The sequence below is a fragment of the Grampus griseus genome, assembly GCF_964374135.1.
Source record: "Grampus griseus genome assembly, chromosome: 11".
NCBI lineage: Eukaryota > Metazoa > Chordata > Mammalia > Artiodactyla > Delphinidae > Grampus > Grampus griseus.
The window spans coordinates 16,748,988-16,893,166 of record NC_139005.1 but is presented as its reverse complement, the minus strand read 5'-3'; the positions used below and the strand labels follow the sequence as shown (position 1 = coordinate 16,893,166).

Genomic DNA, 144,179 nt, shown 5'->3' with positions numbered 1-144,179 from the left:
AACCTATCAGAGAGAGTTCGGGCTTTATGAGCATTAGCTGCCCCTTACTCCTTGTATGGCACCTGCAATAAATGCTGCACTTTCTTTCACCACAACCTGGTGTCAGTAGATTGGCTTTACTACTTCCAGCCCATGGACTCAAGTTTGGTTGGGTAATGATGAAATTATTCCATTGAGTATAATTGTTTTTTGTTCAAGGGAAAAAAATATAATTTCTTTAGTCCTGTCTGATTCTCCTTTTCCCTCCTCCTGCTTCACAAATTCAGGCCATTTCTGGCACTCATGGAGGTATTTCAAAATGCTGCGATAAGCATAAGAACTACATGCAGCTGTCCAATTTTCCCAGCACCACTTATTGAAGAGGCTGTCTTTTCTCCATTGTATATTCTTACCTCCTTTGTCAAAGATAAGGAGACCATATGTGTGTGGGTTTATTTCTGGGCTTTCTATCCTTTTCCATTGATCTATATTTCTGTTTTTGTGCCAGTACCATACTGTCTTGATTACTGTAGCTTTGTAGTATAGTCTGAAGTCAGGGAGCCTGTTTCCTCCAGCTACATGTAAAAGAATGAAATTAAAACACTTCCTAGCATGATACACAAAAATAAACTCAAAATGGATTAAAGACCCAAATGTAAGGCCAGACACTGTAAAACTCTTAGAGGAAAACATAGGCAGAACACTCTATGACATAAATCACAGCAAGATCCTTTTTGACCCACCTCCTAGATTAATGAAGAAAACCAAAAATGAACAAATGAGACCTACTGAAACATAAAATCTTTTGCACAGCAAAGGAAACCATAAACAAGAAGAAAAGACAACCCTCAGAATGAGAGAAAATATTTGCAAATGAAGCAACTGACAAAGGATTAATCTCCAAAATATACAAGCAGCTCATGAGCTTAATATCAAAAAAAGAAAAACCCAATCCAAAAATGGGCTGAAGACTTAAATAGACATTTCTCCAAAGAAAACATACAGATGGCCAACAAACACATGAAAAGATGCTCAACATTGCTAATCATTAGAGAACTGAAAATCAAAACCACAATTAGGTATCACCTCACACTGGTCAGAATGGCCATCATTAAAAAATCTAGAAACAATAAATGCTGGAGAGAATGTGGAGAAAAGGGAACCTTCCGGCACTGTTGGTGGGAATGTAAATTGATAGAGCCACTATGGAAAACAGTATGGAGAGTCCTTAAAAAACTAAAAATAAAACTACCATATGACCCAGGAATTTCACTACTGGGCATATACCCAGAAAAAAACATAATTCAAAAAGAGTCATGGGGGCTTCCCTGGTGACGCAGTGGTTGAGAATACGCCTGCTGATGCAGGGGACACGGGTTCGTGTTCCGGTCTGGGAAGATCCCACATGCCGCAGGGTGGATAGGCCCGTGAGCCATGGCCGCTGAGTCTGTGCGTCCAGAGCCTGTGCTCCTCAACGGGAGAGGCCACAACAGTGAAAGGCCCGCGTACCGCAAAAAAAAAAAAAAAAAAGTCATGGGGGCTGAGTTCTGAGGAAAGCTGCTATTTCACTTCCACTCTGAAGTCATGTGGCTGACAGTGTTTTGGTGCTCTACCCGGGTGTCAGGCCTGTGCCTCTGAGGTGGGAGAGCTGAGTTCAGGACACTGGTCCACCAGAGATCTCCTGGCTCCATGTAATATCAAATGGCGAAACCTTTCCCAGAGATCTCCATCTCAATGCTGAGACCCAGCTCCACTAAACGACCAGCAAGCTACAGTGCTGGACACCCTATAGCCAAACAACTAGCAAGACAAGAACACAAACCTACCCATTAGCAGAGAAGCTGCCTAAAATCATAATAAGGTCACAGACAACCCAGAACACACCACCAGGCACAGTCTTGCCCCCCAGAAAGACAGCCTCATCTACCAGAACACAGGCACTAGTCCCATCGACTAGGAAGCCTACACAACCCACTGAACCTACCTTAGCCACTGGGGGCAGACACCAAACAAAACAGGAACTGTGAACCTGCAGCCTACAAAAAGGAGACCCCAACCACAGTAAGTTAAGCAAAATAAGAAGACAGAAAAACACACAGCAGATGGAGGAGCAAGGTAAAAACCCACCAGACCAAACAAATGAAGAGGAAATAGGCAGTCTACCTGAAAAAGAATTCAGAGTAATGATAGTAAAGATGATCCAAAATCTTGGAAATTGAACGGAGAAAATACAAGAAATGTTTAACAAGGACCTAGGAGAACTAAAGAGCAAACAAACAATGATGAACAACACAATAAATGAAATTTAAAATTCCCTAGAAGGAATCAATAGCAGAATAACTGAGGCAGAAGAATGGATAAGTGACCTGGAAGATAAAATAGTGGAATTAACTACCACAGAGCAGAATAAAGAAAAAAGAGTGAAAAGAATTGAGGGCAGTCGTAGAGAACTCTGGGACAACATTAAATGCACCAACATTCGAATTATAAGGGTCCCAGACGAAAAAGAGAAAGAGACTGAGAATATATTTGAAGAGACTATAGATGAAAACTTCCCTAATGTGGGAAAGGAAATAGTCAGGTAAGTCCAGGAAGCTCAGAGTCCCATAAGGATAAATCCAAGGAGAAACATGCCAAGACACATATTAATCAAACTATCAAAAATTAAACACAGGGCTTCCCTGGTGGCGCAGTGGTTAAGAAACTGCCTGCCAGTGCAAGGGACACTTCCCTGGCCTGGGAAGATCCCACATGCCGAGGAGCAACTAAGCCTGTGTGCTACAACTACTGAGCCTGTGGTCTAGAGCCCACAAGCCACAACTACTGAGCCCACGTGCCACAACAACTGAAGCCTGTGTGCCTAGAGCCCATTCCACAACAAGAGAAGCCACAAAAATGAGAAGCTCGCACGCCAAAACAAAGAGTAGCCCCCCTCACTGCAACTAGAGAAAGCCCATACGCAGCAAAAAAGACCCAACAAGTCAAAAATAAATAAATAAATAAATTTTAAAAATAATTAAATACAATGAAAAAATATTCAAAGCAGCAAGGGAAAAACAACAAATAACACACAAGGGAATCCCCATAAGTTTAACAGCTGATCTTTCAGCAGAAACTCTGCAAGCCAGAAGGGAGTGGCAGGACATATTTAAAGTGATGAAAGGGAAAAACGTACAACCAAGATTACTCTACCCAGCAAGGATCTCATTCAGATTAAACGGAGAAATTAAAACCTTTACAGACAAGCAAAAGCTAAGGGAATTCAGCTCCACCAAACCAGCTTTACAACAAATGCTAAAGGAACTTCTCTAGGCAGGAAAAAGAAGAGGAGCAAAAGACCTACAATAACAAACCCAAAACAATTAAGAAAATGGTAATAGGAACATACATATAGATAATTACCTTAGCTCCCACCAAAAGACATAGATTGGCTGAATGGATGCAAAAACAAGACCCACATATATGCTGTCTATGAGAGACCCATTCCAGACCTAGGGACACATACAGACTGAAAGTAAGAGGATGGAAAAAGATATTCTATGAAAATGGAAATCAAAAGAAAGCTGGAATAGCAATTCTCATATCAGACAAAATAGACTTCAAAATAAAGACTATTACAAGAGACAAAGAAGGACATTACATAATGATCAAGGGATCAATCCAAGAAGAAGATATAACAATTGTAATTATTTATGCACCCAACATAGGAGCACTTCAGTACATAAGGCAAGTGCTAACAGACATAAAAGGGGAAATTGACAGTAACACAATCATAGTAGGGGACTTTAACACCCCACTTTCACCAATGGACGGATCATCCAAAATGAAAATAAAGAAACACAAGCTTTAAATGATACATTATAGAAGATGGACTTAATTGATATTTATAGGACATTCCATCCAAAAACAACAGAATACACATTCTTCTCAAGTGCTCGTGGATCATTCTCCAGGATAGATCATATTTGTGTCACAAATCAAGCCTTAGTAAATTTAAGAAAATTGAAATCATATCAAGTATCTTTTCTGAACACAATGCTATGAGACTAGATATCAATTACACGAAAAAACCTGTAAAAAATACAAACACATTGAGGCTAAACAATATACTACTTAATAACCAAGAGATCACTGAAGAAATCAAAGAGGAAATCAAAAATTACCTAGAAATAAATGACAATGAAAACACGATGATCCAAACCCTATGGGATGCAGCAAAAGCAGTTCTAAGAGGGAAGTTTATAGCAATACAATCCTACCTTAAGAAACAGGAAACATCTCGAATAAACAACCTAACCTTACACCTAAAGCAATTAGGGAAAGAAGAACAAAAAAAACCCCCAAAGTTAGCAGAAGGAAAGAAATCATAAACATCAGATCAGAAATAAATGAAAAAGAAATGAAAGAAATAGTAGCAAAGGTTAATAAAACTAAAAGCTGGTTCTTTGAGAAGATAAACAAAATTGATAAATGATTAGCCAGACTCATCAAGAAAAAAGAGAGAAGACTCAAATTAATAGAATTAGAAATGAAAAAGGAGAGGTAACAACTGACACTGCAGAAATACAAAGGATCATGAGAAATTACTACAAGCAACTATAGGTCAATAAAATGGACAACCTGGAAGAAATGGACAAATGCTTAGAAAAGCATAACCTTCCAAGACTAAACCAGGAAGAAATAGAAAATATAAACAGACAAATCACAAGTACTGAAATTGAGACTATGATTAAATCTTCCAACAAACAAAAGCCCAGGACCAGATGGCTTCACAGCGAATTCTATCAAACATTTAGAGAAGAGTTAACACCTATCCTTCTCAAACTCTTCCAAAACATATTAGAGGGAGGAACACTCTCAAAGTCATTCTACGAGGCCACCATCACCCTGATATCAAAACCAGGCAAAGATGTCACAAAGAAAGAAAACTACAGGCCAATATCACGGATGAATATAGATGCAAAAATCCTCAACAAAATACCAGCAAAGAGAACCAAACAGCACATTAAAAGGATCATACACCATGATCAGTGGGGTTTATCCCAGGAATGCAAGGATTCTTCAATATATGCAAATCCATCAATGTGATACACCATATTAACAAACTGAAGGATAAAAACCATATTATAATCTCAATAGATGCAGAAAAAGCTTTCAACAATATTCAACACCCATTTATGATAAAAACTCTCCAGAAAAGAGGCATAGAAGGAACTTACCTCAACATAATAAAGGCCATATATGACAAACCCACAGCAAACATTGTTCTCAATGGTGAAAAATTGAAACCATTTCCAGTAAGATCAGGAACAAGACAAGGTTGTCCACTCTCACCACTATTATTCAGCATAGTTTTGGAAGTTTTAACCACAGCAATCAAAGAAGAAAAAGAAATAAAAGGAATCCAAGTTGGAAAAGAAGAAGTAAAGCTGTCACTGTTTGCGAATGACATTATACTATACATAGAGAATCCTAAAGATGCTACCGGAAAACTACTAGAGCTAATCAATGAATTAGGTAAAGTAGCTAGATACAAAACTAATGCACACAAATCTCTTGCATTCCTATACACTAATGATGAAAAATCTGAAAGAGAAATTAAGGAAACACTCCCATTTACCATGGCAACAAAAAGAATAAAATACCCAGGAATAAACCTACCTAAGGAGACAAAAGACCTGTATGCAGAAAATTATAAGACACTGATGAAAGAAATTAAAGATGATACAAACAGATGGAGAGATATACCATGTTCTTGGATTGGAAGAATCAACATTGTGAAAATGACTATACTACCCAAAGCAATCTACAGATTCAGTGGAGTCCCTATCAAACTACCGATGGCATTTTTCACAGAACTAGAACAAAAAAATTCACAATTTGTATGGAAACACAAAAGACCCCACACAGTCAAAGCAATCTTGAGAAAGAAAAACAAAGCTGGAGGAATCAGGCTCCCTGACTTCAGACTATACTACAAAGCTATAGTAATCAAGACACTATGGTATTGGCACAAAAACAGAAATATATATCAATGGAACAGGATAGAAAGCCCAGAGATAAACCCACACATATATGGTCACCTTATTTTTGATAAAGGAGGCAAAAATATACAATGGAGAAAACATAGCCTCTTCAATAAGCGGTGCTGGGATAACTGGACAGCTACATGTAAAAGGATGAAATTAGAACACTCCCAACACCATACACAAAAATAAACTCAAAATAGATTAAAGACCTAAATGTAAGGCCAGACATTGTAAAACTCTTAGGAAAACATAGGCAGAGCACTCTATGACATAAATCACAGCAAGATCCTTTTTAAGCCACCTCTTAGAGAAATAGAAATAAAAACAAAAATAAACAAATGGAACCTAATGAAACTTAAAAGCGTTTGCACAGCAAAGGAAACCATAAACACGATGAAAAGATAGCCCTCAGGATGAGAGAAAATATTTGCAAGTGAAGCAACTGACAAAGAATTAATCTCCAAAATTTACAAGCAGCTCATGCAGCTCAGTATCAAAAAAACAAACAGGGCTTCCCTGGTGGCGCAGTGGTTGAGAGTCCGCCTGCCGATGCGGGGGACGCGGGTTCGTGCCCCGGTCCGGGAAGATCCCACATGCCGTGGAGCGGCTGCGCCTGTGAGCCATGGCCGCTGAGCCTGCGCGTCCGGGGCCTGTGCTCCGCGACGGGAGAGGCCACAGCGGTGAGAGGCCCGCATACCGCAAAAAAAAAAAAAAAAAAAAAAAAAAAAAAAAAAACAAACAAACAAACAACCCAATCCAAAAATGGGCAGAAGATCTAAATAGACATTTCTCCAAATAAGATATACAGATTGCCAACAAACACATGAAAGGATGCTCAACATCATTAATCATTAGAGAAATGCAAATCAAAACTACAATGAGATGTCATCTCACACCAGTCAGAATGGCCATCATCAAAAAATCTACAAACAGTAAATGCTGGAGAGGGTATGGAGAAAAGGGAACCCTCTTGCACTGTTGGTGGGAATGTAACTTGATACAGCTACTATGGGGAACAGTATGGAGATTCCTTAAAAAACTAAAAATAGAACTACCATACGACCCAGCAATCCCACTCCTGGGCATATACCCTGAGAAAACCATAATTCAAAAAGAGTCATGTTCCACAGTGTTCATTGCATCTCTATTTACAATAGCCAGGACATGGAAGCAACCTAAGTGTCCATCGACAGATGAATGGATAAAGAAGATGTGGCACATATATACAATGGAATATTACTCAGCCATAAAAAGAAATGAAATTGAGTTATTTGTAGTGACGTGGATGGACCTAGAGTCTGTCATACAGAGTGAAGTAAGTCAAAAAGAGAAAAACAGATACCGTATGCTAACACATATATATGGAATCTAGGAAATTGGTACTGATGAACCTAGTGGTAGGGTAGAGAACGGATTTGAGGACACGGTGGGTGGGGATGGGGAGATGGGAAGTTGGGACGAAGTGAGAGAGTGGCACGGACATATATACACTGCCAAATGTGAAATAGATAGCTAGTGGGAAGCGGCTACTTAGCACAGGGAGATCAGCTCGATGCTTTGTGATGACCTAGAGGGGTGGGATAGGGAGGGTGGGAGGGAGACACAAGAGGGAGGGGATATGGGGATATATGTATATGTATAGCTGATTCACTTTGTTATACAGCAGAAACTAACACAACATTGTAAAGCAATTATACTCCAATGAAGATGTATATTAAAAAAAATAACTAAAAATTCTTTTCCCCAGTAGATGCCATTAGGAAAATTCCATACCAAAGGGAGACAGAGAAGTGAATGTTTATAGAGTGCGACCAGTGTGGAAGATAGAGCTTTGCTCCTTTGTAAATTAAGTTAGAATCAGCCTACTTTTCTCCTGGGCATAGGTTGAGAAAGAGAGAAAGTGAACTCCCCTTTGTTTGAATATCACCTGCATGGCCGCACTTCCTAGGCTGTGTCTCAGTGAATCCCCATGTGGGCATCATTATCCCGATTTTATATACGAGGATAGAAACATGCTCACATCTGTGTATCTGGTATGCGAAAGTGCACAAATCTCACCCAGACCTATGGATTGTAATTGTAGAGATAATTGTATCTGACTGATAAAACTTGTGTTCCCTGGTCTGTAGCCACATCCTCGGTAGCAGAAGAAGCCCTGAAAATTACCCTTCTCTGCTGCAGCTAAAATCAGATCAACTCATCACTCCAAGCTATTGAAAATGGTCCAGGTAAACCTCATAATCTAAAAATACAATGGACTAAAAACCCCACCGATTTCTAGCTCTTTTTCCATATCTCTTGAATTTTAGTGTGAATGTTTGGTTTAAAAATACCTCATCAAGCCAAGTTTAAAGAAGAATGTCCAAGCAGCCTTTTGGTTCAACACAATTATAGGGTGTTTTTGTTCAATCTTTAGAAGGTTTTCATAGATATTTTTAAGAAATGGGAAAAAAACCAAGTTACACACAAAAAGTTTGCTTCCCAAGATGAAACATTGACTTGTGAATCCAGGATAGTTGAACAAGAAAATTATTCTTGGAGGAAATATCTGGGAAAGAAAATATGCCATATTAAGGCAAACTGAGTAAGGAAGGTGATGATTAACTGCAATAGAGACCAGGGTCATGGCAGGTCCCACTTCACCTTTGGATAACTTCACTCCCTCATCCTTAAGGGAGTCGAACCTAGGATGACAAGGATTGCTTATGACAGGTAATTCTTTTTTTTTTTTCTTCACATCTTTATTGGAGTATAATTGCTTTACAATATTGTGTTAGTTTCTGCTGTATAACAAAGTGAATCAGCTATACGTATCCATATATCCCCATATCCCCTCCCTCTTGCGTCTCCCTCCCACCCTCCCTATCCCACCCCTCTAGGTCATCACAAAGCATCGAGGTGATCTCCCTGTGCTAAGTAGCCGCTTCCCACTAGCTATCTATTTTACATTTGGTAGTGTATATATGTCCATGTCACTCTCTCACTACATCCCAGCTTACCCTTCTCCCGCTGTGTCCTCAAGTCCGTTCTTTACGTCTGCGTCTTTATTTCTGCCCTGCCACTAGGTTCATCAGTACCGTTTTTTTTAGATTCCATATATATGAATTAGCATGCGGTATTTGTTTTTCTCTTTCTGTCTTACTTCACTCCACAGGTGATTCTTGAAGTCACATATATGCAACCACAAACCCAAAAGAGACTTCCCCCACGCCCAATACGTGGTTTTACATACACTTTCATGCATAGAATCCAAGATAATCTTTTATTGTTTATTAAAGGCATTTCTTACTTAAGGGCATTCCAACTCCCACATAAGGTCACCTTATTCCCTGCGCTTGCCTCAATGCACATTTTTCCACACTTTTTTTTTTTGCACCGGGAAACTGACTTTAGCATGCTGACTTGTCATAGGAAACCCAGTGGGAATTTTTAGCCATCAGTTTTAACTGAGAGCCATTGATTCCTTCGTAGAATAATATCAAGCAGGAGAACAGTAACAAAGTTCCCCGGGGGGGCGGGGGGAGGGAGTGGGTCGAAATGGATGGATGGGTTATTACTGCCATCTGGTGGCAAGGATGCAAAACTACAGGCAATACATTGGCGAGTTCAGAATGACCCGTTCATTTGGGAAATGCATTGTTTTACAAACTGTTAAGAAAATGTTTAATTCCAAGATGATTACCAGATGTTTTGTTTCACTTACTTGATCCAGACCAGTTGGAATTTCAACTGTTCTAACTCACTTTTTTTCTCAATATCCAGGAACATAAAGGTGTTGTGAGTTTTCTGGCCTCAAGACCACAGAAAAGATTTAATGATCGTTGCATCCATTTCACCTTCCTGTGGAATTCAGCCTCCAAAGCTTTTAATCTAAAACCGAAAGTTGATAGACATTCTATTGAGGGGGTGCAGCTTTCAAAGGGGGACACCTCATCATTTGTTTGCATCTATCAGGTTCTTATGGTATGTTTCCTAGGCAGTTGTCAACATGATAAAATCAGGTAAAATTCAGGATACCATTGCTTCAACAGGGCACATTTGTAAAGTGTCTGATTATGACTGTGCAGAGGAATTCCACTCCTACGATATCTAGATGTCCTTTTATGCCAAAGCCTCTATCATACGCTAAGCAATATCATCCCCAACTACACATCATGTAATTTCTGTACAGGAAACCAAGCCTTCTTTCACTGCACACTTGCACAATTTGTTTGTTTCTGCCTTCAAGTCTTCACACTTTCTTTTTCTTTCTATTTCCTTCCACACTCTCCTAGACAACTACCTGGGTCTTGGCCAAACTTCAAAATGGATCAAAGATCAAAAATGCTTCAAGGATTATGTGCATGTAGTTCTGATCACTACAATTATCATTGGGGAGGTTGCTTGCTATGGGTTAGGCACTCTTTTAAACATGTTATAAATATATTATTTAAAAATTGTCAGAAAAACTTGAGGAATTATTATCCCTATTTAAGAGTTGACAAATCTTGGCTCAGAGCACTCAAGAACTGACCCACACCTACGTAGGGGGTGGGTTAGAGAAAGAGTAGAGAAACCAGGCTTGGAAGCAAAGCTCAGTCTAGTTTAGAGATTAAACTCATGCCTTCCCTCATAATCACACTATCAGCTCTTCAGCATGCATACACGTGCACACACACAGAGTTTGGTATAACTGCTACAATATACATTCGCATATAATACTAACAGTACATATATATTCTCATTATCACTTGCCTGTGCAATTGCATCCATTTAGCCCCACAGAGTGGGAATGATTTGAAATTAGAAATAATACCTGACGTTTCCTTTTAGCAGCTCTAGAGAGGCCGCATTAGCAAGTCATATGGTCTTTCGATTCAGAGCGTGGATTCTGAAGTCAGACTACATTCTACCACCATCTGTACCATCTGGATGGGATTGAAAACGTGCTTTCAGGGAACTCTACTCAATACTCTGTAATGGCCTATATGGGGAAAGAATCTAAAAAAGAGTGGATATATGTATATGTGTAACTGATTCACTTCACTGTACACCAGAAACTAACACAACATTGTAAACCAACTATACTCCAATAAAATTTTTTTTAAAAAAAAGAAAAAGGTGCTTGACATCAAATACTCGGTTTGGTAACTTTGAAATGATCATAAGGCTTTTTGAAAATTAGATGAGATAATCCAGGAAAAGAGTTTAACTAACATCATGCTTGTTACATATCTCTCATGTATGAAGGGTGAGTTTTTATTTTTGCCCCTTCTACGCACTGGCTATTCCATTCATGTGGTTGATTAACTGTTTTTAGTGATACAGCCAGGCTTTCACAACAGAAAATGAAAAGAGCTCTTATACAATATTGGATGACTCGAATGGTAACGCTAGAATAACAAGACAAGGCTCCTTGTACGGGCTGTAAATACTGTAAGGTCTGGATAGAGCATCTTTAGATATTGGAAAAAGCAGAGGGTACCAGACTCCTGAATTATCTAGCCTGGCAATGGCCTTATGGAAAGTTCTAAATGTGAAAATGGTAGCTTTGTCAGTTTTCTCCTAGAGGCATTCCAAAGACTGTCATCCTCCCTGTTCATCTCCAGTAAAACATAGTAACTAATACAGCTCCTCTAAGTTTTGCCTTTTTCTAGGACTTTTCCCTAACATACAAACAGAAAAAGGAATTGCAGCACAAAAATGGTTAAACTACGTAAATCCCAGAAATTATATTTGAAATAAACTTTATACTTTCTGCTTTCTAGTTTTGTAAGGGAAGTAAAATAGTAATCACTGGGAGAGAATTTTTATATTCCTGGGAAAATAATTTAAAGTGTTATTTTTAAGGAGAAGAGTAATCATCTCTCATCCTAGAAAATGAGAATTTTTTCAAATTATTGTGTAAAGAGTGGTAGTTTTATAAAAGTTGTATGTAGTGGCGTGTGTGTGTGAACATGTATATATCATGTATTTATATTCTAAGTTGATATCATTTCTTAAACCACTGTCCCACTGCCATTGGCACTAATGCCTTAAGAATCCCCATTTCTGCCATGATCACAGCAAGTGTTACACACCTCACGGACTATCCATTAAGATTAGGAAAGAAGTACAAAATCCTTTAGCCTTTATCCAGCAAACCTACTTCTAAGAATCAATCCCAACCATACACTAGCAAGATCAAAAAATACATTTGCTCAAGATTATTCATTGCAAAAACAAAGAGAACAAGCAAAAAGGGAAAGAAAAGGACTTCCTTGGTTGCCCAGTGGTTAAGAATCTGCTTTCCAACGCAGGGGACTCGGGTTCAATCCCTGGTGGGGGAACTAAGATCCCACGTGCCGTGGGGCAACTAAGTCCTCATGCCGCAACTACTGAGCTTGCCAGCCACAACTAGAGAGAAAAGCTGGCACGCTGCAAGGAAGAGCCCTCGTGCTGCAACTAAGACTGGACACAGCCAAAAATATAAATATAAAAATCAATAAATAAATAGAAAGAAAGAAAGAAAAAAGATTATTCATTGCAGCATTATTTACCATATCAAAAAACTAAAAACAACTCAGATGCCCATCAAAATGGGACTAGTTAGTTAAATAATATATCTATGCAATCAAGTACTCTGCAGAGTTTAAAAAGGGATGAGAACTCTCTCCGTGCTCCATGCATTTCTGTGGATTATGAGGGATATTTTATTAAGTAAGAACAATCAAAGTAGAGAAAAACTTTTATAGTATGCTGTTATTTATCAAAAAACAGGAGCTATTGTGTTTATTTACACACATACATATTTTTAAATTTTTTTTATTGACCTATAGTTGATTTACAATGTTGTGTTAGTTTCGGGTGTACAGTAAAGTGGTTCAGTTATACATATATATGTATGTATTCTTCTTCAGATTCTTTTCCTTATAGGTTATTACAAAATATTGAATATAGTTCCCTGTGCTGTACAGTAGGCCCTTGTTGGTTAGCTATTTTATATATCATAGTGCATATATATTACACACTTCTATATATACACATATAAAATATCAATAGGACAAATCAAAGAAATTTTTAAATACTTACCAATAGGCTAAGAGGGAATATAGAGTGGAAGAAAAGAGATAGAAGCTAGTCTTCTTTAAATATAGCTTGTTTTATAAATTTGAGTTGGAAACCATGTGAATTTTTAAATTTGAATATGTTATCATACGTAAAAAGTTTCTATATTAGTTATGTACAAGTAACTCTCAAACAGTCATCTTTCTGCACATCCTTAATGGCATATAGTCTAAGGACAAAAAAAAAAAAACCTTTAAAAAAACACTTTGTGGGGGCTTCCCTGGTGGCGCAGTGGTTGAGAGTCCGCCTGCCGATGCAGGGGACGCGGGTTCGTGCCCCGGTCCGGGAAGATCCCACATGCCGCGGAGCGGCTGGGCCCGTGAGCCATGGCCGCTGAACCTGTGCGTCCGGAGCCTGTGCTCCGCAACGGGAGAGGCCACAACAGTGAGAGGCCCGCATACTGCAAAAACAAACAAACAAAAAAACACTTTGTTTCAGTAATTTGTATTTTTGGTGATAGTGATGCTATTGGCATTCTGGTACTGTTGAGTGAGTCACGTAGGATAAAGTAAATGAATAAGTACGTCTGTATCACTGACAAACAGTAATTTTAGCGTGAAAGAGGGAAAATACAATGGTAAGGTTAAAGAAATGAAATTGAAGTCTGTATTCTTGAGTATTAATTGAAAATATCAGTGTGAACTCACAAGGAATTTTATCTTTAAAAAAAAAAAAGGATTTGAAGGATTGCCTAACTCCGCCCTCTGAAAAGATCTAGAAATAATGACTAGCCCAGTAGTAAGAGTACCCTGAGTGCCTAAATTGTGGTCTCTAAATATTTTTTATTTTCCACTTAGATGGAACCCGGGCTTCTTGAAGAAATGGCTGATTCCAGATCTGGAGCAAGAAATTTACAGGATAAAGTTGAACTTTCTTGTTAGGTCAAAAAGCAAGAAACACTGCCCAGATCATTTCCAAAGGACTCATGGTTCAACCCGAAAAGATTCCCACCATCCCAAAGTTAGACAATTAGAACACCAATAAGAGTAATAAATGCAATCACATAAATATGTATAGCTCATGGTTTGTAATAATTTCAAGCAAGCAAAGAAGCAAACTCATTGGCCATCCTTGGAAAATGATAGGGAACATAGTCATTTTGAAAACTAGTAAGTAAAAGGAAAGAATCAAACTTTATCCTGCTTTTTCTATATAAATTATACTTCAGAGTAATTCAGTGGTTAATGAGGCTAGAGTTCTCTATATAGAAATACTCCAGCTAATAAAAAAGGGAATTGTAGAATAGTGATATTCTAATGCACATTGCTCTTTTGCAAACTCTAATGAGTTAATAGATTTAGACAATGATCGTTAACAACTTCAAAAATCACAAAAAGAGAATCAACTAGGCAATAGGTGCTTCTTGATATAAGTTCACTATCAACTATTCTTGCCCAAAAAATTAAACCTAACTTTCATCAAGACTCAATCTAACTACCATTTTACTGAAATTACAGAAACATATAAAATAATACCACAGATGCAGTCGACAGAATCCAGTTTCTTCAACAAATAAATGACAAGTGGGAAAAACAAAATGATGGAGAGAGGCCCTCTGGACGAAAAAAGATTTGAGAGACAGATCAGCCAATTGCAGTTCATGAGTCTTATTTAGAACCTGATTTAAACAAAAACGAACTTGGAATAAATTGAGACAATGGGGACAATTTGAACACTGACAGGATACTTCATGATATTAAGGAATAATTGTTAATATTTTTGTTGTGACAACGGTACTGTGGTTATGCTCAAAAGAGTTCCTATCTTTCAGTGATACAGAAATATTTATAAATAAAACTGTGTCTGGATGTTGCTATAAAATGATCTGGTGTATCAGGGGAGGTAAGTAGGGCCATAAAGAGAAAGCATTTGAGCTTGAATTGGTAATTGTTTGAAACTAGCAATGAGTATATGGGAGATAGTTACACAGTTCTCTCTAGTTTTGTATATACTTGAAATTGTCCGTAATAGAAAGTAAAAATAAAAGCTGGATTCTTACCATTAGCCAACAAGGACTTGCATAACCTGATCCATGCCCACCTCTCCAATCCCCTCTCGCTCATTTTGTGTCAGCAACTCCGACCTTATTTCTTTTCTGTGACTACATCCAGCTCTTTGTCTACAGAGAATGGAGAAGTATTTGAAGAGATAACAACAGCAAATTTCCCCCAAATTACGAAAGACATTAAACATACACACAAGAAACTAAAGGAAGCAATAAGTTTATATCTACTTGTCCTTTTTCTACTAATTCTAGTATTCTTAGTCGGTTAACAAACTTTCTATTCTATGGATATCTTGCACCCCAAGGCCATCCTAAATCCACCATTGACCACCTAGGTGGGTTTCAACTGAGAAGATCTCCTCGCTTCCATCCTTATTGATGTCTGCATCCTCTGAATGACCCAGATACCAATATCAACAAGCCTCGGGGTTGAGGTTTACAGCGATTATAGATTCCATACATGCCTTTAAAGCCAAGGTGTACCAGGAGGGAGGAAGAATAATAGCTCCTTCTCATTTAATTTGATGCAGGAATGAAAAGGGAATAGGGTGCTATCAACACAGTTTTTGAGGTCTTCTGAAAGCACTGTCTTCCCCGACAGTTTTTAGGGCAAGGAAACTGATCTAAGGTAGATTGAAGGAGGAGGCTGGCTTCAGAAACAGGGACTAAACAGTGGGAGATCTGAGATAAATCAGGACAAAGGACTAGAAAATGGGGTTGGAGAAGAAAGCAACTGCAAATGTGGGATGTTGTTTGTCCCCGAGGATGTCTTTAGAATGACACAAAACAAATTCTGCTTTTGTGTTTAGGGCCAGTTGTAGAAATCTGGTCAACAAATAAACAGAAGACAAAGGGCATATTGCAGCAGGAAGATGGATGAATGCAGATGGTTATGTAATTTCGCAGCAGCTCCACACCCCTTGGCAAGAGGTGATGGTTCCAAACCCCAAGAATAGCTCCCCATGTGATCTCAGACTAACTGGGAACGAGGATGTACCTGGCATGGCAAGGGGAGAGCTCGCCCAGAAAAGTGATGAGTGAGAAAATCATTTTCCCTGATAGACTTAGGCCAGCAACCTCAGAGAGAAGAGATTCGACGATTCAGAAGCCAACGATGGCCACCACTGTGCTGTTTTTAAAGAGGCAGGAGGCTGTTAACACCATATGCCATTCATCTCATTTATCCCCCAAATGGCATTCTTTGAACATACGCTGTTTGCCAAGCCCTGAGCTAGACCTGGGGAATGCAACGCTGAGCAAAGCAGGCCTGGTGTCTGAAGGTAGATTGAGTATCACGTCCTTGTGTATCAGGAAGTCGGTTGTCCAGGGACATTCAGTGAGAAGCCAGGCAAAGGGCTTTCCTAGGCTCACCTCTCTTGGCTTCTTTTGCCAATAATCCTTCCCGTCAAACCCCCGTGAGCTCCATTTTAAAGTTGACAGAGTCCGTAAGAGATTAGTACACGGAACAAAGGATAGGAGATAAAGACCTCCAGAGGCCAGAACTCTTTGCAGAATTTTTGATGTACAGCAATGAAAAAAACAAAATCCTCAAAAATTTAGTTGTCTACAAAGGACAAAATAGCTCAATAAAACTACACCCACTTCACCATCACTACTGTAGGCACTTTGTATAGACAAGTCAAGGTTGGCCTTGTCTGTTTCTATTTTGTCTGGTGTAGAAGATAATTCGTGTTATGACAAATGGCAGCATCGAAGAAGAATTGAATGAAGTCTGCTTTATTCCCTACATAGAAATTAATGCATCTAAAGTAAGTTGTGCGTTTCCCTGGTGGCGCAATGGTTGAGAGTCCGCCTGCCGATGCAGGGGACACGGGTCCGTGCCCCGGTCCGGGAAGATCCCACATGCCGTGGAGTGGCTGGGCCCGTGAGCCATGGCCGCTGAGCCTGCGCGTCCAGAGCCTGTGCTCCGCAACGGGAGAGGCCACAACGGTGAGAGGCCCGCGTACCGCAAAAAAAAATAAAAATAAAAAAATAAAGTAAGTTGACTTATAGAAACTGAAAAGTTTTGGTCTGTGCAAAACTGGCATCAAAATTAAAGGAACTTAGGGGCTTCTCTGGTGGTGCAGTGGATAAGAATCCCTGCTCGCAATGCAGGGGGCCCGGGTTCGATCCCTGGTCAGGGAAGTGGATCCCACATGTATGCTGCAACTAAGAGTTCACATGCCACAACTAAGGAGCCCACATACTGCAACTAAGGATCCTGCAAGCTGCAACTAAGGTTCCACAAGCTGCAACTAAGGAGCCCGCCTGCCGCAACTAAGACCTGGTGTAACCAAAGGAATAAATAAATATTTTAAAAGATGAAAGGAACTTAAACAAAATGGCCCCACTTAACAGAAAAGGAACATATACAGGTGCCATAAAATGATCAGATTAGGAATATTATATCAGAACAGTTATAAAACTCCTCATCTTTTTCAAATTCATGAGTAATTAAAATACTAAAATAAATAGAAAAGAGACTTAAAATATCATTTTAATTCTTCTGTTATAAAACCACTTTCTTGTATAAGGTAACTATTTTAATTCCTTTTTGAATAGGTAACAAATGTGTTTGGTTAAAAAACAGTAAACAGTAAGAAAGGGGGTCTCCTTTCCGCTCCTTGTCACCTAGGTCTCACTCCCAGAGGAAACCACTGGAACCAGCTGCTTGAGTGTCCTTGGGAAATAAGCAGTGCACGGACAGGTATCGGACAGGTAGCGCTGATATCAGCGTATGTATTCATATTCCTGCTCTATTGGCTGTTTAAGGTCAACCCCTGTTCTGATTGGTCAGTCAGCATCCCCCTGAGTACAAACATGTGCAGTACGTGTATAACCTTGTTCTACAAATGTAACACACTCTTGTATCAATTGCTCTGTTTATTTAATTTATGTGTGATTAAATGCACATATATGCATTTATGTGCACATATATGTATATAATGCATTCATATACAGAGTTATTGATACCTTGTCCTTTCAAGGTATTAGCTCTAATCTTCAGAATGTTCTAATTTATAGATGAGTAAACCGAAGTTTAGAAAGGTTAAGCAATTTACCTAAAACCACAAAATTGGCAAGTGTAGAGTCCTGGTTGAACCCAGATCACTCTCAGTCCAAAAACTCTTACGATTTTAAATTCACTGAGAACAATAATAAAGAAAACATAAGTTAACAGAAAAATACAAATTGTCAGCAGTACTGCTGCATTTTCCTGTTCCCTTAGCTTCTAATTATGATTGACTTGATGAGAGTGACAGAAAGAGATGACTGAGGTCAGACTGCAATATACAAAATGTTGTGAATTCACGCAGCAGTTCTAGCAATCTTCCACTAGGTGGCAGTATTTTTAAAATATTACTGAAAGCCACAATGACTGCAGCTAATTGCTGCAATGAGATTGGATGTCAAAAGTCTTTAAACTTTGGCCCACACTTGGATTTCCAGTTTTGTTTCGTTTCTTTTTTTTTTTCGTTGTCCTTGGAAAAGTTCAGGAGCTAAAGCTTTACCATTTCCAGCAAAACTGTCTAATTTGGGGTTCACCCTTCAACTTGCTAATATAGAACTTCAGATTTAATAAATTACAGTAAATTTGTTTAACCTTATTTTGGAAATTCTGTGTAAGGTCCTTGAAATTGTTCCAAATACCAATTCCACCTCTGGAATTTTGTGGGCTATGCTACAGAGTGGTATTTAAATGGCTGTTAATCTTTATCGCGTCTCAAATGTCTGGGCCATGTGTGAAGTACAAGGTCAGGAACTGCTGACATGGCATAGGAATCGGTAAGAACTCTGCCTGGAAATAAGAGTAATATTTCCCTAACAGTTAATGTGTTTTACAAACCACTCCACATTTGCCATTTCTCATCACTTTGCAACGCTGGACCTTCAATCCAGTCTAACAAACCATTTGCCTTCCTGTGTACATCTCTCTTGCTCCCACCTCCATACTTTACACACACTCTCCCTGTTAAAAAAAATTCCTTGCTGGGACTTCCCTGGCAGTCCAGTGGTTAAGACTCCACGCTTCCATTGCCGGGGGCGCGGGTTTGATCCCTGGTGAGGGAACTAAGATCCTGCAAGCTGCATGGCGCGGCCAAAAAAAAAAAAATTTCTTGCTTCATTCTTTCTCAATCCAGGTACCCACCGAGGGGAAAAAAAAAAATGTTGTCTGCCATCAAGCCATCAGGCTCTGTAGCCCCCGCCCCCACTCCGTGCACCCTGAGGGGAATTCATGTTGGAGAAAAGAAGGATACTGGCCATAGGTAGTTAAGATGCATATCTAAGGAATCATTTCAATGAGCCCAGAATTTTGTCTCTTCCCATACACAGTAAAGCACTAAGATTATTAATTTGAGATTTCTGGGTTTTGCAATTAGCAGTAATCTTTTGAGTCAACTACATGTTTTTGTTTTGTTTTTTCAGCAAAAAACTCCTGTGTATCGTGGCTCTTCTGTTTCCTCTTCAGAACAGTTCCTCAGAGCTATAGGAGAGGCTGTCAACCAGGTTATAGCCCTCAGGAAGGTCCCCAAATAAAACATAACTCACAACTTTTAGGTTGTGCATTTTTCTTCAGTCAACACTACCTTGCTTCAAAAAGTCTCTTCAAGGGGCTTCCCTGGTGGCACAGTAGTTGAGAGTCCACCTGCAGATGCAGGGGACACGGGTTCATGCCCTGGTCCGGGAATATCCCACATGCCGCGGAGCGGCTGGGCCCGTGAGCCATGGTCGCTGAACCTGCGCGCCCAGAGCCTGTGCTCCGCAACGGGAGAGGCCACAACAGTGAGAGGCCTGCGTACCGCAAAGTCTCTTCAAAAAACACACTCTAGGCATTTTCTTGACTAATTTTATGTTCCTCTTTTGCATCTCCACTCAGAACTTATGAAACCAATTTTCCATAATAACTTACATTTTCATATATGTTTATCCTACAATTTTTCAAGTCAACATTTATTCCATATACATTAAAAACTGTTCTGAGGTTTTTATACTTCCAAAGAGTCATCTGTGGCCAAGTTGATTTCTCATATTAAATATTTTTAGAATACACATTCCTTCAGAGTTGGGGTTTCTTCCAAAGAGAGGAATTTATGTTTGCAAGGCACTTTGAATCAAATGTCCATAATATTTACATTTTCCTTTTTTCTTCCTTTGCTATTTTTTGTGCAAATTATTACTGCGGTATAATATACATACAGAAACGTGTGTAAATCACAGGCATACAGATGATAAGTTCTCAAAGTAAACATACCTACATAGCAAAATTTAAATCTAGAGACTGAACGTTCTCAGAACCCGAAATTCCATCAAGACCTGGTGGACAAAAAATGTCACCTGCCCATCAGTAAACAGAGAGTGTTGCAGCCATCAAGCTATCAGCCACTGCAGCCATTCCGACCGTGCGCCTCGAGGGGACTCAGGAAGGAGAAAAGCAGGATACTGGCCCTAGATAGTTAAGGTGCATTCAAAGGAATGACTTCACGGAGCCCAGACTCTTGCATCTTCCTATACATAGAAAAGGGCTAAATTCGTTAACTTGAGATGTCTGATTTTCTTTCATTAACAGTAAGCTTTTGATGTTTGAGAACCTGGGCTTTTTTGCAAAAACACTTGTATGTCCTGGCTCCTCTCTTACCTCTTTGAAACAGTCCCTCAGAGGTGTCTGAGAGGCTGTCTCCTGGGTTTAAGTCCTCAGTATGTCCACCAAATAAAGCATAATTTTCAACTTTTAAGTTGTGCATTTTTTTTTCAGTCGACAGCATCTTACAGTCACAACTCTCTCTAACCATTATCCTGACTTCTAACACTATAAATTCACATCTAACTTTAAGAAGCATAAATAATCTGGCACACTGGTAATAGGTGGAAACATAAATATATGTAGAATAAATATAACTAACTAGTGGTTGTACTTCATCTCCATTTATTTATGTTATCCTCACAATAACCCTATGAGTTATGTCCACCCTTTTTTATAATTTTCAGATAAAGAAACTAAATATTAGAGCAAAAACAGCATTTTCTTAAGGTTTCCCAGCCAGTTAATGGCAAAATTGTGATTCAAAATGTGCTTTTTCCTACTCCAGAGATCCCATTCTTAATCACTGTGCTCTACTTTCCACGTATAAGAAAATACATTTCAAAAACAAATATAATCAATGAAATGATCATTTACTCTTGGAGTGTTTCAGAAGAGGAAAGAAAAATAAATTGATAATAAGGTACCTGTCATAAATACAGGCAAGCAGGGAGGGAAAGAAGTTTCTACCAAAGAGAAAGTGTTGATTCATTAAGATAAAGTCCATTATATTCTCCCTTACTTATGGTATCTTTTAAAATTAAACCCATCCGTTGTATTATTTTCTTTCTGTCAGTTTCATTGCAGGATAAGTAGAGTCATGGTAAACCTGAAGTGCTCAGACATGATTAATTAGCTGAGTAAAGGGAAAAAAAAGTAAGAATTCATTAATTTAGGAAATGACCATGCTTACTATTTCTCTCCCATAATGCATTTGTATCTCATACACGTTCTTCTTTGTCCTTCCCTCTAGGTGCACCATCACCATGTCAGGCAGAAAAATCCAATCTTCTGTTAGGAAGAGTCAGTAACTATTTTCAAACAAACAAAAAGTTTCAAATATCATTGAAAGAAACTGAGTGTGGTCTAGGCAGGAAAAAATACATTTCTGACCTAATTCATATAGCACAGTTTTCCCCAAGATCATCTGTTTACTCTTAAATACATGCTAACAGGCTGTGTACAGCGCACATATAACGAGGCATGAAATAGTTACATAGGAAACTCCCAGGCAGCTGGGAAGACTTGTGACCCAGTAAACATGAAAGAGGTGCTCCATGGAACTGTATAGCTCTACACCCTAAACACCTTTAGGTTTAAGAGTTTACATGCATGTGTGTAGTGGTTGCTAGGTACAAACATAGAATAGTCTGTGCCCCCTGGAAGTCCTAATCACCCAATATGGAGCCACCAGAAATTTACTTGGCTGGAGACTTCAGATGAGTCAAGTGGTTTTCACTCATTGACAGTGGGTCTCCCAGTGTTTGGAAATTGCTGGAATAAATGTCCCAGAGATCCTTTAACCCTTTCAGAGTTATCTACACTTTAAAGGTTTATAGCTAAAGAAGTATCCATCCATGTTTTAAGTACTGAGAGAGAGAGAGAGAGAGAGAGAGAGAGAGAGGGAGAGAGAGAGAGAGAGGTAACTTTTTGGAAACTGCTGATAAGATATCTGGATTGCCTCCCTTAGAAAAATGCACATGTGCTAATATAGACAATTTTATATAAAAATTCAAAGCCCTGATGCTTTTACTGAAAGGTTAGGAAGAATTCCATCTATAGATATGATTTTAGGCAGTGTAAAAAGGTAAACTAAAACTTTTCAGGAAATATGGAACTTCAGGAACAGATGACATTCCCCGGTTTAAACACACATGCAGCCTGGGTTTCTGGGTTAAAGAAGATGTGTCTTGAGTTTTCATCAGCTCCCTTGCACTTCATGTTCCAGCAACTCAAAATCTCCGGTCACCCCCCAGCTTACAGTCCCTCTGTCCTCTGCTCACGTCTCAGTGCCTCTGCTCTTGCTTGCCCCTCCTTCTCTCCTCTCTCTTCTTCTCCTCTCCTAAGGTTGAGCTGAAGTTTACTCAGCTCAATCTTAGGAGTGAGTACAAACCTCCATTTTCCAGGAGGGCTTCCCTGACTTGCCTAAGCCCTCTGTGCTCACAGGCTAAGCCAGATGCCCCAAGGATCCCCTGCTCGTGAACGCATCATTTCATACCATCCCTAGAATCTAAGCAGTTTGAGTGCAGGAACTGTGAGTGATTTAACTTTGTGTCCTCAGGTCTTAACACAGTGCCTGGAACTTAGAAATATTTCTGAATGAACGAATAAGTGCATATATACAGATGATACACACACTCAGTGTTTGAATCCAGGTGGCTGAAAGTTCAGACTCCTTTGAACCTATTTTCAGAACTTGAAACAATATCACTGCCTTTGAATGGGCTTGATTAAAAGGAGCATGTACTCATTAATAAATAATCCCATCTTCTCTCTCGAGGTCAGCAAAGCAGCTCCTTCTGACGAGTTCCTGAGTGATCAGTGTTTGATAAATAAATTCTTACAGCAAACATTTCCCATTTCCTTTTCTTACACTTTTCATTATTATTGTTTAAATCGATATACATGTGTATGGTATAAAATGTAAAAAGCTACCAAAAGATATACAGTGAAATGTGAATTTCTTCCCAACACAGTCCCAGTTCCTCAATTCCCTCCCCCAAAGCAACCACCATTAGTAGTATTCATAGTCTAGGCATATAACAATATTTTTCATTACAGTATTGGATGTACCTTCAAGAGAAAGAATTTGCTGATGGCCCAAATATTCTCGATCTTGGACAGCCGCTGAAAGGACCAGCATGCTCTGGTCTTTTATCCTTCCTCATGGACAGGCTGTAAGGGTTCCAGGCAAATATATCCAGGTAATAGCAAGAAATATAGGTCTGAGGCTTAGAGAGAGTTCTGAGCAGGAGGTAGAAATCATTAGTAAGAAATTGTTGATACCATTGGGATGATGCAATATCCCAAGAAGCGTAGAGGAAGGTGAGAGCCTGGCATCACACCAGAATCAAGGACAGGTCCAATACTGAGGACAGATGCAAGAAGAGCTAATAGCCAGACCCAGGCAGGATCAGATAAGGATTGTCTTAGTTTGAGCTGCTACACCAGAATGCCATAGACTGGGTGGCTAAAGTTTTTTTCTCACAGTTCTGGAGTCTGGGAAGTCCAAGGTCGGAGTGCCAGCGGATCCAATGCCTGGCGAGAGCCCACTTCCTGGTTAATACATGGCTGCCACCTTCTCTCTGAGTCCCCACAGAGCAGAAGGGGCAGGGAGATCTCTGGGGTGTCTCTTATAAGACACAAATCCCATTCATGAGGGGCTCCACACTCAGGCTCATCATTTTTCAATGGCCCTCCTTCCAAATACCATCACACTGGGGATTAAGTTTCAACATGAATTTTGGAGGGACTCAAACATTCAGTCTATAACAGGGATGAATTAATAATGATAGTTTTTGAGACATTAAAGTAAGAGCAAATTTTGTACTCTGGACACTTTAAATTACACTGGGAGGCACTGTCGGATACTGAAAGGTCAGCACTGTAGGATACTGAAAACAGAGGGAGTCAAGAAAGTGGTAATAGCACAGGGAGAGATGTGAACAAATTTTATCCATCAAATATTTATTGAATGGTTACCGTGCACCAGGAATGTGGGAATGCAACAACGAACAATACAGGTTTTTGTTCTGTCCTCTTACAGGTTCGTATCTTGGTGCAACTGTAACTCTAAGAGAATGCCCTAAGATAACCTTCCCTCCTCACGTTGGTGGAATATTCAAAGTAGAGACACTAGTCTCAGGTTGCCCTGATACACATAAATCATCCACTTGAGTTTAAGAGGATTTTGAAAGCCTGGTAAACATTCATCACCCAACCTGCTCAGAACCTGTGCCTAGAAAGAGAAGTTAGGACTACAGTAGGGGAGGTATGTTAAAGTACATCAAAGAAAAAGACAAAGATGAAAATGAAGGAGGTCAAGGTAGAGGAGAAAAAAAGTAGTAGCAAGAACAGCAAAAGGGTCTGAGGCTTCCATGTTTTCATATAATCTTCATTCATCCAACCATTTAAAAGTAAAAGTAAACCATTAAATGATTTTTTACCATATGCCTTACATTGTTTTAGCACTGAAAATGCAGAGATGGAAGATAGGCTTCTAGAAGTTTGCGTTCACAGATAAATTAACAGACTCCGAATGTTGGTGAGTCACTATAGAGCATCACACCTTTTCAGAAAGACTTTCCACAGGCTCAGGTACACCCGTGTTGCAGCCATATGGATATATGTACAAGGTGCAAAGGAAGCAGTAAGAGAGATGCTTCCCCCCTGTTGGGGTTAAGAAAAGATTCCAGGAATTTCAGACCAGGAATTATTAGTTCTCTCTCGGTTGCAGTTTTAGGGCATATCCTGCACATACTTTATCTAATTTGAGCTTCACCAACAAGCCAATGCCATTCTTCTGCCCATTTTACAGATGAGAAGTGTTCAGAAAGATTACATTGCCCATGTACTTTGACATAGCTAACAGTGGGAGAGCCTGGATTCAAGCCCAGAGTGTCTAGCTGAGAATGTACATATGTGATCACCACCCTCCGTGCCTCCTTTATTTGCCTATCACCTTGATCCAAACATTTGGCATGGAACTATAAATGACTTCTTTCAGGAGTGGGGTAAAGGAGAAAAGATTAGGGAGTCAAAGGTAAGTGTTCAGACTCTTCGGAGGTTTAGAACAGTTTTCCACAAAATGTGTGTTTTGGAAACTTGTATCAGAGTCACATGGGTATTTATGAAATACACAGACTCTTGAACTCTACCCCTTACACACTGAAATGGAATTTTTCTGTATGCGATGTTTGAAAAACATTGGCTTCAAGTGTGACACTGGAATGCTTTAAAAAATCCCACTACTATAATTCCAAAATGATGAATGTGATACAGTTTTAAAGGAAAATTCAAAATCCTCCAAAATCCTTCTAAATATATGATGCCAGGAATGTCAGCCTGGATCTTAACCATTTAAAGCACCTATTTTATTCTGACATAGTAGACAATTGAGAATTTTCCTCAATGCTTGCTTATGAAAAGAGGATCTCAAGCCACAGCAGAGTAAATGATACTGGCAGGACTTGCAAATGTAAACAACTGGAAACTAACCAAAATAGGAGAAACAACAGTTTTTAGACATTGGAAAGCAGGCATGAGAAGACCATGATCCTTGAAAAAAAAAAGGAAAAAAAAAAAAGAAAAGAAGATGAGCCTTATAGTTGACCTTACTTTCTTCCCGGAAGCATTTTTTGGATCACAGCATTAGTAGAAGGAGTCCAGGCAGAGCACTAACATCTCACTGGGTTGAAGAGATAGGGATTGGTATTCCAGAAAGTCAAGGCAGCTGGAATAGGTGGGACACATATAAGATATGAAGTCAGCAAAGAACTACTGCCAAGAAATGTAACTGGGTGACTCCCAGAACCCAAATGAGACTTGGTGATGTGCAAATTCTGATCGGCCATTGTGTAGAAATCTTGTTGAAGACCCAGGGTCTCAGTACATACCCTAGAAGTCTAGCACCTTGTTAAGACATGTAAACCAGCCATAGAGTAAAACTACTCTAGAACTGCTCTAACAGAGCTTAAAACAAGCCTCAGTAGGATCAAGCTGATACACAAGTAACTTAAATGCCCTCCAAACAGACTTCAACACCCTTTGTAGAATGCAGCAAAATCTAGAGACTTTAACGTGGTAGCATTCACAATGACAACATCCAGCATCCAACAAAAAATTGCTTGTTATGGGAAGAAGCAGGGAAAAACTCAGTCAGTACAAACGGAAAACATAAATGACAAAATGGTTGAACTTTACCCACACATACACACACAGGCACACACTCAAAGACATAAAGGAAAATATGAATATAAATAAAAGGGCAAATGGAAAAGAACCAAATGGACTTTCCAAAGATGAATATATAATTTCTAAAATTTAAAATATACTGGATGGACTTGAAGCAGATTAGAAACTACAGAAGAAAATTTCAGTGAACTGGAAAAAGTAACTATACAACTATACAAACTGAGGCATAAAGAGAACAAAAAAGCTGACTTGTGGGACTGTATCAAGCAGACTAACACAGATGATTTCATGACCTCCTGGGCTTAATTCTTACCATCACCATAAGTACATTTGGGACCAATTGATTTGACCTCTCTGTGCCCCAAATTCCCCAACTTTCAAACAGGGAGAGTAATAGCACCTGGATTAAAGGGTTTTCATGAGGATTAAACATGCTTATATATGTTAATATAGGTAAGGTAATCACACAGTAATCGATGAATTTTAACAATTTTTATTAAATTCCAAAATAAGAAGAGAAAAAAATTGATCATGAGAAGTTATTCTTAAATGGTGATCTAAGATTTTCAAAATTTGAAACTAGAAGATACAATTTGCCAAAAATAAAACAATTATTATGAAAGAAAAATAATTTACTTCTGAAAAGGAATAGGATTTATTGGAATCTTATTGTATTTTAACAAAGTTTTAACTATTGTTTAATTTTAAGATGTGGAAACAGAAAGGATGCCCAATAAATGGTTAACAGTGATTACTTCTAAGGAGAAGAATTGGGAGATGGGGAAGCTGAGGACCTTTGCTTTCTACTTTGTATATTTTTTCAAATTTTCAATTCTTTTTAAAATCATGGAGTATTTATAGAATAAAGTTAGGAGAATTGAAATGAGATGACCTGATAGTATGTTATCAATTAGCCAGAAATTGGCTAATGTTTTCTTCCACCTCTGGCTTTACTATGATTCCGTTGCCTAAGATTGTCACCCTTCTTCATTAAATACTATTAGACAATTGTCTCAAGGTCAATAGCATCAGTACACTATTGACTATATTGCCAAGATTATATTGGGCCATTCAAAGCACTCAGTATTGCCTCTAACACATAGCAAGTCTCAATAAATACTAGTTCTCTTATGTCGCACTCCCAAATCACACCCATTTTTTCATTTAATGAACAGCATCAAGATTCTGGATTTTAGAGATTGCTTTTGGTGCACCTGTTTTTCTGGAATCTTTTTTATTTCAGTTGAGTTTTGTTTGTTGTTGTTTTCCTTCTTTTCTTTCTTTTTTTCCCTATCTGCTAAGGTCAGAGAAAACAAAATGAGACAATTTTTTTAAAGACTTTTTAATTTAAAGGCAGATGAGAAAAGTATTTCTTATCCTACTTTTGCTAAAGAAGTACCAATGAGCATTTGGAGTGGAGGGTAAACACAGCTGCAGGGAAATTGCTTTCAGAAACCCATTAAGCTAAACGATTTCAGCCACTAGGGATGGATGAGAGGTAGAAATAAATTCCTTTGTGGTGCACAAGAGCACTGCAGGAAGTTGCATTTTAACCTGCCTTAAATAATCAGCAAGACATAATACCTAACTTAAATACACAGTCTACAGCCCAAATGCCTGAGGCATATGTTCTTTGCAACATTTCTACTGGAAAAGTGAAAGAATATTCATTGAGTCTATCGATGCTGCCTAAAAACCTGGGTAATGCTTGATATATTTTAAAGTATTTATGTTTATTTTCTAGTTAAATTATCTGTGGACATTGCACAAATTGTTCAATATAAATAAATGTATATTTTATAAAAGCACTCAGATGCATATAAAAACCGGAGAAACCTGAATGAGGTCCATAGTTTAATTTATAGTAGTGTATCAATCTCAATGTCTTGGTTTAAATAATATACAAAGGATAAATAAGATGTTACATTGGAGGAAGCTGAGTGCTGGATACATGGGAACTTTCCAAATGGTTTTGCAACTTTCTGTGAGTCTAAAATAATTTCAAAATAAGAAGGTTTTAAAAATCACCTATACTTTTAATATTTTGGTGTTGAAACAAATAAGGTCAGCATGATTTTAAAATGGACAAAAGAATGTGTCAGTGAGAACCCTGCCTTTGGTCAGTGATTTGTTTTACCTGAAAAATTCCAGGGGAGGGGTTCAAATGCCATCACCTGGCTTTTCTCTTGTCTGCTGTCCCCCAATTCTTATTTCTCTTAGTTGGTTCCAGTTTCAGACAGTCTCTTCTCTTAAGAAGCTCCAGTGCATCGTAGGGGAGGAAGGGATGAGAACAGGACAGAAGACTCTGGGCTGGTTTCACAAGGTGAATAGTTGCTAAGTGGAAAAAAACAAAACAAATTTCCACTGCAGCAGATGAGCAGAGATATGGAAAGTTTAAAAACAAAATAAAACAGAAAACAAACAAAACCCTAAAGAAACCATGTGTTCTGTAAATATTCAAAAGACATATATCTTTACCAATAATCAAAATTACATAAATTTAGAACAAAATTCCATTTTCATCTGACAAACTGGAAAAACTAAAACATTAAGTAAGACATACAGAGGCTGGGAAGCATAAAAGGGTACAAGCCTTCTAGAAAACAATTTATTCATATCCTTTGGCCCAGTAATTTCACTTTCAGTGATTCTAAGGAAGGAATTAAAAATACAGATAATGACTATGTACAGGGATATTTATGCAATGTTTTTTTATCATAGTGAATGTCTCAAAATTTGGGGATAATTGAATAAACATAGTGTTTCTGAATGACTGAATATTTGTAAGCTTCCAAATTTCTTGTAATATTTAAAATAATATTTTAAAAAAGGAAACAAATATGTATAAATCTATATTTTAATAATTATCCTCAAATTTTAAAACAGTTTTCTTACTAGCTGTGTGACCTTGGGCAGAATATTAACCTTCTGTGTGTCAGTTTCCTCATCTGTAGAATGCAGATAATTAGAGTGACTTATAGGCTTGAAATGAGGATTAAATGAGTTACTACAAGAAAAATAAATATTGCATGTTGTTAATTCATGTAATTGCATATATTACATGCTTTTTGATGTATTATATGCCTGGCACATAGTATTACTTTTTACAATAAATGAAAGCTTTTTTATTATATAAAACAAATTCTTTGGTGCGTATTGCTTTATAGAACTCTTAGAAAACTTTAGTGAAGTAGACCCCAGGATTTTCCAGTTAAAAATCTCAGTGATAACTCTTTCCACATTACAAATAGACATGCTTTAAAGGACTACATACTCATTCATAGTTTAAATGAGTACAAGGAAAGAAGGGAAAGAGCAGGTAGGCTTCAGAAGAATTCAAGAATTGAGGAAGAAGACGCAATTGCATCCAGACAGTGTGTGAGAGGGAAGGGGCAGGGGGCCATCTATTTTATTATAAGCCTTTTCATTCCATTTAATTCTTTATTTTTATTTGTTAAAAATAAAAAAATAATATTTTGAAATGTGTAGGGCCAGAACACAGAAAAACTACTCATCTTCTTCAGGGTCTCTAAAATAAGAAAAGAAGTATTAAAATAAGAAAAGAAGCTATAGAAGAAAACCCTTGGCAGCACAAAGAGTAAGAGGCCATGATTCCAGGAATGGGAAATGTCCACGGAGGACTTCACACAGTGAAGACCTTGGCAATGCCCTGAGGGGGTGTAGGATGAACTCTTCCCAGAAAGCATCACCCAGGGAACTCAAGGGCACCTCCTTGTAAGCAGTAGGAAAGTTCTGCTTTCTGACTGGCTCTGCTGGAGCTGGCCAGCCTGAAAGATCACCTTCAGGCAAAAATTGTGAGCTCTAATCTGGTGTATAATTCACTCTGTGTGAATATTTTCTTCTCAATATCACCTTAACTGGAGCAAACTCTTACCAAGGCAAGAGTTACCAGAGGTGCTTTTCAAAGATTTATCCCCTCTCCCAGCAAAGGAGCATTTTTCCATGAGTGGGACATGGTTAGTCAAAGAGTTATCCACTGATATTTTTCAGACACCCAGAGAAAACAACGTCCAAGGACAAGAGAAGTAAAAATGCATGCATGCTCTCTGGTTGGAACCCAGGAGTCTGTTACCAACAACATCACTTCTAAACATCTGTCATTCAGGGACTTCCCTGGTGGCATAGTGGTTAACAATCTGCCTGCCAATGCAGGGGACACAGGTTCGATCCCGGGCCCTGGAAGATCTCACATGCCGTGGAGCCACTAAGCCCGTGCACCACAACCCCTGAAGCCTACGCACCCTAGAGCCTGCGCTCCACAACTACTGAGCCCACGCGCCGCAACTACTGAAGCCCGTGTGCTCTAGGGCCCGTGTATCACAATTACTGAGCCTGCATGCCACAACTACTGAAGCCCGCACACCTAGAGCCCGTGCTCCGCAACAAGAGAAGCCACCACAATGAAAAGTAACCCCTGCTCACCGCAACTAGAGAAAGCCTGCGTGCAGCAATGAAGACCCAACGCAGGCAAAAATAAATAATAAAAATAAAATTAAACATCTATCATTCAGGTACACTAAGGGGCCCCATGCTTCTTAGGACAAACTACTCCATACCCAACTAGATTCCAACATAGGTCATTTCAAAACTACTTGTATAACTCAGAATACCATTACCTCCCTTTGAAAACGAACAGCTAATATGTACACAGAAAAGGCACTCCGAGTTATGACTATCCAGTGAATGGCTGGACAATTAAACCTTCAATTTTCTTCTTTCCCCACTGTCATGATGTCTCTCCCTGGCCACATTTGTTTCTTGTAGTTAGAGATACCCACCAACATCGGTTCTTCATTTTATAAGCAAATATAGCTATTATAGTAACAACTTGAGTGACGACCCACCCAGCAGAAACTCAGCTTCAAGGAGCCTGACTATCTGAAACATGCCTAAGAATTGGGAAATAAAGAAAAATGGCAAAAATCATATATATACATATATATGCCTGTGTGTGTGTGTAAAAGAGTCTGAATCCAGGGGTGCTTCTTAAATCCTCGCTCATATTGTGCCCCAAGGTTAATAAATATCTAGCTGGGAGAAACACAAGTATCTTCTCAGATACTATGTTACTTGGAGATAAAAAGATGAATAAAATACTCTAAAGGAATTTGTAGTTCTAATAAGATTAATCTGGTTTCATGAACACAGAAGAACAAAAGCAGAACAATAGAATTAAAAGAATTCCCGCAGGCAGACGCACAGATAGCGGCAAGACCGAAGCTGTTTCTGGTTCTATTCTTAACTCACAGAGTAACTTGAGGCCAGTCACTCAAACTCTGGGTGTTCATTTGGGTTAGATTACGTCAAAACTCCTATTCCATTCTAAAAGTCTATGCATTTGGTTTTTAAAATAGTTGATAGTCTGACAACAGGAGTGTTTTTTTTTTTTTTTTTTTTAAGGCACAAGGTGTGAACAAAACAAAACAGAAGAGCAGTTTGGGGTGATTTACTATAGAAGCAAAGCACTCTACCCTCAGAAGTAGGCTTTATCATGGCACATAAATCATTCACAAAGGCCCACAGGCAGGAAAAGTCCAGATAAAGCAGTTGTGTATTAATGGGCTTTTATATTCTTCATCCTATTATTTTTTATTAACTTGTTTATTATCTATGATCTTGTCCATGCCTGTCATATATTTATGTTTCAATAAATATTTTTCGAAAGAAATAATCATATTTTTTGAATGATGTATGTTTCAATAAATATTTTTTGAAAGAAATAATCTCTTTTGATGATTTTTGACTCACAGTCAGTTTTGTAACCAGATTTCTGGCAATTTTTAAGCTGTATCTCTAAATGACTGGTTTAGCATTCACTACCTGTGAGGCTTTTTCCATGACACCAAGCAGTTCTTCAATTTTCAGGCCGCAGTGACTGGGTGTCCCACAAATTTAACACAGTTCTCAGACTGTCTACCTGGAGATAGCATCGGATCCCATGGGTTAAGGGCTCAGTCCCACAAGACTAACGCACTTCAGACACCAACCCCCAAGTCCAGGTTGCTACTGTGCTTCTGACTGACTGGCTATAGATCCGAGGTTTCTACAACCCCCTTCTTGGGTGGGATTAATTTGCGAGAGCAGCTCACAGAACTCAGAGAAAACACTTACACATTTTCCAGTTTATTATAAAGGATATTATGAACAATACAGATGAATGGGGGAGGTTTGGAAGGGTCCCGAGCACACGAGCTTCTGTTCTAGTGGAACTGGGGCGTCCCACCCTCCAAGGCATATTTACCAACCCAGAATGATTTCTTAAAGAATGGAATGCTATAGGGTGTAAGGGAGAAAAAACTTTTTCTTCATCCTTTAAGGGTCCCTGGCTGGGTCTGAAAAGCAAACTGACAAAGACAGATTAACAAAAGAAAAGTGTACACATTTTATTAAACTTTTATATGTACATGGGAGCCCTCACAAAAGAATGAAGCCCTAAAGAAGTGACCAGAGGAGGGAACTTTTATATCTTTTAGACAAAGAAACAATAAATTTGTGAAGAATTTGACAAGACAGGGTGGTTTGGGCTAGGGGTAGTAAATGGTAAAGAAGTAGCTGGAAAGGTAAAGGTTAGTTTTAACAAAGTTTGTTTATACAGACTTCCCTTCCTCCTGGTACAGGGAGGGTACATTTCACATGGGAAATTTATCTCCTGCTCTCAGGGAAGACGGGTGAAGTAGGGGGAGGGGAGATCAGAATAAGCTTCCTGCTTCTGCTGTTTCCTCAAACCCCTTCAGCTTAAGATATTCAATATGCCAAGGTACCATATTTTGGGGTAGCATGTCATGAACCCCATCAGGGGAGTATATGGTATGAATCGTATATAAAATTGTCTTTCACACTTCATACTGAAAAAAATAACTCCCCTGGTTATACAATTCTCAAAAATCTTTGCGTCAGGTAGTACGTGCTGTCCTGGCATTCAGAGCTGCAGATGGAGAACTCAGTTCGATCAATCAGATTAGTAACTGATTGTGGAGGGGATGGAAACGAGGGTGGAGGAAAGAAATATTTTTTCTTCTTTTTTTTTCCTGTCCCCTCTCCCTCCCAAAGATACACAGTAGCAGGGGTGGCAAGAAGGAAAAACTGCAGAGATATTTAGAAGTCTACAGGAGATGTAGAGTGACTGTTTTGGAAAGCAGGTGAGAAAGATCTAGGGTGGCTTCTACATTTCTTGCTAGAGTGACTTGCTCATCTTGCTTCAAACTTGGATTCAAGATGAATGTAATAATACATTTGAGGTTATCCACCAAGCCCTTCCTCTCCATGATCATCATGTTTCAATTTGTAACTAGACTGTGCCTTTGGGGTCATTGAAGTCCCCACTAACTGGCCTCTGTAATTCTGGAGTTTGAGGTTTATCAATTCCTCTAGACACCCCTTTTCTCAGTGCCTGTCCCCCCCCTTTTTTTTTTGGCTGTGTTGGGTCTTCTTTGCTCCACGTGGGCTTTCTCTTGTTGTGGTGAGCGGGGGCTACTCTTTGTTGCAGTGCGCGGGCTTCTCATTGCAGTGGCTTCTCTTGTTGCAGAGTACAGGCTGTAGGCGTGCGGGCTTCAGTAGTTGTGGCGCACGGGCTTAGTTGCTTCGGCATGTGGGATCTTCCTGGACCAGGGATCAAACCATGTCCCCTGCATTGGCAGGCGGATTCTTAACCATTGCACCACCAGGGAAGTCCAGTGGCTGTTCTCTTTGAATTTTTATTGTATTCTAGCCAAATCTCTGTTACCACATCACATTGTATTGTAATTGAAAGAGTTTGCCTGCTTGTCTATCTCCTAGGGACCGGGAGCATCTCAATAGGCATAGTGATATATCCATTTGTGTACCTTCCATGCTTGACACTGAGATGAAATTAAGGCATAGGATTGATGGCCATTTACCAAAAATAAATAAATAAATACACTAGCAAAAAAAACCCTTTCAAATACAGGGCGTTTGTGAGATTGCTGTACCTGAAAGCATTTTAATAAAGACACACACAACTGAAGCCGAATCTTTAAGATACCTTCACCTGCTTAGTCATTCATTCATCATTCATTTATTCATTCACTCATTCACCGACACCGTACTGAGGTACGAGGCACTGGGCTGGGTGCTGGAGACACAGAGACGAATGGCAACACGCAGCTTCAGAGTCGCTCAGGGACTAAAAGAGAAACTGCATTTTACTGGTGGCCCCATTATCTGCCCCTGAGACCGTACAGATTGGTAGAGAACTTCAGAAGGCAGGCCCTAGGCCTCACTGGTTTCGCAGGCAACTAGTAGGTAGTTGTTGCATATTTGCTGAGTTAAGGTGGGAAAAACCCTTGCATCAAATAAATTTTATATCGAAGATGACGAGAAATGAACATCTAATTTTATTTTTAGAAAACATCCAGAAGCAGCAGTTTTATTCCAGGGGAACGAACACACACCACCAGCGTCTCAGCTCAGAACAGTGGTCCCCTGAAGTTGACGTGGAATGCAAAACAGAAATTTACTTCTATTGGGACTAAACTTATCCAAACAAGAGCGTGAGAGTCCGAAACGGTCAAAGGTGGTCAGGGTTTAGAAATAACGCAGCCTCTGTGTGGAAAAGTCTGTAAGCCGCCATGAGACTGGCTGAGAGGGAGCCCGCCTTAGCCGCCAGAAGGTGACCCTCTCAACTGGGCCGAGGGAGGGCGCGGGCACATTTGAGCCCTTGTCCTTGAAGGGCACTGAGCGAGCCAAGGGGAGGGGTGGGCGGGGCTCGGATTTCCAATCACAATAGAGGAAGCTCAGAGGCGGCCGAGGGGCGGGCCCCGCCTCCTCCTCCCTCCTTGCGGATCCTGCGCTGAAGGAGACGGACGCTGCTGACTTTGTCTTCTCCGTGCGACCCTTACCGCCGTCTCGAGAACTTTCTCTCCCCGGTAGGTTTCTGCTCGGGACCCTGAATCCTGGCTCTCGAGCAGACTGGGTGGGACGTGGAAGGGAATCCTTGTGTAGCAAGACTGGGGGAAGGACCAGGAAGGACATCTGCGCTCCCGGGCCTGTAGCCCTGAGCATCCGGACTCGGGTTGGGGCGGGGGCCGTGCCCTGGGCTAGGGGGCTGGGCGGAGGGGCTGCGACCGAGCCCCGGGCTTTGTCCGCCACGCTTCGGGGCTCGCCACCAGCCCGTGCTCCCCCGGGGGACAGACTTGTTGCATTTGCAGGTAATCCCGGGCCCTGCGTGTCCTTGATGTGTTCATGGCGGCCGCATCACCCGCGGTGCCTGCTGGCGGGAGCCCGGACACGTGCTTGAGGAGCTGGGGGAGGGAGAAGGGGCCAGTTGACCCGTTAGGCTGGCGGATCGTGAGCCTGGGGATTGGCGTCCATTACCACGGGAATGGAGAAATGCCCGGCTTTTCGGGGTTGAGGGTGAAGGACGATCTTGGCCCTGCCCTCTAGCCTCTCCCAGGCTGCGGCACACGCAGCCCTTCCCGGAGCGATGGGCCGGCTCGTTACTGGCCTCTTTTCTTGGTGCTTTATTTGCCAGCTTTGGGTGTTGAGCGTGAGGAAGGCCTAGACTTTTTCGCCCTAGAGACCTTGTCCGGGGAGATCCGTAGTTGCTGCCTCCCCTTGTGACCTGCGCTCTGCTCTGCGGGCGACAAGAGGAAGAGGTGGCCCGTGGGTGGCCTGCACAGCCGCTGCAGCTGGGGCCTGCGGGGATAGGAGGAGGGGAAGAGCCGGCGCTTACTAGTGAAGGTATCGCACGGCAAAACTGGGCTCTTTAAAAGGTTAGTCTGGGGGCTTCCCTGGTGGCGCAGTGGTTGAGAGTCCGCCTGCCGATGCAGGGGACGTGGGTTCGTGCCCCGGTCCGGGAGGATCCCACATGCCGCGGAGCGGCTGGGCCCGTGAACCGTGGCCGCTGAGCCTATTTTAAAAAAAAAAGGTTAGTCTGCAAAGTGGAGCTTTGTTGCTGAACTTAAAGCCCGGGTTCATTTCTAATGATTTATATCCACAGAAGGGGCAGGAGGGTGGGAAGGTAAAGGACCAAACAAGAGGTAATTTTTACCCTGTTTAGCATTCTTTTCCCTTACAAGCCACCACTCTGGTCTTGAGGCAGTCCTGTGTATAACATAAAACATTTTCTTCTAATTTCTTACAACTCCTGTTAGAACCCCTGTTAAGAGGGGGAAAAACAAAATTAAATTGCTTTTTCTCTAGAAAGATCTGAGAGAAAATCTGTACTTCCTCAAGCTTCTACACTGTCATTTCTGAAATTCTCCAAATAGTTCAAAAGGTCTATCTGGACAACTAATCTGTATTTCTATAGCAGTCTTTCTGGAGTTTTGTTTTCCACTGCTTTACTGGATCCTCTGTATACCTAAAGGATCTTAAACAAACCAGCTAGTGAAAATAACATAATAAAGAAAATCTGTGCGTATCTGTTCACCAAGAGAGGCGCATCCTTCTGATTCTGCGTAATATGCAGGACATGTGAATTTCATTGTTAAGGTCATCTATTTGTGGAGACAGTTGTACACCATTGTATATTTCTTTTTTCTCTAGCACCCAGGAGAAAACTGCAAATAGGCTTTGTAAAGGCAAAATAATCTTTGAGTTTAGTCCCTCACGTTTGGGGGAAGACAGTTTTTTGGGAAAAAAATAGCTATAGAATGAAATAGTTGTTAAAGTTATCTCCAAATCAAGTACTTTATTCCAACTTGGAGCCTTACCAACTCTTACTTAACATATACAATTACTAAACTAGGTTTTGTTACTTAGTCCTTTGCAGATGAGAAACAAAAAACGAGAGGGAAACAGGGGTACAGTTTGAAACAGGGACATTGTCCTCTAAGTTAGCAGTTTAGCATTAAAAGTAAAAGGCAAACACAAATACTATATAATGGGTTACAATTATAAATGATACTTAATTCTGAAGAAAGGGCTTTTTTTATGATCTGTACCCTCTTTGTTTAAGAAAGCAGGTTGATACAATAAATTTTGCCTTTTTTAGTTATCCAGAACACTCAGCTGGTGGCACAGATGAAATTGGTGTTACTGTATAAATGTTTTCTAACAGTTTCCATTTTTTTAACTTTTCTTTTTTGGCTTTTTCTTAATGGCTGGAAAGAAACTCACTCAAAGGCTGATATTCTCCTAATGTGACCCCCTGAAGAAAAAATTTAATGAGTACCCACCGTCCAATAAGCTCCCAAGGTGCACTAAAAGGAATTCAGAGTGATATTTTCTGCAGATTTTGCATAAACATTATTCGTGACTATTGTCACTGTATTTAAGCACACATAGTATGTCCAGTACACTGTGACAAATTTTAAGTGAGACTTCAATAGAAGAAGAAAATAGAAGACCCAATTGGTCCCTATCTTCTAAGAGTGATAATAACCACTGGTAGTAGAAATTATATTCATAACTGGCCATTCTTTTAGCCCAAGCTTAAATATGGGTTAATACTGGGCTCTAACTTAAATAGTTACAAATAAATACTTTATAGGGGTCATAGAAACAAATCCACTAATCTAAATATAAATATTATTCATGTTGTTTAGCCAGTAAATGAATGGCCACAAGACAAAATTGTTACAACTTTGTTAAATACTATTAGAAAAGCAAGCACAGGCTGAAGAGACGGACCCAAATTTAACGGGCTTCAAGGAGGTTTTTGTCTTGTTTTTTGTTAATGGGTTAACATGGTTGTTTTTTTTTTTTAAAACATCTTTATTGGAGTATAATTGCTTTACAACATTGTGTTAGTTTCTGTTGTATAACAAAGTGAATCAGCTATATGTATACATATATCCCCATATCGCCTCTCTCTTGCATCTCCCTCCCTTCCTATCCCACCCCTTTAGGTCCTCACAAAGCATCGGAGCTGATCTCCCTGTGCTATGCGGCTGCTTCCCACTAGCTATCTATTTTACATTTGGTAGTGTATATATGTCCATGCCACTCTCTCATTTCGTCCCAGCTTACCCTTCCCCATCCCTGTGTCCATTCTCTACATCTATGTCTTTATTCCTGTCCTGCCCCTAGGTTCTTCAGAATCTGTTTGGTTTTTTTTGTTTGTTTGTTTTGTTTTTAGATTTCCATATATATATGTTAGCATACGGTATTTGTTTTTCTTTCTGACTTAACTTCACTCTGTATGACAGACTCTAGGTCCATCCACCTCACTACAAATAACTCAATTTTGTTTCTTTTTATGGCTAAGTAATATTCCGTTGTATATATGTGCCACATCTTCTTTATCCATTCATCTGTCGATGGACACTTAGGTTGCTTCCATGTCCTGGCTATTGTAAATAGAGCTGCAATGAACATTGTGGTACATGACTCTTTTTGAGTTATGGTTTTCTCAGGGTATATGCCCAGTAGTGGGATTGCTGGGTTGTATGCTATTTTTAGTTTTTTAAGGAACCTCCATACTGTTCCCCATAGTGGCTGTATCAAATTACATTCCCACCAACAGTGCAAGAGGGTTCCCTTTTTTCCACATCCTCTCCAGCATTTATTGTTTGTAGATTTTTTGATGATGGCCATTCTGCCTGGTGTGAGGTGATACCTCATTGTAGTTTTGACTTGCATTTCTCTAATGATTAGTGATGTTGAGCATCCTTTCATGTGTTTGTTGGCAATCTGTATATCTTCTTTGGAGAAATGTCTATTTAGGTCTTCTGCCCATTTTTCGATTGGGTTGTTTGGGGTTTTTTTTTATATTGACCTGCTTGTAAATTTTGGAGATTAATCCTTTGTCAGTTGCTTCATTTGCAAATCTTTTCTCCCATTCTGAGGGTTGTCTTTTCATCTTGTTTATGGTCTCCTTTGCTGTGCAAAACCTTTGAAGTTTCAGTAGGTCCCATTTGTTTATTTTTGTTTTTATTTCCATTTCTCTAGGAGGTGGGTAAAAAAGGATCTTGCTGTGATTTATGTCATAGAGTGTTCTGCCTATGTTTTCCTCTAAGAGTTTTATAGTGTCTGGCCTTACATTTATGTCTTTAATCCATTTTGAGTTTATTTTTGTGTATGTTGTTACAGAGTGTTCTAATTTCATCCTTTTACATGTGGCTGTCCAGTTTTCCCAGCACTGCTTATTGAAGAGGCTATCTCTTCTCCATTGTATATTCTTGCCTCCTTTATCAAAAATAAGGTGACCATATGTGTGTGGGTTTATCTCTGGGCTTTGTATCCTGTTCCATTGATCTATATTACTGTTTTTTTTCCAGTACCTTCCTGTAGCTTTGTAGTATAGTCTGAAGTCCGGGAGCCTGATTCCTCCAGCTCCGTTTTTCTTTCTCAAGATCGCTTTGGCTATTTGGGGTCTTTTGTGTTTCCATACAAAGTGTGAATTTTTTTGTGCTAGCTCTGTGAAAAATGCCATTGGTAGTTTGATAGGGATTGCATTGAATCTGTAGATTGCTTTGGGTAGTAGAGTCATTTTCACAATGTTGATTCTTCCAATCCAAGAACATGGTATGTCTCTCCATCTGTTTGTATCATCTTTAATTTCTTTCATCAGTGTCTTATAGTTTTCTGCATACAGGTCTTTTGTCTCCCTAGGTAGGTTTATTCCTAGGTATTTTATTCTTTTTGTTGCAGTGGTAAATGGGAGTGTTCCCTTAATTTCTCTTTCAGTTTTTTCATCATCAGTGTATAGGAATGCAAGAAATTTCTGTGCATTAATTTTGTATCCTGCTACTTTCCCAAATTCATTGATTAGCTCTAGTAGTTTTCTTGTAGCATCTTTAGGATTCTCTATGTAGAGTATCATGTCATCTGCAAACAGTGACAGCTTTATTTCTTCTTTTCCGATTTGGATTCCTTTTATTTTGTTTTCTTCTCTGATTGCTATGACTAAAACTTCCAAAACTATGTTGAATAATAGTGGTGAGAGTGGACAACCTTGTCTTGTTCCTGATCTTAGAGGAAATGGTTTCAGTTTTTCACCATTGAGAATGATTTTGGCTGTGGGTTTGTCATATATGGCCTTTATTATGTTGAGGTAAGTTCTCTCTATGCCTAGTTTCTTGAGGGTTTTTTATCATAAATGGGTGTTGAATTTTGTTGAAACCTTTTTCTTCGTCTATTGAGATGATCACATGTTTTTTCTCCTTCAATTTGTTAATATGGTTGATCACATTGTTTTTTAAAAATATATTCTGTGCTCTAGAATACCATTATGCTCCTTTTAAAATGTATTTTAGTTCAAACTTGCAATAGTAACATTACAAATTCCCACACAGGTTTCTCATGTGGACACATGTATAATATTTTGATTATTTTCTTTCAGGGCACAATGGCAACTCTTAAGGAAAAACTGATCGCACCAGTTGCAGAAGAAGAGGCAACGGTCCCAAACAATAAGATCACTGTAGTGGGTGTTGGACAAGTTGGTATGGCGTGTGCCATTAGCATTCTGGGAAAGGTACGTACTTTCAAGAACACCATACATACTAATGAGAAACTACTGTATAGCACAGGGAACTCTACTCAGTGCTCTGTGGTGACCTAAATGGGAAGGATATCCAAAAAAGAGGGTATATATGTATACGTATAGCTGATTCACTTTGCTGTACAGCAGAAACTAACACAACATTGTAAAGCAACTATACTCCAATAAAAATTAATTAAAAAACAAAAACAAAACAACACCATATGTGATAGATAATTTCAGCATGTGTATACAGTCTCTTTAGGTATCTGAGAATTTGATTGTATCTTCAAAAGATAAGTTGTAGGCATCCTGATACTTCACCTTTAAACACATTAGCATGTATTTCCTGAGAGAATGACATTCTTCCTATCTGACACAATAGAGTTACTGTGCTCAGGAAATTTAATACTGATAAAATGCTATTATCTAATATATAGTACCCACATTAAACGTTCTCCAACTATCAAAATCCTGCCTTTTCTCCCCTAATCCAAGATCATATTTTTATATACTTGTCATGTCTCTTTCTTCTTCTTTAATCTGGAACGGAGCCATTCTTTGTCTGTCATGTCATTGATATGTTTGTAGAGTCCCCATCGGTTCTGTAGAATGCCCCTCAATTTATGTTGGTCTGATGTTTCCTTGTAATTGGGTTCAGGTTAGGTTTGGGAGGTGGGGTGGTGGCACGTCCTTCACAATGCATCACAATTTTGTCTCATGACTGGTGGTGCCCAAGAGTCCTCTGGTTGAAGTGGTAACTGTCAGATTTCTCCACTGCAAAGGTCCCTTAACCCTCTATAGTTAATAAATAATCTGCACAGTCGCTTTTTGAGGTCATGGAAAGATCCTGTTACTCCCCTCAGACCCCCACCCAGTCATTTTATTTTGAAATGATTTCAAATTTACAGAAAAATTTGCAAGACTATAAAAAAAAATAAAACTTCCATATTCACTTCACCCATGTTTACCAATTCTTAACATATTTGTGTGTGTGTGTGTGTAGGTGTGGGTGCACACACGTGCACACACATGTATGGACTTTTTTCTGAACCATTAGAGAATAAATGCAAATGTGCCCTTCCTTTCCTTCTGTCTGTCAGAGTACATTTCCTCAAGATAGGACATTCTCACATAGTTCAATTATCAACATCAGATTTCACACGGACAACATGCTACGAGCACCCTCTACTCCTCCAGATTATATTTTCCCCAGATACCTCCATAGACTTTTAGTTTGCTTCCTGTATTCTTACTTACCTCGTTGAATTGATCCTTGTTCTTTCTGAAGGCTGTCTTAAATGTTTTTTAGGGGAACCCCTCCCCTAAATGCTGCCTGGCCTTCCGTAGAGCACACTGTCCATTTGTATTGTATGTAAAGACTGCTTGAATAGCTCCTAGCCAATCGTATTTCTATTTACAAAATTTAACTTCTAAAGCAACAAATGCTGAATCTTCACTGAGGAAAAAGTCATCAAAGAAATCAACTAAAATATGTAGTGCACACCAATGAAAGTTTTATTCTTTGGCATTTTTTTCTTGCTAGTTTTCATTGGCTGGGTTGCCCTGATTTAGGAGAGCTGCTTCCCAAATTACAGGAATTTTAAATAATCACAATTTAGTGTTCATCCTTCATACCAGTAAAAATGAAAAGTATTCCAGCTTACCTTTCTTTTAAAATACGTACCATGTTTGAAGTGCTTTGACTAAAATGCTTCATTTTAAACAACAATCTCAAGAAACGGGAACTGTTCATATCCTGTTTCCAGATGAGGTAGCTGTGGCTTCATTACATTAAGTGGCCTGCCTATTGTCACACAGCTGGTAATGGTAGAGCTGTATTTTGAGCCCAGGACTCTGAACGCTTAACCGTAGTGACTCTGCAGTTTCTTTTCATTCTATGCTAGTATTGGGGCAATTAAAGACGTGTATTTTCATTTTAATTGAAGTATAGTTGATTTACAGTGTTGTGTTAGTTTCAAGTGTACAGCAAAGTGATTATTCAGATATATCTTTTTCAGATTCTTTTCCATTATAGGTTATTACAAAGTATTGAGTATAGTTCCCTGTATAATACAGTAGGTCCTTGTTTACCTATTTTATGTATAGTAGTGTGTATATGTTAATCCCAAGCTCCTATTTTATCTCTCCCATCCCCCCAGACATAAATGTATTACTAAAACACTAGCTAAAGATTTTTCATTCCTCCTGCTAATCTCAGAATTTGGATTTTCAGGAAACTATATCTGAGCTGTCATGATTCTATAAGGAGTACCTCGCTGATTGTTTTAAGTGTAAATCTAAAATCCTCTTGGGTGAATAATTTAGTTGAGACTCTCCTCTTTGCAGTTATATAATACTTTGGCCCAATTCTAGTGATCAAGAGAACAGACTGGGCCCCTAACACCAGTAGGAATCTTCCCATTGAGCTGCTGTGAAGGAAGGACTGCCTTGTTGAAAGACCATTTTATTACTCAGAAGTGTTTAAATCTTCTTTTAATGGGGAAGAATTAGAGTCAAAGTTGTTATGACTCTTTGGTAAGGATTATAAACCCCACTGGTTCAATAAGAAAGGGAACTAACAGTGCTATTGTGTCAGGTGTCTGCATGTTACCTTATTCCTCTAGAAAAGTTCTAGGGGATATTGTCATCTCTATATTACTGTTGGAAAAGGACAAACTCAGAAAGATTAAGCCCCTTGATTAAGATCTCAGAGATCCTAAGTGCCGGATCCAGTCTCTGAGTCCATCACCAGTGTGCTTTGCAGAGGACACACACTGCTTTGGCCCAGAAAGTGAACAAAGCTGGGGCACCAGGGACAGAGGTTGAGAAGGCCCACGCCTTAACCGGGCCCGTGGAGGCAGCTGAGGCTCCCGAGTACAACGTCCACCATCACAAAGACACCGGCGTTCTCTGCTGCTCTTGCACACTCTCCCCAGCCTCATTGCCAACATGGAAACCATCGTGAGCTTTTATAAAAATAGCTTCCCTGCTTGGAACTTTCTGATAGTGTAACAGTGCACGTCAGCTACACGCATACATAATACGCAATGAGGCGTCAAGGCTCTTTCCCTGCCTGTCTCTCAGAGCAAGGCGGGGTGCACACCTCCGGGGGGCGCCATTCAGAGGGTCAGGAGCGCCTTTCCGGTGCAGTGTGGTGGTGCTGTCTCTGACTTTTCATCTCTTACCTTCTGCCCTCTTTCTTCAAAACACCAAGCTCATGGCTGCTTAAACCCTTTCAGTACTTGATTTCCCTTCCCCTGGAATGACTGCTCTAGACCATCAGAGTTCACTCCCTCCCATCATTCACGTCACGCTTTTGTGGGCGGGCCTTCCCTGACTGTCCAATACCAAGTAAGCGTCCTTCCCTTCCCTTTAACTTCACCCTGCCTTGCCCTGTTTATAGCACTTCCATTATCAGAGTCATCTTAAACTGTATGCTTCACTCCTGTTCCCTTCCTGGTACATTCCATGAGGGCAAGCACTCTGCCAGATTTGTTCATGACTGTATTCCTCATTCGTAGAATAATGCCTGGCACATTCAGTAGTAAATATGTATTAAATAAATGGATATTCCCGCTATTACGAAGAAACTGCACTTACAGCTGGTCAGATTTTGATCATAGCTTTTCCTTTTTCATGGCTTCTTCTGCCACCCCTACCAATCACAAGCTCTGTGTTTTGGCTGCGAAGATCCCATCATGTTGTCAAGGTCATACAGAGGTTCCATGCAGTTATTCCACCCTTAGCCTCTGTGCAGCTGTTTTTGGTTTGAGTGTCTGTTCTTGATTCAGTCAACTGTAGCCACATTCTTGTGGTACAAACCCAGCATAAGGAGTCTCTTAGAAGGAGCAATGTAATTACATACTGCAAAGTAGTTTTTGCCGTGCAAGACTTGGCCTAAAAGTGAGACTTAATTAGAATTTGGTGTCTGTACAAGAATAGACAGGTTAATGTAACAGACTCAAAGCCCAGAAACAGGACCAAAGAGTATTTAATGAAAAGTGGCAATTCCAGAGCAGAAGAAAAACAAATTATTGAATAAATGGTGTTTGTCCATTTAGCTAATTATTTGGGAAAAGTTATACCTTTTCCTCCCACAAAATATCATGCAAGCTAAACACTTGAATATAAAAATGCAGCCATCAAATATTAAGCCACTGGCAGCAGTAATTTACCAGCTAAGAGGGCCAAGAGGTAGATGATGGCTGTGTCTTGTCCACATGGAGCTTTAGATTAAGAGACAATTTTTGTAGTATGTTAAACAAGGTTCCAGCAGCAATGTTCTTGGCTTCTAACTGATCTCGTTCCTTAATAAGGTACTGCTTTTGCGATGAATCTAACCCTTGATGTATCAAACATTTTAAAGTATATTTGCAGCGTAAGTGGAATATGCATATGGCTGATATACACTATGTGAATGCAGAAGGAGATTTCTTTAAGCCAAAGTGTCAGTACTTAGTCACACATCTTCTATTTGCCTGCCTCCCACTGGGAGGATATTTAGTCCCAGATGCAGCTAAATTCAGCGCTGCAATTATTTTCTCAAAGTGTTGGATCTCTTCCTTCCTTGCCAGCTGACTATGTACTTCGCAGACAGTTCTCTACCCACAGAAACAAAACACAGGATCTGAGATCCTGTGACATCCTTTTCCACTTAAGCCCCAAATTGTTGTGCCCTGTTGACTTTCACAGCACCCATGTGATGCTCCCAAAATAAGAGTGGCATTCCTGGTGCTCAGGACCTTGACGGGACGGTTACTACATGCTCTTGTATGGTTTTAGGGCTTCCAAAACACAAATGAGGGTTTTGCGTGGTCTTGTCAGAGGCTGCAGAGGAACGAAACCATTTTTAAAGTGTTGAAACATGAGTTGAAGTGAAAATGGGTGAACATTAATGCCAGTCTTTGACATACATGGAAATGAGAAAATATTTACCAAGTAACCCCCACCCAGCTCATAAAAGGGTCATTTCAGAAGCTTGCAAGCGAATCACTTGCTTGGAACTAAGAACACATTCAGTCACAGGGAGGCTTGAGTCTCAGGGAAACCCTCACAAGCAGGCCTACTGCGGCTCACTGCTTGAGGCCAGCTGCCGCTGGACTTCTAGAAACGGGACAGTGTTCATTCCTTGGCTCCTGTGGAGAGTGGAACCTGCTTTGTTGGCATCTTAGCCTGGTCAAGTTTTCTTAATGGCTGCCTCACCTCTCTTTGCTTCTCCCTCTGCTGCTCAATGCCTTACTGACCCCTCCAGTTCCACCCTGGATTATTCTATCGTAGCCTTCAAAGTGCTTCCTGAACCCCAGTTACTTAACGCTTTTTTCCCATCAACACCCTTTACCCTTTACCTAGCTGATCTCACTATCCTTCAAAGAGGTATTTGCACTGTTAAGTGTCATATATCATATTAAGCTAATTATTTTGCTAACACCCCGGTTTTTTGCTAAAACCAGTAAAGGCCACGACTCGGGTGATGTTTCAATGGGAAGGATAACTACTTTTTAAGGAGTTTGTAAATTATGAGTTTTCACAAGACAGCCAACTTTAAAAGCTGAAAGGTTATTGAGATGCAATTAGATTGACACCCTCCCCCCTTCATTTTTCTGAGAAGAAAAGGTTGACTTGCTGAAGAATGGACATGATTATTGATTTACGGTTTTTCTTGGGTTGGGTGGCACAGGTGACGGTTGGAATAGAAAACAAGAGAACTCTGAGACTGGGCAAGTTTGGGTTGGTCATGCATCGAGAACTTACTAGCCCTGGACCCCTGTGTCCATGACTCCTTCCTTTCCCCACCAGGATATTCGAGTTGGTCAGAGCCAACCTGAGGATTCCCAGCTTCAACCAGGGCTTCAAAGCCAGCTCTAAAGTGAACTCAACCTCTTGATGGTTTGAAACTAAGTCTGCCCTCTCAAAAACCCCTCCAAACTGGGGGGTGACCTTTGGGATGGACACACTGCCCAAGGCTGTTTCTAGGTCTTTGTCTCTTTTCCACCACCATCCCCCATGAATATGAAAACTTGTGTACCCTGAGGCCACTGTTGAGCCCCGCTGGTTTCATGTCTGCAGATTCTTTTTTTTTTTTTTTACATCTTTATTGGGGTATAATTGCTTTACAATGGTGTGTTAGTTTCTGCTTTATAACAAAGTGAATCAGTTACACATGTACATATGTTCCCGTATCTCTTCCCTCTTGCGTCTCCCTCCCTCCCACCCCTCCAGGCGGTCACAAAGCACCGAGCTGATCTCCCTGTGCTATGCTGCTGCTTCCCACTAGCTATCTACCTTATGTTTGGTAGTGTATATATGTCCATGCCTCTCTCTCGCTTTGTCACAGCTTACCCTTCTCCCGCGCCATATCCTCAAGTCCGTTCTCTAGTAGGTCTGTGTCTTTATTCCTGTCTTACCCCTAAAAACAAAAATAAACAAATGGGACCTAATGAAACTTCAAAGCTTTTGCACAGCAAAGGAAACCATAAACAAGACCAAAAGATAACTCTCAGAATGGGAGAAAATATTTGCAAATGAAGCAACTGACAGAGGATTAATCTCCAAAATTTATAAGCAGCTCATGCAGCTCAATAACAAAAAAACAAACAACCCAATCCAAACATGTCTGCAGATTCTTAAAGCAATTTGTATCATGCTCATCGAATGCCAGTTGGGTACCAGAAGGTGAAATTCTGAAAAATTGGAATCTTAATTATTAATAGTTTGTTATTTAAGACATTTTACCATGAAATTGTTTAAAGAGCACACCTAACTCCATGGTAAAGTTCTTGTCTAGGTTTTTAGACATTGGTTACTTTGCCATTTCAACAGTCTCTGGCTTGTACCGGCAGCTGAGGTATCCTAGAGCGGCTTCCCGTCCTAACAGCTGTTTTTGTGTTTGTAGTCTCTGACTGATGAGCTTGCTCTTGTGGATGTTTTGGAAGATAAACTCAAAGGAGAAATGATGGACCTGCAGCATGGGAGCTTATTCCTTCAGACACCAAAAATCGTGGCAGACAAAGGTAGTCTCATTTCGTGCCCAAAGTGATCAAATAATAAATTGATATCCTCACTCCTTTATAGAAGATCTGTTTTCCCATCCTGGTGAATCTAGTGTTGGTAGTTTCTCCTTTCCTTCTGGGTCCAATTCATCCTCAAAAACAAACATAATTGTTGCCTCTGTAGTCCCTCTCCCACTGCCTTCCACACATTTGGTACATATGACATTTTAGGAAATTGGATCCTAGTGCTTGTTTACACATACCTGAGAACGGGGATGTTTTAGATCTGAAACAAATACTGCACAAGGTAATTTGAGGGCCTTGAAGAAACTAACTAAATTCATATTCTAGCCATCTTTGTCCTGCATTAATGGATTTATGCTGTGACACTGTCACCACAACACAGCTGTGCCTACAGATGTAGAAATGTGGGCCCAAAATAATTCCTAACAATACTACTAATAATAGCTGTTATTCATTGAAGTATTAGCATTTTGGGTATGCTAATGTGAAACTTTGCATATCTCATCTTCACAGCAACCCTATGAGAGATGGATAGTATTACCTCCATTTTATGGAAGAGGAAGCTGATAAAGTATTAGGAACTGAAAAGTCACATAGGGACATGGTTTGAATCATCCATAGCTATTGAGTCTAATGACCACATCAAATCAAAATGTCTATAATTTGGGAAAGGGTGCACTTGCTTGAGGAAAAAATAAAATATTTTCTAGAGAAACTCACTGCTAAAAATGAACAAGCTTCTTGGGCTTCCCTGGTGGCACAGTGGTTGGGAGTCCACCTGCCGATGCGGGGGACACGGGTTTGTGCCCCGGTCCGGGAGGATACCGCGTGCCGCGGAGCGGCTGGGCCCGTGAGCCATGGCCGCTGAGCCTGTGTGTCCGGAGCCTGTGCTCCGCAACGGGAGAGGCCACAGCAGTGAGAGGCCCGCGTACCGCAAAAAAAAAAAAAAATGAATAAGCTTCTTTAAAATATTGAGTGTTAGAAATTAAATTCTAGCCAAGAACACTGGAGTGCCGTCCTTCCCTTCATAGATTGAATTAACATTACAAGTCTGCAGTTACCTTTAAATTGCTTTTTTGTAGGAGGGCTGCCTGTTGAACTTTGGCCTCACTGTGTTTATGCTTTGTATTATTACTGACAGTATAATCTTCTCTAAAGCCAATAGCATTTTGCATTTGTTAGCCAGAAACATAATTTAGGGCCATGCTTACTTCCCGGGTCCATTTCCTGAGCCAGTGTTACGGTTGGAATGTTTCCACATCACTCAAGGAGGAAGAAGCCACAGAACATTGGTGTTGCAACTCAACACCTTATACAGAAAATGTAATTCTCACGTACGTTCTGGGAGCTTATGTATAGATTCCTAGAGCATATTATACAACATGTTTTGATGAAGAGTTGTATGTAAAGTACTTTTTTCCCTCTCCTTCAAGATTACTCTGTGACCGCCAATTCCAAGATCGTGGTGGTAACTGCAGGAGTTCGCCAGCAAGAGGGAGAAAGTCGTCTGAATCTGGTGCAGAGGAATGTTAATGTCTTCAAGTTTATCATTCCTCAGATCGTCAAGTACAGTCCTGACTGCATCATAATTGTGGTTTCTAACCCAGGTATTACTATAATGCCTTAAGGTTCAGTTCTGTTAAATTCAACATTTTGGATTTTTTTTTTTTTAACTTAAAGTCTGTTCTGGCGTCTGCTGGCAGGAACAATTCACGTGTCTTCTGTTTTTGGCCACAAAAGAGTGGTGTTTGCAAAACCAATGACACCGTCCCAGGCCACATGCTTAAGAATGTGAGAAGAGTTTTATATAAAGCAATTTCATCTGCTTGTTTTATCTGGCTTTTAAACTTTTCTATCAAGATTATCCTGGGATGCATAATGAAGCATTTGAATGTGACTCCAATTTGGGTGAAATATTTTAGCATATTTGACCTTCTGTTTTCCAGAAAATGCTTTTTAGTCTTCTTATTTATTTCTAAAATTCTTGAAAATTGAGTTGATTGAATTTGAAGAGTTTAAGAAAGCCATTAATTAGTCTCGGTTTAAAGATAGAAATAGACTGTATTGATGGACAAATACATGCTTAACATCAAATGTTGTAACTTGAAAACTTCTGGTTAGAAAGAATTGCATTTTTTCAACCCAAACAGTCAAAATTCACTCTCTGTTTCACACTTCTTTTGCCTACACTTTGCCATCAAGCTTACTATTTACTGGTGAGCACAGCAGATACAGTGATAAAATGGTAAAGCTACTAATTATCTCTGACTCTTCACATTGAGAAAAATTGTGAATAAGAGCCAAGAAAATCCTTATAATTTATGGGGGGTTTGTTGTTGTTTGTTTGCTTGTTTTAGCCGCACCGTGTGGCTGATGGGATCTTGGTCCCAGACCAGGGATTGAACCCCAGCCCTCAGCAATGAAAACACAGAGTCCTAACCATTGGACCGCCATGGAATTCCCTAATTTATGGGATATTGAGAGCTGGGAGCCAGCAAGACCAGATATTATTTTAGTATTATTCTCTGTAATCCTGGATTAAGAGTTTCCTAAATAGTTCAACCTTGCCTGTAAAACTTCTCATAAATGGAGGGTGGCGGATAGATGTGGAACATGAATGACAAACAGGAGACACAGATGAACTTGTGCCACATCCTGTGCTTAAGGCAGACAGTACTAGCTGGTTATACAGCTTTTCCAGGTATAGCTTCAAAGTCTTAACCCTCCAGGGAGTCACTCCTACTGAGTCAAAGTTGCCAAGGAAGAGTTTATAATATCCAGGCCAAAATGACCTTAACATATCTCAGCCGGTGTCTATATGTGAGAGTGGAGGTGGAGACTTGCCATCCTTGTAAGTGCTGTGATCCCCTCTAGCCCAGCAGGTTTTAGCTTTGCAGTCTCTGTGCCACACAAGAATAAAGGCTGTGTCATAGAATTCCTTTCAATAAATAGTAGAAAATGTTAATACCCTGTATTATCACAGCTGTTTACTGAATAGTATCTTGTTCCCAGGGAAATTTATAGCAGCATGCCTTGGTAGTTTAGTAACTGATAGCTTTTGGTTTCTGATGACAGTTGTTATAATCATGGAATGTTAGCATTGGAAGAAACTTAAGTGATGAACTAACTCAACCCTTTTTCTTTCCATATATAGTAAATTAGTCTGCAAGACTCTTATTATTCTTGTTTCAAGTAATAATGTAAATAAAAACCGCAATATTGCATTTCCCATGTTTTACAATCTCTCTTACTATAACACTTAAGTTTTTTCCCTGTCTTTCTAACTCCCATTATCTCTCATAATGAAAAGTCAAGTATTTACATCTTTCTGGCCACGTCTTATTTGGAGGATGGGGCAGTGTGAAAGGAGTAAACCAGGGAACCCATTAATTGACATAGCAGTTGAAATCAGTTTTGATGTACTTACATATATTATTTTTTAAATTGTTAGTGGACATTCTCACATATGTTACCTGGAAACTAAGTGGATTACCCAAACACCGTGTGATTGGAAGTGGATGTAATCTGGATTCTGCTAGATTTCGCTATCTTATGGCTGAAAAACTTGGCATTCATCCCAGCAGCTGCCACGGATGGATTTTGGGAGAACATGGCGACTCAAGTGGTAAAAAAAAAAGGACAATATTTACTGTGTACTTAATGTGGTGTTCTTGCCATTCTGACTGTTTTGTTTGTTTCTACGTTATATTTTCACGTACTTCACATTACTAGTAAGTAATTGTGGGAGGTTACTTTGATACTGACTAGGTAAATATCTGATTCCTCATCAACTTTTTGCCTTCTAAGTTTAGTATCCACTTATGATTCTTGCCTAAATAAATTATGATGGTTGTCAAACATGATATTCTAATTCCATCATTTCATCTTAAACATTGAATTTTATACATTGAATAGGCTTATGGTGTAAAACTGTCATAATCCAAAACATAATGATAATCTTTGTTTTACTAAATTCAGTTTTGCCCAATATGCAAGGGGCTATTTTCTCCCTCAAAGGTTAAGGTGTAAATTTTCCTTTGAATTTAGTGAGAGTTAGTACTGTGATTTTGGTAGAGTTTACTTTGGTACTGAAAGAATTTGGTCTTAAAATTATTGCATTGGTGCTTTCTTATATGATGATGCTGACTTTTTTTTTTCTGACACATTGTACCACTTCATTCAAGAGTTTCTCATGTCCAACGATTTTCCTGAATTTATATGCTATATAAAGTAGTACAATGTCTGGTGTACAGTAAAAACTCAGTGCTAGTTATCACAGTTGCTAGAAACACAGATCTGGAAGTGACCTTACATGTTGAAGATCCTTTAGCTGGCTAGTGGCATAACTGTAGCTAGAATCATGTCTTCTGATTCCTGTCCAATGTTTTATTTACTCATTACTGTGTCATTTTTTCCAAAACATCTCCCCCCCCATTTCCGTATTGATCTATACTGTGTACATAAAATGAAAGAGAATTAAACTATGCTCACTTAGGCATGATTATGTAGATTTCATAGTCTTCAACAAAAACCAGGAAAATGCTGTAGTTTTCTCAGCAGTTACCCTGAATTAGCAAACGTTGTGGACTGAAACATGGTCTTGTTTGGCCATGGGCAGCTTTGCCCTTCACAGTTGGTTCTGGCCTTTACCCCAGGGCTCTGCTCTTATTTTCTGAATCTAAGTGTTTTCCTTCAAAGGTTCCTAAGGAACACATACTTATTTTTCAAGGTCCGGTTCAAACACATATTTTTTGTAGTGCTTTCTGACATTTGATTTTCCCCTACATTAAGTAGACCCTTATTTATGTTTTATTACACTTTCTTCATCCCTCCGTAAGAACATATCCCATTGCTTTAGTGTCCTTTACTAACTGTTTCTCCTAGTAAATTCTCAACTTGTCCATGGTACAGAGCGTATTTTAATCCATCTTTATATGCCTTTTGGCTGGGCAAGAGGTGTTCAGAATAGGTAACGGGGTGTTTTGGTGCGTCAAAGCCTCCAAAAGATATAGTCAATGATAACACCTTTGTCTGCTCTGCCTTTGGGGGCATTCTTGGAAGGAAATATTTGGTGCAGTTAAGACCAGAGCAATTCATTGTGGTTACATGGAGTTTCTTTCCAGAAATGGACTGAACTTAGAGCATGATAAGAGAAAATTAGACGATACTTGGGTTTTTTCCAAGAATTCTTTTGTTTTTTACTTCACTCTAGGAATAAAGGAGGCTTATATTTGAAAAATACGTAGGCAAAAAGTTAAGAATTCCTCAAACCCAAAGTTGAGAATAGTCCCAAACTAGAATCCCTTAGGAGTTCACAAACCTAGGGAAAGGCAAGAATTTCATAATGTCTGTAAGCTTTACCCAGCAATTCTGTTTGCGCCAAAATGGTTGAAAGTTAAAAGGTCAGATTTGAGGGCAAATGTCAGCCTTTGCAGGGAAGTATATTGGAGTCAGTTGTCACTGGAGCAGTAAGTGGGTAACTTGCAACGGGGGTGAAATCTGAACTAAGAGAAGAAAAGATTTTTTAAAAATAAGGTCAGAGATAGATAAAATGTTTGTGTATTTATTTTTTCCCCCACAGTGGCTGTGTGGAGTGGGGTGAATGTGGCAGGTGTTTCTCTCCAGGAACTGAATCCAGAAATGGGAACGGACGATGATAGTGAAAATTGGAAGGAAGTGCACAAGATGGTGGTTGAAAGGTACGTAGGAGGGAGCTTGATTTAAGACAATTAGTATCATGTTAGACAAAATTGTGAACGCTTCCCATGGCTGCCTGTTCAGATAAACTTAAAAGTTTTTTGTTTGTTTGTTTTTTGTTCTTGCTTTTTTTCCTGTTTTTCTTTTTTTTAATTACTCTTTGTTTTGGGGGGGGTGGTTTTTTCTTTTTATTATTTTTTCTTTCTATTTTTTCTGTTATATTTTTCTTTCTATTTTTTCTTATCTTTTAGATAAACTCAATATATAATAGTAACTGTGCAGCTATTATCTTCTGAAACAGGCAAGACTCACTTATACTGGTCAAATTTGCTATGCTGGTCCCCCTAGGGAAAGCAAATATTTTTCTAGAGAAATTCTATTGTAGAAGTAACAGGAGTGGGACATGGAATTAACAAGTGAGAAAGGCTTTCAAAATACCTACTGTTGACACATAAGGTTGGCTTATTTAGAAAAGTAAACCTAGACACTATTAGTGTCATAATTGCGTTAAATAATACTTACTGACTGATTGCTGATAGTGTTTAAGCTGTGCTGTATTTATCTTTCCACACCCAACCAAGGATGTCCTCCTCTCCCTCTTTGAAACTGCCTTTTGTTACTAACTGTCTTCTCTTTCTATGACCTTCATGTTCATCCTAAGTAGTAAGGTGTCATTTTGGACCAGAGTAAAGAATGTGGGCTTAGACTGAAATTCTAGCACTGACACTAACTAACTGTTTAGTCTTGGGAAGCCATTTAACCCTTAAGCTGAATCTCAGTTTTCTCCTCTGTAAAGTCATAAGGTATTTAAGTTATTGTAAAAATTGAGTTAAATCACACATACTTATCATTGATAAGCGTTCAAGAAACATTAGCTTCTATTTTCAGAGAATTGTTGTTATAAGACTAACTGATATCTCAAATAAGGAATCATTTTGTTTAGTTCAACTTTATTTTATTTTTGGCTGTGTTGGGTCTTTGTTGCTGTGCGCAGGCTTTCTCTGGTTGCGGCGATCGGGGGCTACTCTTTTTTTTTTTTACTATTCTTTTTTTTTTGCGGTACGCGGGCCTCTCACTGTTGTGGCCTCTCCCATTGAGGAGCACAGGCTCCGGACACGCAGGCTCAGCGGCCATGGCTCACGGGCCTAGCCGCTCCGCGGCATATGGGATCTTTCCAGACCGGGGCACGAACCCGTGTCCCCTGCATCGGCAGGCGGACTCTCAACCACTGCGCCACCAGGGAAGCCCCGGGGGCTACTCTTCGTTGCGGTGTGCAGACTTCTCACTGTGGTGGCTTCTCTTGTTGCGGAGCTCGGGCTCTAGGCTCGCGGGCTTCAGTAGCTGTGGCTTGTGCGCTGTAGAGTGCAGGCTCAGTAGTTGCAGCACACAGGCTTAGTTGCTCCGCGGCATATGGGATCTTCCTGGACCAGGGCTTGAACCCATGTCCCCTGCATTGGCAAGTGGATTCTTAACCACTGCGCCACCAGGGAAGTCCAACCCTTTATTTTATAAACGAGAAAACTAGGGCTCACCCAGGTAATATAACTTGCCCAAGTTCTTTTAATCGGTGATAGATTGCATTAAATCCCAATTTTTTAATACCCAGTTAACTCCTCCTACCTAATTCTCAAGTGCAAGTGCCTTTGTGGGTTTCAAAGGGTATAATTTGTGCTCAGAAAGTTGCCGGGCAAGGTGTTGCCAATACTTTTCTCTTAAGTTAGTTGGTCATGGTATTTTAGGTGACAATGGTTAGTGGCCTCAAATGGACCTGAAAATCAAAGTATATTTTGTCCTTTGAATGTGAAGGTTCTTTTACTTTCATTGTTCCCTGATTTCATTAATATCTTTGGAAATATTGATGTTTATGAATAAGAAGATTGGTTGGAAAATGTACATTTTACCTCTGTGACTTTATAGTCATTTATACAATAAACTACTTAAATTTGTCAAAGCATTTACATAGCACCTACCATGAAGTTTTAAAATTTTAAACATTTTACATATATATTAACCCATTTAACAAACTTATGAAGTAGATACCATTGTTATCCTTATTTTACAGAAGCAGACACTGAGACAGGTAGATTAAATAATTTACTCAAGATTACACAGTTAAGAGACAGCAGGAGTCAAACCCAAAGAGTCTGGTGTCAATTATCTCTTTTATGAATTTTTTTTTTCCTTAGTGCCTATGAAGTCATCAAGCTAAAAGGATACACCAACTGGGCTATTGGATTAAGTGTGGCTGATCTTATTGAATCTATGTTGAAAAATCTATCCAGGATTCACCCAGTGTCAACAATGGTGAAGGTAAACTGTTATAAAATATTATGATTTCTAGTCGAGTATTCTATATGTAGATTCATTTTAAGAAGGATGAGATAATGTCTCAGTCCACAGTTATTTTTTCATCTCAAAGTTTTATGGAAACCTTTCTCCTTTCCGACAGAAGTTTAGGACAATAAGAGCAAAAATTTATACAGACATTGAATGCATTTTTACATTTCTCCCTTGTATGATGTGGCAAATTAAATATTAACTCTGAATCTTATTCAGCATATTCTCAGATGATCATCTGAATAAGTTTAATAGTTTCATTTCAAGTTGGTATATTAAACTATAGATTGGCTTTGATGTATGTAGCATTCGATACCTTAACAAATTTAGTTTAATTCAAAAGCTATGGAACAGTTAAGTAGAAATTGATTATTTTTAAATAAAATTAAAATTGTATTAAAACATTGTCTAAGATAGTGGACTTATTTTCTACAAGTCAACAGCAGGGGTGAAAATGTAAGGGGGGAACTGCAGTAGATTCAAAGAAACTAAGAGGTAAATATAGAACTGTTGGGGGGGTAGAACACAAGTGTCAGATGTTTTGGGGGTTTTGTTGTTGTTTTGGGGGTGTTTTTGATACTATGGCAAAAAAATTAAAAGCAAGTATGGCAAGAATTGGATAATTGCTGAGTCTTAGAGTGCATATATATAGGAGTTTGTTTATTCCCTACACTTTGGTGTATATACAAAAACTTTCGAAGTTAATTTAAAAAAATATTAAACTGACTTGATTAATATACTAAAATAATTTAATTAATTATGTAGTTAAATTGACCCTCTGAGTAATTGACTTAATACAAACCGGTAAAGTGTTTTGGGAATTGTATGATTTTTTTTCAGCAACTCTTGGGTGTTGCGAGAATCTTGCCTTTGAGTGGCATCCAGCTACTTTCCTGGACCTTGTAGGTTGGCTACTACCTGAAATTCTCTCCTTAACTAAAGAATTTTAAGAAACTTAAAATTTCATGAAAAGAAGCCCAGTGAGAACCACATTTGAATGTGATTTGAATTTGAAGACATAATCAAATTTTATTAAAGTGTATTGAAGCAGAGAGGTATCAGTAAGTTCAATAAAGTACATAAAATTCTAGTTTTATCATAGTGTGTATTTGTATATTCTATGTATAAAATCTAATTAGAAACACAAGTATTAGGGATATATAGGCCTGTAAGTGATAAAAACTAAAGAATGAGTTTATGCTTATCAAATTTCCTGCAGTTCTTCCTGTTCGAACTCAGTACCTGTGATCATTCTTACCTGTGGTTTCATTTCCTCATCTCATTGCTTTTCTTGTTGTGGCAGGGGATGTATGGCATTGAGAATGAAGTCTTCTTGAGCCTTCCGTGTATCCTGAATGCTCGGGGGTTAACCAGTGTTATCAGCCAGAAGCTGAAGGATGATGAGGTTGCGCAACTCAAGAAAAGTGCAGACACCCTCTGGGACATCCAGAAGGACCTAAAGGACCTGTGACTTGTGGCTGCTAGGCTGTAGAAACTTAAAACTACAGTGTGATTAACCACGAACCTTTAGTTTTCATCCCTGTACATGGAGCACAGTCTGCTCTTATCTTCCAAAGTATGTGAATCTGGGCTCCCAGAATCAAAGCCCAAGCTTGGTTTAATGCTTGCAAGATGAGTCCTTGAACAAATAAAATTAACTATCGTAGTGTGCTTCTGTCTCTGGAATTCCTTCTTTAATGGTTTCTGAAAGATTTCAGTCTGTTTTTTCAAATAATTCTTCCCCCCCCACATCATAAATTTCCCTAAATTCTATCATCTACATTCCATCATCTTCTTTTGCCAAACAGCACTACAATTCTTTGTCACAACATGTACTATGATTTTGTTGTTGTCCTGGGAATGTGGTTACCATTTCTTTTTGAGGACTTTATTTTTTGGGGAGCAGGTTTAGTTTCACAGCCAAATTGAGAGGAAGATACAGAGATTTCCCATAACACTTGCTTCCATACATGCATAGTCTCCCGTTACCGACATCACTCACTGGAGTGGTATGTTTGTTACAGTCAGTGAACCAGCATTGACACGACATCATCCAAAGCCCGTCATCTGCTTTACAGTTCACTCTTGGTGTTGTGCATTCTATGGGCTTGTGCATTCTATGGGCCTTACCATTTTAAGGTTACCACCACTGAAGAAAGAACTAGAACCAATGGATGACATTTACAAGGAAGTCCATTTTATTTCTCTAAAAGGAAGAACCTCTAAAACAGCTTACTAAAGTAGGGATTAACTTTGTTAGAGTTGGTTCTGTTTGATAATGAAGAAAAACGAAAGTTTGGACTGAATTATCCAGATCCAGGCTACTGGGAGACAGCATAATGGGGGGTTAAGAGGGGGACTTATAGCCGACTTACTTTAACAAAGAGTTTCTACTTTACATGTAATATCTGAGGGTCAGTTTTTTAGGTAGTGTTAAAAACATGGACTTTGTTATCACGTAAACCTGGGTTTCATTGATTAACTGCAATTTGGGGCAAGTTACGTACTTAACCACTCCTAAGCCTCAATTTTCTTAACCTATGAAGTAGTGGTAATAATGGCACCTCTTCAATATGGTGTATGAATTAAATGAGAAAATGTAAAACTCAGCACAATGCTTGGTTCTGATAGTAAGCAAGTAGTGCTTACTGTTCTAAGTGATTTACATAAATATTAACTCATCTAAGTCATCCTAACTATAAGGAAGTGTTTCTCCACCTTGGCAGTATTATTTGGGGCTGGAATATTCTGTACTGTGGGGACTGCATGGTGCATCATGGGATGTTTGGTAGCATCCCTAACATCTACCCACTAGATGCCTGTCACACCCCTCTCCCCAGTTGTGTCAACCCCAAAATGCGTCCTGGGGAGCAAAATCACCCCTGGTTGAGAATCACTGCTCTAAAGTATTTGACTCCTCACTTTACAGATGAAACTGAAACACACAGAGGTCACACAGCTACTAAGTAGCAGACTTGGGGTTCAACCCAAGCACTGTAGCTCCTTAACCTGCGCTCTGAAGCACAGTGTGCTGCTATTGCTGTAAATATTAGTTATCGTTAAATTTCTGTATCTTTAGCATTTATAAAATAATATCAAAATCATTCTCATTTAATGCTCCAGCATATTATGAGGATATTATTATTGTATTACAGAAAGGCAGACTAAACCAGAGGTCATAAATATGTTTCTCAGGTCACATTTCCAAAATGACTCAATCTTACCTACTGCACAGCACAGAGAACTATACTCAATATTTTGTAATATCCTATAAGGGAAAGAATCTGAAAAAGAATATATATCTGAATCACTGGTGCTCGATATTGGGTTGGCCAAAAAGTTTGTTCGGGTTTTTCCATAAGATCTTATGGAAAACCCAAACGAAGTTTTTGGCCAACCCAATACATGAAACTAACAATATTGTAAATCAACTATACGTCAATTTAAAAATATGAAAATCTTTTGGGATGATAATCATACATCTAGCTAGATGTAAGGAGAAAGGTTATTTTAATTTATGTCTGTAATTCATTGTTCTAATTTATTTGTGAATACTGAATTTACAACAAGCCAGTGATTTCCAAGCTTGAATTTCATAGACCAGTTTAAAAGTTTTTAAACTTTGTCAGGGATAGGGAATGAGTCCTTGTGTGGAAAGAGATAGGGGGCCTCAGCATAGCCTTGCCATCTTTTAATATTGCCAAATAAAGACATGGAGGGAAAAAGAACGTATATTCTTACCATTATACAGAAGAACAGATTTTTTTTTTTTTTTTTTTGCGGTACGCAGGCCTCTCACTGTTGTGGCCTCTCCCGTTGCGGAGCACAGGCTCCGGACGTGCAGGCTCAGCGGCCATGGCTCACGGGCCCAGCCGCTCCGCGGCATGTGGGATCTTCCCGGACCGGGGCACGAACCCGTGTCCCCTGCATCGGCAGGCGGACTCTCAACCACTGCGCCACCAGGGAAGCCCAGAAGAACAGATATTTTAATGCCAAAAGAAGGAGAATACCATAATGTCAAATTTATCATCCGTCCTGGACCAAGAGCAGAAAAGCAAAACCCTTGTCTGGAAGAGCCAAGAGCTGGAAGAAGTCTGGGCTCTTGGTTTTCATGGAGCTGCTCTACCAGCTACACAGACTGCCTACGTTCAAGCTGCTTTTGCCTTAGGAGGAAATAAACGCCTATTGATGTTATTATGGGTATGTGTCTCAGCAGCCCAATTTAGTAACATATTCTGTAAGACTTTATGGGGAAAACCATAAGGCAAAACACCTGTTAGCAAATAACTTTTCATCTAATCAAGGAGACAGACATGAATGATAAATTGCAAAATAAGGTGCTGTGAAATCACCTTAGAAAAAAACCCCTGAGTCTTCACATACTCAGTTGCGGCACTGCAGTTGTCTTTTTGTTCTCTGGGGAAACATGAAAAATGGAACGCTAAGATTCCCTAGGAATAGAGGAGATGACCGGTAACACCTAACTAGTTAATTCATGGGTTCAGGTATTCCATAGATCAGTATCCAAAATACAACACTCATGGACTGTTTGGGACTGACATAGATCGTTTATCCATAAAGCTAATTTTGTCTCATATAATTTTAACATTGGAAATGACCTTGGCTCAAGCTATTCTGCAGAAGAGCCACTAAGTGCTAATCTGATTTACCTAAATGCAACCAAGCTAGTTTATAGAGCTGATCTATTGGTTAGTAGTCCTTCAAATTAGCTAAAACAAAACAAAAAGGAGGGAGGATTTATTGATGCACCTAACTGAAAAGCCTAGAAGTGGAAATGACATTAAGCAAGATTGTATTCAGGAACAAAAAAAATGTTACCAGAATTATCAAGATTTTCTCCAACTCTCTAACTTTTCTCTCCTTAGTATATTTATTTGATTTTCAGGTTCTGTGTGGTGGTAAAACTCCAGTCTCACATCCTCTCATACTCAGGTCTAGTAGAAAACTACCTACTGCTTTCCTAGAAACTCCAGAAAATATCTCATTGCATCCTATGGGCTCTCACTGAGTTAAAGGCATATCCATGGACAATGTAATATGGCAGATACAAGAGAACCGTAAACATCAACCACTTTCCTTTATACTAGAAGAAATTTAAACTTGAAATGGAAAACCTATCTCATTTCACATATCACACTAATGATAAAGGATTTAAAATACCTTGAATAAATTAAAGTAAAATGAAGTAAAATCTTACATGAAGAAAATTACAAAACGACTAATGATAAATCATAATAAAATAATTTTATATATTATGAAATTTACTAACTAAAGCATTTATATACAGAGATATTTTAATTTCTGGGTGGGAAAACAATATCATAAAGATATACATCCTTCCCAATATAAAATTACTTGAATTCCAAGCAGAATCCGAATGAATTGATGCTTTTGTTTTTGACTGTTTTGGTGGTGGTGGATTTATCCAAGTGCAATGGAATCAGATATTTAAAGTATGATAGTAATATGGTCGTAGTTTTATATTTAAATGCTCACTCTAACTGCTGCATGGAAAATGGACTATTTGTGTCTGTGGCAGGAAGGAGAGCTAAGGAAATGTGGGGAGTCTAGTTAGGAGGAGTAAGGAGGCTACGGCAGTTAAAGGGTTACAGCTGAGGGCGACCTGGACCATGGTGGTGGCAGAGGCAGAGGAGAGAAATAGACTCCTTTGAGATATAGTTAAGAGAAAAATAAGTGATAGGACTCAGGGCTTAAACTATGAACATTTCCAGATGCAGAATGAAAAATATGGAAGTATTACTACGGACCCTGACACGAGATAGTGATTTCTAGTAGGGAGTGACATGAAACAGACAGATTGCTAGGAAGTATTAGAGAAAGCTTCAAGAAACCCCGGACATCTCAAAAAGATTCAGAAATGATGAGAAGGAAGACTTTGCTCTCATGCACATCTAGCTAAAAGCTTTCAGCAGCTCCTTGCAAAGAAGAAACTAGAAGTTAGCATCGGAATTTTCATTTGTATTTTGCTGCATAGATTACACTTAAGTGTTTAAATATTGTTCCTGTTACAAATGGCATAATGTGAATTCAGTCATGCTTACCTAACCCTATGTCTTCATAAAATCCTAAATAATGAAATCCTCCAGAAACTGATATGCATTAAATATCTCAACCAGGTGAATGCTACCTGAATTGCACTTAAGCTTCTGCTATCCAGAGTAAGGAAACTAGGTGAGCAGTATTTCTCATAGAGTTTTATTTTACCAGGTCCAATTTCTGTATGCTGTATTGACTCCAGAGAAGTAATTATTTGCCCCAGAGGAAGTATGGGAAGCCCACCAGGGAAGCCTTAAAGCTACTCTTTTTAAAATAAAGCCAGGGAAGAGAGCACAGCAAAACAAAATCGCTATTCCAAAAACAAGTTCTGGGTGTCTGAGCAAGACTCCATTTATGCTGCCACTAAAATAATCTCAATGGTCAAGGTTGGATAGGACAGATTCCCTGGTTCACCTAAATACCCAGAGCATTGACTTAGAAGGTAAAATAGGCAATTACCGACAGCCACTCCCCGTGGCAGAAATCACTTTAGTACAACGGCCATACTAATGTCATTTTTTTTTTTTTTTTTTTTTTTTGCGGTACGCCTCTCACTGCTGTGGCCTCGCCCGTTGCGGAGCACAGGCTCCGGATGCGCAGGCTCAGCGGCCATGGCTCACGGGCCCAGCCACTCCGCGGCATGTGGGATCTTCCCGGACCAGGGCACGAACCCGTGTCCCCTGCATCGGCAGGCGGACTCCCAACCACTGCACCACCAGGGAAGCCCAACGAATGTCATTTTATTCAACAAAGAAATAAATATTACTACATCGACTATTTTCATAACACTGTTTTGGAAGAAAATTAGTTTAACATCACATATGTAACTTGTTCTCCTTGTCATATATTTGTATTTTATAAGTGTCTGCATATATATATAAATACACATATATATATATATATTTAGTATAAAATCCCTGTGTAAAAAGATTTGGCCACCTTTTACATCCTGATTTTGGTGGAGAATGTCAGAAAAGTAAGCCTGTAACTTGATATTTCTAACCTCCACACCACTGTCCCTGCATCCAAGTAGAGCTCAGAGAAAAAGGAGTCTCAGTGGCAACGAGCCAATGGTTTCCTGGGTGGAGACCAGGCAGAGGCGGCTTCGTAGCTCGAGCTGGCCTGCGATGAGTCAACTTCATGCATCTTGATTGCAATCCCTGGAGTCTGAGCCAAAGCAGGATTTGGCAGACACTGTACCAGGGACGTGCATTCACTCTCTTAACTAATCCTTGCAACAACCTCATGAGGTCAGTGCTATCACCCCCATGTCACAGGCTAGTGCGTAGTTCAGTTCTAACTGAGACTAGTCTGACTCCAAAGCCCTTTTCTGAAACCATTTCACTATGCTACCTCTCCAGCAGTCTGGTAAACACACAGTATCATCAGGCTTTGGCTTCTGCTCTTGGCAGATTTTGTTCTCAACTCCACACACCTTTGCGCTGGACTCTGATTATTTTAACTGATACGTTTTTAAAAAGTGGTCCTATTGATTCTATTGAAGTTTTAATGGGAAAAAGGAGGAGGGGTATACATTGACAAAAGCATCATAAAATTTGATTGAACTTCTCAGAGTGACTTACTCTCTCCCCAGAGAGAGATCATCTCTCTGCCTTCTCTCTTCCCCCAAATCCTATTCTTTCAGCTCTTCATCCACAGGGGCTAAAGGTACTCTTTGACACGCAGGCTCAGCGGCCATGGCTCACGGGCCCAGCCGCTCCGCGGCATGTGGGATCTTCCCGGACCGGGGCACGAACACGTGTCCCCTGAATCGGCAGGTGGACTCTCAACCACTGCGCCACCAGGGAAGCCCTAAAGCTACTCTTTTTAAAATAAAGCCAGGGAAGAGAGCACAGCAAAACAAAATCGCTATTCCAAAAACAAGTTCTGGGTGTCTGAACAAGACTCCATTTATGCTGCCACTAAAATAATCTCAATGGTCAAAGTCAAAAATCTTTCTCATTATCATCAATGCCATGGGTGGGAATTGTCAACTTAGACTACAAGGTTAATTTTAGAATAGCTACTTCTTTCTTTGGCCATTTCCCGATCAGCAACTCCAAATGTGCGCAGTAAAAAATTAAATCAGAAGCTTAAGATTCCTGTGTTTTTAGGGAGTCATTTACAGTTAACCTAAATGAGTAAAATAGCCCTGCAGAGACTAAGGTAACTATGGTGACTGTTAAGAAGACAGCTTTCTCCAGCTCCAGCTGACTGTTATTGTGAAGGTATGCAAATAGGATCTAGATTTTTCAGGAGAAAATAGAAACCCAAAGTTTTATATGAAATCTCCCTTTTTTGAGAAATCATTGCACCTTTTGTAAATATTAAGCACTATATGTACCAAGTAAAATTCAGGTGACCATATTGTGACCTCTGCTATAAAAGCTGAATTTTCTGGAGCTCTGTTTCTGCACCCTGCACTCCCTCTTCCTGGGATCTTACTACTCCTGTGGCCTCAGTTACCAGCTATGTCCCAGATCTCTCCTCTGAGGTTCTGAGTAGGGAGAATATCTAACCTGGAGAATATCTAACCTGGACATCTGGCTGGTATCTCAAACTCACCATGTCTAAAATTGAAGTTATTACCTAATCTTTCAAGTAAATCTATTCTTTCACGCAGTGTTTCTGATTTTAGTACACTGCATGACCATCTGCCTAGGTGCCCAAACTAGGTACCAAAACTACTCTTCTCCACACCCAATAAACTTCAAGTTCTCCACTCCCAATCAACTCCAGGTCCTGTGAAGTCTTTTTTTTTTTTTGCCAATTGTATTTATTTATTTTTATTGAAGTATAGTTGATTTGCAATGTTGTGTTAGTTTCTGGTATACAGCACAGTGATTCAGTTATATATATATATACGTATATATTCTTTCCCAGATTCTTTTCCCCTATATATTATTACAAAATATTAAGTATACAATACAATAGGTCCTTGGTGGTTATCTATTTTATATATAGTAGTATGTATATATTAATCCCAAACTCCCAGTTTATCCCTCCCCCCACTTTCCCCTTTGGTAACGGTAAATTTGTTTTCTATGTCTGTGGGTCTCTTTCTGTTTTGTAAAAAAGTTCATTTGTATCTTTTTTTTGTTTTTAGATTCCATATATAAGCCATATCATATGATATTTGTCTCTCTCTCTGGCTTACTTCACTTAGTATGATAATCTCCAGGTTTATCCATGTTGCTGTAAATGGCATTATTTCATTCTTTTTTATGGCTGAGTAATACTCCATTGTATATATGTACCACATCTTCTTTGTCAACTCTTAAACACATCTCACTACCCACTTCTCTCTAATCCCATTGCTATCACTCTAATGCAAATTGCCACCATCTCTTGCATAGATTACATTGGAGTCGCTTTTTTTTTTTTAACTGAGGTTGGGTTTTATAGCCAGCATATAAGTGGAAAATCTTGGTCAAAATGTATGTGTCAACCCTCATGCACATTCACAGTGAGATACTCAGACTATGGAAAGACCAATTGTAGGAAATGCAGTCCTCTAGTTCCTTCTCATTCTAAGGCATCCTCTCTTCTCACTGAGTGGATCCTCTCAAGCTATTTAAATTTTTCTCTCTTGTTCTACCTTCTCTTTGTCTAGCAGATATCATTTAATTTTCAGAACTTAAATGTTCATATGATGCATATCCAAAAACTGTAAACACATCATCTTTAGTCTCATCCCTTCTTTCTCATGATTGAGTAATATTCCATTGGGCATATGTATACCACATTTTCTTTATCTATTCATCCATCAGTGGATACTAAGGTTGTTTCCACAACTTGGCTATTATAAATAATGCTCCAATGAACATGGAAGTACAGTTACCTTTTTCAGTTAGCATTTCTATTTCCTTCAGATAAATACCCAGAAGTGCAATTGCTGAATCATATGATAGTTTTATTTTTTATTTTTTGGATTGTTTTCCATAGTGACTACATCAATTTAGTGTTCAAAGATTCTCTTTTCTCCACATCCTCACCAACACTGGTTATTTTTTGTCTTTTTGATAATAGCCATTCTAACAGGTGTGATGTGATATCTTTTGGTGGTTTTGATTTGCATTTCCCCGATGATTAGTGATGTTAAATACCTTTTCATGTACCTGTTGGCCACCTGTATGTCTTCTTTGGAAAAATGTCTATTCCAATCCTCTGCCAATTTTTAAATCAGATTGTTTTGTTTTGTTTTGTTTTGCTATTGAGTTATATGTTTCTTATATATTATCACATATATGATTTGCAAATATTTTCTCCCATTCATAGGTTGCCTTTTTATTTTGTTGACGGTTTCCATTTCTGTGCAGGAGCTCTTTAGTTTGAAGTAGTCCCACTTGTTTATTTTTGCTTTTGCTGCTTTTGCTTTTGTTGTTAAATCCAAAAAAAACGTTGCCAAGACTGATGTCGAGAAGTTTGTTTCCTATGTTTTCTTCTAGGAGTTTTATGGTTTCAGGTCTTATGTTTAATCTTTAATCCATTTTGAGTTAATTTTTGTGTATGATATGAGAGAGTGGTTTCATTTCATTCTTTTGCATGTGGTCGTCCAGTTTTCTCAACACAATTCATTAACAAGACTGTCCTATCCCCATTGTATATTCTTGGCTCCTTTGTCATAAATTAATTGACCATATCAGTATGCATGTATTTCTGGGCTCTCTATTCTGTTCCATTGATCTATGTGTCTGTTTTTATGCCAATACCATACATTTTGATTACTATAGCTTTGTAACATAATTTGAAATCAAAATGTGTGAGCCCCCTGCTTTGCTCTTTCTCAAGATTTCTTTGGCTGTTTGAGGTCTTTTGTTGTTCCATTCAAATTTTAGGATTGTTTGTTCTATTTCTGTGAAAATGCCATTAGAGTTTTGATAGGGATTACATTGAATCTGTAGATTGCTTTGGGTAGTATGGACATTTTAACAATATTAATTCTTCCAATCCATGAACACAGACTATCTTTCCATTTCTTTGTGTCTTCTTCAATTTCTTTCATTAATATCTTACAGTTTTCAGTGGATATGTCTCTTACCTCCTTGGTTAAATTGATTCCTAGTATTTTATTCTTTATATTGATTTTTTTATCCTTTAGCTTTACTGAATTCATTTATTAGTTCTAACAGTTTTTTGGTGGAGTTTTTAGGATTTTCTATATATAATGTCATGTCATCTGAAAATAGTGACAGTTTTACTTCTTCCTTTCTGATTCTCTCTTATTTCTTTTTCTTGGGAGATCATTCTCTATATCTAGTTGTGTTCATTCTATCATTACATGTATTTAATTCATCACTCTCAAAGTCCTTTAATTACTTGTTTCATAGTGACTTTCCCTGCTAGAATGTAAACTTCACAAAGTCAAGAATTCTGATCACAGTACCTGACATACTGCATTTAATTCTCCATTTTAATCCTGTTTCTGTAGTCACAACAACAACCCATGCATAATACACTACAGACAATGGACAAGTGAGAGCATAGAAATGAACTATATAGGGAAAGGCATTCTCTTTACCTTAAGAAGAAAAAGATCAAATGTTAATAACATGTTCATTGCTGCTCTAATAGCATTGAGAAGAAAACCGGAGATTATCTATGGAAGGGATAAAGTCTTACATTCTAGAATTTGTGACTGATAGGAAGGCTTCAAAACCTCAGATTCCATTCCTCCTCTCTTGCCCTTCTCAATATTCCATTTTTCATAGAGCAAACTGAGAAATCTTTTCAGAGCATAAATAAGATCACATTACTACCCTGCATAAAACCATTCAATGACTTTCCAATGTAACCAGGATAAAATGCAAGTTCTCAACCAGCTTTTCTATGATTTGTTCTCTGCTTTTGTCTCTGACTTTCTCCCCTCCAGACTTCTTATTAGTTGTGCTCTGGGCCCTAAGCACATTGGTCTTTCTGTTCCTGTGTGAGTTAAAGGCATTTCTCTCTTTTCTCCCAGATCTTCAAGTGTTGCCTCTTTTTCATTATTTCTGTCTCAATTCAAATAATACTTCCTCAGAGTCATCTTTCTTGCCCTCCCCAGCTAAAGCACCCATTTCTATCAAGTAGCATTCTCTACCACTGTGTTTTTTCTTCTTCAGAAACTTAGCTGCCCCGGAAATAATATAATTTGTTTATTGGCTTACATGGTTAATGTCTATCTGTTCACACAAGGGCAGCAACTTGTCTACTGATTATTGAAAATCACTTCAGCTCCTATAATAGCAGTACACAGTAGGTGCTCCCTATATACGTTAACAGAATCTTTCTGGATATGCAGGTGCAGGCTAAACAAGCCTTTGAAATCCTAAAGACCTCCAAGAAGATTGCCAAATAGCAAAGCAAATATGTGGTTTTCTAAATGTATCTGGTGACCTCTGCTGGAATATTTACCAAGGAAACCAAATATGAATTTTCATTTTTTTCTTAATTTCCTTCTCACTATTTTTTTGTTATTCTCACAGTTATGGTTTATTACAGGGAAAAGATAGAGATTAAAATCAGCCAAGAAGGGTTTCCCTGGTGGCACAGTGGTTGAGAGTCCGCCTGCTGATGCAGGGGACACGGGTTCGTGCCCCGGTCCGGGAAGATCCCACATGCCGCAGAGCGGCTGGGCCTGTGAGCCATGGCCATTGAGCCTGCGCGTCCGGAGCCTGTGCTCTGCAATGGGAGAGGCCACAACAGTGAGAGGCCTGCGTACTGCAAAAAAAAAAAATTCAAGAAAAGTAAGCTTCCTTTTTACTCCTCTTCTCTCCAATAGTAACCACTGCTCTTAGGGGAAGCTTTTAGGTGACCACTATATGTCTTATAAATAAGGCTGGAAGTTATTAAAGAGGTCAATATAGTGCCAGGCACTGTACTAAGTCTCTTACACAAATGATCTCATCCTCACTTTAGTAAGAATATCAAAACTTAGTTAAGCAATTGGCTTGAGGTTACCGAGCTGATAAGTGGCAGATTGGACTTGCCCTCACAAGTGATGACCTTACAACCAAGCACGTGATACCTGGCACATACTGTGAATGAATAAAGTCTCACAGTGTAATTTGGATAATGTGGACCAGCTATCCTGGGGCTTGTTCAATCCTGGAGGAACCACTCTCAGGGTTGCTGAGACTAGACACTGCAGACTTCAAGCTCTATCACAACCCTGTCACCCTGTTCTCACTTCCTGTCAACATGTCCTTCTGTTTGGTTTTATTGGAATTTTTATTTGCAGGACTCACAGGGCTTATGTCAACACAAGCAAGTCATTTTGTGAAGCGGAAAGTCATTTTCGATCATTTGGGCTCCTATTTTTATTATTCTAGTACTTGAATTTTTTGATTAGCCACTTAACTTTTTTCCCACCACTTGAATGAATGGATAATAAACTATATACTTAAATTTACAAAGATAAGAATCAAATACGTCACTGAATCATGGAAGAGATTTTTAATCTACTTGATTCACATTGATTTATTAATATCAGATAATGAAATATGGTTTTCTCTATCTCGAGTCATTAAAATATGCCTAAGTAGGTAAGGCCCCCTGTACAGAAAATGGCTAAAGACCTTATTAAAGATTCTAACCTTTCTAACTCTAAAATGTTAGAATCTTTCATTAAGTTTTAGTACTAAGAAGTAACAAATAAGATTAGTTACAATAAATAGTAAAAAATTAAAATAGTAAAAGTACTAACAAGTAACAAACTATTCTATGAGAATTCTGCTCATGTTCTAACGTGAAGGATATTTTGCGTGAATTTCAATTCTGCCGCTATATGGAATAATAATGTAAACGTATCGATTGTAGGCTAAAACTGTAAAGTAAGAGGTTTCAAAACATTCATTTTGTGAATGTCTTTACTCCCTTTAGGAGCAATATAGAGTGTAGTTGTGTGTGTAAATAAATTAGCACATACATGCTTATATACATACAAACACATGGGGAAAAATATATATTTATAGCATTTATTGACAGGCAGATCCTGGTCATATTTCAGAACTTAATGTCTTTTGCAATTTTCTTCCCATATTTGAACACTTTTACATCCATTGAATTATTTTTTATCAATTTGATAATATTTGAGGTAATTATACAAATATGACTAAAATTAATTTCTACAACCTCATTAAAATGATGGTCTGATGATAATGGGTCAGTCAAAATTATGTTCTTTGTATGTTATACTCAAAGACATCCTGGCATTTTCATAGGGAAATTTTTTTTTTTTATATAGGGAAATTTTTAAGAAAAGTAATTAAGGAAAGGGGAACCAAGATCGATGCCTCTCATCAAAATTAGATTTGTCAATGTAGAATAAAATAAGTAGAAATAATTTTTCTTAGTGATCTAGAAATGGGAATCAAGAGAAAAAATAATACTTACTTAGGAAATCTAAAGAGATTTAGAGCTTAGAAATACATCCCAGTCAATTCTACGTGTAACGTACAGCGGTCTGCAAAATTTATAAGGGGAACTGCTACTCCTGGATCACATTGGAAGTGATGAAATAAGTACTGATGACTGTGTGAGTCTAGGAGTTTGGTCAAGAGGACAAGGGCTAAATGTCCGGACTCGCGTCATGATCGGCCTGTGAAGATTCCATTATCCCAGGGGGTGCTTACCTAAGCCCCAAACTGGAGGGTTTTACTTGTGATTGCTCTGGGTTGTTTGGGTAGATATTGATCAGAGATAGTGTCCTCACTGGACCGTCCCAGAAAGACTGTAAAAGGAGCCGAGAATTCTGCTTTCCATTGGAAATTCTCTGGGAAGGCCATGAGATTTCTTTCTGCTGGTTTATTCCTCTGAGAAGCTACCAAAGCCTGTGATCTACTAGCTCTGAACCTCTGAGTCCCCAACGTGCACCGCTCCTAGGATTCCAGTTCATTGAAAGAGGGATTCAAAAGTGCCAGAGAACTGAAGGAAGAATGCTCCGAGGCCGATCCCTATCTGTGACATCCCTGGGTGGGCTTCCCCGGTGGGAGGCCGGACTCCCTGTGGAGGATTTACTGCTCTTTGAAGTCGCTTGGGAAGTGACCAATAAAGGTTGGTACTGCCCCTGAGGTGGTTATTTGACAGATTGCTGAAGAATGTAGATTAGGATTTCACAGAATGCTCTCTAGTAAGGATGAATTGCCAGTGAGTGAGGAAAGTATTCAAACCGAGTATGTTTAGATCATGTGTAACCTTGTCTATTTCGACAAGGTTGAAATGAAAGGCAATGAAATCTTAAACTGGTGTATGTGTGGAAGGAAGAGAAAATTGAAAATATTAGTCATGGCCAGAGAATGTGAATTTAAATTAAAATTTGAAATCCGTGTTATGACAAGACAGGAATATAGAGTTAATATTTACCTTTCTGGTCTTATGATTTTTCTCAGCAAAGAAAAGCACACTTTTGTACTTTATTTTAGGAAGAACTGTGCCTGATCAGGACCAATTAGAAACTTTAACCCCACACTCCGTTAGCGATTATATGAAATATTTAACAATATTTCTAATAATTCAAGATTAGCTTGGAATTAAAGTTTTAACTTAGAACCAGTTCAGAAGGCATAATATTGAGCTCCTATTAAGAAGAATGCATGTAATTTTTTCTTCAATACTATATAAACATAGAAATTATAAAATAAGAAAGGAAATCAAATTGCCAAATCTAAAACAATTTCCTAATAAGGTATAGTATCACTTACACTGGATTGGAGATGGCAAGGCAGAGAACTGTGACCTAAATGATTTTTATGATAAAGATATCTGTAAAATTATTAAAAAACAGTTCCTCGTGGATTGATATTGTCTAGTTTAAAAGTGTCAAGACTATTACCACTAATACTGAAGGAATATTGGTAAAGAAAAAGGAACCGTTCTGAAGGTTGAGTTCTTCAAGGTCATGAAAAACCAGACCAAAAGATTGATGGGTAAGGCAGTGATAACTTGTGGAATTTAAAGGATCTGAAATGATAACATGTGATGTGATCTATTACATGTTCATCTTTTTGAAATTTATTTTTTTGTTTTTTTTTATGACATGTTTATTGCAGTAGTCTAAAGGATCTGAAATAAACATGAATGTGATACATTACTTCTTCCTTTTAGCTAATCAGAGCCAGCAAAACCTCAAAATCAGAGAAATTGTATTTAGAATCTGATTTTTACCTTATGCTCAAAGCTCTCATGTGTATGCATTCATAAAATTCATAAAATCATAAACTAAAAATTAAAAATGAATTCTTCTTATTTAGAAATGCACGGAATGAATGTCAGAGAACAAATCACAGTCTTCCTCTTTGCAGTTTACTGAGGAAGAAGGGGACAGAAACCTTAATATGGAAGCATGAAGTATTATACCAATAGCTGTTCCTACTGTTCTTTTTCCAGTCCAAGGTTTTTAAATATGCCCAAAGCTCCTGGGAACAGAGCCATCTCTACTACATATAAATCCCAGACTGTGCCTTGAAATAGAGGTTGTTTTCTTCAGAGTAAGCAGGAACTCAAGGATATAGCTTATTGGTGGAAAAAACTGGCGGGTACTCTTTTGCACCAAGAATCAGTTCAGAAGACCTCTGTGTGGGTTCTCCTGAGCAGAGCCCCTCTCCTTCCTTCTAGCAAACATTGCTGGGGCATTGTCTCCCGGTGCTGGGCACACACGGGTGAAACTGTCTATCCCACAGATCTTGTATCCTGACTACATGTATGCAGCTCTCAGGGCCTAGAACAGTGCCTGGCGCATAGAAAATGCTCAATGGGTTTTTTCTTTTGCATGAAGGAATGAATACATTTATTTTTCAACCTCTAAGTTGCCTTCGATACTTATTTTCTTTCATTTCCCATGCAAGAGGAAGGGAATTTTCTTGTCAAGATGGGACCCACAGAGTGACTTACCCAAATTGATATCATTTCCAACATACCTTTAATATTTATCATGGTCATTTTTTTTTTTTCGGTACGCGGGCCTCTCACTGTTGTGGCCTCTCCCGTTGCAGAGCACAGGCTCCGGACGTGCAGGCTCAGCGGCCATGGCTCACGGGCCCAGCCGCTCCGCGGCATGTGGGATCTTCCCGGACCGGGACACAAACCCGTGTCCCCTGCATCGGCAGGCGGACTCTCAACCACTGCGCCACCAGGGAAGCCCCCATGGTCATATTTTTAAGAAATTTTTATATAAATGGACAATTATTGTGTCCATCCCTGACAAGACATTGACACTACAGTTTCTTTGAAAAACTTTACTTTGAACTTTTACTTCCCTGCAGTTCATGGCAGTGATAGGAAGCATCTCTGAGATCATGACTCCAACTCCCCCACTTCATAGATGAAAAGGATGCCTACAAGGTATTAAATGATCAAGCAAATGGCAGGGTTGGGACTAGCATTTAGGTCTCCTCCGGGTCCACTTCTCTTTTTTATTACCACACAAGCATTAAAAATTAAAATGTCCAGTTTCTAAGGAAGTGCCCTGTAGGTGAAAGGACACAGGACTTTAGTCAAAAAGGTCAGGGTTTTCTAAGACTTAGAAAAAAATCCCTTAAACTGTCTGAATATCAGTTTATTCATGATAAAATGAATGTAGTATGCTCCAGCCATCTTACAATGTTTTGTGGAAACAACAAAATGTATTCATATCCAAGAAGACAAAAGATTTCTTAGGGGAAAAAGATTCCTAACTGCCAGAATTTTGCCCATAAACAATGGAAATGTGTAAAATATAACAAACAGGAGAGTCATAGTTCAATTATTGGGTGTTAATTCTCAGACGTCAAAATAACCTTTTCTACTTGTTCACATTAACCTTGAAATTTATTGCTCTCATTCAGTAAAGATTCATCAAGTGTCTACTGGGTATCAGACACTGGAAAACAAGGGGCTTAGAATTTGACAATACAGAATTGATTCCCAATCTTCCAGAATTTATGAACTTGTAGGAAGATGGACATTGAACATGCAATTGTAGTCAAATGTAATGAGTGTAAGAGTGAGAACAAGGTGCTCTAGGACTATAAAGGCAGACCTCATTTTACTGTTTCGCTTTCTTGTACTTAGCCAATGTTGCATTTTTCTTACAAATTGAAGGTTTGTGGCACCCCTGCATCAAATTTCGTGTCTCTGTGTCACAGTCTAGTAATCCTCACAATATATCAAATTTTTCATTATTAATGTATTTGTTATGGTGATCAGTGATCTTTGATGTTACTACTGCAAAAAGATTACCACTCACTGAAGGCTCAGATGATGGGCAGTCTTTTTTAGTAATAAGGTATTTTTAAATTAAGGTATGTACATTATTTTTTTTAGACAAATGCTATTGCACGCTTAACAGATTGTGGTATAGTGTAAACATACCTTTTATAGGCACAGGGAAACCAAAAAATTCATGATTCTCTTTATTGCAACACTCGCTCTATTGAGCTGGCCTGGAGCACAGCCTACAATTACCTCTGAGGTCTGCCTGTAATTTATTGGGGATGGGGGAGATTTTTACCTAGTTGGAGGCTTGGGAAGAACCTTTGATGAAAAGACATTTGAGCTGACACCTGAAGGATGAATAGCTGTTGGGTAGAGATGAGGTGGTGATAAAGAGGGGACAGAGTTCTATGCGTGGGAACTGTACATGCCAAGGTGCAGAGGTGAGGAAGTATACTCTGTTCAATGATCTGAGGGAAACTCAGTTGCGGAAAAGGAGTGGAGCATGAGAGGAGACAAGAGAGACCAGCAAGGGCTGGACTGTGGAGTGTATGGTGAGTTAAGAGCCTTAAGGAGTTACATTTCCAATCCACGAAGGATGAGAAGCCATTGAAGTTCTAGATAATGGGAAGTGTTAAGGAGTCAGATGTGGTTTTTTTAAATTTTTTTTTAACTGAATGAAAAATTCTTTAAATTCTATAGTGCTTTACAGTTTGCAACTTTCACACACATGATTTCATATAATCCCGTAATAACTTTTTCCCCCGACCCCTACATTGCTCCTCCCCCCTTCCATCTCCCCACTGGTAACCACTCATTTGTTCTCTATGTCTTTGTGTCTGCTTCCTTTTGGTTTTATTCACTAATTTGTTGTATCTTTTAGATTCCACACATAAGCGATATCATACAGGATTTGTCTTTCTCTCTCTCACGAATTTCACTTAACATAATGCCTTCCAAGTCCATCCATGTTGCTGCAAATGGCACAATTTCATTCTTTTTTCATAGTTGAGTAGCATTCCATTGTACATATACACCACAAAAAGCACTATTACTAGTTGCGGGACAGGCTAGCAGGAAAGTAACTGTGCCATGGTCTAGGATGGAGAGTTTTGCCCCAATATTGGAGATAAGCTTTACTCTCAACTTCTTTGCTACAATCATTTCTTCTATACAAACTTGCCCAAATCATTGTAGATTGTGGACCAATGACCATGTGGAGGATATTTAGGGTCATTAAAAAGAGTTTAATGAATGTTGTCAAAAATAACGTATGCTAATCTAATAAATGTGAACACTTCGGAAATTTAGTCAATAAATGGATGCTTTCCTCTAAAAGTTGACTAAAAGCAATTTGTTTTAGCACCAAGCCAGTGTCAACTGAAAAAAAGATTGCACAACCTAAAAGTTGAGAACTGTGTTTTATTCAGCAGACTTTCTGAGGACTATAGCCTCTCAGTTCACTCTGAGGGAGTGTTCCAAAGAGGTAAGGCAAGGGCCAGGATATATAGCAATTTTTGCTGGAAAAAAAAAAAAAACATGAACATGTAGTCAGACATCAAAAGGTTACTGCTAATTACAAAGACAGACATCTCAAGTTAATGACTTTAAGTATTTTCTATGTTTGGAAAGATGCAAGAGACTGGGCTTGCAGAAATCATTGAAATCATTGATTTCAATGATTGAAATATTCCTTTGATATGATTCTTAACTATCTAGGGCCAGTATCCTGTTTTTCTCCATCCTGAATTCCCCTCAGGGTGTACCATCGGGGCAGGTGGTGGCTGATGACTTCATGCACAAAACATCCTTTGTTTACTGAAATGGCAGGTGACATTCTTTGTCCACACCAGCTTATTGCCTGACATAATATTTCTCCCTGCTCCCTCCTCAAACTGGACACCATAGTTCAGTTCTGGGTTACATGGTACAAAAGGCACATGGAATAATTCAGAAAACTACAGTCAGAAAGATGTTGTAGAAACATTATGATCAAGTCCACTACTGCAATCTGAGGCAGGAGTTCTAAAGGTGGAGACCTTGATGAAAGTGAACTTCCAGGAGTTTGCAAACCTTCCAAAATTGTATGTGAATATTGTGTGCTCATACGTGTACGTGCTTTGTCAGAGACAAGGACTGAATGATTTCATCAGATTTCCAAAGGTCCCTGCGATTGATGTGAGAACCACTGCTCTAAAGTTCCCTTAACCTTGGGTTCCTTTTTATTAACTCAGAATGTTTAGAGCCAAAATAAAAAAGCTATTTCCCCTAAGTGCTGTTTTCCAAATGGCCTTTCTCGAGAGCAGAGTAGAAAGGATTCCACCTTCCCCAAGACTTAAAGATGTGTGATACTGCTCACTTTCTCCCTCTGCCCCTCCCACCACCATTTTCAAAGATTCATCAGTATGTTGTTCAATAGAGTTACAGTTGGCTGTCCGTATCCACGGTTCCACATCTGCGGATTCAACCAACTCTGGATCAAAAATAGTCGAAATAAAATTCCAGAAAGCTCCAAAAAGCAAACCTGGAATTTACCACGTACCAGCAAACTAGTTACACCCCCATTTACATTGTGTTAGCTGTTATAAGTAACCTAGAGATGATTTAAAGTATATAGGAGGATAGGCATAGGTTATATGCAAATACTATGCCATTTTATATAAGGGATTTGAGCATCCTTGGATTTTGGTATCCACAGTGGTGGTTGGGGAGTGGTGTCCCCAAAACCAACCTGCTGTGGGTACCAAGGGACAATTATACTTACAATACTGCTATCTAAAATTTGTGGGCTCTGGAGTCAGACTGCCTGGATTGTAATCCCAACTCCATCATTACCTTTGTAATATTGGATCCATCTCATAGCCTCTCTGTGTCTCAGTTTCCCCATCTAAAAATAAAGATAATAATAGCACCTTCCTTAATAGTGTTGTGAAAACTAGAAGAAACACCAACTGTAAATCACTTAGAACTGTGCTTAGCAGCTATTAACACTCTGTTACCTTATTGTTATCTCTTATAAAGTTTATTCATAAAATGGGGACATTCATTTTCACACTAGCTCTCACTTTGAGCAATTGCATGTTTCTATTTTTAAATGCAGAAGAAGAAAGAGAAAAACAATACATGGATCAAAGTTACTACAATCATGGGCAACGCTGTAATTAGAGGTTGGGGTTTCTTTGCCTGGTGTGGATATGCAGTGGCCATGTCATGTCAAAAGCATCCTGAACCACACCACATGAAACACACAGTCTCTGTAAGAACCACGCTTATCACACACATACGTTCAAGATGAGTACTGTCTCTCCACTTCCCTTTCATCCAGATTGCCATGACTAAGCCCTTCCTGTATAAAATATTCAGAGCTGCCGCTGTGGATGTAATCAGGGTGGGGCGTGCTTGTGGGCATGCTCTTAGTGTATCATCTCCCACTGCCCAGGACTGCGGCTGCTTTGATTTGAACCACAGACCCAGCTGACTGCTAGGCACACGAACATTTGGTGGCCATCGTCACCAGTAGCATTTAATCTCTTTCCTACCAAGACCTGCTGCCTCAGAGAATGATGTCTAACTGTGTAATGACTACCCCTGCTTCTGTAACTGTGTCTTGGGACAGGAGGGTCAGATTAGTAGCTATCCACACTGAAATCATAGACTTCTAAATTCTCTTTTAACCATTTAAATACAGTGAAGAGTCTATATATATATATACTTACATTTATATATTATAACATATATCTCCTTTTTATGGTTGGTGTCCACCTTCCATACTGCCTTGGAATTCTGCTTTTAACAATATCAGCAGTGTTTCTAGATAAAAACTTGAGGTTTTAGCTACTTCATTGACATATATGCTATGATAGCTCATCTTTTCTTTCTGATGAAAGGCTTGATACTTTGCCCTCACACTACAGACAGCTTCCATGTTGTTTCAGGAAAGTATAGATCAATAACAGACAAAGTACATGTTTGAAAGTGAAGGGTAAGTCCAAATTCAATGACCTACACTGTGGTAAAACAATTCATTAAAAAATGTGTGTTGGTGAACCTTTGGTTTGTACTCCAGATTTGAAAATAGGAATGACCCTATTTCTCAGCTATCATACTCATCTTTCATGAGCATGCCAAGAGAGGAGTTTGGGGTATAAGGTGGTAAATAGAGTGAAAATTAAGGAAAGTCGTTGGCATATAAATCTGGGAAAGACAGGGAGGGCCTGAAATGGAGCTTGAACCTGTGAAATAGCAGTAAGAGGACCTCCCCATAGAAAGACTGTACGGGGAGAAGCCTGGGAGGAGGGAAGTTTTATTTACAATCAAGCCTCAACCAATAGGGGATGAAATTTTTTAAAATTTTATGTTTTTATTCCTGATAGACTGAAAGAACATAGCCATAGTATTTGTAAACACTCTAAGGCTATTTGGGGACTATTTATCTCAAGGTTGAAGTCCTCAAATGGGAAAAAGAAGCAGCAGATTGATTGTGTCTATCTTTGCATTTCAATTCTCAAATCTAACCATGTATTTTTTTTGAAATGAAAAATTTCTCTTCTCCCTTACATCCTTTAGTAAATAAAAATATGTTTGCATTAACCCGAGTGTATTTTAATTTGCAACACATAATCTAACAAGCAAGGATGTTCAAAGGTCTCTGGGCAAGGTACACAGTTGCAAATAAAAGAGAGTTTTCAAGACCTGAAATGTGAATAAGACATTTAATAAGTGTATGCCATCAGAACCCGATAACATAGTCCCCTGGATAATATAAACATGAAGGAAAATAGTCTACAAAGAGGAGGAATTATTTGGAGATTTTCAATTTTTATTGACAGTGGGCTTGAATAAAGCTTATATAAATATATATACCTTTAAATATGCTGCTAAGATGTGACTCCAAGACGTTAGAGAAAAGTTCTTCTTTTTAGTTGCTCTTGCGAACTATTTCTCTAATTTTTTTTTTCCTCAACAAGTGGTTTTGACGGTTCCTAAATTTTTCTGGAATTTGGGGAAATATTTAGGCATCCTTGAGGTTGGCATCAATTTATGTAGACTCAGATTCGTGGTTGAATGGTTAAGTGAATCCTGTCTGTTCTGGTGCAGTCTGAAAGGCTCTGCTTGCAGGTTTGCAGAGCCTCTTTCTGGTCCCACGCGGTCCTCATCTGAGGACACGCTGTCCCCACCTGAGCTGAGATTGATAGTGTCCTTATTATCAGATTCTGCTCAAGTGACAGTTTAAGTTTCTTTTAGGTATGGTCAAAAAGTTTTTTCTTAAAGATCAAGTTTCTAAGGACAATACATTTATGTAGGCTTATATGAAAATTACATATAATATTTATATGTTGGGAGTTACATTAGCTCTTTTCTTTTATAAATTAATGAACCCGGTTGTATCATGTAATACTATTAACATTTGCCTTTTGTGTCTCACCTCTCAAAAGGCAATTTACCAAAGTGTGTATTTTGAGTGATTCAGACTTTTAAAAAAATAGGCAAATGGCAATTCTACCTTTTGGCTCTCAGTTATGACTATCAGTAAGATTTATTATTAAAGGTCTACTTTATTGAAATAAGAAATTTAAGAGATGCAGTAGCTATCAGACCCTACATCCTGAAGAATTGAAATACCTTATGAAAAACAATGATGAAAAATAAGACTTTTCCTTCTTAATATACAAGTAACAAAATTGTCCTTGGAAGTGGGGTTGATGATTGGTGCCAGAATCTGTATTGGCTTGGGAATTTTATACAGGATTTCTTGAGTCGTTCCTTTGCCGGTGGTTCATGGACAAAGATCGCTCAAGAAATTGATTCACATTGTTTTCATATTCTCATATGAGGTGATTGCCTTGAGCTGGCACGGGAAATATTCTGTCTAGTTTACTGAAGGCCTTTTTCCCCTCGGTCCTCTCTATTCCTCCCCCCTGTTTACTGAACCCCTCCTTTTGAATGCCTAGGACTCTCTGCTCCCAAAATAGAGCCTTGCCTCGGACTGTTCTCTCTGCCTAAAAATTTCTTCCCCATGATATCCACTTGCCTGATTTCCTTACCCTTTTAAGTACTCACTCCAAATATCACCTTTTCAATGAGGCCTAATTTTTAATACTGCTGCTCCAACCTGCCCTTCCTCCCCAAGTGATGTACTGTTTTAGCCCCCTTGAACAGGTGAGCTAATTGAGCCTTAGACAGGTTACGTGAGTTAACTAGTTCAATTAAAGTTGGTTACAATTTTTCACCACCATAATTCTTTAATAAATATCCTTATACACACATCTTCTTATTTTTCCCCCAGGACAGTTTTCCAGAGGTAAACATGCTGGGTATAACAGTCTGCATATTTTCCAAGAGTATACATATTTTTTGGCTTTGTGTTTTAATAGTGGTAGCAGCAATGCCAGAGAGGCAAAATGAAATACGATATGAAAACTTGTATTTGTTTCATTGGGTTTGACATGAGGATTGGGCCAAGCATCCCCCCCCCTCAAAATCCATCAGCTTCTCCTTGTCAAAAGGTACTTGCTTGGTCCCTAGAAGGGAAGAGGCTCTTTATCCTGGGAGACTTACAATTTGAGCAGTGGCTGTTACTTGGTCGTATTTTATCCCCTTGGACCACGGTTGGAGAAGGGGTGAAATGTGATTACTGCTGCTGAGGGCATGTGTCATGACAATAGCTGTTTGTCTCACCTTTGACACTTCCATGTGGATAGAGGTTTAAGCCAAGTACTGCTTTATTCCAATTGTCTCTTCAGGTTTCCTTGAAATATTTGTACTTCTCTGCTGCTGCCAACCTGTTGCTTTCTGACAAGCACCCAGCATGAAATTGAACAAAATAGTAACTCTTTGATTATGTCCCTTAAAAATTTTCTTTTAGAAAGTTAAATAAACCCTTGCGTTTGATGGATCCCAAACGCTAACTTAAAAATGAGTACTAACCCAATATTATATATCAACTATACTTCAATAAAAAAATGTTGGCTTAAGTAACATAGAAAAAAATGAAGACTCGTGTCCATCCCTTCATCACTTAAAATGAACTACTAACCTGAATGATAATGGGACCTTTTCTTTTTAACAGTTGGTGGCATCTATACTGTGATTCAGACAAAGGCCAAAACAACAGCAGATGAATGGGGAGACAATTACTTTCTGCTTGGTCCATATTTTGAGCATAATATGAAGACTCAGGTGGAACAATGTGAACCTGTAAATGATGCTGTGAGAAGAGCAGTGGACGTGATGAACAAACATGGCTGCCAGGTAAAGGATACTGTCTGACACTTCATTAAGCAAGTCTTAGTAAACTGTTGTGGGAAAACACCACAATGTACACAAACTCACAAGAAAAGGCCACTCATCTTCTTAGGGGAAAGGAGTTGGTTTAGAAAAAGATGATGAACTTGATTTTAAATAGGTTACATTTGAGGTACTTTGTGAAAACCATAATATATCCATCTAGAAGTATACTAGTTTGGAACTCAGCAGAGAGTATAGAATAGAGATGTTTGGGGAAAAGTGATTTGTGTCTAAATTGCAGTTGACAATATGGGTATTGATAGCATTATTCAGTGGAAGATTATAGACTAAGAGCAAAGGTTTTGAGCCAAATCTTGGGCAATGTGAACATGTTAGAATATCTACACAAAAAGAAGTCAGAGACCACAAAAGTAGAAGTTCAGCTGGTGATTAGAACCAAGGATGTCTAAGTGCTAATCCTCAGAACCTGTGAATATGTTACCTTATAAAGGAGAAGAACTTTGTAGTTGTGACTATGTTAAGGTTCTTGAGATGGGAAGATTATCCTGGATTATCTGGGTGGGTCCAATGTAATTACAAGGGTCCTTATAAGAAGGAGGCAGTAGGGCTTCCCTGGTGGCGCAGTGGTTGAGAGTCTGCCTGCTGATGCAGGACACACGGGTTCGTGCCCCGGTCCAGGAAGATCCCACATGCCGCGGAGCGGCTGGGCCCGTGAGCCATGGCCACTGAGCCTGCATGTCCGGAGCCTGTGCTCCGCAACGGGAGAGGCCACAACAGTGAGAGGCCCGCGTACCGAAAAAAAAAAAAAAAAGGAGGCAGTAGAATTAGAATCAGAGATGAGATATGACAATGGAAGCAGAAATTGGAGTGATGAGAGCTTTGAGATGGAGGAAGGAAGGGGCCACAAGCCAAGGAATGCAGGTGGCCTCTAGAAGCTGGGAAAGGCTAAAGAACAGATTCTCCCCTAGGGACTGCAAGTGGAATGCAACTCTGCTGACATGTCGGTTTTAACCCATAAGACCCATTTCAGAGGACTTGCTCCCAAATCTTACAGATAACAGATTTGCGTTGTTTTAAACTACTAGGAAGGCAGTAATTTGCTGCCATCACAACAGGAATAGAGATGTCAAGACAAGGAAGGAAAGAGTTTCAAGTATAGAGGAGGGACTGAATCAACAAAGGATTGAACCAGGGTCAGCTTGGTTTAGCAATATTCAGGCCATTTGTGGTCAGCCTGCTAACTACAGCTTCAGGGGAAAAAGGATGGTTAAATCAGATTGCAGTATCTTGAGGAATGAATGAGTGGTGAGATGAAGGATACAGAAGTGTGGCTATGAGATTTTTCTGTGAAGAGGAAAGATAATAAGTTGTTTCAGAGTGACATGGTTTTGAGAGTTGGTATTTTCTTAAATATGAGTGAGCACATTTATATGACAAAAGGAAATATCTAGGGGGAGCAGAGAGAAGCTGAAAGTTCAGAAGGAATGGATGATTGAAGAGACTAAGATCACTGAGGACAGGAGAGGGAACGAGATCCAAAGCACTACTAAAAGGATCGTTCTTCACTCCTCACTCAAACTGGAAACAAAGGATGAATGCAAACAGAGATAAGCTGATGAAGAATTCAGGATGGTCTCACTCAGTGTTTCTGACGATCTTAAGAGCTAAAGGTCATCTTCTGAGAGGAGGCAAGTGTTAAAATAAGAGAATATGACAAAAAACGTTCAGAAAGTGTTCAAGGAATAGGGAAAAGAATTTCTAGACATTTTTAAGGTACAGTCGTGACTTTCTTGTTGTTTTTTTTTGTTTTTTTTTTTTGCTGTACGCGGGCCTCTCACTGTTGTGGCCTCTCCCGTTGCGGAGCACAGGCTCTGGACGCGCAGGCTCAGCGGCCATGGCTCACGGGCCCAGCCGCTCCGCGGCATGTGGGATCCTCCCGGACCGGGGCACGAACCCGTCTCCCCTGCATTGGCAGGCGGACTCCCAACCACTGCGCCACCAGGGAAGCCCAGTCGTGACTTTTTAATGGCACAAATATACACGACTGTGACTTTCTCCAGCAGCTAGAGTGGAAGTGAAGGAAGTAAATAGTTGGAGATTTGGTGTCGTTTAATTCCAGCATTTGTGCAGCGGGGCCCGGTGGCACAAGTCTTAGCGGTAACTGTATGATTGACTGAATTAATTGTTGTGTTGATGAATTGTTAGGTCTGAAATGGATAGGAAGGGAAGGATGAAAGGAGAAAGATGGGGATGATGCAGGAGAAAATGGGAGGTTCCAGAAACTGGAGGTCTTGAAGGGAGGCGTACACTGGGAGAAATATAGTGAGAGAAGTGGAAGTATGGTAGTTGTGGTCAAGGGATACAAAGCTAAGGTTGAACATTTCAGAGGAGGAACAGTTTGGAGTTTGACAAGGGTAAGATTGCCATGAAGTTCTTTGAAGTCAGTAACGTCCAATAGCTATGATGTAAGTGTGTAGGATATAATCCTGGATTTTAAAGTTGCCCAGAATAAGGTAGAAAAGTAACCAAGAGATTTGTCGGACAAGGAACGTAACGTATTTGCATAAGGAAAATTTCACAGGTGTCTTTATATACGAATAAAGAATAAGGTTTTAAAAGTTTCAGTGTAATTTAAAAACTCCTAACTTTCCTTCCTACTCACCCCAGGAATATAGTTTCTGGGGGTGAAAAAATGAGAAGTTCTTACTGAGACGTCCATGTCAGTGGTGATGTCTAGGAGATATATACAAGGTTTAAGGTGCAGAATATTTAGTTTAAAAGGGAACTTGAGGTCCCAGAGGGCACCATGGAAGCATATCACCGTGAGAGTAACATGGAGAATTAGGAGAGTAGGGAAGGTTGCATGTTGTGCTGTTGGGATGAAATGAGTGAGATGTTAGAAGGGGTTCGCATTTGAAGCACTTGCGATAAAAGAGGGAGGTGAAAACCATGGTGGAACTGACTGGTCTCAAGATTCTAAATGGATTTCTGATGTAAGGATGTCTCCATGTCAGGGCTGAGAATGCACTGCACGTCAAGACAAGCTAGCTTACGTTCTCTGTTCAGCGCTCACTGTATCATATGTCACATATTAGGCAGCCAGTAGCTACTTGTTAACTGAATGCATAAAGCAATGAGTGTCCCAAAGAGAAAACGATTGAAAGGTTGTTTGGGGCTCAGGAAAACTCAATCTGAAAGAGCAATAAATACTGAATTACAGTGGAAGCGACTGACACATAATGAGGGTCTTTCAATGTTGACTGAGGCATGGCTGGGAAAGAGACATCACCATACATTCCTGAGTCCCAGGCAAGGGAATGATGATCAAACGGGCTTTCATGTTCTGTAAAATTCAGCCTTGGGTGGAGTCATAACATCAATGTAAGCAGTGTAGACACATTCAGTTTACTAGAGAGGTCTGGATACCCAAAGAGAGAAGCTCTTAGCTTCTGCCAACTTCAAGAAGGGTTTGAAGTGATTTATGGTATTGCCTTGCATGTAATCTGAGAATAAACATAAAATAAAGAGCATGAGTAAATTACGATAGAAAAATAGAGACCAAAGGGGAAGTTAAAACTTGGATATACAAGTGACTAAATAATTACAATTGGAAAAAATTTGAAATAGCTACTGCATTAAAACTTGCACAAGGTAAAACATTTAGGAATAAAAGAATCAATTTGATGAAGGTAATAGAATTAGACCTTGAGCTGCTAGATTAAAGAGAAAATGCATCTTGGGCAATACATTTAGTTACAACCTCTGACAGCAACCATATTGGGAAACACTTGGTGTCACATTTTCCTTGATAGGAGGAATAAGGGAAATTATACACATTTGTCTAGAGAAACAACTTTTTTTCTGGCAGGAAATGTTGTAAGTCCTGTTGCATAAAGGAAAATAAGTGACACGGTAGACATATCCAACTCCAGGTTGTTAAAGACAGAGCAGTTCACCTTATGACTCTATCATAAAAACGTAGACCATAATATTAAATCCTAAAACCATGGGCTCAAGGTCACAGGAGGATAATGAAGGACAGAAGAACAGAGATGACATGATCTAAATACTTCATTTTAAAATAACCAAATTTAATGAAGTGCAGGAACTTGGAGATTCTAGATGAATGGATGCTGGCCCATTCCCTCTTCGGGCTCAAACATCAGATGCTCTGTTATCACTATGGTTTCCTATATGGCTTGTGTAATCTGCTTTTGAGTTCTAAATACAGTTTATAGCTTCTAAACCCAAATGCATTGTTCTCCCTTGCATTGCCTAGTATTACTCCCTGGCTGTGTGTTCTTTCATGGCAGGTGCACTTTGGAAGGTGGCTGATAGAAGGGAGTCCTTACGTGGTGCTCTTTGACATAAGCTATTCGGCTCGGAACCTGGACGCGTGGAAAGGTGACCTCTGGGAAGCATGCAATGTTGGTATCCCTTATCACGACCAGGAAGCCAACGATATGCTGATATTTGGATCGCTAACTGCCTGGTTCTTGAAAGAGGTACTGTTTACTGTAGAGTCGTACAACAGAGGAGAAGCCCAGTTGCTCTCCACGGCCAGCAACGATCCTCTAAACTTTAAGCCCATTTTGAGAGGATGCCATTATTAATTGTCCTAAAACATTTCAAAGGAATCTGAGAAAGCATTCAGCCTTCCCGTAACTAAATACCAGCTGTTGGAACAGGGTGATGATAATGCTTATTCGTATTTACCTCATGTCAGGTTCAACTAGAATGGTGTGGATAAAACACCCAATTATATTCCCTGTTACATAGATAATATTCAACATATATGCAAGAAAAAACAGTATACATCATGCACTATGTACTTGATTTCTAGCGTCATGGGAGTAGAAAATGGCCTGAAATCTTTGATTTTGTTTATGTGTGAGTGCTTGTGCGACTTCAATGGCTCTTAGATCTTTTAATCATTTGCTAAAGGCTGAAGTGGTCTCAGAAATTGCTAAGGAGTCTACAGCAGTGAAATAGTCCATAGATGTAAAAAAAAAAACCAAAAGCGTTGGAAATCAGTCCTTGTTGAATGAGCCAAGCCTGTACTCAATTCCTGAAAGGATAGCAGTAGGATTTCTTCCTCTTCCTTTCATTACCTCAAGATGGTTATGCCTCACTTAAAAATCGGAGAATGAAGAGCATCCCTAGAAAAGTGGGACTGTGGTCGAAGGACAAATCACAGAACTCTATGTTGGGAGTGTGTCCCCCTGACCAGTATAACTTCTTTCTGATGAATTAACTCCAACAGCCATCAAGGGCTGCTTTGAGGTGAAGGGGAAGTGAAGGAGTGGTCCTATTGCTTTGTCTTGGTGACACCGTAGGAGAAGAGTGAGGCTGCTGACAGGATCTGGCCTAATGACAGATAGATGCAGGCTTAGCATCAGTTGCTGAAACCAACTCTTCCTCTGCCAACTGCCCCAGGGCTGAGGCCAGCCTCCACGAGCACCCACACATGCCACACATCTGTGCATGTCAAGCCTTCCAGGTGATTCTGATGTACCCTAGGTATGAGAACCGCTGTCTTAGGTTAACTCTCCAGACTTCCCAATTCTCTGGGCAGGCTCCTTGAACACAGGTGTTTTTCATTATCGATGCTACTCCCCCACTAGGGAAACAGTCATTAAGGGGAGTGGAATGTAAATATTAATTTTTTGTAAGGGTGAAACAAAGTAACATTTTCTATTGAAGTGCAGTTGATTTAAATATTGTGTTAGTTTTAGGTGTACAGCGAAGTGATTCAGTTATATATATATATATATTTTTTTCCATTATAGGTTATTATAAGATGCTAATATAGTTCCCTGTGCTACACAGTAAATCCTTATTGTTTATCTATTTTATATATGGTAGTGTGTATCTGTTAATTCCATATTCCTAATTTATCCCTCCTTCCAACCCTTTGGTAACCATAACTTTGTTTTCTATGTCTGTGAGTCTGTTTCTGTTTTGGAAATAAATTCATTTGTATTATTTTCCATATTCCACCTATAAGTGATATCATATAATATTTGTCTTTCTCTCTTTGACTTACTTCACTTAGTATGATATTCTCTAGGTCAATCCATGTTGCTGCAAATGGAAATATTTCATTCTTTTTTATAGCTGAGTATTATTCCATTGTATATGTATACCACATCTTCTTTATCCATTCCTCTGTCGATGGATGTTTAGGTTGCTTCCATTCCTTGGCTACTGTAAATAGTGCTGCAATGAACATTGGGGTGCGTGTATCTTTTCGAATTATGGTTTTCTCTGGATATATGCCCAGGAGTGGGATTGCTGGATCATATGGTAGCTATATTTTTAGTGAAACAAAGTAACTTTTAGGTTAAGAAACTGGTGCCCTGACTAGTGTTAGAATGAGACCTGGAATTAGACCTGGGTCCTCAGTGTGTTATTAAATTTCTATTTGATTCTAAGCAAGTTATTAATCTCTTTCCCTAGTTCCAAATTCTTAAAATAATAGTATATCATTTAAAATGTTTTTGGCTTCAAGGAACAGAAAGTCCAAATAAGACTGACTTAAAACATGAAGTCATTTATTGTTTATTAAATAGAAGCTTGTAAGTGGGTGGTCCCAACTAATTCAGCAGCTCAGTGAACCTTCAAGGATAATATTGCTATTATCCATTCATCCATTTAATGAATAGTTATTGAGTGCCTACTGTGCATTTATTCAGGAGTCCCCTCTGTGGATACAAAAATAAATTTGATCCATATTGAAAGAGAGGATTATGCCATAAACATATATGGGCTTTATGAACATGCAGCTAAATTCTATAAAACCGTTATATTTGCTAAATCTGCCTGCTTTGTCTTTAGATCCCTTTAAATTGTGCTAAAATTTACAGGCATGATCACGTTCCTTATGCTGTGGGCCACGAGCAAGATCCAACTACACCACCAACTTTTCTAAAAGCTTCTTTTCCGGTGTAGGTGACAGATCATGCCGATGGGAAACACGTCATTGTCCAATTCCATGAATGGCAGGCTGGGACTGGACTGATTCTTTCTCGAGCTCGGAAACTTCCGATTGCTACAGTCTTTACCACTCACGCCACACTGCTTGGGAGGTATCTCTGTGCAGCAAACATCGATTTCTACAACCACCTCGATAAGGTAATTAGTCCTTCCACCTTCCCCCCTCATCACCTTTCTTTCTGATCCTTGAAGCTGAAGGATGGGAAATATTGACCTTCGTCTTTCATCTGTCATCCAGATGGCAGAAATGCCCTTTCAACCAATCAGTATTCATGACAAAGCCTCCCCTGAGTGACTGAGAGCTCATATAGTTTAACTTTGTTCAGAGTGCAGTAGAGTGTAGCAGGGAGAGGCCAGATGGCTGTCCACTTTGGAGCAATAGACCCAAGGTCCAAAGGCATCTGGTGGGAGTCAGACACTGAGGATGTGAGGTCGGGCTGCTGTCTACTCTGAAGCTTGGGAAATGCTGTGAGGACTCTGGATCCACACACAGATCTGAGTGGCAGGTGCATGGCAGGGAATCTAGCCATCAACTTGTTCTATGAGCCTTACTTCCTCCATCCTTCAAGTGAGCAAAGGTCAGATTTCTGCTGTGACTCTGCAGTGAGTTATAGGTGGAGCTTTGTGGGGGTCTAGTAAAACAGAGTTATCAAAGACAGGGATGTGGGGCTTCCCTGGTGGCACCGTGGTTAAGAATCCACCTGCCAATGCAGGGGATACGGGTTCGCGCCCTGGTCCGGGAAAATCCCACATGCCGCGGAGCAACTAAGTCCGTGCACCACAACTACTGAGCCTGCGCTTTAGAGCCCGCGAGCCACAACTACTGAGCCTGCGTGATACAACTACTGAAGCCCGCTGGCCTAGAGCCCGTGCTCCGCAACAAGAGAAGCCACCGCAATGAGAAGCCCGCACACCGCAACGAAGAGTAGCCCCCGCTTGCCGCAACTAGAGAAAGCCCGTGCGCAGCAACGAAGACCCAGCACAGCCAAAAATAAATTAATTTTAAAAAAAATTTCTTAAATGAAAATAAAAGAATAAATGAAACAAAATAAATTCGGAGAGTATTAAGATGAAATTAGTACAAGATAATGAAAAAAAGATGAATGAAAAGATCTACGAGTAAGAAATACATCTCTGAAGAAAAGAAAAAACAGGGATGTGGATCCTTGCTGACTAAACAGTTGGGTTTGCCTATCTTAGAAGACTGCCTTATTCTATGACCCAAAGTCATTCAGTTTTGACTTCTTCTATTTTCCATCAGTTCAATCAGGTTAATAAAAGTATGTTTCTCACATCATCCTGTCAGTAATAGTGATCAAGCATCTGAGTAACATAAAGCCAGGAGTTTTGCAGATTTGGTATCTATGTTGCCAATTAAGTCAATTTAGTATTTTAGGGTTCTGTTCCACTATCAGGAACATTAGGAAGTTGGAAAGTTGATTTCTAAAGACTCCCCCAGTTTAAAAAATCTCTAGAATTCTATGAAACAGAATGCATGCTTGTGTGAGTGTGTGTATGTTTGTGTGTGTTTGTAACATATGAATAATATTACTCAGGTAATGAGGGCAGAAAATTATACTATCATCTCAGAGACATTTTGAGCACAGGAAAGTTCTTTCAGACAAACTTTAACATTTGCAAAGCAATGAATGGTCCTAAGGAGAGCTTGCCTATAAAAAGGTCAGCTAAACCTGAAGGTCAATTTGTAAACATTAGATGTATATTTAAAATAAAGTCACCAAGGAATTCAAAAAGTCAGGAGATCAGGGAGATTTCCTAATGGTAGACTAATGAGGGCAAACCAGCGATCTGTGATAAACTCAACCACCATATTTCCTGGAGAAGAGCGGACTTTGATTTTTGTGAAAGAGAAAATATTACAGAGGCATATCAAATATTTCACAGGAGAATACTTAAGAGCATTGGATAAACAATTACTGAAAACAACTAATAATATTCATCAGATTTTATTAATCGTTTTTAAGGAACAAAACTATTATAATATATAGTTATATATTATAACTGTATCTGTTCAGTAAAAGGTCAGTGTTTATATCACACTGTTTTCAAATATGAGTATATATCTCCCTAGCTTAACCCCCTCACTTGTTGAAATATGGAAGCTTAGCCAGACCCTAGCCCATCTCTCAGGTAAAAAGTCCTGCTCAGCAGAGTGACTAGTAAATCAATAACAAGTAATTAAGAACTAGGTTTTAAGTTAAAAACTCATAATCATTATTCACAGGAAAGGCCCCCATATCAATTTCTACAGCAGACCTTCCAATGCTCACAGTAGGTTTAGAAATTCAGTGAAACAGCAAAACACCAAATTATATATATGAAAAGTTTTTAAAAGTTCAACATAAGAAATGAGTCATAAATTAGTCTTTGGTACAGGATCCAGTCAGTTTCAGTGAGCTCTGACTCAGGCAAGTAGACATTGGGGGAAAATGAGAACAAGGATAAAAGCATTTAACTTTGATAAAAGCAGAAAGATTAGAACTATTCTACTCAAAGACATTAACTGAAAACATTTCTGGTTAATAGCCGATTCATAAGGACCTTGATGTTTGTTTATGTTTTGGCTTAAATGTATTAGTTAAAATAGCATTGCAACTATTTTCAGCCAGCCTATGAATTTTCTGAGACTCTCCATGAAGATGTTTCAAAATTCATTCTTATCGGTCCTGCCATTGGTCAATCGTCTCCTCATCTAGTCATGATAATGACTAGATACCTAATGCTTTAAATAAAAAGGGGATGGGCATTAGTTTTCTTATGTTTAGGCCTCTCTTTTCTTGATAGCAATGGGATTTCCTAGATGGGAAAGTGAGGACAGGGCTGTTTGGGATTAGAAAATGGTGAAGAAAGCCATAGACAATTGTTTGGTGGATTTTAACTCTTTCCTCTGACCAAGTGTTGAGCTGGTCAAGTTCAATTATAGGGAATCGCAAGGCCTCTGCTATCCTCTCCCTGTATTTTTGCATACTTGGTTTCCTCATTTAGGAATCCTATCTTCTCACCTCTAAATAGTATTCAAATGTTAAGTGCTACCCCTATGTGAAATCTTACTATTCTCTACAATAACAACAACACTACTACTAAATAATAACAATAGCTGAAATTATCAAGCCCTTTCCATATGCCAGACACTTTTCTAAACATTTGATATGTGTTAACTCATTTAATTTCCCCCAAACTTAATGAAATAGGAAACATTTCATTCCAGAGTTATTTTTCTCAAACACAGACTATGTCTTTACCATACCTCTAGCTGAGCCCTTTCAGTGCTTGCCATTGTATTCAGTCCAAAGGCTGAATTTCTAGCCTTGTCTTCAGGGACTTCTGGGATCTGGTCCTATTACCAGGATGTTTCTCTATTACGTGTCCTACATTCTACACCCAATGCTATAGTCACATCAGATGTCTTGCTATTTTCTGCACATACAGTTTGACTTTATATATTTGTTCTTTGGGGCAACTAAATTTCTCAGTCCAAAATAACCTTTCCCCAAATTAAACTTTCATGCCTCAGTCCAAATGTCATTTTATTTATCTAATCAACTTAGAAATACAAAGATTAATAAGTCATGTTCCTTGCCCTTGAAAATCGTACATTCTAGAGGTGATATTGACAATATGAACAATTGCATAAATATGACATACTTTTCTCTCTCCTCAGCCAGGATGAATCAGACCCTCTCTGATCCTGCACCTTACTCAGACACTTACTCATTTCTGCCCAACTTTTACCTGCTTTCTCATTCATAAGCTCTTTGAAAGCAACAAAAGTATGTAAATTACTAAACAAATGTAGGCTGAATGAGAGATTTGGTTGAATGAATGAGACCAGCCATACAGAGCTGATCTAAGCATGCCATATAGAGCCTTGATTCAGACATTTTCAGAGAGATGGTTGCAAATATTACAGTCAAGAAAGAATGCTCTAGGTATGTCCCTGTTGCAGTCTCTAGAATCATGTAATGAGACTCTTTTAGTACGTTCCTCTACATGGTGCAGTCGTTACTGGGATTGCCATGTTGATTGAGCTGGAATCTACTTGATACAAAAGCAGGCAGGAGCCCAGGTGTGGAGTCAAACTGATTTGGGATCAATTTAGGGCTCTGCTAAGATACTTAATAGGAATGTGACCTTGGGCCAGTTTCTTAACCCCTAAAAGTTTCAATTTCCCCCTACGTAAGATGAAGACAAAAAATGTGTCTCTGGTTTATGAGGATTAAATACGATATCGCTCTTAGAAGGGTCTGATACATAGACTTCAGCTTCTAATAATCTTTATTACAAAAAGCACCTCACTAATACAATGCCAGAAACTTTATATACTTTTTTGTCTTAGACACTGCTAGTTTCATATGCAGCTATAGAGACATAACATTCAGTAACTAAGCAAAATGGCAAAAGCCCGCAACGGTTGCTAACTGTGTTAAGTAACTGTTGGGAGTTTGGCTTTTTTTTTTTAAAGTTAAGATGCCCAGAATAATGGATGATTACACAATCTAACACACCATCTAATTAAAGTAACTGTACACTCCTTGAAGTTTCACGGTGTTGGGAGTTATGTAGCATGGAAAAGCATTTGTCTTTTCTCTTTGTCAGGTTTCTTTCCTTTAGTGAATAGGAAGGATAATACTTATCCTTACTTTCAGTATCAAGTTGAATGTCAGCTTTGTTTCATTGCTTATGGAAAAAATATGATAAAGACCTTGGGGAAAGGAATTAGCTCAACATTTATAAAATAAGTAAAAGGTTAATTAAAATGCCAAAAAAATCAAGAATTCGCTATGATTATAGCAAAGGGGAAATATCATTTACATAGGGGGTTAAATGACAGTTTAGAAGCACAGATGAACTAAACAGCACTTTTTGTAAGCATTAAGTAGCTATGTGCTTTAGTAATGGGTTTAACAGAAATTTATCATTATTTCTTTTGTGGTCATAAAATTTCACACAGCCTTGAAGAAAAACAATATGAGAAATATGTGATTTTGTTTTGCTTGTGTAGAAGAATCGGTGTAAGCAAATGTGTATGTGTGTGTGTTTTGTTTTGTGTTCACAGTTTAACATAGACAAAGAGGCTGGGGAAAGGCAGATTTATCACCGGTATTGCATGGAGCGTGCCTCAGTCCATTGTGCTCATGTATTCACCACTGTTTCTGAAATAACAGCAATAGAGGCAGAACACATGCTGAAGAGAAAGCCTGGTAATTATTATCCCTGAGTTTGTCACCGACCTATGAGAATTTTGTTTGAAACAAAAATGCGTAAAATAATAATAAGAGGAAAAATTGCATTCACTATTACCACTCAAATCTTTACACATATTTTCAGTAGCTTTGTTGAACACTAAGCTATATCTGGAACATACTAGTGTACAATCTGTGCTTGTCGTATAGTCTATGCTTAAAATGACCTAGTTCTGAACTGGGTTGTCATAATGACTTCCTGTGCGTAAGCAAGCTGAGTTGATTTTTCTATTTTAAGAAAATGAAAGTCCAGAAAATATCAGAAATGTGAGTGATACTACCCTAGTCCTACATCCTAGAACATCGCCTTATTGGTCCTGTTTAGTAGAAACCTGTTGTTTTACTTCTCCCAAGATTTTCTTGTAAGTTTTTCTGGGAACTATCCCCAGACCCATCCAGAGGTTGCAATGCCAAGAGGCATGTTCCTAAAACATGACACTGTCATCTGACCACAGCTGATTGGTCCAGAGGTAGACATCTGACATAAGCTGGACCAATCAGAATGCTCTCATAAGAAGGAGTCTAAACAAATGAGTCTGTTTGAATGCACTCTTGTATAACAGAAATGTCACCTTGGAAGCTGTTAGCAGTGCCCATTTTCCCATTATGTTGCATGAGATGCAAAGAAAGTTAAACTACAGTGAAGTACAATAAGAAGCAGAAACAGTTTGAGAGAGAGAGAACTCTATACTTTCCACAGTGATTTAGACCATGGTTTAAACTAATTCCTGAGGCCCAGCTAAGTCTTTGCTATGAGACACTCCAGCATCTTATTAATAAATCCCTCCTTATTATACTTAGTGTTAATAGGTTTCTGTTACTTGCAACCAAACAGTCCTAATTAATACATCCTCCTTGCTTGATTGCTGTGGTCTTGTCTCTAGTTGTCTTTCTTTCAGATACCAGTTGAATATCAGAGAAAGCATTTCAAAGCGCTAGATAATTAAAAAAGAAGAATCCAAGTAATTTGAGTAGTGACAGCCTCAAGACCCTATGCTATTCTTTTTTCTTTCCAAGGGTTCTCTTGGATTCACTTGGGTTCTCACTCTCATGTCTCTTACAGGAGTTTGCTACATCAATATGCTCACTTGTTTCTTGGATTCCTTTTTTCCCCTATCTTCAGTATCCTTTTCTGTGCTTACGAAAATGCTTTATTTTTTCCTATTCTAAAATAAAAGTTTCTCTTGAAGCCACTACTCTGTCAGATGTCTATACAATCCCATCCTCCCTCCTTTTGTTAAATATTTTAGAAAAATAATCCATAGTTCTTCCACTTACTCACAGCCCCTTCAACTCTAATTTCCAACCTCCAACACTTGGTCTAAAATTGCTTTTTCAAAAGTCACCAAGTTCAGAATTCTGTAATTTTCTTTATGTTCCTTGACATTCTTTAGAAGTTAAAGGTGGCAGATACCTCTATCATCCCTTACTTTTCATGACATTACATATTCTAAGTTTTCTCAAATATGATTCTTTTCTAGTGTCTCTCATAGTTCCTCTTCTATCTTCCATCTTTTAAAAGCAGACATTCTCCGTGATCAGATTCTGGATCCTGCTTTCTCTACATACTATTTTCTTAACTTCCTGTTTTCTTAAGGAGATTGCTGTAGGATAGGGGTGAAAACTGTGGACTTGTTGCCGAACTGCCTGAATTCAGTATCAAAAATGACTTTGTGTTGAATATATGTCACTAGCTGTACGACACTGTGAAAGTTGCTTAAGCTCTCTTTGCCCTAATTGCATAATGGAGATGATAATACTATCTCTTATCTAGAATTGTTGCAATGATTAAATAAGTTACTACACGGGAAGAATGCAGATCAGTGCCTGGTTCATTGTAAAGGTTCAGAAAATGACAACGATTATTATTTTGTATGGATCAGACTTTTCCCAAGCTCTCATCTCTTCTTCTGCTAACTTCACTTGGAGGTTCTACTAGAACTATAAACCCCATAAGCTACTCCATTTCTGACTAGTAAAATGATCACGTGGTGGCTCTGATAGAAATTGTGAGATCCCTGATGCTTTGTGGTTCAAGAAGGTCCACAGACTTCCAATGGATTATTAAGCACAAAACTTTTCCCAAGAGCATTCTGAGAAAAAGCATCATATAGCACATCATTACTTTGTATTTTTTCTTTTTCCTTGAAGTCTTCCCCAGTTAAAAGTATAACCACAGCTAAAAGGTGTGGGTGTAGCTCCAGAGCAAGAGGGAAATGTTGGCTGGATCAAAAGCTTATATAGGGCCAGATATTTTTAATAATATTATCATATGCCAATTGGCAAAGCCTTATTTATTACTGCATTATTATACTTTTTTTTTTTTTTTGCGGTACTCGGGCCTCTCACTGTTGTGGCCTCTCCCGTTGCAGAGCACAGGCTCCGGACGCGCATGGCTCATGGGCCCAGCTGCTCCGCGGCATGTGGGATCTTCCTGGACTGGGGCACGAACCTGTGTCCCCTGCATCGGCAGGCGGACTCTCAACCACTGCGCCACCAGGGAAGCCCCATTATTATACTTTGACCATAAATTCCATTAAAAGTAACATCTGATGTTGAAAAGATGATTTTTTAAAAATATTGGAGAGAGGGCAACATTATAAATTTACTAATTACAAATATGCAATTGAATATATCTGCTTTGAAACTTGAGAATAATGTACATCAAAATGATTGCCCTCGGGCTTCCCTGGTGGCTCAGTGGTTGAGAGTCCGCCTGCCGATGCAGGGGACACGGGTTGGTGCCCCGGCCTGGGAAGATCCCATGGGCCGCAGAGCAGCTGGGCCCGTGAGCCATAGCCGCTGAGCCTGCGCATCCGGAGTCTGTGTTCCGCAGCGGGAGAGGCCACAACAGTGAGAGGCCTGCGTACCGCCAAAAAAAAAAAAAAAAAAAAAAAGATTGCCCTAATGGATTATATATTGAAAAGTTTTTATTCTGTGTTGAAGCAAAAAACTCCCAAACGAATTATCTCCAGTTGAAGAATGCCAATACATCCGGCAGGTCATGTATTCCCACATTTACTATAAAATCACTCATTGTCCTCCTTTCACCTAATGTTTGGTGGTTTGGATTTGTGAAAAACTCGAAGGCACAGTTCTATTCAAAACCATCTGATTTTGTTCAGAGATGTAAATTTTACAAAGAGAATCAATGTCCCTGTAAGAATTTTTTGATTTTGTTGTAGAACTCTACCATCTGCCCGAACTTCACAATTTGGATATTTCTTAGAATATGTAGGGTTTGTGATGTCATCTTAAAGAGGTGTCATATAAATGAACTAAATTTGACATTGTAATGTCAACCAAACAAAATACTCTAGCCAGTGAGTGATTTCATGCCATTTTGCCAGAAAGGTCATTGGGGTCCAAAGCTCCTGCAGACTTTTTTCAAACACACTAAGCACAGCTTTATACCCCAACCCAGTGTATAGATGCCAGGCTGCAGAGAGGGTGTTTTGCAAGAATATTCATCTTGAACTGGTATGACTCTCAAAATCTATTATATGGAGTTTAGGGAATTTCTAGCAGTCCCCTTATGTGATGTGTGATGATGTGAATTATTCACAAGACAATGAATCCCAGGAGTGTCTACTGCATTCAGAACATTCAGTAAAATGGCTCAAAATCCTGAAGAATATTTTGACAGTGCATCTGTATAATACCATATGGACAAGGCGGGTATGGAGTTTTCAGTTATGATATAATAAGCACTTTTTCAGGTGGCCCTTGGCCAAGGTTGTTAGAATCATATTCCTTCTTCATGATTATAGTGAGTCATCGCATACGTGATATCACTGAAAGCTATATTCTGAATTGCTTCTCTCAAAGTCACTTCCACTTATCAAAGCAAAGAATGATCCAAAATCCCCTTGGAAAGGAGTCCCAGTAACCCTCAAACAAGTAGAATAAACTTGCAACAAGAAACAGACTTCCCATGGTGATCTCTCAGAAATTAAAAAAGTACGAAGAAGCATCAGTGTCAGCTCTTTTGGATTTAATCATTGCTGCAATATACTTCCAGCTTAGAACTAAGACCTGAGCCCTTCCTAAGGAAAAAAATTGGAATAAAAGTATGAGCAAATACTCCTTAAACTAGCTACACATCTGTAGTGAGGTGTACATGCTGTGCCAGTACTAAAACCTGATGATAAAACAGGATACGGTACTGTGATGACAACATATGCACTCTAAGTAAGACACCGAGGCAGCATTCAATTCCTTTTTGGTGGCAAGCTCTTTAGGGGTTTTGTTGTTGTTGTTTTTTCTTGTTTTGTTTTGTTTTTGTGCTGTCAACGACTGGTAGCCAATAATACTATTTTATTTTTTATTTTTATTTTTCCATGATAAATAATATTTATTGAATGCTTGTCATGTGTCAGGCCCCATTCTAGTATTTTGTTCACATGAATAATCTCATTTCATCATCACAGTAGACTAATGAGATAAGAACTATTATTAACCCTCCTTGCTATGGATGAGGAACCCAAGGCACAGAGAGGTCAAGTGACTATTCCAAAGCCAAACAGCTTGTAAGTGCTGCCATCTGGATGCTGTCCAGCCAGACCTGTTATTTTTTTTAATTTAGTTTATTGAAGTATAGTTGATTTACAATGTTGTGTTAATTTCTGCTGTATATCCAAGTGATTCAGTTATATATATATACTTTCTTTTTCATATTCTTTTCCATTATGTTTTATCACAGAATATTGACTATAGTTCCCTGTGCCGTGCAGTAGGACCTTGTTGTTTCCATAGTACTATTTTAGATGCCCAAGGAATCATAACTCACCCTTGGTTCAGAATTCCTGAACAATTAGACTTTCAAACTGATGGCGATTCTATTTCCCAAAATTCTAAGTATGGAGCAACATTTCAATAAAGTAATATGGAAATTATTCATTCATCCAACAATTAATTATTAAACACTGCTTCAAGCAATAGGAAAGGGTAAGTGGATAAACGCACGTACCTACCTTCATAGAGCTTACATTCTGAAGGGAGGAGACAGGCAATGGACCAGATTATCAAAATGCATGATATGTTTGGGTTAATAAATGCCGTGGAGAAAAGTAAATCAGGTAAGGGAATAGGGAGTGGAGGTGGAGGTGGTGGGCATGTTTTGTTTTTGATTTTTTCTTTATGTAGCGTTTCAGAGAAGTCCTCTTTTATTTATTTATTTTTATTTTTTGCGGTATGCGGGCCTCTCACTGTTGTGGCCTCCTCCGTTGTGGAGCACAGGCTCCGGACGCACAGGCTCAGCGGCCATGGCTCACGGGCCCAGCCGCTCCGCGGCATGTGGGATCTTCCCAGACCGGGGCACGAACCCATGTCCCCTGCATCGGCAGGCAGATTCTCAACCACTGCGCCACCAGGAAAGCTGAGAAGTCCTCTTTGATTAGGTAAAATTTAAGGGAACAACAGATAAGACTCAAGGCTTCATCTATACAGGAGATGCCTATATACCCAAGAGGGCAAAAAAGGAATGAAATAAGAAGTTACTTTCTTGGACTGTTACAACAATTCTGTGAGCTCTGTGCATAGCCAAGATAAGTTGCTTGCAATCTAATATTTTGCCTGCTCCAAAAACCAAGCAAGATATTTTATTTATTTTTATTTTTTTAATATTTTTAAAAAATTTATATAATTTTAAAGGTTACTTTCCACTTACAGTTATTACAAAATATTAGCTATATTCCTCATATTGTATAACACATCCTTGAGCCTCTCTTACACCCAAGAGTTTGTACCTCCCAATCATCCACCCCTATATTGCCCTCCCACCTCCCCACTGGTAAACACTAATTTGTTCTCTACATCTGTGAGTCCAAGCAAGAGATTTTAGACTAGAGTAGTTCTGGTTTCCACAATACAGTTGTTCTTCAGTTTCTACAATGTTTTTCATTTACAAAATCCTATTTTTACTCAGTTGCTTTACTACCTAGAGAAAAAAGAGAGGATCCAGGGAGCTGGATTAGTTATATGTAATTAAGAATATCAAATTTCTTTTCATTTTCCTTATTTCAAAGGCATCCATGTGGTAAGAGACTTTTTGTCCACCCAAATTCTGAATTTATTCTGTTTTGTTTTGTATTTTTTTTAAAAAAACAATAAATTCAGAATTTGGGTGAGAAGATATACTTAAAGTGATGAAAGGGAAGAACTTACAACCAAGATTACCCTACCCAGCAAGGATTTCATTCAGATTCGATGGAGAAATCAAAAGCTTTACAGACAAGCAAAAGCTAAGAGAATTCAGCACCACCAAACCAGCTCTACAACAAATGCTAAAGGAACTTCTCTAAGTGGGAAACACAAGAGAAGAAAAGGACCTACAAAAACAAACACAAAACAATTAAGAAAATGGTCATAGGAACATACATATCGATAATTACCTTAAACATGAATGGATTAAATGCTCCAACCAAAAGACGTAGACTGGCTGAATGGATACAAAAACAAGACCCATATATATGCTGTCTACAAGAGACCAGTTCAGACCTAGACTGAAAGTGAGGGGATGGAAAAAGATAGTCCATGCAAATGGAAATCAAAAGAAAGCTGGAGTAGCAATTCCCATATCAGATAAAATAGACTTTAAAATAAAGAATGTTACAAGAGACAAGGAAGGACACTACATAATGATCAAGGGATCAATCCAAGAAGAAGATATAACAATTATAAATATATATGCACCCAACATAGGAGCACCTCAATACATAAGGCAGCTGCTAACAGCTATAAAAGAGGAAATCGACAGTAACACAATAATAGTGGGGGGCTTTAACACCTCACTTTCACCAATGGACAAATCATCCAAACAGAAAATTAATAAGGAAACACAAGCTTTAAATGAAACAATAGACCAGATAGATTTAATTGATATTTATAGGACATTCCATCCAAAAACAGCAGATTACACTTTCTTCTCAAGTGTGAACAGAACATTCTCCAGGATAGATCACATCTTGGGTCACAAATCAAGCCTCATTAAATTTAAGAAAAACTGAAATCATATCAAGCGTCTTTTCTGACCACAATGTTATGAGATTAGAAGTCAATTACAGGGAAAAAAACGTAAAAAACAGAAACACATGGAGGCTAAACAGTACCTTACTAAATAACCAAGAAATCACTGAAGAAATCAAAGAGGAAATCAAAACATACCTAGAGACAAATGACAATGAAAACACAATCATCCAAAACCTACGGGATGTAGCAAAAGCAGTTCTAAGAGGGAAGTTTATAGGTATACAAGCCTACCTCAAGAAACAAGAAAAATCTCAAATAAACAATCTAACCTTACACCTAAAGGAACTAGAGAAAGAAGAAAAAACAAAACCCAAAGTTATCAGAAGGAAAGAAATCATAAAGATCAGAGCAGAATAAATGAAATAGAAACAAAAAAACAAGAGCAAAGATCAATAAAACAAAAAGCTGGTTCTTTGAGAAGATAAACAAAATTGATAAATCATTAGCCAGATTCATCAAGAAAAAGAGGGAGAGGACTCATATCAATAACATTAGAAATGAAAAAGGAGAAGTTACAACAGACACCTCAGAAATACACAGCATCCTAAGAGACTACTACAAGAAACTCTATGCCAATAAATTGGACAACCTGGAAGAAATGGACAAATTCTTAGAAAGGTATAACCTTCCAAGACTGAACCAGGAAGAAATATAAAATATGAACAGACCAATCACAAGTAATGAAATTGGAACTGTGATTAAAAATCTTCCAACAAACAAAAGTCCAAGACCAGATGGCTTCACAAGTGGATTCTATCAAACATTTAGAGAAGAGCTAACACCCACACTTCTCAAACTCCTGCAAAAAATTGCAGAGGAAGGACCACTCCCAAACCCATTCTATGAGGTCACCATCACCCTGATACCAAAACCAGACAAAGATACTACAAAAAAAGAAAATTGCAGACCAACATCACTCATGAATATAGATGCAAACATCCTCAACAAAATACTAGCAAACAGAATCCAACAAAACATTAAAAGATTCATACACCATGATCAAGTGGGATTTATCCCAGGGATGGAAGGATTCTTCAATATACGCTAATCAATCAATGTGATAAACCATATTAACAAATTGAAGAATAAAAACCATATGACCATCTCAGTAGATGCAGAAAAAGCTTTTGACAAAATTCAACACCCATTTATGATAAAAACTCTCCAGAAAGTGGGCATAGAGGGAACCTACCTCAACATAATAAAGGTCATATATGACAAACCCACAGCAAACATCATTCTCAATGGTGAAAAACTGAAAGCATTTCCTCTAAGACCAGGAACAAGACAAGGATGTCCATTCTCTCTACTATTATTCAACCTAGTTTTGGAAGTCCTAGCCACGGCAATCAGAGAAGAAAAAGAAATAAAAGGAATACAAATTGGAAAAGAAGAAGTAAAACTGTTGCTCTTTGCAGATGTCATGATACTATACATAGAGAATCCTAAAGATGCTACCAGAAAACTACTAGAGCTAATCAATGAATTTGGTAAAGATGCAGGATACAAAATTAATGCACAGAAACCTCTTGCATTCCTATACACTAATGATGAAAAATCTGAAAGAGAAATTAAGGAAACACTACCATTTACCATTGCAACAAAAAGAATAAAATACCTAGGAATAAACCTACCTAGGGAGACAAAAGACCTTTATGCAGAAAACTATAAGACACTGATGAAAGAAATTAAAGATGATACAAACAGATGGAGAGACATACCATGTTCTTGGATTGGAAGAATCAACATTGTGAAAATGACTCTACTACCCAAAGCAATCTACAGATTCAATGCAATCCTATCAAATTAGCAAAGGCATTTTTTTACAGAAGTAGAACAAAAAATCTTAAAATTTGTATGGAGACACAAAAGACCCTGAATAGCCAAAGCAGTCTTGAAGGAAAAAAACGGAGCTGGAGGAATCAGACTCCCTGGCTTAAGACTATATTACAAAGCTACGGTAATCAAGACAATATGGTACTGGCACAAAAACAGAAATATAGATCAATGGAACAAGATAGAAGGCCCAGAGATAACCCACACACCTATGGTCAACTAATCTATGACAAAGGTTGCAAGGATATACAATGGAGAAAAGACAGTCTCTTCAATAAGTGGTGCTGGGAAAACTGGATAGCTACATGTAAAAGAATGAAATTGGAACACTCCCTAACACCAAACACAAAAATAAACTCAAAATGGATTAGAGACCTAAATGTAAGACTGGACACTATAAAACTCTTAGAGGAAAACATAGGAAGATCATTCTTTGACATAAATCACAGCAAGATCTTTTTTGATCCACCTCCTAGAGTAATGGAAATAAAAACAAAAATAAACAAATAAGACCTAATGAAACTCAAAAACTTTTGCAAAGCAAAGGAAACTACAAACAAGATGAAAAGACAATCTTCAGAATGGGAGAAAATATTTGCAAACAAATCAACGGACAAAAGATTAATCTCCAGAATATATAAACAGCTCATGCAGCTCAATATTAAAAAAACAAACAACCTAATCCAAAAATGGGCAGAAGATGTAAATAGACTTTTCTCCAAAGAAGACATACAGATGGCCAAGAAGCACATGAAAAGCTGCTCAACGTCACTAATCATTAGAGAAATGCAAATCAAAACTACAATAAGGTATCACCTCGTACCAGTCCAAATGGGCATCATCAGAAAATCTACAAACAACAAATGCTGGAGAGGGTGTGGAGAAAAGGGAACCCTCTTGCACTGTTGGTAGGAATGTAACTTGATACAGCCACTATGGAGAACAGTATGGAGGTTCCTTAAGAAAACGAAAAATAGAATTACCATATGACCCAGCAATCCCACTACTGGGCATATACCCAGAGAAAACCATAATTCAAAAAGACACATGCACCCCAATGTTCATTGCAGCACTATTTACAATAGCCAGGTCATGAAAGCAACCTAAATGCCCATTGACAGACGAATGGATAAAGGAGATGTGGTACATATATATAATGGAATATTACTCAGCCATAAAAAGGAACGAAATTAGGTCATTTGTAGATACGTGGATGGATCCAAAGAGTGTCATGCAGAGTGAAGTAAGTGAGAAAGAGAAAAACAAATATCGTATATTAACGCATATATGTGGAACCTAGAAACACGGTACAGATGAACTGGTTTGCAGGGCAGAAATAGAGGCACAGATGTAGAGAACAAATGTATGGACACCAAGGGGGGAAAGTGGCAGGGGGGCTGGTGGTGGTGGTGGGATGAATTGGGAGATTGGGATTGAATGTATCCACTGATGTAGATAAAATGGATGACTAGCAAGAACCTGATGTATAAAAAAATAAATAAAAGAAAAAAATTAAATTATGTAAACTTACAATTAAATATTATACTAAAAGCAAAATTAGTACTCAAAAAATATCAATTCCTAGTTATTTTAGTACATTTTACCGTGATCAATACTCTCGTTTATGTCTATTGCATTTGTACAGTGGAAATAGTATGTAATGGTGTTACTTTGTATCTCTTTCCCATTCTGTATTCACATTAGTAGCTTGAAATCAGTCATGATGGGAGTATTTACGCCATGGAGATGGGCAAATACTACTAATAAAACATCTTTCTCTCTCTCTCTCTCTCTTTTTCCTGGAGTGCTGGATACCACTGCATGTAGGCCTCTATGTGGGAGGTTATTCTTCACTAGAAATACGGATGTTAAAAGACCTCATTGACCTAATTCTTTAGGCTAATAAACTGAGACAATTAATTTCAAGACACATCCTTTTTTTTAAACTTATTTTCTTGAAGTATTGTTGTTAGTTTCTGCTGTATGGCGAAGTTATTCATATATATATATATATATATATATATATATGTGTATATATATATATATATATATATATATATATCTTCTTTTTCACAGTCTTTTCCATTGTGGTGTATTATAGGATATTGAATATAGTTCCTGTGCTTCACAGTAGGACCTTGTTGTTTATCCATTCTATATATAATAGTTTGCGTCTGCTAATCCCAAACTCCCAATCCATCCTTCCCCCACCCTCCACTCCCTTGGCAACCACAATTCTGTTCTCTATGTCTGTGAGTCTGTTTCTGTTTCGTGGATGAGTTCATTTATGTCATATTTTACATTCCACATATAAGTGATATCACAAAATATTTGTCAAGACACACCTTTTATTTTTAATTGTTTGTGAAGCAATGAGAAAATTCCAGAGGAATTAAAGTCATAATAATGTGGTATTCATATACAGTCTTGCCTTCTCCATCTTTGTGGACAGTACAGCTGCCTGACATAGAGAATAAGGATGTAGACACCGGAGCTAGGCTGCCTTGGCTTTATATCCTACTTCTGTTACTCTGTACTTACTTGACCTTAGCAGATAACCTCTCCATAGTTTCTTCATCTGCAAAATGGGGACAGTGAAAAGAACTTACTTCATATGGTTTAATGAAAATTAAATTAATAGGGTCTACAAAAAAGTCTGGCTCAAAGTAAGCCTGAGATAAATGTTATAGAAAGAGATACATTGTAAGAGGGGTTTGTCCACTATCCTGATCAGTAGCAAATGTCCAATTACTTAGTAAACAATCATAAGAACAGCAGTTCTTTTTAAATTTTTTTTTCACAACAAATGACCAAGAAGCCTGGGTTGATTTTGTGGAAGCATTTCAAGGGAATAGCCTGTTAACTGTAAAATATCCTTCAGAATGATAGCATACTTATACTTCTAGCTCAAATCTCCACTGCCCGAATCTTCATTGCCATGTGCTAGTTTTTTTATTCCTTTTGTTTTTACTGCTACTAAATACAATAACCCATGAATTCAACTCAGTAGGTGATTTCCACCATATACTCTGAGCAGTGTCTCTCTTTCTTACCACAGACCAATATTCTGGAAAACCAAAAATGTCTCCCTGCCCAAGCAACAAAATCTTCTAGGTAGAAAGACTCAGTTATGTATTAGATCTAAAGGGCTACTTTTCCAATGTTCCATATGGACAGAACACTTCCCACACATTTGACCAAAATAAAATGACAAGAGGTAGTTTAGTGCACAGCACAGTTAAAGCTACAACAGGTGGAAGCAGACCGCACGGACGCTACTGGTCCTCCTGACACGTGTGCTCTGGAACAGATTCTATTGACAGCTCTGTGCCTCAGTTTCTGCCTCTGAAAATGCAGATAGGCACCCTGGCTTTATTGGTTGTTGCAGGGATTAGATGAGTTACTTGCAAGGTGTTTAGAGCGGTGCCTGGTACACAGCAAGTGATCAATAAATGAAAACTCTAACAATGACTATTTTTGCTATTCGTGTATTTCATAATACCCATCACTCAATGTTATTTCAGTCAGATAGTCCTGATTTTCTATGTCAGCAATTTATTATAAACTTTTATGAATTTCAATTCTTTGATAGTCAGAGACTAGAAATGTTAATAGACACCTAACTTGATAGATTTAAAACTACTGTTTTTTTTTGTTTTTTACAATGCTACCCTCTCTCAAAAGAGTTTTTTCATGATGATTTTACTTTGCTTTTCCAGATGTAATTACTCCAAATGGATTGAATGTTAAGAAATTTTCAGCAGTACATGAGTTTCAAAATCTCCATGCCACATACAAGGCCAGGATCCAAGATTTTGTTCGAGGTCATTTCTATGGGTATGCTTTTTTTTCTTCACTGAAATAAAATTAGCGTGTGATGTTAGGGATCTGGGGTATAGAGAAAACAGGGTTACTAAAGTAAATGTTTATCTTTCCTAGTCCCCTTTGTACTTTACCAGAACTCATGTGTACATTTTGTTGCTGTTGCTTTATTTCATTGGAATCTGTTTTGTTTTGTTTTAGTCATCTGGACTTTGATCTCGAAAAAACGTTGTTCCTCTTCATTGCTGGGAGGTATGAGTTTTCAAACAAAGGAGCTGACATCTTCCTAGAATCCTTATCCAGGCTAAATTTCCTGCTGAGGGTAAGAATGATCTAGAACGCCATACAGTATATTTTTATAGGAGAACTTTATTCTGTGGGAAGTAAAGAACTTTCTGGCTTCTTAAATAGATTTCAAAAGAATATATGATTTTGAAGACTTAAAATGACAGCCTTACTCTAAAAGTGACTTTGGTCTTTCAATTAACATATTAGGATTGCCACACCGTTCGCTTGTGTATTTGTCTATGATATCAGGTATCTTTTAAAGAGAGCCACAAACTTATCACATATGTGCTATTTTGTTTTCAAGAATCATAGGAGCAAAATCTTATTAGAAATGCTTCTAAAAGAATATTTTTATGTTAATTTTAACTTTTTCCATTTTTATTGAAATATAGTTGATTACCATGTTTCAGTTATACAGCAAAGTGATTCAGTTATACACATATATAAATATATATATTCTTTTTTTTACATTCTCTTCCATTATAGGTTATATATGTGCTATTTTTTTCTTTCTTTTTTTTTTTTTTTTGCGGTACGCAGGCCTCTCACTGTTGTGGCCTCTCCCGCTGCGGAGCACGGGCTCTGGACGCGCAGGCTCAGCGGCCATGGCTCACGGGCCCAGCCGCTCCGCGGCATGTGGGATCCTCCCGGACTGGGGCACGAACCCGTGTCCCCTGCATCGGCAGGCGGACTCTCAACCACTGCGCCACCAGGGAAGCCCTTATATGTGCTATTTTTAAGATGACCATATAGCATCCCTTTTCCCACCTGTCCCCAAAGAATTTGTAAACAATTGAAAGATAAATATAGAGAAATCAAGTAAACAGAGAACAAAGAGAACAAAACCTCACCTTTTTTAAAACCAATAAAAACTATAATGGAAGATATGGCTTGGGTGTATGGCATCAATAGGCTTCCTAATATTGGACCTTGGTATTAAACTTCTGAGTATTAGACATCCAATCACAGGCAGCTCTGGCTATTGCCATCCTCCCCAACCAGAGCATGTCTTCAGAAGAACATGTGCAACACGGCTGACAGCCAAGCAGTTTTCCTCTGTAGAACGGGGAAGACACTTACAAAATCTATTCCTATCCCAACTCACTTGCCATGCCTCTTCCTTGAGATTGAAAGTCTTGAACTGTGAAACTAGGAGAGGTCCCACCACAAAGAAACATGAAGGAGGGAAAGGAGATTCCCATCCCAACAAGGTGGAATCATTTTTTGCTCAGGAGGATGGGGCTTTATAGGTTCCAAACTAATCCAGCAATAAAATCTGTGCAAATAGAAGTACCGTGTCATAGCTACTGATGAAAGCTATTGGCTTATATTCAAATCCCATCACATAAAAATATAGAATAAGTAACAGGAAAATAGGGGAGACTAGTGTAGAATTCCAATCTTATTGAGATACTGAGACAACATAAACTTTCCTGAGCTCCGTACTGCTCTCCAGTTCAGTTTTTATTTCTTGGACATAGATTTAGCCTTGCCTTAGAGCAGACATTGTACCAAGTATGCTAAAAGATTTACTAAAACCACATTAATAAAAACCCAAGCCTGTAAAATAGGATTGAAGGTCAGAAAGATTATTCAAGAATAAACTGCAATAATCTTATTTCACAGTATTTCCTGATACGTATCTATTCAACAAGCTTTACAGATGGACTCACAGCTATATCGAATATGTATTGTGCTTAGAGACATTATTAATCAATTTATCCATACCTTTATTAATTATTCACTTTATTCTTAGATGTCAAGAAAAAGCCAGTTTCTCTTTTTCTAGACATCAAAGACAATTACAGTCTTTGGAGAAATTAGAAGAAGGCATTCTCTTTCCATATAGTACATTTATTCTTTAATGGCACATTGGCTACTTGTGGGATGTTTCCTATTCTATTCTATTCTATTCCTGTAAATGTTCAAATAGGATATCAGGTCCTAGAGGACAGAGACCACAGATTAGATGGTGAAGTGTCCCACATTCAGGAGTGAGTCATTTCAGAATACAAAAGCATTCATCTGTTCACAGTTTTAAGTCTATGCTTTCATTCCCACAGCTGTTTGGCATGTCATTTCCTCCTGAGAAATTCCAGGTCAATGGTATTTATTGGAATAGGAAAAGTAAGCAGATTGTAGAGTCAAAAAAACACCGGTTGACCCCAGTTTTGCCAATAACCTCTGATAGGAGCTCAGACAACATTTTGAAACTCTTGTGCCTCTCTCTCTTTTTTTTTTTTTTTTAACATCTTTATTGGGGTATAATTGCTTTACAATGGTGTGTTAGTTTCTGCTTTATAACAAAGTGAATCAGTCATACATAAACATATGTTCCCATATGTCTTCCCTCTTGCGTCTCCCTCCCTCCCACCCTCCCTATCCCACCCCTCCAGGCTGTCACAAAGCACCGAGCCAATATCCCTGTGCCATGCGGCTGCTTCCCACTAGCTATCTACCTTACTACGTTTGTTAGTGTGTATATGCCCATGACTCTCTCTCACCCTGTCACAGCCTCTCTTTTGAAATTAATGAGGAGAGTGATAGCTATTGTGCAGATATTACCAGGCTAGGGTTAAGTTATGCATTTAAAGCACCCAACACAGTGCCCGCCACACCAAAAGTTCTGGGCATATGCTCGTTCCCTTACTTTAGGGCTAAAAAAACCAAAATGCAGCATCATGAGAATGAAGACATTTAACAGAAAATTGTAAATAATCTATTTGTGCAAATCCATGTAAATTAGCTGTAAGAAATAGAATAAACCCAAACGAAATCCTCATTAACTTTCCAACCTGAAATTTTAAAGAATATTAGCTCATATTTATGTTATTTTTTTAACCACAGAAAAGCACAGTGATATCAATAGCAATTGCTCTATATTTTAGATGATCGATGTCATGAAAATATTCTGTGTGGATTTTTAAATTGTTAATTGACAAATCTTGATTGAATGCCATATTTAAATTAAAATTTCTGAAAAAGCCTCAAGACAGTGGGTGTAATTTTTTTGTCAGTCATAAATAAGTATTCTTTTTATCTCAAGATATTCAAAGCACTCTTTTTCACAGTTTAAGGTCCATCTGTCACATGGTTTATTTTATCTTTGATAGTTGATCTGTTGTGTTTTCTAATCCTTCATTAGATGCATAAAAGTGACGTCACCGTGGTGGTGTTTTTCATTATGCCTGCCAAGACAAATAATTTCAACGTGGAAACCCTGAAAGGCCAGGCAGTGCGAAAACAGCTATGGTAACCTCACATCTTGTACATGTTCTCAAGCAATAGGCCTAAAGGAATTTTTTTAAGTGCATGATTTCTGATCTATTTCCTTAACCTGTTATTTTTCATTAAGATTATTATAGCACACATACTACTTGGTTCTCTTCTCATTGGGCTACTAAATGTTAGATTATGTCATGCCTATAAAACTGTGTTAATATAGAAACATTGGAATGAGCTACCATGGAAGGATAAGGCCTCTATAGCTATTTTTAAAGATGGGTTGAATTTAAAACAAAATTTTATTATGGAATGCTAAAACATATGTCAAAGTAATGAGATTAGTATAATGCTCCCCTACCTGCCCACAGCCCAGATTCAACAATTATCAGCGTATTCCTGATATTACATCGATACCTCCATCCACTCCCCTTCCCTTCCCCCCACCCTCTCCTGATTATCATCAAGCAAACAAATGTTACATTCTCTGCACTGGTCAGGGTGTTCAGCTGCCTCAGCTCTGGAGGTTTTAACTCAGGCTAAACTGGCCAATAGGAAGAGAACAGAAGAGGTGATACAAAAGGGACCTGTAATTTCAAAGTCTGCACTGACAGAACAACAGCACTGTCACGGCAAAGAAAGACTTAAAATGGTGACATTGTTTAAGTTGTGAATCTTTCTGCTCATACAGGGACACTGCACATTCTGTGAAGGAAAAGTTTGGAAAGAAACTGTATGATGCATTATTAAGGTAGGTGCTTGGAACACTGAACACTTCAAACGTTTAGGGCTTCACTATTCACACTTAACCATTTAGACATTGTATTTATTTTGTTCCAACTATAAAAGAATTAATAGCCTTTGAAGATGTTTTACATCATGTGAGCAGATTTTGTTTCATCCTTCATCTGACAAATATTTGTAAACAGTTTGCACAAATGAGAACATATTTATATATACAGATAGGTTCTAGTTCCATGGAAATCTGGTTAAGGGTTAATATGTCAGTCTGAAGCTGAGGGAGATTTCATGAGGGTTTTTAAAATTATTTATTTATTTATGTTTGGCTGCATTGGGTCTTCACTGCTGAGTCAGGGCTTTCTCTAGTTGCAGCGAGTGGGGACTACTCTTCTTTGTGGTGCACGGGTTTCTCATTGCGGTGGCTTCTCTTGTTGCGGAGCACGGGCTCTAAGCGCGTGGGCTCAGTAGTTGTGGCTCGCGGGCTCTAGAGCACAGGCTCAGTAGTTGTGGCACACGAACTTAGTTGCTCCGTGGTATGTGGGATCTTCCCGGACCAGGGCTAGAACCTGTGTCCCCTGCATTTGCAGGCGGATTCTTAAACACAGAGCCACCAGGGAAGTCCTTCATGAGATTTTAAGTCAAAATATATACTGACTTCATGTATATTAAATATATATTTACTTATATATTAGATTAACGTATATTTATTAATTAACATATTAATTAATGTTAACTAACACATTTACTTAATAAGTAATATATAGTATTTAAATAAATAATAAATAAAATATATAAAATGTATAAGTAAAATAAAATCTAAATAAAATTAAAATGTATTATAAAATAATAATATGTACAAAATATATGGATTTTGTTACAATATGAAGAGAAAGCTGTGTTGTCTCCTGATGCATGGTGGCAGGTGTGCATCATTTCTTGTTACTGGTAAAAATACCAACTTACAGGTGGACAAGTTATGGCCACTGTAGAACACAGTACTTAAGGGTGGGCAAAATACAATGAGAATGTCCTCCTGATCATCAACATGAATGCTTTAAAAATTAATTTCAATTTTCTTTTATGCTAGCAAAGGTGTTCTTTTATCAAACTTCCTCAAACTTTAGGAATTTATGAGCTTCATCAGAAACATTTGTTTACTCAACATTTCTTTTTAAATTGCTTGAAACGGTGTCTAACACATAGGAAGCACTCAATTAGTGCCAGCTGTTTTCATTTTTATTATTAAAACTGTTTTCCCCACAGAGGAGAAATTCCTGACATGAACAATATTTTGGATCGAGACGATCTGACAATTATGAAAAGAGCCATCTTTTCAACTCAGGTAATAAAGGAAAAAGTGCCCATCACTTCCCATAGTTGTTAAAGTCCATTTAGATCAATATCTTAATGCATTGGAGTGGGCTGATTTGGGAAATTTTTAAACCTGAGAGCTAGAAAAGTCATTCTTAGGTATTTACCTAAATGACACCTTTGTAAGTTCTCTTTCTTCAGTGCATTTTCAGTGCTCCTTTAAAAAAATCTCATGGAACTTGTCTTTGTATCTATTTAAAAAATTCATTTGGAACCAATATGTCCAATTGAAAAACGATGTATATTGCAATGACACCAAAAATACCTCCTAAAGTTTTCAAAAAGCATAGAATTCGGAGTCACTATAGAGAAAAGGTGAATGTTTCTCAGTCGAGTGGAATTATTATTAAAAAGGAGAGATAAATGTGTTAGGCTTGCACGGGAATCTTGTCAATAACAGCGAGGCATCAGAGGACAGCCCCCTAGTGGGAACCAGCAGAGTAGCTCATCTGGAGTCAAACTTCCAGGGCACTTACTCCAATGAAGTCCCAGGAGCGCTCAAGAATTCTAGGCTTTTCATAGAGTGGCTGCAGGTGAAAAACACAAGTACCATGTGTTCACAGTATGGGAAGGAAGTTCTTTACCCTGTTATCCTCCCCTTAGTGGCATCTCAGACCAGAAGGCATAAAGGTTGGATATCATGTCGCCAATGACTTATTGTTGAAATTAGTCACACTTGTTAATTCTTCTCACAAACTGACATTTTCTTCTCTCTGTTCCTTCAGCGGCAATCTTTGCCCCCGGTGACGACTCACAACATGATTGATGACTCCACCGATCCCATCCTCAGCACCATTAGAAGGATCGGGCTTTTCAACAGCCGTACAGACAGAGTCAAGGTACAGCTAATTGTTTACGTGGAGCACTTCAAAATCATACAGAATAGATTTTTGAGAATTTATTAGAAGCATCCCTTTTTGGTTGTAACGTCTATCAGAAATATTGTAAATATTATTTTGTTTCCTGTCTTGAGCAATTAATGAATGACTATTTTGGTATCATTCTTAAAAAATGAAGACTATTTATGGCTTTGAGTTGTAATTTAGCTTTCATTTGCATTGTACAATACTGTCAGTAAGCATCAGGAAATGGCCTCATTTTTAATGAAACACATATAGTCTAAGAATTGCTTTAATTAATGAATCTCTGAGATTAACATGAACTGTCTTTGTTTCTTCTTGATAAAGTTCATCTTAAAAGCAGAGTTATGAGGAGCTTCCAGTTTCAGAGAATGTGGCTAATGATGGCTTTATGTAATTTTCTACTGACCGATTCATTCTTTTGACTCTTGGGTTTCTATGATGACGAGGGACAGGGTTAGGTACATGAATAAGACTTGGTTTCTGCCACCGTGGAGTTTAATCTCTGTGATGTTTACTGAGGGCGTGTCATGTTCTAGGCATGGTGCTAGACATGGGAGACATGGGTGAACATGGCAATAGATAATTGCTTATCCTTACTCACTTCCATTCACCAGCATTCAAGATCAAGTTGTCACAAGTTTTACCAATCTTTTCAAAGGGAAAGGTCTCACTGTCCCTTCTTTCTTTCACCTTTAGCAGATCATATGAGTCCCTTCATACTGGCCTCGAATATAGATTTTGACCATTCTTACTTCTTTTCCTTCAGATTCTAAGGGTTTTTCTGGGACCTTATTTCCTCCCACATTCTGAGAAAATGTGCCCTGTTTACCCTTCTTCATACTGTAGGCTTACTAGCTCCTTCCCTTGCTGTCTACAAATATTTCTTAAATTTTTCCACATGAAAAAACAAACTTTGCCTTAACCCTGTCTCCTCTTGATGTTTCTAAATGTTTTTCTACTCTTCTCTGCAAAGTTTCTTGGGAAAATATAGTCTATTCTTAAATGTATTTCTCATCCTGCACTCACTTGTTAATGTAGGTATAAGTGGATATAATGGAGACAAATTAAGAACCTGCTGCAACAGTACAGGTGAGGGATGCTGAGGGCCTCTTCCAAAGGCCTTATCAGAAGTGCTGGAGAGAATGGAATGATGGGAGAAATGGTTGCCTGCAGAACGGACCATACTTCAGTGACCAGTGGACACTGAGAGTGAGAAAGAGGGAGAAGGCAGGGCTTCAGTATGTAACCCACACTTTCTAAAAACTAAGGAAAGCCTTCAAAAGAAGTTGGTTTGAGGGTCATGTCACGAATGGAGTTCAGTTTTTGATAGATTGAGTTATGTGTGAGATATTCAAGTTGAGATGCTTAATATGTACTTAGAAATCATAGGTCTGGGGTTTATAAGGACAGTGTGAGGGGAGCTATTGGCGTGTGGGCGGTAGTGGAGACCAAGGAATGATGACCCTGCCATGCCAGAAGATCAGGTGGAATGAATGAAGAAAAGTGTTGACCCAAGGGAACCTCAAGAGTTAAGAGGGGGGACTTCCCTGGTAGCGCAGTGGTTAAGAATCCACCTGCCAATGCAGGGGACACGAGTTCGATCCCACGTGCTGCGGGGCAACCAAGCCCGTGTGCCACAACCACTGAGCCTGCTCTCTAGAGCCCGCGAGCCACAACTACTGAGCCCGCGAGCCACAACTACTGAAGCCCGTGCGCCTAGGGCCCGTGTTCCGCAACAAGAGAAGCCACCACAATAAGAAGCCCACGCACCACAACGAAGATAGCCCCCGCTCGCTGCAACTAGAGAAAGTCCGTGTGCAGGAACGAAGACCCAAAACAGCCAAAAATAAATAAAATTAAAAATTAAAGAAAAAAGAGTTAAGAGGGGATTAAAAAAATGAAAGTTCAGGAAAAGAAAGTGAAATAAATACAGATTGATGTTTAAAAAAGTGTGATAACAGTGAAGCAATTTCCTAGGAATGGACGAGTAACTTATTTCCTAAACATATTAAACACTTTCATACTTCTGTGTACTTGCTGATATTACTTTCTCCTTCTGAAACAACCTTGTTTCTGTTATTTTAACAATTCTTTTGGGATCCAACCTAAAAGTCATCTCTTCCTTACACTTTTCCTCAATATACATTTGTCTACTCCAGACAGAACAATTGTTGCCTTACCTGTATTCTCAAGACACTTTCTATCTTCTGCAATTATAGGAATTACCACATTGAATTCTATATATTTTAATTTATGTGTCCCTTTCACCAGACACTGTGGGTTCTTCGAGGCAGTGACCATGTCTCACCTATTTTCTAAGATTTTTTCCTCTGAGAAGCAGACACGGAGACAGGAGTAGATATGAAAACACTTATTGGCAGAAATGCTTGTGAAGGGTAAAGAGGTTGAAAGCAAGAACAGGCAGGGAGGTGCAGCCAGACACAAGGAAGAGAGAGCAAAAAGGAAGGATGAGATGGGAAGAGCCTTAGATTGCAGCCCAGTTTTTAAAAAGTCTCAGCCTTATTATCTTTTTTTTTTGGCAGAAAGAAAAGTCAACTGTAATTAACAAAACACTAGAATTCATAAAAATTAGCAACTACACAAAAACTGTACGCACATAACCACACTATATATAGTGACTCATAAAGGGGAAAAGCAATGGTCCAAAACCACCTAATATGGCTTGTCAGTTAATGGAAGGAAACACACACACACAGACACACACACACCACACGTGCGTGCTTATGCACCCACAAAAACAGTTTTCAACAGTACACTCAAACTAGAGCTAACACAATTTCAGAATTATTATACAGTGCTTCCTTTCTTTTTTTTTTAAGATTTTTTTTTGCTGTGGGTCATTTTTAGAGTCTTTATTGAATTTGTTACAATATTGCTTCTGCTTTTTATGTTTTGGTTTTTTGGCCGTGAGGCATGTGGGATCGTAACTCCCCAACCAGGGATTGAACCCGCACCGCCTGCATTGGAAAGCGAAGTCTTAACCACTGGACCACCAGGGAAGTCCCTACAAGTGCTTCCTTTCTTAATACTAAAGATTCTTATTTGGGTGTGTGTGTGTTTTGGTTTACTGTTGACTTATTTTAAGTATCTTAGTGTTCTTACATACATTTTCCTTTATTGAACAACCTTTTCTTTGTGTTTCATCTTCATGTGTCCTTTCTACCTACCAGAAGTTTCAGGTTGGCAGGCAGATGGGTGCCTTACTCTGTGAACAATTCAATGCAACGGTTTTAATAGGGATTTCCATTAATAGGGATAGGGATTCCCCAAGTAAAAGTTGCCCATTAAAGGAATCACCCAATGGGCAGAAATGGGCTGGCGCCAGTACCCATCCCGGCTGGTCTTACAGGCTAGGAGTAGCCACTGTGATGGAGGCACAGGTGAGGCACTTAGGGCCATCAGTCAAGATCCCCAGGCCAGGATCTCTTGAAGGAAATCCCAAGTGGCAAGTTCAGGGCTGCCACGCACATCTATAAAGGTATGTGAAGTCCTTTACGACTGTACTCACACTGCCTGGTTTTAAGTCTCTGCCACTTATTCAATGTGTAAGTTTACTTAATCTACCTGTACCGCAGCCTTCTCTGTAAAGTGGTGATCATATAGCCCCACTCATAGAATTGTTGGGAGGATTAAATAAACCATAGGTACCATGTTTAACACAGTCCTTGGCACAGAGTAAATGCATAATAAATGTTAGCTTTTATTAGTACTTGTCCAGTCCCTGGTACATCATACTCCATTTATTTTTAGAAGTGTGAATGGAGTTTGATTAGAGTAGAAGACAGAGGATTGATTTTTACCTGCAGGGTTTGATAAAATGTTTTATTAAAGAGATGATATGTCAGCTACATCTTGATAGATGAGCACAAGTTCATCAGCAAATAACAGAGGGGTGGGCTCATCAGGCCAAAGAAGTAGATGAAAAGGCACAGAAATATAAAAAAGTCCATGACTTACGTAGAGTGAATGGAGAAAAAAGTTGGTCTCATACAAATTGTGTTTATGCAGTTAAACTCATGAACATTTTCAGATATTCACTGATTAATATCATAAAGCAAACACACACAAAAGAAATAAAAGAATAGCCCCTTTCTAACAATATACACTCAAAAGCACTGAGATAGACTTTGGTCGATTCAGAATTAGGTATTTCATTTTATTAATAGCATCATTTAAAAGCTTGACAGTAATTCAGGGCCTGTGTTAATATAAGTACTTATTTGATCATCTGCATATTTATAGATGGCTACAGAGTGGTTCTTAACTCTCCGACTGGATTGACAAGTGTTTTATGTGAATGTGACCATTTGATTCAGGTTTAAACTTGAATTTATCATCCATCCTGCCTCAGTTGCAAGATATAGTGAGAAAAGTCTAGATGGCAGATTTCAGGTCTGGACCCTGTGCTGCCATGCTGTGAAAGTAAACTAACTTCTTGGGACCTTACTTCCCTCCCAGGATAAATACAGTCCAACAAGTTTTGTTTATTTGTTTTATCCCCACTGATCCAGGTACTGCTGTGAACCAGGTGCTCTGCTGGGGGGCTTTGCATACAGGATCTCATTTAATCCTCCCTGGGCTGACCTCTGGCATCCTTTCCTCTGCCCTGAGCTTCTGCCATTGGCTGTTCTAGGACCCAGGGCAGCTGTTTTCTTATTTTACTCGTGCTGTCATTCTCTTTGGCTGGGAACAAAACGAATGAGCCATGATGTTTTCATGTTCCAAAATGGGCTTTGGAGAGTACAAATTTTCCTAAGTTTGGAAATGCCAAAGTAGGCACAATGCCTTTTAAATCCCCCTTTGCTGATATATTTACCAACAGAGTACAATGGGCTTCTGACTTGTTGGTTGCCCAGACTCCGTCAACTGTCTATGTCTTTGGTCTCTTTTCCTAGTGCAATATTTTATATGTAATAGGAATTAAAATTATGTTTTGTGGAGGAAAATGTTTTATCCATTTTTGCTTTGCCAATTTGTGATTCTTGTGATTGAATAAACCATCATTTGTAGGTACTGGTTTTGGACATTTTTACCATTTTATTCCTTCTTGAGTTTAACATGTCTGCTATTTATGGATCTGCTGAGATATAACCAATGCTTCTAAAGTCTTAGCTTCCTTATTTCTAAGATTAGGACAGTGAGAATGTCTACAGTCCCCATCACACAATGTTGCTAAGATTAAATCAGGTAATATGCATGAAAGTGACTTATATAAAGTATTAGACAACTGTTGTTGTCTCATACTTTTGTTTTTGTTGTTAAAAAAAAAAGTTTCTTTTTCCTCTTCCTTTTCCTCTCCCTGTTTCTCTTTCTCCTTCCCAAACAGTTCAGTTCTAAAGCCATTAGGTGGGTCAGCACAAGGTAGGCATCTACACTGGAAGGGGGGGCATGCTGGGCTAGTCCATAGAAAGGAGTCAGAGCCCAGGCAAGGTGGGGAAGGTCCACGCAGTGGGGAGAGACACTCACAGCAGGTGTCAGAGCCAGAGTGGAGTGAGAGAGAGGCTGTGGAGAGACTAGTTAAGGAGGGGGATTGTCTGAGTCTGTTCCGGCTGCTGTAACAAAATACCACAGACTGGTTGTCTTCTAAACAACAGACATTTATTTCTCACAGTTCTAGGGGCTGGGAAGTCCAAGATCAAGTTGCCAGCCTGGTCATGCTCTGGTGAGGGCCCTCTTCCTGGTTCATAGATGGCAGCTTCTCACTATGTCCTCACATGGTTGAAGGGGCCAGAGAATTTCCTGGAGCCTCTTTCATAAGAGCACTAATCCCATTCATGAGGGCTCCATCCTCATGACCTAAGTACCTCTTGAAGGCCCCACCTCCAAATACCATCCGTCTTTGGGGGTTTATGATTTCAGTATATGAACTTTGGAGGGAACACAACATTCAGATCATATCAGGGATTGACCCAATAAGTATGAAAGATAATGAAACTAAGTATAGATGCGTGTGTGTGTGTGTGTGTGTGTGTGTTGTATATTGTGTCTCTCTGACTGCTGAGAGGACCTGTAACACCCCAATAACAATGAGCACATCTAACACCCAGGTCTTTACATCATTCTACACTAAAAGGAACCAGGACTCACTGAAGAAATTGTTACTTCTAGGGCTGTGGCAGGAAAAGTAAAAGATGAGTCTAGAACTTCTTCTTGTGTCAAAAAAGCAAAGAAATGCTCAAAGAATGATGGAGATCTGTCAAAAGTTTACAGAAACCAGTCTGAAGGGGCTCCCACTGGCCAAATTAGGCACAATTTAAGTATCAAAATAAATAAAGATAGCAATGAATTAGAATCCATTGAATAACACAAGGAACCATGAATCCAATACAAGTTTATTGAGGAATGGGGTATTTATATAGTTTCAAAATAACTCCCCCCCATATACTTACTAATAACAAAGGAGAAACAGAAGAAGATTTTACAGTGGAGAAGCCAAAAAGACATGACTTTAATCAAGAGATCAAAGTAAACATCAGAAGTAATGAATAAAGTGTAAATCCCTTGCCACCTGATGCAATGCAGTGAGAAGAACAGAGTATCACCTCTGTGCTGTATCTACCAAAGATGCATAACTTACTCTAACCATGAGGAAGCATAGGACAAGCCCAAACTGAAGATCAAATTTCAAAATAACTAGACTGTAGTCTTCAAAAGTGTTAAGGTCATGAAAGCCCAAGAAAGTCCTCAAACTCTTCCAAACTAAAGGAGACTAGAGAGAAGTGACAACTAAATGTGACATGTGACTGTGAACTGGGTTGTTTGGTTTAAAGGACAGTATTTGAACCACTGGAGAAAGTTGAATGGGATTTAAGGATTAGATGGTAGTGATGTATCAATGTTAATTTTCTGATTTTGATGCTTATAGTGTGGTTATGTAAGAGACTGTTCTTTTTTTAATTGAAGTATAGTTAATTTACAATGTTGTGTTAGTTTCATCTGTATAGCAAAGTGATTCAGTTTTATATATATATATATATATATATATGTATATTCTTTTTGGATTCTTTTCCATTATAGGTTATTACAAGATATTGAGTCTAGTTCCCTGTGCTATACAGTAGGTCCTTGTTGTTTATCTATTTTCTATATAGTAGTGTGTATATGTTAATCCAAAACTCCTAATTTATCTTTCTTCCCCCCACCACTATCTCCTTTAGTAACCATAAATTTGCTTTCTATGTCTATGAGTCTATTTCTATTTTGTATATAAGGTCATTTGTATCATTTTTTTAGATTCCACACATAAGTGATATCATGTTTGTCTTTATCTGACTTACTTCACTTAATATGATAATCTCTAGGTCCACTCATGTTGCTGCAAATGGCATATTTCATTCTTTTTTTATGGCTGAGTAATATTCCATTATATGTGAGTATGTATGTACCTATATATTAATATATATATGGTATGTATATATATATATCTTCTTTATCCATTCACCTGTTGATGGACATTTAGGTTGCTTCCATGTCTTGTCTATTGTAAATAGTGCTGCTATGAACATTGGGGTGCTTTTCAAATTATCTTTTCAAATTAGAGTTTTCTCCAGATATATGCCCAGGAGTGGAATTGCATGATCATATAGTAACTCTATGTTTAGTTTTTTAAGGAAGAATGTTCTTGTTTGTAGAAAATACATGTTAAGTATTTGTGGATGATGGGCATCCAGTCAGCAATTTATACACAAATGGTTCTTGAAAAAATATTAATTCTCTTTACATTGTACTTGCAACTTTTCTGTAAATTTGGGATTTTTTCAAATTATATATATATATATACATATATACATGTATTTATATATAATTATATATATAATTCATATAAAATTAAATTTTAATAGAATTTTAAAAATATATCATTTATACATAAACATATATATAATTCTCCTATTTCCCCACTTTATGAAAGTTCTCACCAAACCAGTTTTCTGTTATCTGTCAGCCTCCCCCCATAGCTAAGTAAGTTATTAAAAATAATTTCTAATAAATTTTTAAAATCAGATTTTAAAGTACTGGGCTAATAATATAATTTATACATTATAATTATATTATAATTTATAATTTATAATTTTAATAAATAGGAGATATAGAACTCATTCATCTAGGTGACCAGTTAAGTAGCTATTCTATTCACAACTTTCCAAGTATAGCTGGCTGTATCTGGGCTCCACCTTTGCAGAAAATTACAGGCTGTGCATTCCAAGAAAGGACTCATACCAGTGCACGAGAGCCAATTGCTGAATTTTCAGAAATGCTGTAGGCCAGTTTTAAACACAACCAGTGTGTAAAATTAAATTACATAAACTTAAAAAAAATCAATTATGCTAAAAAGAAAGGTAATGCTCAAAACTCACTGCATCCTAGTTGTTTACTGCGTTTTCCTATTACCTATGCTCTTGAGGTTATTTATGACTATTGTACTCACATGGCGGAAATATTCTATAAGGAGGTACTGCTGCTCTTCCCATCTCCAGTTCAGTGACATCACATTGGTAGCTTGCAATTAGCCCTTAGTTGCATTTCACTTGGCTAACTTATGCCTGGGGCATATAAGGGTAGCTCCCCTTTTTCCTGCTCAAGGTGGGAGTAAATTGAGAAACAAGACAAGGGCCAGCAGTCAGAGAACCAAGTAAAATCTTTGTTGTCAGTAAAGTCTGGGTTGGAGGAGTTTAGCATGAGAACAAAAATGGATACAATAACTCCCTATCCTCTGATCTAGGCCTGGGAAACTGAGGGAAAGTTAGTACTCAGAATAGATATTTACAGAGAATGGAGAGAGGAGAAAAAAACACCCGGACGTTTTCCTTTTTCTTTTTTCTTATCTCTCTCTTTCTTTCCCCAGAATCTAGAACACAAGGATTCTACAGTATTGAAATATTGAAATAACAAAACTGTAGGAGATTTTTTGCTTCAATTTCTTCTTTCTTTTCTCTTTTTTCTCATTAGAATTTTTCCTTTTCAGGTGATTTTGCACCCAGAGTTCCTATCTTCCACCAGCCCCTTGTTACCCATGGATTATGAAGAGTTTGTCCGAGGTTGTCATCTCGGAGTATTTCCATCATACTATGAACCCTGGGGTTATACTCCAGGTATGTGACATGTATAGATTGTGAAGTGTTTCAGATTTTATTAGTATATTATTTTATGCACATGTATGTAATATTCAATATGTCATTTCTAAATGATATGTCATTTAAAACTACAAAACAAAAACCTTAGTAGAAATGGTTGGATCTATCCCAGGGGTCCATTTTATGTTTTGTAGCTCCTGACCTAAGAGCAAGGACATAATGCATAATCTTTTATGTAAGTATAGGAGGTTGTGGTTGGGCATATTTTAGGGGGTATCTGAATTGTTGCCTCATCGCATTCCAAAGAAAAAGAATGTTTTATAAAGATTATATCTTCACCAGTCCTACCCATTAGTATGAAGGTGAAATTAACTGCAAGGAGGTTAATATGAGAAACAATTTTTGTTTCTAAAATTGTTCTAAAATTTATTTCAGAATTCTTTTTTAAGTGAAAGGATATATGTATCTTTTAATTAGATAACACATTCATATAGTTTTAGACACAAATAGTACAGAGATGAACAGTGAGAAGTCATCTTCACCCAGCTACCTCTCTTGTAGTTCTAAAAATTGTTCTCGGCACAAATTCCACTTTTGTGAAGGCAGTGTCTTCTTTTTTTTAATTTTATAATTGTTTTTATTTTTCTAATGAAATGTTTCACTTAGTGTGCATATATATATAGATGTATATATCCGTATATATGTTTTTTTAACATCTTTATTGGGGTATAATTGCTTTACAATGGTGTGTTAGTTTCTGCTTTATAACAAAGTGAATCAGTTATACATATACATATGTTCCCATATGTCTTCCTTCTTGCGTCTCCCTCAAGGCAGTGTCTTCTTACCTATGAAATGCCCGCATAGTTATCTTAAATTGCTTATAATAGAGTATCTATCTTTTGAGATACACGAAAACAATTCACTTGATGAACTTAAAACTTTGTTATAGGCTCTTATTCCTATTATTTCTAGGAAGTAACATAATTTACGATTGGAAATATTGAGAGCAAAGAAGTACAAAACCAAAGCATGAGTGACCAAGGGAATGTGGGAAGTCATTTATATTAAAAGAGAATGTATCTAACTTACAGCAGTCTTTCTGCCAGAATATCATTTTATAGGACAAAGTTAAACTTAACATGAAATGACAGAGGAAATATATTTAGTGTGTTAAGATAAAGGCCAGCAAATGTGTTGTGAAAAATAAGTAGATGGAAAAAAGGATGTGAGAAATATGTACCCTATAGTGAATGAGTCATTCTCTGTTTTAAATTAACCAAAGGGGAATTCCCTGGTTGTCCAGTGGTTAGGGCTCCATGCTCTCACTGCCGAGGGCCCAGGTTTGATCCCTGGTTGGGGAACTAAAAATCCCACAAGCCTCATGGTGTGGCCAAAATAAATAAATAAATAATAAATTAACCAAAAGAAGTTGGTCCCTCCTTATTTATAGAAACAGCAAAACCTCTGGTGGTATACATTTGGCATTAGCATATTAGATACGTCTCTAACTTTTTTTACATAATTGTTTTATGCTGTACTAACTCTCACTCCAGAAAGTGTTAAAATCTGTGTTTCGTGTTTTGAGAAAACCCAGTGAAGATAAATGCTGACTTCATTAAATTCACTCAGTGAACATGTACTGAGCTTACATGGGTCCCTGGCATTTTATTATATGGGTGTCAATGAGTATTTAATAGAAATAAGGATCTGTGAATTTCCATAGAATTGTAGGCAAAATTTTTCTGGGGAGGAGTTCCAGAGTTTTCATCTGATTCTCAAATGGGTCAATAATCCCCGTCCCACCTTCCTCTCCTCTACCGTCTTCCCCCAAATTCGGAAACCACTGTTCTCTAGAGCTAAACCAAGAGGCAATACTTGCAGAATAGGAGTACCTGGGTCATGAGGAAATCTCTTTTTATCTACCCATCCCCACTAGCCAACCAAGAGAAATTCCATAATAAAATATAAATTTCATGTTAACAATTCAAACGTCCTTCAGTGTGTTAACATGTCTTAAGACACATCTGATATTGTCTAAAAAAAGGGTTTTGACTAAAAGGTGGCAGAGAATTGAAAGAAACCATGGGCTGGCTGAGCACCCGAGAAAGCGGAAGGGGTTGGTGGCAAGAGAGGTGAAAATGTTGGAGGAGCTGGTTCTTTCCAAAACATATTTACTTACCCCGTAAACTTGCCAAATACTTAGTGACACAAGCTTAGAACAGAGCAAAAAACAAAGTCAGCTGGAATGAGAGAGGCAGTGTAGGGTAGCAGTTCTGAGCAAGGGCTGTGGAGCTGGGCACCTGGCTTCAAATCCCAGCTCTACCACGTTGCCTGGCTTGGTGAAGTTGAGGAAGCTATTTAATCTCTCTGTGCCTCAATGTCTTCATGTGTAAGATGGGGATAATGGTAGCCTCACTTCCTAGGGTGGTTGAGAAGATTAAATTAGTTCATGCATGTACGGAGCTTAGTACCGTGCCTGGCATAAAATAAATGTTGCTATTTAGGTGGACTGGGGCTTTTCCTTCTCTGCGTGTGTAAGAGGATGTTGTTGCTGGTTTGAAGCCAAGCCTTTGTCTATTTCCCCTGGCAGCCGAATGCACTGTGATGGGTATCCCCAGTGTGACCACCAACCTCTCTGGCTTTGGCTGTTTCATGGAGGAGCACGTGGCTGATCCCACTGCATATGGTGAGGATTTTCATCATGAACCCAACTGGGGGAGAAGGGACCTCTAACCAAACAAAGCACGGGGTCTTCACAGAGCCCGACTCTAACGCTATCTTGAGGATTAACCTTTTTATACTTCTTGTTTAATTAAAAGTAGATTTCATTAGATGGTCCATAGAAAAGATTAGAATGATATTAATATTGAACATATTACTCAAACGACAAACTACAAAAGGAGTGCTAAACTTGAACAAACATTGCCTTTTCACCTTTTTATTTTTCTGAACTGATTCGGTCCTCGATTACCTAGAAGTGACAAGCACAATAACCATGGCTTTAGAGTACATGTATCGATCAGCATAATTATTTTATAAGTTCCATGCCAAGTTATCAAAATTCACATATAAGATGGCAGATGGTATCACCATCTATATGTCCAGGCTGCCTAGCAGCAAGAAAAGTTAGAATGGGCTGGGTGCTCTGCCTGGACGTTGCCGATTCTCTGGTCTTTTAGAATTGCATTAGCACTATTGTCTTTCCTTGGCTGACAGCTCTGGTCCTCACCCGTGGCTGCATGGTGGGGACACTGGGGAACCTAAAAAGCACTGAGACCCAGGTCTCACCCCGGGGATTCTGGTCAGTGAGCAGCCCCAAGGATGATCACTGATCCGAGGTATCCCTGTACTGCCAGATTTTCTTTAGCAAGATGTGTTTTGTTGGCTGTGTGTTGGTGACAATTTTGAGCCATTGGAAGGAAATCACAGGAGAAATACAGTCTCAGAAGGGAAAAGATAAAGCAGAGGCAGTAGGGGAGTCAGGGAGTGGATAATCACGCAGTTCGCGATAGACCCTAAGCAACAGTAGAAGTGCTTTAAGGTTAGCCTTATCTTGACTTGTGTTCTGGCTTTTGTGTGCCTCAGGTATTTACATCGTTGACAGGCGATTCCGCTCACTGGATGATTCTTGCAATCAGCTGACTCAGTTTCTCTATGGATTTTGCAAACAGTCGCGCCGCCAGAGGATTATTCAGAGGAACCGAACCGAGAGGCTTTCAGACCTTCTGGATTGGAGATACTTAGGCAGAGTAAGCAAGTTTATGATAACACACAGAGGACCCCTTTAAAAATCCCACTGGACGATAAAAGAATTGATTCGAGGTGTAATCTGCAAGGTCAAGTCTGTATCATCGTTAAGATCTCAGTGATGTTTTCACATACTTAATATGAATACCTTTGAGCTTCATGTGAATTCGCAAAGTCCCAACCCCAATTTTTCATATTTAGTTTGAGACCAGAACAGCCAGTCTAGCAGCATCTAGCCATGATCTTACTAATTATTCTATCACCTGGGCTTAACTTGATGCTTTACAGGTTTCATGAAGATGAGGAAATCAAGAGAAAAGTCTCTAGTTTGTTTCACTCTAAGAGATAATATGATCACATTCCTCAACTACAGTGGGGAGTGGAAATAATCTTGTTTCTCAAAATGACAGGTACAGGAAATACCTCCTTTCAATCCTGTCATTAGTTTATAAATACTCAGACGTTCATATGTCTTAGCAGTGGATGATTTAATAAAAACTAAATTGACTTTGCCTTCACATAATGTATCTGCTTAGATACTGCTCAACTCTGGCTGACAAATGACAGATACGGCCATCAGCTGAGTATCTACACACACTAATGCCAGTAGTCACGCTCATTTCCACCCAGGAAGATTAATTTTGCTGTCTTCATTTTATAATGAAAGCAGGATGATAAGCCCCTTAGAAGCTATGTTTCTTACGTAAGGTCGGAAGCAGGATTTAAAGCCAGTGTGTCTGATTATTCAGGCCCCGTCTTTTTCTCCGTGCCACACTGCTTCTCTATAGAGTAAAACCAGTGTTTTCAGTCACCTTAGTGCTCAATTCAGAGTTCAGTAAAGCCAGTGTGTCCTTCCCCTCCAATTTTTGATAGTATTTCTTTACTTATTCCCTGAAAAATGATAAAGCTATAAACTGTCATATTTTTTTCTGATTCTTAAATTTAGGATGAATAAAATCTGCCACTTTAAAAAATATATATTTATAAGTAGGAGAAAAAGATTTTATATAACAACTTGGTTATTGAGATATAAATATATAAATATACATCTTTTTTAACCCATGGGTTGGTTTTCTATCATAGTATTACCAGCATGCCAGACACCTGACATTAAGCAGAGCTTTTCCAGATAAATTCCACACGGAAACCACATCACCACCAATGGTAAATATTTTATGTATTGTTTATTTGTTTTGAAAGCTAAATGTCTTACATATGGTAAGTCCTAACAATACCTTTTATTTTGAAGTAGCTAAATTCACAAACTATTGTACTTTTTCATAGTGTTGCTACAAAGCAAATAGAGAAACTGACAAATCAGACCAGCTCTAAGCCCTCAGTTCAGAGTTAGCTTATATACACAGGCTGAGCAGTCAGCCAATTCATGTCACTGGAGAAGCACTTTCACATGAAACCTCTCCTTGCCTGAGTGCCTGAAACCTCTGTTAGACATCCATTCTTTTGAGGGTTGTCAAAAAATAAACTGGCCTGCTCTCATTGGAAGTGAATTTGGTATCCAAGGAGATGTTGAAATGTAGGGTGACGACCTGGCAAGGGTAATAGTGAATTCGAACACCACAGGAGAAATTGGACTAGATGAACATTTATGCATGGAAATTCAGCAGTGCCCACCAGGGAGTCTTCCTCTAATATTCCCTTAGACATTTATATTCTTGAGGCTAGAGCAGATTACTTGTCATCACATTCACTTAGAAGGAAACACAGCTTGAAGTAGGGCAGTATCAGGCATTTCTCTTCAGTGGAATTAGTCCTTACAGGAGTCTACACAGCGGTCCAAGAGCTAAACTTCTCTGTTCCCGACCCACCAGGTGAAAACTTAGGTGTAAAAGATGAAACCCATATCATTGACTATGAGATCCATTTTAGCTTAGCAGTTCCACACCCCACAGGACCCAACATCTCATGTAAATCCTCACAGATAAGCTTCTATGGTCTCCACAAGGAATGTGAGCAATTACAAGAGTCATCAAACTCAAGGATTTCCAAACACTAGAGACCTTCATCAAGTATTTATAGATCCTCCAAAAGCAGATGTAATTTTCCAATCAGGAGTCACTTTCACTATAAACAATTTTGCCTAATACCTTATATTCCACCTGTATTTGGTGTCTGGGGACCAGATCTAGAAGGTTAACCCAAGGGAAAATTTGCTCATAGAGAAAATGAAAGAGTTTTGTAAATCCCTCAGTATACAAATTCCACTTCCCATGTCCATGATTCTAACAGAGTGACTTGCTTAGCTTATTTAGAGGTGTTCACTGCTCTTGATGATAATTCAGCTATATTCATTCATTTATTCAACTAATTCAAATAATAAGTATTGAGCTCCTATGCTCCCTAAGTGTAGGACTCAGCTCTTTTTTTTTTTTTTTTTGGTATTGCTTTCAGGTAAAGTATCTGAGCCTTGAAATGAGCGTACGTGTATGACATAATAATGTCTAAAAATAGTTGAAATCCAGAGCGATAAGTGCTGTAACAATTTTACTCATTTGTCTTCCTGATTGATGAAGCGTCTGCACTCCTGGAGAGCAGGATCATATTTTTCATCTTTGTTTCCTCCTGCCCCATAGGTGGTGCTTAGTATGTGTTTATCAAATGAGTTATCTCAGAGCATCTTACGTAGAAGGGCAATTGATTAAAACCTAGTGATGTTTGCTCATTAACTGAAATAAAAGGAACGGGTGGAATTTTAAGGTCAGTGAAGTGGCCTGACTTCCAGGAACCTTTCTAGTGGGTGTTGTCCATGGAATATCCAGGCTGCTCATGTTCTGGAATTGGATTGAGCAAATCTGAAGGATGACATAGACACTGATAATCTCAACAGTGTATCATGGCAGTTGATATTAAAGGCTCTGGGACGATCACAGCCCTGGAACCACTCTTCGCTCTACCACTTACATGCCTTTTGACCTTGGGCAAATCATTGGCCTCTTGGACCCTCAATTTTCTTCTGTCAGCGGAAAGAACAAATTGGTCAGAGATTAAATAAGATCACATGGGGCTTCCCTGGTGGCGCAGTGGTTGAGAGTCCGCCTGCCGATGCGGGGGACACGGGTTCGTGCCCCGGTCCGGGAAGATCCCACATGCCGCGGAGCGGCTAGTCCCGTGAGCCATGGCTGCTGAGCCTGCATGTCCGGAGCCTGTGCTCTGCAACAGGAGAGGCCACAACAGTGAGAGACCCGCGTACCGCAAAAAATAAAAAAATTAAAAAAAAAATAATAAGGTCATATGTATATAGCACCTGGCACATTTCAGTGCTTGATAAAAGAAAGCTATTTATTTAAGGAGTCTCTCTTGAGCGTGGTTGGACCAGAATCAAGATAAATCAAAGTTAATAGCCCCTGAACAGACCAAAAAATCCAACTGTGTTTTTTATTAAATGCACATGCCAAGTGTGTACATCATTGAAAAATCAAAAAGCCATTCTAATGTTTTGTGTCTTATTTTTGTCTTTGGCAGACAGAAGGGTTTAAATATCCCAGGCCTTCCTCAGTACCACCTTCTCCTTCAGGATCTCAGGTCTCTAGTCCTCAGAGCAGCGATGTGGAGGATGAGAATGAGGATGAAAGATACGATGAGGAAGAGGAGGCTGAAAGGGATCGGTTAAATATCAAGTCGCCATTGTCTCTGAATCACGTTCCTCGCGGGAAGAAGAAGCTGCACGGTGAATACAAGAACTGAATTCCACTCTGTTCGAACAGGCTAATTCAGTGAGAACATAGTAAGAATGATTATTGAAAGAAATGAAAATGTCACATGGTTCATTCTCTTCTGCTCAGTATAACAATGGGATTTATTCTCTGCCTAAAAAGTGGAGGAGATTAAGTGAATGGCAATTTTGTAATTTATAATAAAATCCAACTCCTTTTACCCCTGTCAGTTCAGGCTCTAGGAAGAGTGTTAATTAAAGGAGGAAGACTGGAAGTGTTTTTTAAATGGTTATTTTAAGCAATAAGAATTTTCATTTCCTAATGCTGATTTTTTAGTTATCATCACCATAATCCTTAGCTTAGTGTTTTTTTTGTTTGTTTGTTTTTTGCGGTACGCGGGCCTTTCACTGTTGTGGCCTCTCCCGTTGTGGAGCACAGGCTCTAGACGCGCAGGCTCAGCGGCCATGGCTCACAGGCCCAGCCGCTCTGCGGCATGTGGGATCTTCCCGGACCGGGGCACGAACCCGTGTCCCCTGCATCGGCAGGCAGACTCTCAACCACTGCGCCACCAGGGAAGCCCTTAGCTTAGTGTTTATACAGCTTCTATACCTGCTAAAGCAATCTGCCATTTCCCCCACAAAGGATCCTGATCTTAGCTATGAATGTGGTCTACCTTTATATTTCAAGTAATTTGGTCTTTAGTGATTATTTTTATTTTTCACATGAGGCAGAACCATGAATTTATACCTAGCTTTGCAGACAGTCAAACTCCATAGGACAATAGCTACCCTAAATCCAGATGTTGATACATATTAATGCATATGTACAAGGTCACTTCTCAAATAATGATCAGGAGATGTTACCATTGTACTGTACCATCTGACTGTAACAGTTTTTTTCTGTTGTTTAAAAGGAAAGCCTTTTTGAAAACTTGGTCAGTCTTCCATAGGTGATAAATTGTTAAAGCCATATGAATAAATATATCAGTATTTAAAGATTTAACTGCATTGATAATGTTTAAAATTCTTTTAGACATTTAAATAAGATAATATGTGCAAAAACACCTACTATAAAATAGTGCCTTATGAAGGATAACATTTAAAACTATCTTTTAAAAAAAGTAGCCAAAAGAAAATAGAGAGTCTACTTAATTATAATAAGGACAATGTCTCTGAGACATTGTTGAATGAGTGTAGTTAAACATATTAATGCTTTAAATGTAGTTAAACATAAATCAGCAAAAAACAAAACAAAACAAAACCCCAACCCCACATTCACTCATGGATTGTTTTTTCCACAACTGAATGTTGTTACATTTAGATCACAGTGAATACCTTGGTTGGCCCAGGTCTGTAGGGGCTCTAAAAAAATTTAGGTCTTCTCAGTGCTGGGTTGTTGATGGCAATAAGGGAAGAGAAACAATGACAGTGTGTCAGATGGTGCAGGACCAGTGGAAAACTGCACTCCAGCTCTGTCACCCCGTTGTTAGGGGAGAGTAGAAGAATGGCAGATACAAGCAACAACTCAGGTCAAAATGGAAAATGGTTGCAAACTCCCCTAATTTAGAGGTTTGTAAGGAAGGAAAATAAATTACCTAAAGCCTAATCCTTAAAAAATGCCCAATGGATACCAATTAACCCAACTCTCCAAGCTCTGCAGAGGAGATCAGAAAAAAATATGAACTAGATTTGTATTACAATCCAAATACTCATTTGCTGAAGTGCCAGAAAGCTCTCATGATAAAATGGGTTTCACTTTTGCAATAACCATGAAAATAGATCCCTAATAAAGTGGTGCAATGTGTGCATTCAGGTGATACTCTTGATTGGTAACTGGTTGATCCACGGCTACTGAAAGCATGAGCTATACAGAAGCTATAACTTCTTAATAAAAAACTTTAAAGTTCAAGTTTTTTTGTTTTGTTTTTGTTTTTGCGGTACGCGGGCCTCTCACCGCTGTGGCCTCTCCCGTTGCGGAGCAACAGGCTCCGTCCGGACGCGCAGGCCCAGCGGCCATGGCTCACGGGCACAGCCGCTCCGCGGCATGTGGGATCCTCCCGGGCCGGGGCACGAACCCGTGTCCCCTGCATCGGCAGGCGGACTCTCAACCACTGCGCCACCAGGGAAGCCCAAGTTTTTTTTTTTTAAATGAAAGACTAGTTCTTTGATTAGAAATGAGTACAAATGGTATAGGACACATGGAAATGACTGATTTGCAAACACCTGGCTTCGAGTGGCGTGTGTAAGAATCAGTTTCTACCCTGCACTTGGTCCTCTATTCAGACAGCTGCTGCCACCTGACTCCAACCCCTTGCTCCAGTCACTTAGTTGTCCTTTCCCCAAGACTGACAAAGCCTGGTGTCTAGTTGCTCTTTCCCCAATATTGACAAAGCTCGGTGAGGAACAACCAATAGGATTGTTAGGTGACTGTGTGTCTAGCACAGCACCTTATACACAGTAGTTGCATAAATGAATGGTCTTACTGGGAGAAACATAGATACAAAAAATTGATGCTCTTAAAGTATGTAAAAAAAAAGAAAAAATAATAAATAATGTATGTATCCATAAATTGGAGGACAGGAAATATGGAAAATTGTGAGTGCCTGACCAGCTGACAGCAAGACTTTTTTTATGCATTGTACCACCCTTCCTTCCATGGTAAGGGCTAGAGTGAACAGAGCTGGCTTTACATATACAGATGGGAATATAAAATATTACAAGTGCTATACTAGTAGCTTTCCTGGACACAAGGAGGTCTCAGAAGAGGGATTGGTTAAGTGTACTTGAGGAGATAGAAAGCGACTTCCTAGGATGATCCTAAATTTCTGTGAAGTAATGTGGGAGATACAACTGCCCACCTCACATTGTGGTTGTAAGGATAAAATCAAATTAGACGTGAACATTTCCTTAAGGGATTTATAGTCCAGTAGGAGGAGACCAACAGGTTACATTCCCAACTCCTCTTTCTCCTGAGGCCAAGGTAAAATAATGTAACTCAGGGTTGGTAGGATATAGACTTTTATTTCTCATCAGCAGGTAAAGAAGAAATGCTAGTTGGAGGCTGATTTTAACCTCTCACCTTCTCTCCTTGCTTAGGATCACTATGGTGGGGGAGAGGAGTCATCCACTGGGGAAAACCAGGGGAATAGAGAGTAATTGAGAGCCCACCCTGGAAGCCACGTAGCCACAGGGGAAGAAGGCTATAGAGGCAAAGAGGGGAAGAGCAACTGGAACGGGGTGAAAGTGGCTGCAAGTCCTATCTGGAGGTGGGGTATTCTAGTACATGGACATGCACAGGAGGCATATAGTTTCCAATTTTAGACAAGCCGTACAACGTGAAAAGTTTTGAGCACTGATCACTTATTCATTTCAGTTTTGAACAAGATAGAAACAAAGAGAATTGCAAAGACACCCCCGGAGAGATAGAAAGTTACTGCAAACCGGGCATATGCAACTACTGGGTTAATGTGCACATCTGTACGGCAGAACAACGTTCAGGAAATTCAAGTACTTGTAATATTGTAGCTGATATTATAACAGCCGTTGGTCATTTAGACAGCTTTTACAAACTCTGTTTTAGTGGGAAATACTTGAGATTGTTCTAGTTGTAGAAGAATTACTTTGTAAGATAGACTTTAAATGTATTCTGGGACTAGACATAGTATTTAAGTAGTCCATATGTACAAGTCTATGCCAGGTGAGTACATAATTCTCAATAAACTGGACATATACACTGTCTAGAAAATCCACTTTAAAATCAAACAATAATTAATGACAGGCACCTATTATAATGCCACATAGATTTTTTTTTTATTGCTAACATATTATTTTTTTGGCAGACATCAAAGTTACATTAACTTGAATACAGTTTCATTATTCAATTATGAAATGAGATACAGACAAATCTTATAAGCAGGGTTTTGATTACTTAACACAGTAAAATTGTAATTCCAAGTTACAGAGACATTCACATAATGATATTCTTTAGCTACTGACTAATAGCTATATACTGATGACAATAAGAATGGACAATACTTTCTACTTGTGACATTTATCAATAACAACTCTCAAGTAATTAAGTCAAAAATAATGAACATGATGGTCGTATTGTAATTCCAAATAAATATACTATATGCTTGCTGTAGGTATGTGTGTATTTTATTTTTCAGATAGTACTGAACCCTAGTTGAGTTAAAAAAATGAATAAATTAGGCATATTACCATGCACTTTGTATCAGCGTGCCTTTATGTTATGTTTTTATGTCAAATAAAGCCTAGAGTTCTAGTCAATTAGAGTAAGTAGTGTTTGAGTCTGTTTAGCCATGGAAAATGGGTTACCTCTAAAAAACTGGTTTGTTTCTTTTGTACAAGAGCAGCGTGTGTTTCCATCTGCTTATTTCCCAGTAACTTTTAGATCCTTGTTTCTAAACTGAATTCGGGGAGATCCCCGGAGAGCACAAGGGGGAGCTTCCAGCTGTAGAACCTTCCACTGGCTCCAGTCTCACCAAGGGTCCCCTCTCTCAGCAACCACACTGCAGTGTCTGATCACAGGGCTTCTTCCCAGTCATCCCTTCCCTCTTCCCTTCCTGACAACTTACCTCTCCTGGATACTAAAAGAATCACACTCTACTCTTTCCCATCTTGCCATGCTTCCCTGCCTCACCCTCCTTGGAGGTGAGAAAAGGGGGAAAAGGAGAGGAGATTCTCTGCTGAGTGGTAAGACAGTGCAAGTGGGTAACAGAATGAAAAAAAGCAACTAAGAATGATTAGATCAAGATGGGTATTTGTTGTCACAAAACGAAAGAACACTCTAAAGAGTCTTCAACCTAATAATTATAAATGGGCTAAAAAATTCAAGAGTAAGACACAAGGCGATCTAAACAGGACCTGAAGCAATGGAAGAAAGCAATGATGTTCTCACTAAGAACTCAACATCACTTTAGCTTCTGAAAGAATAAAACTGGCTGCACATGTTCCTAAGATTACAAATGAAGATAAAAAGGGTCCACAGGCTCTATTCACATGGTTCATGTTTTCAACAAGAACAGAACTATAATTGAATGGAATCTGGTATATTTTCACCAGTTTAGCAGACTATCTTCTAGGAATCTGGTTTGATCAAAGTTTTCTTCTCCAGCTGTAAGGATAAAAAAATACATAACATAAACACGTACCCTGTGTTTTATAAGAAGAAAGTATAAGATGAAGAGAACCTCAGGAGATAAACATTTGCCCCCCTACATTATGTCAACTCAGGCACTCTGCTATGGAAACCACCCCCAAATTGGATTTTGATTGATTTTGTTTCAAAAATTTCCCCCTCAGCTTGGTATGCATTGAGGAATTCACATCTGACATGTGAATCTCTACAGTGAATTTAACTATTACATGGTGTGTTTGGTAGAAATCTGAAAAGGCCACATGTCTTGCTCTAAATATGCCTCATGTCTAAAATACCCACCAGTAGAACCATTCACTTGCATCAAGGTACTGTTTCTGTATTTCCTGTTAAAATGCATTTTAGCTGGGAAAGATGACAGAGGAACACATTTGCACATATTCTCTTACAAGTTGAACTAGATGTCTGGGGTGGAAGTAAGACAAAAAGAAGGGACACTTGTTAGCTGGGCAGGGCTGCACAACTTCAGAGCAGGAAGAATCACCTCTGGGGTGGGGACAGTGGACTGAGATGACAGCAGATTCCTGGGCCTAAAAATGGGTTGAAGGGCTGAAACTGAGGATGGGGAAGGGAGAGGAAGCTGCCAGAGGCAAAATTCCGTTCCTCATTTTATGTAAGGTCATCTCTAGAGAAAACCACTTTCCCCTAGTTAGTTACAATATGGTTGGAATATCTGAGTCATAGTTTAACCTGAACTGGTAGCAAACTTCAAAATACTGCAGATTATCAGCTACTCTATTTTTTTAAAAAATTTTATTTTTCTATTTTTAAAAATTTTTATTGGAGTATAGTTGATTTACAGTGTTGTGTTAGTTTCTACTGTACAGCAAAGTGAATCAGTTATACATATACAAATATCCACTCTTTTTAGATTCTTTTCACATATAGGTCATTTCAGAGTATTGAGTAGAGTTCCCTGTGCTATACAGTAGCTCCTTATTAGTTATCTATTTTAAATATACTAGTATGTATTTAAAGGAAAGGAAAAAAATAAAAAAGAAAGGAATCATCCCTGTATATCCTCCATTAAGTAACAATCCACTACTTAAAATAATAATCCACTGCATAAAATAAGTCCAAATAATACCTAGGGACTTCAGAATAAAAATATTAAAGGTGACTAGTGATTAATCTATCATATGGGAATCCAAAACTTTCCCATCCATTTAGACTAATAAAATTTTGTTTCCCCATTTCATCATCAGAGACAAGCCACTTCGGAAACTTCAATAATTAAAAACTTGAATTTATTCTCCAACAAAGACTTGAAATGGAGACCTACAGTCACATTCTTCTGTAAAGTTTCTAATGAAGATCCCTCTCCTCCTCTTTAAAATTAGCTCTACCTTCTCCATTCCAGCTCACTTTCCTTTCTGGCTCTGCACATCCTCCCAGCAATTAAATCTCAGACTTCACTAGCAATCCATCTCCAACCTCACTGTCCTCCTACTGACTTCAAAAATCAGTAAGAGGGACTTCCCTGGCATTCCAGTGGTTACGACTCTACCCTTCCACTGCAGGGGGCATGGGTTCCATCCCTGGTCAGGGAGCTAAGATCCCGCATGCCTCGCTGCGCAGCTGGAAAAAAATAAAATCAGAGTGCCAAATGCTGAATTTGGAAAAGACCACCTTGGATGCAGCATCTTCTACCCATGAGTCAACTCTTTCTCACCTTTTCATCACAAGAATTCTGAAAGCCATGACAGTAAGCATCCACTTAATCTCTTAACTCTGCAGTTTACCTTCTTTTCCTAAATTCCCTTGAAACAAGGTTTCAGACGGGCAAGGCAGCAGCAAATCATACCACTGGGCAGGGGCTGAGGAGAAGACTTGTGAACCGTGATTTAATGACCCTTCCTACCCAACACAATCTTCCTTCTCCTTTGATTTCTGTACTCTTCCTAAGCATTCTGCTGTATTTGATGCTTCTCATCACTCCTTTCTTGAAACTTTCCATCCTCGACTTCTTAGATTCTCTGTTATTCTGGCTCTCCTCCTACCTTTCTGCCTGCTCCTTTTGAAGTCCCTTCACTGATACGATTTTCCCCCTTTCCCTTGATCTCTGGGTATTCTCCAGGGCAAATCCTTTATTATCTGCCCTTTTCCCACTACATCTGAGGCCTAGGAGAGAGTTCCATTTTCATGTTTCCAACCTTTATTAACTGGCTCTGAATTTCCAGTTGTTCCCAAACCTGACATCATCAGAATAATGTGAGTGAACTTCTTAAGGATACAGATTCTGGGACCTCACTCAAGTAGTATGGAATCAGACTCTCTGGACCTAAGGCCAAGAAATCTGTATTTTCAGCAAGTTCTACAGAGAACTCTGATGGAACCAGTCCACATATGGAGAGCAGAGAACCAGTGACCTATACACCTTTATCCACTGGAAAGGCTCCGTCACCTCAAACTGAACCTTAATTATATCCACAGGCATTTTCATTTGTCAGTATCACCATTTTAAACTCACAAAAACACTTTAAAAATGTGCTTGACTCTGGATTCTCTCTTTCGTTTTAAAATTTTATTGAAGTATAGTTGATCTTACGATGTTGTGTTAATTTCTTCTGTACAGCAAAGTGACTCAGTTATACATATATTTTTTTCATAGCCTTTTCCATTATGATTTATTACACGGTATTAAATATAGTTCCCTGTGCTCTACACGAGGACCTTGATTTTTATCTGCTCTTCCTTCCGGTATGCCTCAGGGTTGAGCCTCCATTCCCACTGACCTCATCACTACACTCCTGAATGACTGCCTTAGTTTCTCACTGACATCATCACTCTGGCCTTTTCTCTTCAACACCATCCATCTGAGAGGTGGCAGGGCATAGCTGAAAGAGCTACAGCATCCCACAGCCCTGAGTTAAACTCCCCATATCACTTCCACTCTATGTGGACCTTAGGAAAGTATATACAGCTCAGGAAGGGTCAGTTTTCTGGGCTATAAAGATTAGCATTAATATCTGACACACAGTAGATGTTCCCATATTGTAGCTATTGTAACTGCTCTTATGGTTACCCTATAAGCAAGAACCAGTTTCATCTTCCTTCATCATGTCCTCTTTCTGGTAAAAATCCATGGACCATCTGATTGATTCTCAGATAAAGAATAAGTTACCCCCTGTTCTTTTATCCTAGTACTAGTATGTACCTGCAATGTGATAGTGGGCAAGCTACTCAATCTTTCTGTGTTTCTATTTCCTCATCTGTAAAGTGTAGATAATGACAGTGGGTAATCCTAGGAGGTAATTCACTTGTTATGGACTAATGAATTCTTAATAAATGTATTAATCCGTATCAAGTGCTTGGAACAGTGCCTGACCCACTGCATTATAGTAAAACCCTCAATAATTATTAGCTAGAGGGAGTAGTAACAGTAGTTGTAGTCATAGCTATACTATGGCCATGACTCTCACAGTCTACTGTCCTACTGACTGTTCACACCCTGCCTTTTCACTGCAAAGGCCATTCTCATTCTTGCTTTTGTTTAATCCATTTTCTTCTCTACCTGTCACAGTGCCTGGCACCTAGCAGGCATAAATGCAGATTTGCTGAATTCAGTATTATAATCCCCTCCACCCAACCAAGTCAGCCGCAGACTTTCTCTGATTTCAGAAGACCTCTCTAGGGCTTCCCTGGTGGCGCAGTGATTGAGAGTCCGCCTGCCGATGCAGGGGACGCGGGTTCGTGCCCCGGTCCGGGAAGATCCCACATGCCGCGGAGCGGCTGGGCCCGTGAGCCATGGCCACTGAGCCTGCACGTCCGGAGCCTGTGCTCCGCAACGGGAGAGGCCACAACAGTGAGAGGCCCGCGTACCGCAAAAAAAAAAACAACAAACAAAAAAAACCTCTTTATCCCACTCTCTTCCATTTGCTTCTCATAGGTTTTTTTGTTTTTTGTTTTTTCACAACAAAGCCATAAACTAGAAGCCAGAAAGAGCCCCCTGCTCTCTTCCCCTCCCTGATGGGGCCCGTCCAATAACAGGCAGGGAGCACACAGGCTTTCTCCGCTAGCACAAGTGTCAGAGCCCAAGGCCAGCAGCCTATGCTTTGACTACTAGACAACTCACTGTATTTTGTTAAATACATTTTAACATTTAAATTATGTCATAAATATGGCATCATTACAATTTTTGAGAGGGAAAAATGTAGATCTGTTGAATATGCTTTGATGACCTCTATTGTTAATGCTAATAGAAAGTACGTACTTTGTTTCATTTGGCTCTTAGAGCAACCTGCCCATGGATGTCATTATCTCATTTTACCCGTAATGACACTAAGGCTCAGGGTCACCCAGCTAGTAAAGCAACAAGGCTAAGATTTGAACCCAGTCCTGTTACACTCCACAGCCCTGGCTAATGTGCAACAAGATGCCTTAATGCAATTAGTGGTTTTAATGCTACATGGACAGAGAGCCTCTCTTTGAAGAACACACCTAATCCTGGTATGGAAGAAGCTATATAGTACAATGCAAATCACACAGGCTTAGAATCAGAACTAGCCCAATCTCTTAGGGTGAACCATAAGAAACTGCTGTGTTTGTAAGTAAAAAATCAGTGATTTTCAGCTATTTCATTTGGTTCAAACTTTAATAGCGAGTAACTGGATTTGCGATTATTTAAACCTCTTTTGGCCTCAGTTTTTTCAAATATAAAATAATGAAGTTGGACTTTCTGGAGTTCTAACAGAAATAAAAGCTCCAATAGGCTATGGATTATGGAATTAACATGAAATCCCCCAGTCTCATCAAGGAAATGTTTTCACATTCTTGGGAAACACTTTAATGAGCAGCATGCTAGTATTAAAATAATAAACATCTCTGTGAATTTCTGGTGGTGTGGGCAACCGTTATTTTTAAAAATCTGAATAAATAAAAGCAACTTCATTGTACTCAACACAGAATGCCCAAAGCACTCAAAGCTTCCCTGTCCTGCAGTTAAAAGAGGTCACTATAATTATACCTTCTTGCAGTTTCTGCAAGGAAGCCAATAGCACAGCTGCTGCCTCTGGAAGAGTTAGTAGTTGGGGATTTGGGCTTCGTCTTTCTGGAGAAATGAAAAAATAAATACAGATTCTATTAGCATTTAAATATTCATATAGATAAATCCTATTCCAGTATGCTATAATACTAGAAAATCTCTGTGAAATACCTCTGTGATCCCTCAGCAAAGAGCCCCTTACACAGAATGATTTTTACAAGTTGAAACATTTCACACTTCCTTTAGGCATTGCTTACAACTGGTTATGTTGTGTATTACAGGGAACGGAAGAAAAGTTAAACTATATACTACACAGAATTTCATGAAAGCAAGGAGGATTAAGATAAAGAACTCATGAGAAATTTCCCCCTCAGAGCTTAAAATGGGATGTCTGGGCTGAAAGGTTTAGATGGGACCCTGCCTGGAGCCTGGACTATCTTCTCTCTTGTTCCTTCCAAAGCAGTTTGAGAAAATAATCTACCTTCTTGGCCACATGTTAAGTCAATTATTTGACTGAAGGAGAAACTGCAAAATATTCAAAACTATTTCAAATCTAAGCTGACAGAAGACAAACGGTCCTGATTCAACACAAACCGTGATTTTTAATTTGGGAGCTGCTGAAGTGGGAAAACAAAACTTACCCTCCTACAGCAAAAAAAAAAAAAAAGGTTAATTACACTGCAGGCTTGAAGAAGGTAAACAAAAATTTGATAAGCACCTATGTGCTCAACACAGTGTTTGGTATTTTTCAAAATGAGTCTACTTGGTATTTTTAACAATCTTGAACGTTTATCAAAATGAATGGTATTGTTATTTTTAAATCCAATGGCATGGAAAGGTTTATCATGAAACAGTCTTTGGCTCCATCCTTAAAGGCTCCCACTTCTTCACTATTTCTGGTTTTGAACCTTTTGATAGTTCTTTTTAGTAATATAATAGAGCTGTTTGAAGTTTTTAGGCAAATCACTATTTTAATAATGATGATGATGATGATACCAACATTGGCAACAACAACAGCGTTTAAGAGAAATCTTGTAAAGATCATTCCCTAAACGGGAGGCCCATTTCTCGGACGGGGTAGGCGCACAGCTCTCATATCCATCCTGACGCCCGGGAGCAGAACCCCGGCCCCCGCCGCCCACCTCCATACTGGCGGGGCCTTGCGATCTCCAGCTCCGCCGCTGCCAGCGGCGCCGGGCGGGGCCGGCTCTCCCCCGGGAAGGCCCACGGGCCAGTCTTGGAGGCGGAGAGCGCCCCTCCGGTCCTGCGCGGTCCTCTGTAGCCCGCGGCTCCCTCACCCCCGCGCACTCACCGGGCGGCGGCCGGTCGGCGAGGTCCTTCCTCCGGCTCTGGTCGGAGATGAAGCGGCGCCCCTCTGCCAAGGCGAGACACGGGCTCAGCGCCTACCCGGCCCGATCGATCGGGGTTCCGGGGCCGGGAGCGGGCGGGGCCCGGTGAGCGCGGAACTGCCCGGGTTGGGGCGCCGGCGCGGATAAGGGAAAAGTCCGCACGCCCCCCGCCCCCGGGCCCCCGAGTGAGCTTCGGAGGGGGCGGCGATCTCGCTCACCTGCCAGGGTGGGGCGGTGTGTCCCCGGAAATCCCAGTCTCCCTTTGGGCAAGAGCCAGCAACCCTCCGGTTTAGGGTGGAGGATTTCTGATAATCTACCCCCGCCCCCCAACCTTTCTCCCTGATTAACTGAGACCAGGATGACCTCGATTATTTATGGGAACAAACTCGATAGGATACTCTCCCCACAGCTCTACATCTATCCCACCGATTCATGCACCCCTACGGATCTCCCTCTATTGCTGTCGGAAGAGCAAAGTATTTGGAACGTACGTGCACCCTTCAGGTAGAGCATAGCTTGTGGAGTCCAATTCCTTCTCTCAAAGAGTCTCTATAACCAGGGGAGAAGAGGAAAGCAGTTAGTAAGGCGTTGCTGCCCAGCCCACTATTAGGGAAAAAAAGAAGGGAGGGGAGGGAAAGAAAGAAAGGGAAGGGAAGGAAGGAGGGAGAAGATATTAGGAAAAGAGGGGAAGAAATTGAGAGAAAGAGAGAGGGAGGAAGGAAGGAAGGCAGGCAGGCAGGCACACAGCACGCGGAGTCCCAATTTTTGCGTTTGATTACCTGCGGAGCACTGTTCGAATTTCCCATGAAAGAAAACACCAGGAAAAGAGTCAAGGTTGTTACCACCAGACTTGTGAATCCCTGTATGAAAAGATCAAAGAAGTCGTTTCTGTGCCTCTATAGGATCTTCTGCTTCCTTCCCTGGCGCCTGGACAATTACAAATCCCTTACTTTTTGCTATGTTCTGTTTTAGCGCTCAGAGGGTGGGGCAGAAGGGGGTTCCTCAGTTTATCGTCTAGTTAATCCACAAAGAGTTCCTTTTTAAAAACAATTAATTAGAAATATATTATTTTTATTATTTAACCCAAATGAGGATTTGGGTGAATTAGTGAAACTTTTTCTTTGTAAAATCAAATGATTCTGATATTTTAAAGGCATAACGTTTAACTATCCTTTAGCCTCTGAAACACTTATTAAACATAAAAGAGGTAAAAAGCTATACAGCTTTTTTATAAAATAGCTAAAAAAACTCAGGTATATAAAACCTTTACTTACCTTCATGTTCTACCCCTTTCCAGAAGCTGCAATAACTATAACTTAACCTCTGAGTTTTCTAATTTTGTTCTGAAGGTGGGGCTTTTAAATCTTAGGGTCAAGGATCCCTCCTGATTTTGCATAGAGCTAGTGTCCACAGGGACTTCCTGTCAGTCTTCAAGATTGAGAGGATCTGATGACTCCTCCAGGGAGATTCAGTTGCAGGAAGCAGAGGAATGATTGATGGGTGAATATCATTTACTGTCCACATCAGCCAGGAGATATTCTGAAAATATCAGCATCATGACCTTTGATTTTCCTATTAGCTTCCCAAGGCAGTATTATTATTATTATTGAAAATGATTAATAACCCCAGGCAGAATCAAAAGTAAATGAACAAAGTAAGAAAACTTGTCTTGGGTAACTAACTAGCTATCAAGCTAACACCGGTGAGTAAAGATGAATCATTTGGGTAGAAATGAAAAGGTCAGGGAATCTCAATGGATTTTGACATCAGTCATTCACTTAATTATCCATTCAATTATTTAACAAATATTTATGGAATGCCTACTATGTAACAGACATCCTTCCTTTTAGTTCAAGGGACACAGCCATGTGTTAAAAAGACAAGTCTCTGCTTTGATCATGCTTATCTTCTAGTCAGGGGGGAAACACTCCAAACCGGTAAATAAGGTAATTACAGAATTTTAAAATGCTTTATAAAGGAAAAGTAAGCAAAATGATGTGATAAGGTAAGTGGTGGGCTACTTTAGGGAAGGTAAGAATAAAAGGGGTCTGGAAAGATAAGCTGGAGTCAGACATGGGATAAACTGGGGTGGGAAGCAGTATTGCTGACATTGTCAGGCAGAAGAAAAATACAAAATCTTGGGATGGCAAGTAGCTTGGCTTGTTTGAAGAACAGGAAGGAGACCAATGGAGCCAAAGCTGTGTGGGTGTCAGGGGAGGACACTGTAAATTGAGGTTGGAGAGTAAGAAATGGCAACTTGGTTGTAAGCAAAAGATGATGATGGCTTAGACTAGGGGAGTCCTTGCAAGGAATGGAGAGCTGTAATGAATTTGGGAGGCAGAAAACATGGACTTGTGGATAAACCGTATATGAGAGTTTAAGAAAAATAAATCAAGGATGACTCTTAGATTTTTGGTTTAATCAATGGGTGAATGATGAAACTCTTTATTGAAATTGGAGAGACTTCATAAAGAAGCAGTTAAGAGAGGGAAATAAAGAGTTGCCTTTGGACACATTAAAATTAAAATGTATGTTAGACATCCAAGGAGAAATGTGAAGTAGGCAGTTGCAGATGTAAACTCTAGAGCTCAGCAAACAGGTCACCAGGAATTATCAGATTTAAGAATCTTGAGAATTTTAAGGCAGGAAAAAATTGGGATTGAAAAAATACTTAGGGAGTGAACGGAGTTAAAGAGAGGAAGAGATAGAGTTCTGAGAACAAACCTACAGAGATTGAGCAGAGGGAAAGTCAGCAAAGGAAGCTGAACGGAAGCAGTCGGAAAGAAAGAAATTCCAGGAGAACGAGGCCATGGGAGCTGGGAGACTATCCAATAACATTGAAAGGTTAAACTGATGTGAGCTAAGAAGTGTCTGCTGGATTTGAGAATATGATGGCTTTTGAGAACAGAAGCTAGACTGGGATGGGTTGAATAGGATATGAGGAAATAAGGACAAGTGTGGACAACCTTTTTGAGAAATTTCACCAAAAGGGGGAAAGGAAAATGAACTTTTAAAAAAGATATGTGAGTGTGGTGGAAGCGGGCTATTTTTTTTTTTTTTTTTAGCCTTGCAGCAAATCTGAATCCTTTCAATTTTAGGGAACTTTGGAAATTCCCTAAACTATAAATTATGATTCTTGGTGGGAGGCAGCATCTTCCTTGTATTGTAGAAGCTGAAAA

At 39.0% G+C, this 144,179-nt stretch overlaps 3 protein-coding genes across 3 annotated transcripts; 2 read left to right on the top strand and 1 right to left on the bottom strand.

Moving 5' to 3' along the window:
- The first annotated feature begins 35,364 nt into the window (after nucleotides 1–35,364).
- Nucleotides 35,365–57,721, top strand: LDHB (lactate dehydrogenase B). The gene is made up of 8 exons (XM_082665006.1): nucleotides 35,365–35,499; nucleotides 40,860–40,994; nucleotides 47,896–48,013; nucleotides 49,450–49,623; nucleotides 51,468–51,641; nucleotides 53,598–53,715; nucleotides 55,900–56,023; nucleotides 57,354–57,721. Exons 2-8 carry the CDS (start codon nucleotides 40,866–40,868, stop codon nucleotides 57,519–57,521), a joined length of 1,005 nt encoding a protein of 334 aa, XP_082521132.1. The 5' UTR covers nucleotides 35,365–35,499; nucleotides 40,860–40,865; the 3' UTR covers nucleotides 57,522–57,721.
- A 13,121-nt stretch (nucleotides 57,722–70,842) lies between these two features.
- Nucleotides 70,843–131,361, top strand: GYS2 (glycogen synthase 2). The gene is made up of 16 exons (XM_082665852.1): nucleotides 70,843–71,161; nucleotides 81,366–81,547; nucleotides 85,858–86,049; nucleotides 88,496–88,678; nucleotides 93,618–93,762; nucleotides 106,389–106,506; nucleotides 106,693–106,813; nucleotides 109,925–110,031; nucleotides 110,693–110,752; nucleotides 112,006–112,084; nucleotides 112,839–112,952; nucleotides 121,960–122,086; nucleotides 124,662–124,757; nucleotides 125,657–125,820; nucleotides 126,902–126,982; nucleotides 129,299–131,361. Exons 1-16 carry the CDS (start codon nucleotides 71,044–71,046, stop codon nucleotides 129,518–129,520), a joined length of 2,109 nt encoding a protein of 702 aa, XP_082521978.1. The 5' UTR covers nucleotides 70,843–71,043; the 3' UTR covers nucleotides 129,521–131,361.
- A 3,205-nt stretch (nucleotides 131,362–134,566) lies between these two features.
- SPX (spexin hormone) lies at nucleotides 134,567–142,280 on the bottom strand (the record flags this gene model as incomplete). The annotated part of the gene is made up of 6 exons (XM_082665238.1): nucleotides 134,567–134,625; nucleotides 139,634–139,717; nucleotides 140,964–141,026; nucleotides 141,492–141,549; nucleotides 141,780–141,860; nucleotides 142,275–142,280. The coding sequence occupies 6 exons, from the start codon at nucleotides 142,278–142,280 to the stop codon at nucleotides 134,567–134,569; spliced, it is 351 nt and encodes a 116-aa protein (XP_082521364.1).
- Nucleotides 142,281–144,179: the final 1,899 nt, after the last annotated feature.

Coding starts and splice junctions, on each gene's coding strand:
- LDHB (XM_082665006.1), top strand. CDS start 40,866: ATGGCAACTCTTAAGGAAAAACTGATCGCACCAGTTGCAGAAGAAGAG. Junction 48,014..49,449: donor AAAAATCGTGGCAGACAAAG/GTAGTCTCATTT, acceptor CTCTCCTTCAAG/ATTACTCTGTGACCGCCAAT. Junction 49,624..51,467: donor AATTGTGGTTTCTAACCCAG/GTATTACTATAA, acceptor TTAAATTGTTAG/TGGACATTCTCACATATGTT.
- GYS2 (XM_082665852.1), top strand. CDS start 71,044: ATGCTCCGAGGCCGATCCCTATCTGTGACATCCCTGGGTGGGCTTCCC. Junction 112,085..112,838: donor GAGCCATCTTTTCAACTCAG/GTAATAAAGGAA, acceptor CTGTTCCTTCAG/CGGCAATCTTTGCCCCCGGT. Junction 126,983..129,298: donor AAACCACATCACCACCAATG/GTAAATATTTTA, acceptor TGTCTTTGGCAG/ACAGAAGGGTTTAAATATCC.